This window comes from Leopardus geoffroyi, chromosome B2 (assembly GCF_018350155.1).
Source record: "Leopardus geoffroyi isolate Oge1 chromosome B2, O.geoffroyi_Oge1_pat1.0, whole genome shotgun sequence".
Classification (NCBI taxonomy): Eukaryota; Metazoa; Chordata; class Mammalia; order Carnivora; family Felidae; genus Leopardus; species Leopardus geoffroyi.
In genome coordinates this window covers 39496343-39627731 of record NC_059332.1, presented here as the reverse complement: position 1 = coordinate 39627731, position 131389 = coordinate 39496343, and the positions used below count along the sequence as shown (strand labels likewise).

The 131389-nt window shown below is 43.0% G+C and overlaps 6 protein-coding genes and 2 long non-coding RNA genes across 41 annotated transcripts in view; 4 read left to right on the top strand and 4 right to left on the bottom strand.

Annotated features, from left to right (window-relative positions):
* The first annotated feature begins 731 nt into the window (after nt 1-731).
* TREML1 (triggering receptor expressed on myeloid cells like 1) lies at nt 732-5727 on the top strand. The gene is made up of 6 exons (XM_045498136.1): nt 732-835; nt 1036-1365; nt 3664-3778; nt 4191-4276; nt 4758-4810; nt 5168-5727. The coding sequence occupies exons 1-6, from the start codon at nt 793-795 to the stop codon at nt 5480-5482; spliced, it is 942 nt and encodes a 313-aa protein (XP_045354092.1). The 5' UTR covers nt 732-792; the 3' UTR covers nt 5483-5727.
* An 8897-nt stretch (nt 5728-14624) lies between these two features.
* On the bottom strand, nt 14625-66096 carry LOC123608342 (adenylate cyclase type 10-like). Of its 15 annotated transcripts, none has more exons than XM_045498100.1 (32): nt 65657-66091; nt 64764-64868; nt 61421-61459; nt 60450-60593; nt 49159-49364; nt 48812-48902; nt 48633-48721; nt 47838-48029; nt 47031-47152; nt 42434-42510; nt 42145-42334; nt 41593-41648; nt 40697-40850; nt 40345-40534; nt 39084-39170; nt 37626-37897; nt 36976-37109; nt 36249-36374; nt 33722-33997; nt 32320-32649; nt 27085-27148; nt 25658-25877; nt 25174-25299; nt 21676-21848; nt 20379-20535; nt 18228-18432; nt 18042-18138; nt 17103-17221; nt 16723-16840; nt 16107-16305; nt 15370-15583; nt 14625-14858 (listed from the first exon to the last, which is right to left on the bottom strand). In XM_045498100.1, exons 1-32 carry the CDS (start codon nt 65811-65813, stop codon nt 14791-14793), a joined length of 4797 nt encoding a protein of 1598 aa, XP_045354056.1. In that variant the 5' UTR covers nt 65814-66091; the 3' UTR covers nt 14625-14790. The 15 variants fall into 15 exon arrangements, 12 of the variants coding, with proteins under 12 accessions (XP_045354056.1, XP_045354057.1, XP_045354058.1 ...); XM_045498101.1 differs by lacking the exon at nt 65657-66091 and adding an exon at nt 65411-65648; XM_045498102.1 differs by lacking the exon at nt 15370-15583 and having other exon boundaries at nt 65657-66093.
* On the top strand, nt 58076-65410 carry LOC123608347. The gene is made up of 3 exons (XR_006717203.1): nt 58076-58199; nt 63972-63982; nt 65399-65410. It is a non-coding gene; the product is annotated as an uncharacterized LOC123608347 (long non-coding RNA).
* A 926-nt stretch (nt 66097-67022) lies between the features above and the next one.
* NFYA (nuclear transcription factor Y subunit alpha) lies at nt 67023-100207 on the bottom strand. Of its 16 annotated transcripts, none has more exons than XM_045498122.1 (10): nt 100027-100173; nt 93691-93823; nt 92017-92100; nt 89036-89182; nt 76786-76917; nt 76491-76596; nt 74969-75117; nt 73733-73906; nt 72651-72752; nt 67023-69647 (listed from the first exon to the last, which is right to left on the bottom strand). In XM_045498122.1, the coding sequence occupies exons 2-10, from the start codon at nt 93763-93765 to the stop codon at nt 69594-69596; spliced, it is 1023 nt and encodes a 340-aa protein (XP_045354078.1). In that variant the 5' UTR covers nt 93766-93823; nt 100027-100173; the 3' UTR covers nt 67023-69593. The 16 variants fall into 16 exon arrangements, with proteins under 16 accessions (XP_045354078.1, XP_045354077.1, XP_045354081.1 ...); XM_045498121.1 differs by having other exon boundaries at nt 92017-92103; nt 93691-93838; nt 100027-100164; XM_045498125.1 differs by having other exon boundaries at nt 92020-92103; nt 93691-93838; nt 100027-100164.
* A 266-nt stretch (nt 100208-100473) lies between these two features.
* OARD1 (O-acyl-ADP-ribose deacylase 1) lies at nt 100474-106335 on the top strand. 4 transcript variants are annotated; one of them, XM_045498131.1, is made up of 6 exons: nt 100474-100799; nt 101430-101509; nt 102031-102175; nt 103106-103164; nt 104192-104304; nt 105672-106335. In XM_045498131.1, the coding sequence occupies exons 2-6, from the start codon at nt 101471-101473 to the stop codon at nt 105772-105774; spliced, it is 459 nt and encodes a 152-aa protein (XP_045354087.1). In that variant the 5' UTR covers nt 100474-100799; nt 101430-101470; the 3' UTR covers nt 105775-106335. The 4 variants fall into 4 exon arrangements, with proteins under 4 accessions (XP_045354087.1, XP_045354088.1, XP_045354091.1 ...); XM_045498132.1 differs by having other exon boundaries at nt 100475-100651; XM_045498134.1 differs by lacking the exon at nt 100474-100799 and adding an exon at nt 101143-101337.
* A 2182-nt stretch (nt 106336-108517) lies between these two features.
* Nucleotides 108518-120463, bottom strand: APOBEC2 (apolipoprotein B mRNA editing enzyme catalytic subunit 2). The gene is made up of 3 exons (XM_045498130.1): nt 120150-120463; nt 111560-112124; nt 108518-108952 (listed from the first exon to the last, which is right to left on the bottom strand). Exons 1-2 carry the CDS (start codon nt 120305-120307, stop codon nt 111581-111583), a joined length of 702 nt encoding a protein of 233 aa, XP_045354086.1. The 5' UTR covers nt 120308-120463; the 3' UTR covers nt 108518-108952; nt 111560-111580.
* A 4794-nt stretch (nt 120464-125257) lies between these two features.
* Nucleotides 125258-128729, top strand: LOC123609715. The gene is made up of 3 exons (XR_006717925.1): nt 125258-125541; nt 125869-126024; nt 127507-128729. It is a non-coding gene; the product is annotated as an uncharacterized LOC123609715 (long non-coding RNA).
* A 1123-nt stretch (nt 128730-129852) lies between these two features.
* TSPO2 (translocator protein 2) overlaps nt 129853-131389 on the bottom strand; it is a 4763-nt gene continuing 3226 nt past the window's right edge. For both annotated transcript variants that reach the window (XM_045498099.1, XM_045498097.1), the window contains 3 exons: nt 131108-131297; nt 130594-130735; nt 129853-130326 (listed from right to left, as the gene is read on the bottom strand). In XM_045498099.1, the coding sequence (XP_045354055.1) occupies nt 130126-130326; nt 130594-130735; nt 131108-131277 (513 nt within the window). In that variant the 5' untranslated portion in view covers nt 131278-131297 and the 3' untranslated portion in view covers nt 129853-130125. The remainder of the gene's footprint in view (nt 130327-130593; nt 130736-131107; nt 131298-131389) is intronic.

Here is a 131389-nt window from a genome sequence, read left to right as displayed (position 1 = left end):
GGCATAAAAATGTAAAAGGGATGAGAGAAAAAGATGAGGGTACCTTCTGGAAATCAGAACACAATGGACAAAATGATGGGAAAAGAGAGAAAAGTTGTGCAAAGGGGATGAGTACATAAGGTTCAATATCCAACTCATTAAGGGGTTCCAGAAAACAGGGGGAAAGAAGAAAATGGAGCATAATTATCAAAGGGTTGATGCAGTTACCAGAGCCGGAGAGCGTGGGTCCACACCGGCAGGGGCTGGAGGGCACCCAGCACAGTAAATGAAGGCCGGCCCCATCCAGGGCGCCACCAGGGTGGGGTCTCTGGGTGTGAGGTCGTGTGGCAGGACTGGACAGTCCCCTGAGGGCTTGGCCGGTGCAGTCTTTACGGAATTTAGAACCCAAATGGCCCTTCACCTTCCTCCTTCACAGCTCTGCATCCTCAGATTCTATTTCTGGAAGACCCCGAGGATCATCTGCCTCCCCTGCTTCCCAGTTTCCACCATCCTCCTGTCACCTCATCCCTTAGCTGGGCCCCAGGATCCCAGGTCCCGCCTGTCCTTGGGGCTTCTTCTCACCCTGCCTCACCCACCCCTGCCTTCTCTCAGGGTCGCTTCCCAAGCCCGGAAGCAGCCAGGCTTTGGAAAGGCGCCTTATCCCCACCCGTGGAGGGGCCCCCAGTGTCCACCTCCCACCCCACGGTGGCTGAGAGCCCCACGTGACTGTCCAAGGCAGATGTTTCCTGCTCCCTGGGGAATGCTGTGTCAGTGGCCAGGCCAGCCGCAGAGCTGACATCTCCCTGACCCGCCATGGGCCCCAACCTGCTACCGCTGTTGCTGGTGGGACTGGCAGGTAAGGTGAAGCGGGTGGGCTCTGGGCCCCACGGACTCCGCTTGGTGCCCAGGAATAATTGACATCATGGACGCACCAGCAGCATATATGTAGGGCCCTGAAGGGGGACCTCTAGGCAACCTGTGCCCCTGTGGCAAGTGGGTGGGCTGGAAAGTTCCCCGGGCTCCTGCCCCGCATAACCACATCCCTTCCTTCCCCAGGCCAGGCCTCCACCAGCTTCCCGGAGGTGCTGCAGGCCCCCGTGGGGGGCTCCATTCTGGTGCAGTGCCACTACCGGCTCCAGGACGTCAAGGCTCGGAAGGTGTGGTGCCGGTTCCTGCCCGATGGGTGCCAGCCCCTGGTGTCCTCGGCTGTGGATCGCGGAGCCCCGGCGGGCAGGCGCATGTTTCTCACGGACCTGGGGGGCGGCCTGCTCCAGGTGGAGATGATTACCCTGCGGGAGGAGGACACCGGCGAGTACGGCTGCGTGGTGGAGGGGGCGGCGGGGACCCAGACGTTGCACAGGGTGGCCCTGGTTGTGCTCCCTCCAGGTGAGTCATTCTAGGCTGGCCATTGCCCCTCCCCGACCCCACCTGCTGCTCTCCGTCCTTGGGGAATGGGGACCCTTGGGGGCGGGGGAGGGGGGAAGGGGGCGGGGCTGGGAATTGGAAGGAGAGAGTTTTGACAGCACCCCGGGGAGCGGAAGCAGAACTGGGTGAGCAGTCAGAGATAAAGGAGCCAGACGGTGGGGTCCCTTCCCCCTCCTGCTCTAGCGGGGGTTTCCCGGCTGAAAGGCATGTCCTCACCCATGGCCTTGGCCCGCCTCATCCCGAGTTTTCAACACACTTGATGCTTTTTTTTTTTTTTTCCTTAGAAAGGTTTTAAGCGAAGTTGTTTTTTTTTTTTTTTTTAATTTTTAAAATGTTTATTTATTTTTGAGAGAGAGAGAAAGAGAGAGAGTGACAGAGCGTGAGCAGGGTCGAGAGGCAGAGAGAGAGGGAGACACGGAATCGGAAGCAGGCTCCGGGATCCGAGCTATCAGCACAGAGCCGGACGCGAGGCTCAAACCCACAAACTGTGAGATCATGCTGTGAGCCTAAGGCGGGCGCTTAACGGACTGAGCCACCCAGGCACCCCTTAAGCAGAGTTTTAATTTGGGCATTTATCAACTGGAATTTGTTTTTTAAATCTCCCAGTTTATTACTCCCGCTCTAATGGGTTTGATGGCTTAAAATGACTGAATTCGGATTTTATTGAATTTTCTGTCTTCACTGAGCATCTAGGATGCGCCTCACCTACACGCAGGCGCATTCGGTACCTGGATTACTTCAACTCCTTTAGTTTTACCCATGAGAAAAGTGTCACTCCTGGTCCCTCCAGGGTTGTCAACCCCTATCCTCGGGAGAGAAAGTACTTTTATATAGGCTGTGGTTTTCTCTCCCAGCCGACAACTTTCTAATGTCTAAGCACTTATTAAAATAAAATTTTAAAGTAGGAGAAAGAATTTTCCAGAGACATTGGATGTCGTAAAACAAAAACAATGTTTTGGAGGGAAAACGGCCAGCTTCCTGCCGAAATGGAGCCTGCTCTACCTTTCTCTTAGGAATGATGATGTCTTTTTCGCTTTCACGGCTTCCTTTCTCAAGTCATTTGCGCCCAAGCCCCAAATAAGGAAATGAAGAAAGGCACTTTCCCTGCTCGTGGTTTTTGTCCCCACTTGTTACTTATGAGGACGGACTAAGGTGTCCTTAGAATCCCTCTCATCTCCGGTCCATGATTATTACTTTACACTCTAAAGTGTACATTGTAAAGGACTGTTGGTCCTAGTCTTCTCCTGTCCTCCTCCTTCCTTGGCACCCTAAGGTCTGGTAACTCGAGCCTGTAGGACAAGATGCACTGGGGAGAGGGGCAGGTGCTGGGGACCCGACAGCTGTAGCGTGTGGATGCTCAGGGCTGGCTGGTGGAGCATGGCTTTCAGGGAGGGTGTGGGTGGCTTAAACGGCACTAAGTGGGCAGGACGCATGCAGGAAGATGGGAGACACAGCATCTCCAGATCCTGGTTTGGCTTGGTGGGGGGTGGGGGGTGGGGATGGTGAGCCTCTGAGAAGAAGGAAGACCACACCTGCTGAGAGTCTAGAAGGACTGGCCAGGTTCCCAAGACAGATCGTCCGGCCCAGAGAAACCAGGCCTGAGTCTGACAGCCAGAGAGGTTGAGCACAGTGGTGTAGAGACAGTAGAAGCCTTGTCACAAAACTGAGTCTGGGGATCCGAGCGAGGCTCTCAGCAAGGGTCCCTTGGCATTGTGTCACATTAGGTGTGACCCTAGAGTTCCTTATATCCTGAGGGCAGAGCTTGGGTTGCCCCCCTCCCCCGCCCCCGGCTTGCAGGGGGTCACACGGTTGCAGGTAGGTAGAGAAGTCTAGTGGGCTCTGCCCCTTTAGAGACGTGTGGATGAGCGACAGGAGCAGGGTTGTCACTGCGGGATAAGAATGGAGAGCCTATGCTGCGGTGGGGGTGGGGAGGTGGGCACAGATTACCCAGTGTGTGGTTCCGCATAGGCTGAGCAGCCCGAGAGGCCAGGGAGAGGCCAGCAGGTGAAGAAGGAAAGCAGGGGCAACAGTTGGTGGTGGAGGGGAAAGAGGGCCCCATCACAATCGGGTAAAGACAGGAAGAATCCACCTCTGATCTCCAGAACGAGGGCCCCTAAGGAATATGCCAAGCCCCCATTTGTGTTTCTTGCTTGGAACCTCTCCTTCCTTAGCCCCACTCCCCCAGTCCCTCGGACCTCAACAGGCCCGCGACCCTATCCACACTGGATATGTGCTCATGACTGTTTCCTTCTGACTCAGCTCCTACCCCGAAAGAGGAGGAAGAGAACTATAAGGTTGGGAGTCTGGCTGACGGCCCCTTCTCAGACACCATGGGCAGTGCCAGCCCTTTGGAACCCAGCCAGGATGAGAAGAGGTACTGAGAAGAGCTGTATTCGGGGTCTGGGAAAAGGCTGGTGGTGGGAAAGGGTGGGAAAGGCTTATTCAGAGCCCCAGGCTAACTCAAAGGGAAACCTCACGGTTCCTTCCACCTCTGGAGAACTTCCGATCAGGCAGGAGGTCAGGCAGACCCTCCTGTCCCACCTCCCCCCCACCCCCAGTTCAGCAATGGCCCCTTTATGCCTGCGGGTCTCCAGCCAGGATAACCTGAAAATGTGTTTCTCTTCTGCCCTGCCTATGTCTGCCCTCCTAATTCCACCCCCCAAATCCTCTTCTCCCAACCATGGCTCACCGAGAATTGCACCTTTCTGCCACCGCTCCGGGGCTCCTGGTGAGCAGCTGCCTGCCAAGTTCAGGCTTAAGCTCCCCTATCCCTTTGTATCCTTCAGCATCCCCTTGATCTGGGGCGCTGCGCTCCTGCTGGGCTTGCTGGTGGCAGCAGCCGTGCTATTCGCTGTGATGGCCAAAAGGAAAGGTAGGTAGCAGTCTACCTGCACACCCCAGCACAGCCCCTGCTGGTCCTGAACCAGCCAGTCTTGTAGACAGTGTCGGGAGTCTAGTTCTGCTTCCCCTATAGACGGGCTTGTCTGGGCTTTAGGGAGGCCCCCAGGCCCTAGAAGTCCCCAGTTGAGGGGTGGATGGGAGGAAGGAGACTCAGTGAGAGCCAGCCTGGGGACAGACAGGAATTGGACAGGGTGGACCAGTGGAATAGAGACAGGTGACTGGAGATGGTGGGGGAAGGGTCTCAGGAGACGGGCTGAATGTTGAGGTGGGTTGGAGGAAGCTGGAAGCAGTAAGTGGGTGGGTGGGGTCTCCTGGCAGGCCAGGGTGTAGCTGGTGTCTGGTGGGAGTAGACTGGAGAGTCTGGACTAGGTAAGATGCTTCTGAAGGGAGTGAGGAATGGGCACTGAGCCAATACAGGAAGCAGACTGTGCTGCCGTCCTCTGTCCTCCCAGGGACCAGGCTTGGTGTCTGTGGCCAATCTCAGAGCAGCAGAGTTTCAGGCAAGGTAAGAGGCATCTGTGGGCCCCCAGCCAAATTCTGCAGACCTTCTGTCTGCGCGGCTCGCTGAGAGGTCCCAGGATGAGAGGGTGGTGAAAGACTGGGACCCAGTCAGAGTCCAAACCCTCTTCCTTAATGCTGTGAACTTGGCGCCAGTGGTCTTCTGCCTTCCTACCTTGGTATTTTACCCTCTCAGATTTGGGGAGAAACTTGGGGCTTGAAAATCTTCAAAGTGAAGCCTTCTTGCCCACTGACATCCTCAGGATTTGAGAGACAGATCCAGTGTGGTCCTGGACTTCCCCGCAGAGGGAACTGGGGCAGAAGAAGGCATACTCTCTGCCTCATTTGTCTGCTTTTGTTACAGGCCTCCTCCTCAGTGGTCCACCACATCAGTGACTCTGGCCTCGGAGTTGATTTTCCATCGGACATACTGTATGCTAGGCTCGACTCGCCACCTTCCTTTGACAATACCACCTATAGCAGCCTACCTTTTGATCCCCCATCAGAGGACTCTCCATCCCCAGCCCAATCCTCATCGCCCCCTCTGCCTCCTAAAGTCCTGATGTACTCTAAGCCTGTGACATATGCCACAGTTATCTTTCCTGGAAGGGACAAGGGTGGAGGGGCCACCTGTGAGCCAACCCAAGATCCACTGACTAGCCAAACGCCACCCAGCTAAACTGTTCATCATACTATTTACCACAGAGACCATCCCCAGAGTTCTATGCATCCAGCCAGCCAGCCCATACCCTAGATCCTTAGTATATCAGAACAGCTAGGGACTTTAGGATCTAATCTAACATCTTGACTTTTCTGATGTGTAAAGTGATACTTATATGTGATTGAGGTATCCTAGGAACGAACCCCCCATGCTGGTTCCTCTGCCCTTAAACCACTGAGCTAAATAAACTCTGAATGATAATATATGAGCTCTTGATAGTTGATGGGGAAAGAAAGGGCCTGAGTTTGACTATTCACATGGCCTGGGAACTCTAAAGATTCTAGTCCAGAGTTTGTGCTATGATTTCCTGCCTGTCCTGCCAGTGAGGGCATGGTTTCATTCCTGGTCAGAATTCCGGGATGCAGTCTGATTCAAGGGGCACCAAGAAGGCGTCTTCGAATGTATTTCCTGCCTTTCTCAAGACACCTGAAAGTACAGATCCATTAGCTTGAGTCTAGAAATCTCTTCTGCCTTCTGCTCTGCACCTTGTAAACAAGTGGTACCTTATGACGTGATGACATAAGATGGGAGGAAGGGGATAATGATAAATTAAGACTCAGGACAGATGGGGTGGGAAAGATGGAGCTGAGGAGTAAGATCAGAAACTGAAATAAATTCCAAGTCTGTTCCTTGGCAGCACAAAGGATTTCCAAGCACCAGGAGATAAGAGACCTTTGCAAACATGTTTTATCAGAGCTGGCTCTCTCTCAGCTGGGTGGACATCTGGTAGCACTGTTCCCTTTGGCCTCAAATTTGGGGCCTGGGAAGAGCCTGGTGGAGAAAAAGCATGGCATGGGAAGAAGGGGAATGAGTGGTAAAGGTGTGGCCGTTGTTAAGTGTACATGAAAACTAGTCCAGGCTGGGGGTGGAAGGGCCTTTAAGGTCTCTGCCAGGATTTCTTCTGAAATTGTTCAATTTGGAAATATTTGCCCATATTGAGATGAGAGACAGGTGGGGAGGATGAGGTGCTTGGGAACCAAATCTTCTTATAATCATGGAGAGCTAGGCATAAAGAGGTTGTCACCATCGGAGGGACCTGGAATTCGGTATAGGTACCTGAGGAGAGGGGACAGGCAGGGCCTGGCTCCAGCTGAGGAAGTCTAGTGATGCTATTTTCAGGGAGCTCTGGCAGGATATTTGGAGCTTCCCCTGATAGTCTCAGCCTGTGACAGAACCTAAATGTACTTCCATCCCTTGTGGAGGCAGCAGCTGCCCACCAATCAACTAAGCCCTCACTTTCCCTGGATAAGATGCTGGTGGGGGGGGGGGGGGGGGGGGAGGTTGCCTGCTGTGGAGGAGGGGTGGTCAGGGTGGGGAGAGAATATAGGGGAAGGTCAGGATAAAGTCTAAAAAGAAGGTCTGTGGGAAAAACCCTGGTCTGAACATAGTGTGAACTTTTTGGAGCCTGACAGAAGTAAATGTATATTTAACAACACAAAGAAAAATACTAAGATCCATTGGCTGGTAGAGAAAACAGAGGAGAAGGGGAAATATATGAATTCCATCATTGCTTAGGGTAGAAGTCTATGAATACCAACCCAAATCTCCTTTATAAAAGTAACTTCTGAGATGAAAATACGGATCTTCTATATTTTATCATAAGAAACACATGAAAACAAAGAAAATGCAGGTGACATGACCAGCCCATTGCTTCATATCAGAAACCTTTGGAATGCAGCTAAAGGAGTTTTCAGAGGAAAAGTCATAGCCTCAACAATAAGAACTAAGCATCTTACTCAAATTGCTAGTTCATTTTAAAGGAGAAAAGTTATATAACTAATACACAAATAAAAGAGCTTATTCTTTGAAATGAAATATAAGAGACACTGTTAGCTAACTTACTCAAAAAGAAGGATGAAATATGAAATGACAAGGGGGAAATAATCACAGATATAAAGACAAAGAAAAAAAATAATGAGAATATTTTGTGCTGCTGGTGGTGGTTAGGGTGGGAGGAATGAATATAGAGAAAGCCTGAAATAATTTTTTGGGGTGATTGAAATGTTCTCTGTTACGACTGTGGTAGTGGTCACATGGGTGTATATATTTGTCAAAAGCTACCATTAAAATAGGTGCACTTTCTTTTATATAAATTATGTTTTGATGAAGTTAATTAAACAAAATACTTGAAAGACCACTGGGGAATATTTAAAATAATCTTAGAGAAGAAAACGCTCTTTATTACACAAAACTCAGAAGCCATAAAAAAATTCATAGATACTTTAAAACTGACACATTAAAATAAATTAAGAAAAGACTGATATCTTTTTCTTCATGACAAAAGCACAATCCACAAAGACAAAACACAAAATGAAGAAAAATTCTGCAACTCATACAAAGGCAGAAATCTCATTTCTTGAACACTTATAAATCAATTAAAATAATAGGTTATGGTCACAGGATATATACATATAGCTCACTAAAAAAAGGAAATATAAACAATAAAGATGTTTAACTTCATTGAAGGGAAATGCAATTTAAAAGTACATTGAGAATGATTTAAAAGAAAATGGTTTAAGAACTCAGAAAATTCTCTCTTCCATAAAAGCAACAAGAAAACTGGCAAAAATAGTCAGAATCAACCTTGTTAGAGCTCTGGAAACCAATGCCTGCACCAACCCAAGGAGTCTATCCTTATGAAAATTGGCTTTTTCCACATCGTATCTGATTCAAAACACAACTTCATAATGCAATACTTACACATCTGTGTTGATAGGCACACCATTTATTAAGATGTAACTTTTATAACACTTATAATTTGTAAGAGTGGGGAGGGAATGGGGCTATATAGGAGCAAAGTCTTGTATATTGTTGAAATTAAGTTGGTATACATGTAAACTAGATTGTTTTAAATTAAAATGCTAATTGTAATCCCTAGAGCAAGGAAAAAACCTCAAAAACATAGTAAAAGAATGACAAGGGAATTAAAATGAAATTAAAATTATGTATTTAATATAACAGAAGACAGCAGAGGAAGAGAGGGGCAATAAGATATAAGACAGGTAGAAAACAAATAATAAGATGGAAGACATAAATCCTATTTTATCAGTAGTTACATGGAATGTAAATAGATTAAACACTCCAATTAAAAGCCAGAGATTGACCGAATGTATTAAAAAACACATGATCCAACTATATGCTTCCTAAGAGACAAACTTTGGATTCAAACACATGACTAGGTTCAAAGTAAAAGGATGGAAAAACATGTACCATGCAAACTAGCTAAAGAGAGGTGGAGTGACTATATTAATGAAGATAAAAGAATATTTTATAATGATAAAAAAGTCAACCCATCAAGAAGATATAACAATTATAAATACATATGTACCTAATAATAGCATTTCAAAAGACATAAAGCAAAACTGACAGAACTAAAAGTAATAAGTTGTAGATGAAATAGTAATAGTTGTAGATTTCAGTATCACACTTTCAACCACTGATAGAACAAGGTAGGTAGGTGGAAGATTGGCAAGGAAATAGACATGAACAATACTATAAAAAACTAGACTTAACAGACATCTGTAGAACACTCCACCCAACTACTGGAAAATACAATACACATTCTTCCAAGTATACATACAACATTCTCCAGTATAGACCATATATCTGACCATAAACAAGTTCTCGATAGATTTAAAAGGATTGAAATCATACAAAGTATGCTTTCAGACTACAATGGAATGAAATTAGAAATAAATTACAGAAGTAAATTTTGGAAACTCACAAATATGTGGAAATTAACACACTTCTAAATGACAAATGGGTCAAAGAAGAAATCACAAGAGAAATGATAAATTCTTTGAGATGAATGAATACAAAACATGATATAACAAAACTTAGGGGAGTCAGCAAAACCAGTTCTTAGAGGGAAATTTATGGCTGGAGGTTAACCCCTATTTTAAAAAAGAAGAAAGATCTCACCAACCTAACTTTCTACCTGAAGAAACTAGAAACAGAAGAGAAAATTAAGCCCAAGGTGAGCAGAAGGAAGGAAATAATAAGGATCAGAGCAGAAATGAATGAAATGGAGAACAGAAAAAGAAAAAAATCAACAAAATCAGGTGTTGTTTCTCTAAAAAGATCAAAATTGACAAATCTTAGCTAAAGTTACTTTCTTAGCCAAAAAAACAAAAAACAAAACCAAAAACAAAGAGAAGCCTCAAATTACTAAATAAGGAATGAAATTGGAGGGAAAACTACTGACTTTATGAGCTTAGAAGGATTATAAAAGGAAAATTGTGGACAATTGTATATCATCAAAATAGATAACCTAGACGAAATGGACAAATTCCTAGAAAGACACAAACCACTGAAAATGACTCAAGATTAAATCTCAATATATCTATAACAAATAAAGAGGTTTAAATCATAGTCAAAAAGCTTCCCATGAAGAGAAGCCCAGGCCCAGATGGTTTCACTGGTGAACTCTACCAAACATTGAATGAGTTTTAAAACCAATCCTTCACAAACCCTTCCAAAAAATAGAAGGAACACTTCTTAACTCATTTTATGAGTAAAATCACCAATTTTACCTTGATGCAAAAGCCAAACAAAGAGATCATAAGAGAACTACTGGCCAACATCTCCTATGAATGTAGATGCAAAAATCCTCAACAAAATACTAGTCAATAGGCCCCAGCAACAAAGAAAGGATTGTACACTGTGACAAGATGGGATTTATATCAGGAATGCAAGATTGGTTCCATACATGAAAATCAATGATATACCATATTAATAGAAAAAAAGGACCAAAACCACAGGATCCTTTCAACAGATGACAGAAAAAGCATTTGACAAAATCCAACACCCTATCATGATACAAATGTTCAACAAACTAGGAAGAGCAGAGAATTTCTTCAATCTGGAAAAGGGCATCTACAAACAAACGAACAAACAAACAAAACCCAAAAAACTCACAGCTAACATCATACTTAAAGGTGAAAAACTGAAAGCTTTGCCCCTAGGATTGAGAAGAAGACAAAGATGTCCACTCTTGCCCCTTTCACTCAATACTATACTTTGGTTCTAAGGAGTTTAATTAGGCAAGAGAAAGAAATAAAAAGGAAAGGGAGAAATATTGGAAAGGAAGAAGTAAAATGATTTCTATCTGCAGATGATATGATCTTATATATACAAAATCCTAAGGAATCCACACACAAAAAAACAATAGATCTAATAGATGAGTTCAGCAGTTTCAGGATACAAAATCGATAAACAAAACTCAGTTTTATTTCTATGCACTAGCAATGAAAAATTCAAAAATGAAATTAAGAAATCAATTCCATTAGAATAGAACCAAGAGTAAAATATTTAGGCATAAATTTAACAAAAGAGTTTAAGACCTATACATTGTAAACTATAAGACATTATTGAAAGAAATTTAAGAAAACCTAAATATGTGGAAAAGATATGACATCTTGATGGATCAGAAAATTTAATATTGTTAAATTAGCAATTCTCCTCCAATTTATTTACAGATTCAACTCGATCCTTATCAAAATTACAGTTGTCAGGGGCGCCTGGGTGGCTCAGTCAGTTAAGCGGCCGACTTCGGCTCAGGTCATGATCTCGCGGTCTGTGAGTTCGAGCCCCGCGTCAGGCTCTGTGCTGACAGCTCAGAGCCTGGAGCCTGTTTCAGATTCTGTGTCTCCCTCTCTCTGACCCTCCCCCATTCATGCTCTGTCTCTCTCTGTCTCAAAAATAAATAAATGTTAAAAAAAAAAATTAAAAAAAAATTACAGTTGTCCTTTTTGTAGAAATTGGCAAGCTGATCCTAAGTCATATGGAAATGGAAGGGACCCTGGACAGCTAAAACAGTCTTAAAAAATAATAAAGTTGGAGGACTCACATTTCCTGATTTTAAAACTTACTACAAAGCTACAACAATCAAGGTTGTGTGTACTGGCATTAAGGATAGACACAGAGAGCAATGGGACAGAACTGAGAGTTCAGAAGTAGACCCATACATTTAACAAAATCATACATCACCAAGAGTATCATTTAAATGGGGAAAAGAGTAGTCTTGTTAACAACAAGTATTGAGATGAGTAGATATTCACAGGCAAAGGATGATTTGAAAAATTTCTTCACACTATATGCAAAAAAAAAAAAAAAAAAAAAAAAATCAAAATGAATCAAAAACCTAAAAGAGCTAAAACTATATAAAACTCTTAGGAAAAAACAGAGGAGTAAACCTTTGTGATTTCTAAGAGAGAACACTTAAAGCATGAGCAACCAAAACCAAAAAAATAACCCACATAAATTGGACTTCATCAAAACTTAACACTTTTGCACTGCAAAATGATAGTGTCATGAAAGTGAAGAGACAATTCACAGAACGAGAGAAAATAAAATATGTGTAAATCAAATCTGATAAGGGTCTAGTATGAGAATATATATTTAAAACTCTGAGCTCAACAATAAAAAGGCATTATAACCCAATAAAAAATGGGCAGAAGATTCTAAAAGACATTTCTCCAAGAAGATCAACAAGTGGCCGGTAAGCTTGTAAAAATGATCCACAACAAGGAAGGCCTGGATGGCTCAGTCAGTTGAACGTCTGACACTTGATTTTGGTTCAAGTCATGATCTCACGGGTTTGTGAGTTCAAGCCCCGTGGAGGGGTCCACACTGACAGTGCGGGGCCTGCTTGGAATTCCGTTTCTCCCTTTCTCTCTTCTGCTCCCCCTCTCATTCTCTCTCTCTCAAAATAAATAAACTTTTAAAAAGGACATGAATGGTCCTAAAGGAAACGCAAATCAACACCACAACAAGATACCGCTTCATACCCACTAGAATATGCCTTTATTAAGAGAAGCAAGAACAAGTGTTGGAGAAGCAAGAACAAGTGTTGGTGAAGCAAGAATGTGGAAAACTGGAACCTTCACACATTGCTGGTGGGAATGTAAAATGGTACAGCGTTTTGGAAAACAGTCTGACAGTTCCTTAAAAAGTTAAACACACAGTTTCTGCATAACCCAACAATTCCATTCCTAGGCATATACCCAAAGAGAAATGAAAATGTATGTTCATACAAAAACTTGCACATAAATGCTTATAGTGGTGTGATTCACAATGGCCAAAAAGTGGAAACAACCCAGGTATCCATTAGCTGGTGAATGGGTAAACAAAGTGTGGCATATCCATACAATGGAATGCTATCCAACCATGAAAACGAATGCTAAACATGGATGAGCCTTGGAAAGACAATGCTAAGTGGAAGAAGTCTGACACAAAAGGCCACATACTATGATTCCATTTATACAAAATGTCCAGAAAAGGCAAATCCACTGAGACAGAAAGATGGTTACTAGGGGTTGGGGGAAGAGGGACTGGGTAGTGAATGCTAATGGCACAGAGTTCCTTTTTGGGGGGATGAAAATGTTCTGGAATTACATAGTGGTGATGGTAGTAGAGCTTTGTGATATTCTAAGAGCCACCGGATGGTATATCTTTCAAATGGTGAATTCTATCTCCATTTTAAGAATTGCCAAAAGGGAAACAAATGGCAAGAGAAAAAAAGAGAAGGCAAAAAGGAAGGAGCATCACAGTATGCCTAGTTAGTACCATTTGTGGGAAAGAAGGCTGAAGTAAAAAATATATGCTATTGCTTGCATGTGCACAGAATAATTTTTTAAGGATACACAAGGAAGTGGTAACACAGATCCTGGAGGACAAGAATGGGAAAGACTTTCACTGTTAGACACTTTTGTTCCTTTTGAATTCTGGGCCACATAAATGTATAATCTATATTTACATATAAAAATTAAATTGATAATAATTGCTGACACTGAGTGCTTACTTTGTGCCAGGTACCGTTCTAAGCACTTTGTATTTATTTTGTCTTCATAATGGTGCTCTTTTGTCCTATTTTTATCCTCATTTACAGAAAGGGAAAAGGAAGCCTAAAGAAGATACATTTTATGCCCAAAGTAACACAGCTAATAAGTATCCCAGCTAGAATCTGAACACAGGCTGTGTGGCTCTAGGGCCCTCTTTACTGCCGCTCTATGCTGCCTCTCAGAAATTTAAAGGAGTGGAAGAGAGGAGGACAGGGGGGAAAGTGGGTGACAAGGAGAAAGGAAGGAGGGGTCAGAAAGAGGAAAGGAAGGAGGAGTAGGGTGGGAGTAGAGGGAGAGGAGGAAGAGCAACAAGAATAAGGAAAAAAGGGGGAGTAGGGGAGAGGGGCCAGGGAATGTACAGACAAGACAGCAGGATTTAAATGGCAAGTTCAGGGCTCCTTTCCCCAGACACTGACCTGTCCTTACAGTTCTGATCTTGGTCATTTGAACAGAATATTGAAGATTGGGTACAGGATAGCCTACCATAGGCTAGGTCCCATGGAAGCCTCTATAGCCTAGTGTGAAACTCTGGAATCACATTGGAGTTAGAATCCCAGCTCTACCATTTTGTGGCCGTTTCCTGTAGTATGGCCCTCCTAAGCTTCGGTTTCATCGGTAATATGGGGATAATAAAAATACTCACTTCACAGAGGTGCTAAAAAGATTTAAAGAATGTATTTCAAGCATTTAGTATAATGCTTGTCACAGAGTAAATGAACAATAAATGGTAGCTATCATAACGTTAATTAACAGGCTGGCTGAACACTAGATGATTGAGTTATAAAGTGCAAAAATCAGTGAGAAGGCAATGCTCTGTGTAAGAAAGGCCATCAAACAGATAAAGGTCAAAAGTCAAAGGCAGCAGCTCTAGAAAGGGAGAATAAAACAGAGGAGGGCTAGAGTCATATACATTTTGGCAATTTCAGTTTCACACAAGACTCCCCAAGTCACACAGTGCAAAAGAGAAATGGGTTTCTCTGTTGGTACACAGCCATATGGGCCTCTCCAAAGATTCCTTGACTTTTTAGGAACTCATTACCACGTCTGCGCCAAGGGGGTAACATCAAAGCACTAGTATTGCCGGCCTTAACTATCCACAACCTCTGTATCAGGGCTGAGTTTTCCATCTGCTAATGGATCTCGCCTTACAGGAGAAGCAATCAGTTCATCCCAGAGCCTCCCAGATGTCGACTGCTGGTTCTAATTTCGGCCTCAGTTGTGCCAGTAACTGTTAAGAGTTAAGAAAGATCTACATTTCATGCTTCAGAAACATAGGCTTTTATTTTGACAAAGATATAGATAGTGGTGAGTGTAAACGGCTAGTGTATTTAATACATACACTGTCCAGTATCTTAAAAAGGAGAACTTGGATCATTTCTTTGTGTTATATACAAGAGAACAATGGTCCCTTCAAATGATTTTTTTTTAACATATACATTCTTGAATTTCTTCTTCATCTTTATTCTCCCTGACATCAGCCACTCTGTCAAATCCTGAAAGCAGGAACATAAAGAATATCACAAACCCAAAGAAAGTCCTCAGTGCTTACACATCTAACTCATTGCCCTAGAAAAGGAGGAGATTTGCTGGGCCCTGAGGCAAGGAACTATATTCCTTCCTCTCTTTTCCTTGCCCACATCTTACCATTTACCTTCATAGTATTACATTGTGAATTCTAAGGTTTCCTTCTCCTTTAGTGACCATCCAGCTCCTCCACAGAAACAACCCAGTGGTTTAAGCTGGGATCAAGGAGGAACTTCCAATGCTTGAGGGTACAGATGTGGAAACAAAGGGCTGAGAGAGGCTCTCATATTATTTAACAATATACGGGACCCCCTCTGTCTGGGCTGGGTCCAGCACTAATGAGAGGATAATTACCCGTGGAGCAAGGACTAACTCCTTACAGTTACGTTTCCCTTCTTACTTTGGAGCAGACTTTGACTGCCTATAAGAATCTGAGACTGTAACGTCTCTCAGACAAGGGTTCCAGGAAGGAATGCTTACTCTGTATTCCTAAATTTCCTCCAAAGGAGTTGTTTTCCTCCAGGAATTCTCCCTCTATCCAAATCCTGGTCAAGCAGGTGTCAAAAGGTCTGATGATGTCAGTCAAGGACATGGATTCTCCTTTTCCAGATCTCATTACAGAGGCTTTAAGCTCAGAGACCCACTGGTGATAGACGGGGCAGGTCACACATCTAGAGAAGAACTCCTTGAAGTACTGAAAGGAGAGGGAAGTCCGTGAGTTCAAGGATGAGCACTGTCTTCCTCCAGTCTGCTCCACCAGGAATTCTGACAGTGCTCACTTGGCACACTCACTCAGGGCTCGGGGGACAGGGAGGAGTTACTCAGGGCACAGCACGCCCAGAAAGTTGGTTTTGAGATACAGGGGAACTGGAATGGCTTAGACACAGAAGGCAGGATGGAAGAGAGACATGTCAAACTGAGCCAGAGTGGGTCCACGGAGAAGGGCTAAACGTTAACATCTTAACGGTACTGGGTAGTAGCTGTGCAAAGGCAGAAAGTCAGGGAGTCCGGTCCTGACCTATATGCAAGAATATCTGGGAGGGTACATGAGGCATGTGGAAAGACTTCCTAGGTGGAGGAAGAAAAGGGTTTGAGGAGGAAAAAGAGACAGAAGCAGCAAGGAGAAGAGGAAGTGGGAGATGTAGGCATCAGAAAGAGCATCACAGGATCAAACTAGAACTTAGGTGTCAGGGGAAGGACAGTAGAGAAACAGGTACCTTGAGGGCTTGGCTGCGAGTCTCTGGGAGAGTATGCATGAAGACATCTTCTGGCATTTTTTGTAACATCAGCACATGGCACTCTAGGAATCGGACAAAGCCATGTGCACCAAACAGTGAGGCATTGGTTCTTTTCACCAACTGGTGAGCTTTGGAGAAGTGCTGCTCAAACAGATTCCACTGAGAGTTCTGGGCAAACCTGGAGGGAAAGAGGCACAGCTCGCAGCTCGATCCCCTGCTTACCGACCTTGGCTCTTTCACAGAACCATCACTTCTTTCAGGCCGTAAGACCCCCTGCGTGCTCAGCGCTGTGATGCTGGCAAGTGGCCAAGGCTGCTGACTCACATGAAGGAGACTTAAAAGGAGACTGTGGGTTACCCAGCACTTAAATGTAACCTTCAACTTAGCTCTCAACCTATAGGCCCGAACCTGCTAAGGGACGAGAAGAACCCCTCTACTAAGATGGGAGGGATGAGAGGGAAAGGTCTTTAGGAGTAGTTTAGAGATGCAGAATAGCCCTGCCTGGAGGGGTAAAAGGCAGTAGCTTAAATGACCCCCATGGTGTCCTTAATTTTCTAGCTTGTCCCACCGAGTAAGACTCTGGTACCCACATTACCACATGGCCAGAGACGAGTGGACCCCCAGCATGACATTACTCTGAGAGTTCAGAATGCAGCTGTGCTCATAGCGTTGAATGAAATGCAGACACTCGCCGAAGGGCCGACATAGGAATCCTGTGGACAGAGAAGGTAACCAGGTGAGGATCAGTTATCCACCGTAGGAACTGGTATAGAAGGTGTGTATACAGGGGAGCGGATAACACCTGAAATGCAGACATCCTGAATCACAATGTGATTCCTAGACTTTAAGGAACCAGGGGTTGGAGCAGGGGCCATGCCCAAGGGACAGGCTCGTGACTACCTGTGTTCCAAACACAGAGCCGTATCCAAGGTCTGAATCCTTCAGGAGTATAGCAGAGCCCTACACAAGATTTACCTTTTCCATAGAGCAGCAGATCTAAGCAAGCAGAATAGAAGCAGGCCAGGCCAAGGACATCATGACCCTGGGAAATGAGCACCCACTGGCTCTCCAGCACATGGACACACAGGTCAAATCTGCCAAGAGACAGAGCTATTGGGACCAGCTAGAGAGTAGGGAGGATGGTACAGGAGAGAAGGGGATCTTACATCTTCAAAGAAGCCTAACATCCCTATATTTCCACACCTGGGCTCTATTTATATAGAAAGTATCTGTGCCTGAGATCAGACCTGCCTCTAAGCAAAGGAAGTGGGGGAAAATGCCTGAGAGTTTCCAGGTTCTTTCCTGAACTACTGCAATTACCTACCTCTCTGTAGAGAAATGAAGGAGAAGGAGGAGAAGGAGGAGGAGGAGGAGGAGGAGGAGGAGGGAGGAGGGGGGAGGAGGAGGAGGGGGAAGGGGGAGGGGGGAGGGGAAGAAAGGGGAGGATGAGGGGGAGGAGGAGGAGAAGAGAAAGTGGGGAAAAGGAGGGGAAGGGGAAAAAGGAAGAAGAGGGGGGAGGGGAGAGGGGAGGAGAGGGGAAGAGAGGGGAGGGGAGAGGAGGGGAGGGGAGGGGAAGGGAGGGGAGGGGAGGGGAGGGGAGGGGAGGGGAGAAGAGGAGAGGAGAGGAGAGGAGAGGAGAGAGGAGAGGGGAGGAGAGGGGAGGAGAGGAGAGGAGAGGGGAGGAGAAGGGAGGAGAGGGGAGGAGAGGGGAGGAGAGGAGAGGAGAAGAGAAGAATATGTTGCAGCTTAGACTCTGCCTTTCCATTCCCGAACCCCACACTTAAGACAATGCTTCCTGGAATGACTAGAGAAGAGACAGCCTGGCTGTAAGAATGGAACAGCATCTCCCTCTCCATTTCAGATACCCTCCCTTCTTAGGCAACAAATACAAATGGCAGAAAATTATCTTAATACTTTTTCTTCAGAAATGCAGATCTGAAGAGAACTGAGAGAACCAGAGTCTCCAGAGCTGGTTTCTTGAGGTGTTTGCATATCTCACGAGCTTGAAAACCTAAGGAGGTTAAAGAGCATCATGTGAGGTCTAGCTGTGAACCTGGCCTCTCTAAAAGCCCTAGGACTGCCAGCCCCAAGCCCCATTACCCAGCTTGATGGAGAAGTCGAGATGGCCGAGGCAGAGCTTGGTATAGGCCAAGGCCTGCATGAGCTGGGCCGTGGCCAACAGTCCCTCCCTGGAGAACCAACATAGGCTGCTCTTCTGAATGGCCACCTGCTCACAGTGCAGCCACCTGTCCCTGTCACCCATATTCTGGGAGAATTGGGACAGGGCCACATAGGTAGAGACAACCTGCAGGTAAACAAACATGGGCCAAAATATTCTGACTGTGCATTCATGCCACACCTCCACCTTGTCCCTTTCCTGCGGAAGAGCCCTCTGGTGCCTTGCTCTCACTTGCTTGGGACCTGCCGATCATTCCCACCACCTGATCTTCAAACAAACCACTTTCTCTACTGCCCTTCTTTTTGTTTTCTGAGCCCAGACTTCCCCTTCAAAACACTGGCCAAACTGTACTTCTGTGTTTTCTCTAATGAAGGCTTCTGATGCTTGCTCCTTAGCACTCTTCAGAACTGCTGCCTACATGTCTAGTATAAGTATGTGCACATTTGACGTCATTGATGACTCTCTTCTTAAAACACCGTCTTCGCTAGGTCTTTGAGGACATGAGATTCTCTTTGAAACTGCTCAGTTTCTTTTGCCAATTTCTGCTTATGACCCTGAACTCCTAACATTGGAACACCCGTTATGTGCCAGGCACTAATCTTGATTCCAGGAAAACAGACAATAGATCAGTGAAATATACAGAATGTTAGGTGATAATAAATGCAGTGGAGAAAAATTACCTAGTTTCATGGCTTTTAGTACCATTTACACACTGATGAGCCATGAATTTCTATTTCCCAGCCCAGACCTCTCAAATATACCCCACATTCATATATTTAATTGCCTACTTAACATCTCCATCTATATGTCTAATAGGTATCTCAAATTAAACATGTCTAAAACCTGATTCCAGTCTTCCCCCCGCCCCCCATCTGCTCCTTCTGCACAGTGCCCCATCCCAATTAAGAGCACTTCTATCCCGCTAGAAGTCCAACCAATCTTGGGATTATCCTGGACTCTTTTCTCTCTCCCATCCCAGAACTGATCCAAGAGTGAATCCTGTTGGTTCTCTCTGGACAGAAGACCACCCCTCCCCACTTCCTCTGCCACCACAATCCAAGCCAACTATCTCTTGCCTGTATCATTTACCATAGCCTCCTATCTTGCCTCCCTGCTTTCCTTCTTGCCTCCTTCAGTTGATTCTCATCACAGCAGACAGAACGATCTTATTAAAATATAAGTGGACTGTGTCACTCCTCTTCTCAGAACCTGCCCCCGGCTTCCTGTCTTCTTTAAAGTCCAAACCCCAACTGTTGCCCCAGAGGCCGGCACCATCTGCCATCAACCCCCTCCCTGGCTCTCTGACTCATCTCCTGGTTCAGTCTCCTCCCTTCTAGTCGCACCGGCCTCCTCACTGTTCCTCAATGCAGAGAGCATGCCTTGTGCATTCACTGTGCCTTCTGCCTGTCCACTCTTCTTCCTCATAGCCAAGTGGCTTACTTTCTCATCTCTTCAGAGATTTGCCCAAATGTCACCTGCCCAGTGAGGCTTTCCCTAGCACCTTGTTTAAAACTGCACCCCACCCCCAGCTCCCAGAACCCCATGTCCCCCTGTCTCCCCTTAATTTTTCTCCGTCAAGTTTATTACCACCTAGCATTCTATGTATTTCACTGATCTGTTGACTGTTTTCCTAGAATCAAGATTAGTGCCTGGCACATAATGGGTGTTCATCAAATATTTATGGAACATATGGATAAAAAAGAGAGACAGACAGATGGACACTAAAATTAGGAAGATGTTTCCCTTCCTTCTTTTTTCCTAAGTCAGCAATTCTAATCCTTTTTTAGCTCATGGACTTTTTTGAGAATCTGATGAAAGCTGTGACTCCTTCCCTACCTCCCACCACTTCTGAACATATGCACAAAAGCTGACATTCAGTTCAGGGAACTCACAGATATCCAAACCTGGAAACCCACCTAAAAACTGCAATATGAGAGATGCTGCTCAAGCATGTGATTGGTATGTCCCATTAATTCTGGGTTATTGTGGAACCGTGTTAAACTCAGGAATCTCTCTCCCTAGCATTTTAGGTTTCTGAGTGAGGTCCAGCCGTAAAGCAAGGACTTGCTCACCGGGGCTCCGCTTGCCAACTCCTCAGCAGAGTTCTTCTGCATAAGAGTGGCAAGGCCGGCGAACCTGCGGCTGCTGGTCGTGGTCTCCAGGTTGTAGAGCTGCCAGAGCAGGGAGAGACAGCGCACCCGCTGCTGCAGGACTGCCAGCTTCTTCTTACTGTGAGGAAGCGCAGAGTGATTAGCGTGCCCTCAGTCTGCACCGGTGCCCAACTGTCCCTCCCCACAAAAGTCCAAATCTACTCATCAGGGGACCTTCTACAGACTTTCAAACTCAGAAATGCTCCCAGGATCCCATTACTTCTAACCCCATAAGCCTTTTGAAATCATCTTTTTTTTTTAAGTAGGCTCCACACCCAGCATAGGGTGTGATTAACAGTCATGTGCTCTACTGACTGACCCAGCTTAGGTGGTCCAAGCTGACTGGAAAAATTCAGAGAAGTATTTTTAAAAAGTTCATTCTTGGGGCGCCTGGGTGGCGCAGTCGGTTAAGCGTCTGACTTCAGCCAGGTCATGATCTCGCGGTCCTTGAGTTCAAGCCCCGCGTCGGGCTCTGGGCTGATGGCTCAGAGCCTGGAGCCTGTTTCCGATTCTGTGTCTCCCTCTCTCTCTGCCCCTCCCCCGTTCATGCTCTGTCTCTCTCTGTCCCAAAAATAAATAAACGGTGAAAAAAAAAAAAAAAAAAAAAAGTTCATTCTTTGAATTGCTATTTTGAATAGATTTCCTATTATTACAGCTCAATAACTGGGTAGCAATTTAATATTTTTATATAGAACAGAAATAATATTAAATTGCTACATATATGTAGATATGCCTATGTGTATGTTTGTATACACACATACATATGTGTATCTTGATTTGAAAGAGACAGGGTAACATGTATCTTTGTTTGAAAAATGCAGTGTAACACCATGCTTCAAAAAGAAAAGAAGTCCTGGGACACCTGGATGGCTCAGCTGGTTAAGCGTCTGACTCTTGATTTTGGCTCAGGTCACGATCTCATGGTTCTGTGAGTTCGAGCCTTACACTGGGCTCTGCGCTGACAGTGCAGAGCCTGCTTGGGATTCTCTCTCCCTCTTTCTCTGTCCCTCCCCCACTCATACTCTTTCTCAAAAAAAAAAAAAAAGAAGTCCTCATTCTGCTACATTTCATTGGCTCAGAGAGTAAGGTAGAGAAACTAGGATTGTTATATGCTTGAAAAGCAGAGTCTTAGGTCAATATGGGCAACACTCCAAGTTGGGTCCTAGTTTAGTTCTCTGTGATCATAAAGGGACTGCGATGACTTGGCCAGGCTCCTCACTTCTCACTAGGGTTGCCTGGAGATCGGCTGAGGGAACAGGAACGCCAGTATTTTTCCAGGAATGTTTGTAAAAGAACACCAAACCAGGTCCAAGGGAAACTCCTTTTCAGCAGTTGAAGGCCTTGCCTGGCCAATTTTTTGGCTAGGGTGATCTGTCCCATGTTGAAACATACCTGGAGACAGGGAAAATGAGAAATGGTAATGTAAACATGGGAAGAGTACTACGGATGAGGCTCTGGACTTAACACACTGGCTCCTTCATTTGGGGCCATTTCGGTACTTGGGCTGCTGAGGTGCTGGAGTGAGTGAACCACAGCAGGGTCTGGCTGCACTAAGGAGCACCAGGAGGACTGTGCACGCGGAAAGGAGAAAACAGGATTGTGGAGAAAACACACTCCTTTCTCATGTTCCACATGTTTGTCAGTGAATAGAGGAAGGCTGTGATTTAGAAAGTGATACTGACAGACTGAGATGGGACTGTCATTTGAGTAGAGACTCAGATGCTTCAGACGCTATTGAATGGATCTGAAATATCACCAAATTCTTTCTCTGTCTTACTAAATAGTGCACCCACCACTGTGTATTGGGGGCGGGCGCAGGAACTGAAGAACCTTGAGGTTATCATAGCCTTCACATTTTAAGACTAAACGCTCCAAGAAGGTGAGAGAGCCTATGGTGATTCCAGAAAAATCTTGGGAAGACTGCACAATAACTTCTTCTTGTAAAGGGAAAGAAATAATTATTTAACATTGCTTCAAAGACATCTAGATTGAAACACAAATAATGTGGAAATCTCTAATAATTCTTTTTGGCATTCACAGGCATTACACGTGTCAGGTAAGGTTTATACTGAAATTAGTTTTTATTTAGTTTTCTTTTTTAATTTTAAAGCTCAGCTCTCTAAGAAAACACCCCCCATGGTTTTATGAAGCTATTATGTATAAACTGATAATTATGCCAACACCTTTTGCTCTGTTATTTAATAGTAGTGAGGCTGAGAAAAGTTGCTGAGTTGTCCTGAGTTATTCTTACACAACAAATCAATTTACTGCTATATGTCCTTTGTAAATAAAGTGTCTTATGGCATGCTTTCCCCAGAGTTTCTATTTGTTATACAAATCTCATTCCCTGGGGAAATCTGATATGATACAGAATGATCTATGAAGTATATATATTTCTTTAAGTAAGATGTAGAATGGGACATAGAGAGCTCCCATTTGTATGTAACAAAGGAAAGAGACCATTTACATTTATGTGTGCCAAGGTAGAGTACATAAAGATACATAATCTGGGGAGGGGACACAGTAGCTGAGTGATGGGGTTGAGGGGGTACTTTCAAATATATGTTCTTTTTTCCCCCCTAGATTTATTGAGATGTAGTTGACCATAATATTGTGTAAGTTTAAGGTGTACAACATGATGATTTTTTATTGAGATAGAACATATAATGTATTAGTTTTATGTATTCAACATAAATTTTTTTTCTCGATGAGGACTTTTAATATCTATTAGCAATTTTCAAAAACATAATAAAGTATTGTTAACTATAGTCACTATGCTGTATGTTACATCCCTAGGACTTATTTGTCTTATAACTTGAAGTTTGTGCCTTTTGACCACTTTAACCCAAATTTTGTCCACCCCCCCCAAACTGTCCTAAAATTAGTTTACATATACTCCATTGAGCAAAGGGCGTGAATAAGCAATTCACAGAAAAATAAGTGACCGATAAACCGATAAAAATAATGTACCTTATTAAGAAATACATATTAAAGTACAATCTAACTTTCATCTACGGATTAGCAAGTTAAAAAAAATTTTTTAATGTTTATTCATTATTGAGAGATAGAAACTGAGCATGAGCAGGGGAGGGGCAGAGAGAGGGGGAGACACAGAATCTGAAGCGGGCTCCAGGCTCTGAGTCGTCAGCACAGAGCCCAACGCGGGGCTCGAACTCACAAACCATGAGATCATGACCTGAGCCAAAGTCGGACGCTCAACCAACTGAGCCACCCAGGTGCCCCGGATTAGCAAGTTTAAAACAGACTGATAACATCTGGCATTAGTAAGGATGTGAAGAAATGGGGAAAATTGGATTTGATAATCAGACAGTTCCCATCTTACAATGGTTTGACTTGATTTTTTGACTTTACAATGGTGTGAAAATGACATGAATCCAAAGAAACTATACTTTGAATTTTGATCTTTTTATGGGTAGCAACATATGATGGTATGACACTCTTGTATGCTGGGTGGCAGCAGTGGGAGCACTCCCAGTCAGCCCCAGGATCATAAGGGTGAACAATCAATGCATTTACACTTCTGTTTTTCACTTTCAGTACACTACCCAATAAGTTACATGAGACATTCAACACTTTATTATAAAACAGGCTTTGTGTTAGATGATTTTGCCCAACTGTAGGCTAATGTAAGTATTCTCACCCAGTAATGTTTAAGGTAAGCCAGGCTAAACTACAATGTTTGGTAGGTTAGGTGTATTAATTAAATGCATTTTCAAATTGTGATGGATTGGGTTTGACTAAATGATATTTTCAACTTATCATGGGTTTATTGGGATGTAACCCCATCATAAGTTGAGGAAAATGTGTCATTTTGATGGACAATTTTATTTATTTATTTATTTATTTATTTATTATATTTATTTATTTATTTATTAATTATATATTTATTAAATGTAAAATCATTCATCTTTCACCTTAGCATTTCTACCTCTGGAAATTTCTCTTCTAGGAACATTCTTACAAGGGAAAAAAGAGCTATTTACAAGAATATTCACTGTAGCAATGTTTATAGTAACCTCAAATTAGAGACAACCTAAATGCATATGAAGAAGGGACTGATTAAATAAAGTTCCATACATGCATACAATGGATTACTTGGCAACTGTAACTGGATGTGTACCAACATGCAAAAATGTTCATTCAGTCTGTACTGTTGGGAATATAAATCAACTGCAGATGAAAGAGAATGTAGGATATGATTCTATTTAAAAAATAAGAGGGGCGCCTGGGTGGCTCAGTCAGTTAAGCGTCCAGCATCGGCTCAGGTCACGATCTTCCAGTTTGTGAGTTTGAGCCCCGTGTCAGGCTCTGCGCTGACAGCCTGGAACCTATTTTGGATGCTGTGTCTCCCTCTCCCTGTCTCTCCCCCACTCATGCTGTCTCTCTCTCTCAAAAATGAATAAAACATTAAAAAAATAATAAAAAATAAAAAATAACAGAAAATAATAATGATATGACCATGTGTATATATTTGGTGGAATTTGCACCACATTATTAACCATGCTGGGGATAACATGGAGGTCTTTTCACTTCCTACAAATTGTGTATTGCTAGGTTTCAAATTTGTTAAATCTATTATCACATTATCACACTTGTTATTGCATACAAAAAACCCCAGAGAGATCTTTAAAAAGAAATAATAGCGGAACCCTCAAGGAGAAATAACTCAAACTTCAGGGTCACCCCCTGCCCTCACCTCTGACCGAAGACAGCAGAAAGTGGCCTCCTCAAACTGACAGATCTTCACCTTGTGCTTTTTCAAAAACGAGAAGGCTGAAGGCTGGCCCAGAAGACTGCTTGCCTTCCTCAAATAAAAGAAGGCCTCCAAACAAGACAAGGGATGGAGAAACAGAATTAGGATTTGGGTGACGCTAGTGGTGCGATTAGGATGAAGGCTGGAGTAAGGTTGTGCTGAGGTCAAGATGTGAATTGGAATCAGGGTTGGGTTCAGAGTTATGGGAAGTGGACGGCACGTGCAAGTCAGGGGCAGGGCCGGCAGCAGTTGGCACTCTTGTACTGGCACCTTCCCACTTCCTGTTTTCTCCTAACTCCCTTCCAGCTCCTTTCTCTCTCCAATTTCCTCCGTTTTTCACCCAAGTTCACTCTGACAGTAAGAAAGCCCACCCAAACTCCCCAGGTGCAAGGGATCGGCTGAGGGGCAGGGAGCAGAGCTTGCTCACCATGTAATTATCTGACAGGTCCAAGGAGGCAGCGGCGGTCTCCAGCAGGTAATAAAACGCACATGTGGCTTCTCCGATGACCAGGCAATGCCGGGTGAGGGGTGAGAGCACTAACTTCAGGATTTCCTCACAGTGACAGGGCTTTGTGGTCAACACGTCTTTCTCGGGGCTGGTGTGAGCCAGCTTCCTGTTCACCTGATCCAGGAACTCTTCCTCTGTTCTTTGTGGAGAGAAGATAAACTGAGAGTGGCCGCAAAGCAGCCACTCTTCTCGGGGCATCCCCAGGTCTCCGAACCACTTTTTCCAGAAAGCTTTCCTTTATAACTCATTAATTCTATGTTTAGCCTTCCCCTCCATCACTCCACCAGTTTTTGAAAATCAGGGACTTGATCTATTATGTCAAAGCCCTATTAGGGATTTTTTTAAAAAAACCTAAAGTCAATCTAAGTACCTCACAAACTAAGTGGGGAAACAATCACGTTGAAGAGTAAACTAACAACGTATGAAATAAACACATGAAAATGACACAAGGCAACAAGCAATAATACATTTGTCTATTAGCATATCTGAACTTTGTCATAGCACATTTGAACATTATTTTACACAACACCATCTTATCCTACAATGACCCTTTCAGACAGGCAAAAACTACCTTCCTTTTACTGATGAGGAAACTGAGGCTTGGAGAGCCTGAGTGCCTTCCGAATGACCTCACAGCTACTGAATGGAACCAAGACTAGAGCTCACTTCTCTGACTCCTAGTGCAGTGAACTTTTCACAGGCATGAGTTCAAAAGAGTTTAGATCTCTCTGAGATGGACATATGGGAACTGAGGAGGGCTCTGAAGAATGGTGAACACTCTGATAAGTAGGAGGATGTGGAAGCCACTTAGTATTTCAGAAAGGGGGGATTGTGTGAGTAAAGATATACAGGTTGAGTGTGGGAAGGATTCATGTAGAATACAGATTTTTGTTTGAAAACCATAAGAAATCAGGTTGGATAAAAGGACAGAAAACTCCAGCATGGCTGGTGAATTCAAGGTAGGGATATTTAAAATTGATGGGCTAGGCATTAGAATGCCAGGAGGCACGTGATTAGGAAATGTAAATTCATTTTAATATCATCCAGAGCCAAACATAATTGAGAAGGCAAATTTTTAGCGGAGAAAACAATCTACTATGTGTACAATGCATTTGAAAGCTATTAAATGAAGCTTTTTCTAAACACTAAGAAATAATTTCCCCACAAAGAATCAAAAATTGCCTTTCCAATTCTGTTAACTTGAACTCTGGGCTGAGTACAAGGCTCACTACTCCTGGGTGGTCAGAAGCCTTCCTGGTCTGCAGTTGAGGTGAGTGCCCCAGGTTAATAGTCACCTGTGTCTCACTTCCCGGCCCCCCACACCCACTGTCAGCATCTCCCTTTACCTGCAGTGTTCACGTGTGAAGGCCTCCTGACTTCTGCATTCTTTTGTCTGGAACTGAAAACTATCTGCAGGGAAAAAAAAAGATTATCATCTTTAATTATCCATCTTTGTATTAACTGAGACATTTTGAATTCCTGACTACCTCTCCTCTGCAGCTTAGTTCATGAGCTAATTGCCTCCCCCATTGTTCAAATGGTAAGGTTTAGTATCAGCCTACACACAAAATAGGATGGTAGATTACAAATTCCTTAATCCTTCAAGTAGTAACTCCTCTCAAACCTCCCAAACCAGTCCCTAATTCTATTTGCTAGAGAGATGAATAAAGAATATGTCCATCTGGTTTGATGGCTACTGCTATTTTTTTAAATATTTATTTTTGAGAGAGAGCAAGTGAGCAGGGGACGGGCAGAGAGAGGGGGGTAGAGAGGATCTGAAGCAGGGTCCGTGCTGACAGGAGAGCCCGACGCCGGGCTTGAACTCACAAACTGTGAGATCTGAGCCAAAGTCAGACGTTTAACTTACTGAACCACTCAGGCTCCCCGATGGCTACTTCTAACAGAAGAAATCCCTGAATACATGCGTATAGAGTTTATGACCAGATGGCAGTGGGCCACAGAGCGAGGCCTAGTGAGGAATATCATGAGGGAACAAGATGCTGTAGTCCATTGGAGTCTCGGTGGCCAGTAGGGGTTTTCAGCTTTACCTATCTGGCCTTAAACAGCCTTTATCCCTCAGATTTTGACTCTTCCTCTGCAGCTGCTTTCTCACAGATCAAAAAGCAAAAACTGGGATTGATGTGGAGATATTACCATTAGGGCTCAGAAGCACTGCTGGTGGGTTTGAAAGGGCACCTCGGAGAATTGTTATAGGGAGGACTTGTGTAAAGTAAAAGGACCAGTTGTCTGATTATTGAATGATGTCAAAAAGGTAGGGTAAAGTAAGGCTAAGGAAACCAAGGAACCTGGGGTTTGGCAGCATTACCACAATACACAGTTTCCAGGGGCACCATCACATCCTAGCATGATTAGCACCCTCTAGATTTGTGCAGTACCTAGTCTTCACAGCCATGCACAGAGGCCCTGAGTGTAGGAAGCATCCTCAGGGTTTGGTTGTGCTGGGAAGGTCCTGAGCCTCTCTCATACAGACGGACCAGGCTGTGTAACCTAAAGCTGACACTGACCTCTCAAAAGGAAAGAGTCATCTAGGAAATATGAATAATAGAGTAATTTCTTCACAATCCTAGACCAGGACATTCACTGTTACTTTCCTCTTTTGTCCTTGGAAAGCACAAAAGTGCAAATGCCCAAAGAGCTCATCAGCCAATGACCAATTTTTCCAAGTCACCAGTCTACCTTCACAGAGTCATCAGAATGTATAGCTAGAACAGACATTAGGATAACAGATTAATTCCTGATTTTAGTCCTTTACTACCAACAATTCACCATCTCTTCCCTACCCCTCTCCCCTGTCAACATCAGCTTCTATCAAAGTAGAAAAAGATAAGATCTGGTTGGGGCTTGACGGCTGTCTTCAATTATGGAAGAAGGCATGACTCGATTTGCATTTCCTTGATGATCAGCGATGTTGAGCATCCTTTCATGTGTCTGTTGGCCAGCTGTATTTCTTTGGAGGAATGTCTACTTATGCCTTCTGCCCATTTTTTAATTGGATTTTTTGCTTTTTGGGTGTTGAGTTTTCTAAGTTCCTTATATATTTTGGATACTAACCCTTTATCAGATAATGCCATTTGCAAATAACTTTTCCCATTCCGTAAGTTGCCTTTTAGTTTTGTTGATTGTTTCCTTCACTGTGTGGGAGTTTTTTATTTTGATGTAGTCCCAATAGTTTATTTTTGCTTTTGTTTCCCTTGCCTCAGGAGACATATCTAGAAAGAAGATGCTATGGCTGATGTCAAAGAGGTTACTGCCTGTGTTCTCTTCTAGGATTTTTATGGTATCAGGTCTTCACGTTTAGGTCTTTAACCCATTTTGTTTATTTTTTATTTTTTTATATAATTTATTGTCAAATTGGTTTCCATACAACACCCAGTTCTCATCCCAACAGGTGCCCTCCTCAATGCCCATCACCCACTTTCCCCTCTCCCCCACGCCCCCATCAACCCTCTGTTTGTTCTCCGTATTTAAGAGTCTTTTATGGTTTGCCTCCTTCCCTCTCTGTAACTTTTTTTCCCCCTTCCCCTCCCCCATGGTCTTCTGTTAAGTTTCTCAGCATCTGCATATGAGTGAAAACATATGGTATCTGTCTCTCTGTCTGACTTATGTCACTTAGCATAATACTCTCCAGTTCCATCCACGTTGCTACAAGTGGCCAGATTTCATTCTTTCTCATTGCCAAGTATTATTCCATTGTATGTAAAAACCACAACTTCTTTATCCATTCATCAGTTGATGGACATTTAGGCTCTTTCCATAATTTGGCTATTGTTGAAAGTGCTGCTGTAAACATTGGGGTACAAGTGCCCCTATGCATCAGCACTCCTGTATCCTGTATCTTGGGTAAATTCCTAGCAGTGCTATTGTTGGATCATAGGGTAGATCTATTTTTAATTTTTTGAGGAACATCCACACTGTTTTCCAGAGCAGCTGCACCAGTTTGCATTCCCACCAACAGTGCAAGAGGGTTCCCGTTTCTCCACATCCTCTCCAGCATCTTAGTCTACTGATTTGTTCATTTTAGCCACTCTGATCAGCATGAGATGGTATCTCAGTGTGGTTTTGATTTGTATTTCCCTGATGAGGAGTGACGTTGAGCATCTTTTCATGTGCCTGTTGGCCATCTGGATGTCTTCTTTAGAAAAGTGTCTATTCATGGCTTCTGCCCATTTCTTCACTGGATTATTTGTTTTTCAGGTGTGGAATTTGGTGAGTTCTTTATAGATTTTGGATACTAGCCCTTTATCTGATATGTCATTTGCAAATATCTTTTCCCCCTCCGTCGGTTGCCTTTTAGTTTTGTTGATTGTTTCCTTTGCTGTGCAGAAGCTTTTTATCTTGATGAGGCCCCAATAGTTCATTTTTGCCTTTAATTCCCTTGCCTTTGGAGATGTGTTGAGTAAGAAATTGCTGCAGCTGAGGTCAGAGAGTCTTTAGCCCATTTTGAATTTATTTTTGTGTATGGTGTAAGAAAGTAGTCCAGTTTCATTCTTTTGCATGTTTGCTGTCCAGTTTTTCCAAAACCATTTGTTGAAGAGATGGTCTTTTTCCCAATGGATATTCTTTGCTGCTTTGCCAAAGATTAATTGACCATGTAAGTGTGGGTTCATTTCTGAGTTTTCTATTCTGTTCTATTGATATATGTGTCTATTTTTGTGCCAGTAACAGTTTTGAGGACTACAGCTTTGTAATATAACTTGAGATCCAGAATTGCAATGCCTCCAGCTTTGTTTTTCTTTTTCAAAGTTGCTTTGGCTATTCGGTATCTTTTGTGGTTCCATACAAATTTTAGGATGGTTTGTTCTAGCTCTGTGAAAAATGCTGCTGGTATTTTAATAGGGATTGCATTAAATGTGTAGATTGCTTTTGGCAGTATAGACATTTTAACAATATTTGTTCTTCCAAGCCATGGGCATGGAAGGTCTTTCCATTTCTTTGCATTATCTTCACTCACAATCAGGGAAATGCAAAGCAAAACTACAATGAGATATCACCTCACACCTGTCAGAATGGCTAAAATCAACAACACGAGAAACAACAGGTGTTGGTGAGGATGTGGAGAAGGGGGAACCCCCTTACACTGTTGGTGGGAATATAAACTGGTGCAGCCACTGTGGAGAACAGTATGGAGGTTCCTCAAAAAGTTAAAAATAAAACTACCCCATGATCCAGCAATCACACTACTAGGTATTTACCCAAAGAGTACAAAAATAATAATTCAAAGGGATACATACATCCTGATGTTTATAGCAGCATTGTCTATAACAGCCAAATTATGGAAACAGCCCATGTATATGTGGTATATGTATACAATGGAATACTAGTCAGCCATAAAAAATATGAAACCTTGTCATTTGCCATGACATGGATGGAGTTAGAGAGTATTATGCTAAGCGGGATAAGTCAGTCAGAGAAAGATACATAGTTTATGATTTCTCTCATATGTGGAATTTAATAAACAAAACGAATGAGCAAAGGGGAAAAGAGAGAGAGAGAGGTAAACCAAGAAACAGACTTTTAACATAGAAAACAAACTGATGGTTACTAGAGGCAAGGTGGGTGGAGGAGTGGGGGAAATAGGTGATGGGCACTTGTGATGAGCACCAGGTGTCATATGGAAGTGTTTAATCACTATATTGTACATTTGAAGCTAATATCACACTGTACATTAACTGGAATTTACATAAAAACTTCAAGAAAAAGGAAGGCACAACTCTGAAAAATTGGTGAAGTTTCAAGAAGGTAGATTTCACCTTGATGTAAGAAGCTTTCTAACAGCTGTTGGCAATGAAATAGGCTGTCCAATAACTGAAAATGTTAAAACAAAAAAGGATGAACACTCATTTAGGATGTGGGAGAAGGGCTTTGGGAAACACCCATTCACTAATCCAAACTTCTTCAAGTAACTAACTCCTATTTATCCCTGAATTCTCACTTTTGGCATTATTTCCCTCACGGGAGAGTTCTCTCCTACTCACTTCTCAGACTGGGAGAAGGGCCCCTTCTCTACGTACCTCAATGCCTAGGTATGCGATTTTCATTGCCTTTACCATGCCATATTGGAATTCTCTATTTATATATCAACCCCAAAACTGGTAATTTCAGGGACCCAGTCTTATTCATTTTGTATTCTTAATTTTAGATGAAGCATCTGATACATACAAGGGCCCCATATATGTGTACATCGTTGAATAATTATAATAATAAAAAAAACAATAACTAAAATGTATTGAGCATTAACCATGTGCCTGGCACTATTCAAAGCACATTATATATATTTTAACTTATTTCATTCTCACAGCAACTCTATGAAATTGGTAATTTCCCCCAATTAATTGAGGTTAAGTAACTTGCCCAAGACTGCCACCCAAAACAAGCGTGATCTCTAAAGTTCTTTTTAACTCTGGGCTTACATTTTTCTTATTTCTGGTGCTTCAGGGATAAATGGATCTTTCTGCCTATTTTTCTCCCTAATCTGATTCCACCTTTTGGATAAAGAGCTCCAAGTACATGAATAAAGAGAAGCGCTGCCCACATGTCCTCTTTCTGTCCCCTGGGTTTACCTTGGGGAGAAGGCAGCTGCAGTCTGTCTGTGATCACCTGTGTTAGTACTGAGCCAGTATCTTTGTAACTACAGAACCGGGAGGTCCCACTGCAGCTCTTAGTAGAACAGATGGCAAAACGGTGGAAGGGGACAAAGTCCCCGCCATGACAGTTCCCGCAGCGGCAGGCCAAGTCTCGGAGAAAGCAGGCACATTCGAGGTGCAGGGCTATCTGCTGTGCCCGGGGCCACAGCTCCCACGCGGCTTCCCGTAAGAGCGGCACTCCAAATTCTAGCACCTCTGTCTGAGATAGGGATAGTTCCTCTTGTGGACTGAGAGGAGAGTCAGCATCTGAAATACAGGAAAATCCAAGTCTCCCTTAAAGGCCTTTTATGCTATCAGTAGAAAACTCCCAAGCACATGCTGCTAGTTTATAAGAAAATTTTATATGTAATTCCTCTGTACAAAGTATATTACACCAATCTAGTACGCAGTACCACAGAGAAGAAAGGATCAGTGGTATGGAAGTACACAGAATAGATTTCTTAGTTGTTCTTCCTAAACTGAGTTTTACTACAAATTACTATAAGCATCAAGTCATCAGAAATGCTCTATTCAAGGGGCGCCTGGGTGGCTCAGTCGGTTAAGCGGCCGACGTCGGCTCAGGTCATGATCTCACGTTCCGTGAGTTCGAGCCCTGCGTCAGGCTCTGTGCTGACAGCTCAAAGCCTGGAACCTGTTTCAGATTCTGTGTCTCCCTCTCTCTGACCCTCCCCTGTTCATGCTCTGTCTCTCTCTGTCTCAAAAATAAATAAACGTTAAAAAAAAAAAAATTAAAAAAAAAAAAAAAAAAGAAATGCTCTATTCAAATATAAGGCCCAAACTATTTCAAATGCAAAGGGAAATTGTGTGTGGAGTATATGTGCTTTGGATAGTCTATGCCACAATTTTATTCTTTCATGTGGAGAATTCAAGATTGCAAGCCATTTAATGTATATCTGGCTTTGTTCGTGACTGTTTTGGTACCAGATGTGTTTATTTCTAAAATTCAGAACAGTTTATCTTTTTCTTGTAAATTTCTAAAATTAGGAATAGTTGATCCTTTTTCTTATTATTTATATCTAGAAGGCAATAAAGGGTTATAATAAGATTTTCTGAACTAAAACACAAATACTTAAGACATGGGCTTAATTAACAAGGAGCTAGAATTCTTGGAATTAAGACAATCTGGAAAAATACAGGTTATTCACTCACTATAATCATGGCTCCTTTGTGACTAAAATGACCACCTTCCCCCATTTCTTAGCCACAGTTTTAAGAGACTGAGGCCCGTGATATAGGATACTGATGTTGTTGCTGAACACAGATATTCCCTCTCAAGACTCTGTGCTCAGGTGAGAAAAAGGGAGCAGCTCTTTCTCACCGGACTTTTTCTTCTTCTCCTCTTTGGTTTGTTCAATAATCTTGATAGAGGAAGGCACTAATATTGACTCGGCAGGAAGCTCTTGACTCTTGTTGAACCAGAGGAACACATGAATATCCACAAGAACCTTCAGCACCTGAAGCAGCTTATTTTTATCCCAGCCAGGCAGGAGGTGCTGCAATAGATCTATTTGAAAGGAGTGACCAATGACTGCAGCACACTTAACCAGCAACTGCTCCTCTGGGCTTAATTGATCCAGCTGGTTTACTGCGATTTCTGGGGGGAAAAAGAGCAATGAATGAGCTTTCTGCAAACACAGGATACGTTGTGTTGATAATCTGTTCACTTAAAAAAAAAAGGGCTCGCTTTTTGTCCTCCCCCTTCCACACTCAGTCTAACCTCTTAAAAGAGTCTTCTCTTCAAGTCCTTATTTGCCCTCATTACCTTCATTGTTCAGCCAACAACAATAATCAGGTTTTCACCACACCACTGAAACTGTGCTCTCCGTGGTCACCAAAACCTTTTGTTGGTAGACCCAAAGCTGTGCTCTGGATCATTCAGCTATGTTAACAATTCTTCCCATTTTCATGACTAGTTTTCAGACCCTTTTTTTTATTACTGCCCACTAAAAGTGGGGGCCAGGCTTTCTGATCCCAGAACTCACCTAAGAGTAAAGATCTTAACTAACTCCAAGCATAATAGCAAATCTCTCCATATTCTGACCCATACATAAGAGTAGTAGGTATTGAACCAGTAAGTCACCAAGCCCCAAATCTTGGAATAATTCGAAACCTTTTCTTTTCCCTAACAACCAATTAGTCACCCACTTATCTTCCTTCTAAATGTTCTTGTATGTTTCCTCCTAAGCAACTGTAGTGTAAGTAGTCATTTCCACCTGGATCACTAGGATACCCTGTTTGGAACATCTCCAATTTCCTCTCACTCTTATCTCAATAATATATTAACTAGCAGTAGAATCATGTATATAAAGTACAGATACAATTATGTCAGGGCCCCTTTTTAATACTTTTATAACTTATGTGGCCTTTTACAATCTAGCCTTGGCATTTCATTTATGCCAAGGCTTTGCTGAATGAGCTATTTGTTTTGGTTTACAAGTTAACAAATCTTTTTAACAAATCCCGTGGACGATACTGACCTTGGGTTAACTTTTCGGCTGTTTCCTAGGATCCTGATTAAATGAGAATGCCAGCTAAGTTATCAGGTAACACTGCTTATGCTAACAATGATCCCTGATTGGAAACTGAATTTGGACTAGGACCACTGTGAATAAGCTATAAATAACTGGTGGTAAGCCACAGTTCTAGGCTTGTGTGTGTTAATTCTTGTCATAGGTCATGTCCCTTGCAGATCCTGGAGTCTATGCCTGTGGGGCTGTTATAAGAGATACTAGTTCCTAGTTGGGACATGGGGCTTCTAAGCACCCATCCATCGTGGCCTCATTCCATCACACCTAAGCTATTCTTGAGGCTCCAGAGAATAGCAGTAGAAACTGCTGTGAGGACTTCCACTAAAGAAATCCTATATGATGCTATTTTCTGACCTGTATGCTTCTAAGTCAGTAAAGTCAAGCCAAGTGAGGCCTGTTGTAGTTGTAGGAGTGTAAACTATCGAGATGGATCTACAGACACCAGAGTGCTAGCTTATAATAGCTAACATTCACTGAATAGCTATTATGTATGATGACTAATCCCCTTAAGGTAGGGTCTATCATTATCCTCACTGGAGTGATGAGAAGACTGAGGCTTAGACAAGTTTATCTGAGCATTCATAGCCAGTAAGTGGAGGAGCCAGTAGTACCCAGGTTTTTCTGATACCAGAACCTTGGCTCCTAACTAACTAGCAAGGTGTTCTGTATTGCTGTTTCGTATGCATGTCTTATATTCTCAATAAGATCATACTGGACTTGAAGGCAGCCTTATTCACCATAATATTCCCAAAGAGTGCTTAATATGGTACCCTGGCCACAGACAGTTGAACAGAGCATGAAATAAACCCAACTTCCTCATTTCTAAGAAGAACATCCCTTGTCTGACTATGCCTACTCAGATCTGATGGTTTCTTCATTCTTTATCTCAGCAGTCATTATAAACTTACTTTCCACTTTTGATTAAACTCCTGCTATGTGTATAATACTGTCTCTTCAGTAGCACCATAGATTTTCTTAAATCTTGGCCACATTATCTCCCTTGCTTACTGCCTCCTCCAGCACAGGAGGGAAGGGAAACACAGGACATAATTTTTATTAAATAACGAGGAGACTGTCCTCGGTCATTAGCCCCAGGGAACAACAGGCTCACTCAAGTAAAATACGGCTCAAGTAGCATTACAAGTCTCTCAGGGGCTCTTTGGGCAGTGCCGGAACTTATTTCTAGAAGGCAGGTTTCTTTTTTCTGAAGAAAAGGAAGCTCACATGACAATGAGAGACCTATATTCAATCAACCACCAAATTACTAAGTGCAATGACAACTGTCATTGGCTCACTTGAGGTTTTCAAGTGACCTGCCTTTTAATAATGGTGGGAGAAGCACAGTATCCAAGTTCACATCATCCTTGACTGTGCAGATATAAAGTTCCTGGTCTTCAGAGCCAGCAGGAGGAATGCTGTACATTGTGGATTTCATGGCATTGGCTGCAGGAAAAGAAGACTATAACTGAGGACAACACCATGCTCAGTGACTGTAGTTTTAAAGGCACAAAAATACAAGAATTTAGTCAAGAAACTAACAGGATGAAGGTAAAAGAGCATTATGTTTAAAGTGGCTTACCCCTCCCATCCTGTTTTCTGATTTTCTCTTACAAACTGACAACACTTTCCGTACAGTATGGTATCCAGCATTCTCACTCTTCCTGTTTACTTTCTAGTAGCTCTCTCTTCTATTACATCACAGCCCTAGGATGCCTTTCCAGATTTACACATGCTTCACCCCTTCCTCCTCTCTCCCATCCCCCATCCATCCTTCTCATCAGTAATGTGCAATTCTCTACTGAACTCTCCTGCTTATAAATCTTCTTCTCCTATCCCACCTCCTGGGCTGCTCAAAAAGGAACTATAATATAGTAGATTGATTGACTCCATTAAGCTCTCTGAGGGAGGCCAAGAAGGCTTAATCTTGCTTATAATATTATCAGGGAATAGAATAGGCACACGTCTCATAAAGGTCTGGTGATGCCATGTCAAAGAATAAACTCCAGCAGTTGGACCAGGGTAGAACCCTGGAAACTAAGCTCACCTGAGAGGGTCTCCCACTTGCTGTTCTCCTCCTCCTTTTGGAGATCATGAAAGACCAATATGTCTTTAGAGAGAAGGTCCTGGCATAAGACCTCACAGTAGAGGGGGTTTCCAAAGCACCTGTGAAGAAGGTAGCTGTGGAGAGGTAAGTAGGGGATTGCTGACTAAAGATGCCCACTTGAAGAGAGCCAAGCACAAGGGTATTTCATACTGAGGAATATTTCTTCTTTTTTAAAGTCAGCTCTTGATGATATACACTAACAGAGGTAAGCAGCAGCACAGAAATGTAAAAAGAAAAATTGATTGTTTTGACATGTATTTTAGCAGTAACTTTTCTATTTTGTTTCTATTGCTGTTAAAAAGAACATCCCCTTACCAAAGAGCCCCAGAAAGTGGCCTGACCACATATAAATGACACGTTAACCAAGCCATCCAAGTCCTAGCTGTCTTGTGAAAACCTGGATGGATAGCTCAGGGAGGTAGCCCTTTACTGGTTTACTAGGAGATGGTCTATCTTTAAATCTGGCCCCATTACGGTTATTAATGCCATTCTCTCCCCCAATTCTGGTAAGTGAGACGTGAGCCTTCTCACTTACATTATGGCACTGACTCTGCCCTTAATGAAGCGCCCAGCTAGTCCTAGCCACTCACATCTGCAGCTCTTGGGGGATGCTCACCACCCCCAGTTCCCAACATGCCATTCTCAACAGTGAGGTCGCTGCCAACTTCAAAATGGGCACAAGGACAGCTTGAGAGTTCTGCAGGAAGTGCTGGGCACAGTCACACAGGGTGATGGTAGGGGTCAATGTCATCACCATGATGATGGGCACAGAGGAGAGCAATGTTTCCAAAAACTCCCAGGAAGCTGCATCCATATATTGGGCTTCGTCAATGAGGAAAATCAGCGGTGTTTCCCTCACTGCCTGAAAATAATAGCAAAGAAACAATGATAACCTCTGAGTAGAATGAAGTCACCTGATTTTCAAATTTCACCATGAATTTCCCAACAGCAGTTTAAATAAAATGTTAATACAGGCTGGGGTTTTCAGAATAAAATGTCCTAAGTCCAGGTAATATTTTACTTTACAAATATAAAATATAACCATTGTATCTAATTTCTAAAGCAATGTACTGAGTTTCTTTGGACAAGAAAATACTCTTACTGAAAAACAAAATAAACATCAAAATATTCTCCAAATCAAACTTGAAGCTTTCAAATATTTAATTTTGGCAAAGGCTTCAAACTGTGTGGGAATGAATTCATAAGACTTTATATCCACAATTTCCAAACCAGGGTGCACATCAGAATTACCTGACTGCTTGTTAAAACTACCAACCACCAGGCCCCACTTTAAAAAAACATACTCATTTTTATCCACATTCCCCACTCCCCTGCTGCAGCAGGTATGGTGTTTACTGTAATACTTTTGTTTGTATTGTGTTCTTATAAAATGTGCGTCATTGTTTTGTCAAGCAAACTGTTTTTATGTAAATGCTACTGTATTACAGATCTCATTATTTCTCTCCTTTTATTCAGGATTATTTTTAAGATCACTCTGTGTTGCAACGTTTTCATCTATTCCCTTACTTCTAAACTTCTGTATTACACTTACCAGTGTTCATCCACGAGTTCATGCCAATACCTCCCTCACCTCCACAATCACTGCAGTGAGCAGACTCCCTGGAACACAGATCCAGGAGGGGAAGCACTAGGTCTAGAGGATGCATGTTATTAAAACTTGACTAGTTACTTCTAGGCTGATTTCCAGAATGATGTTATCAGTTTCTGCTCATTTTTGACTCTGTAACCTGGGTTAAGGCTTGAGTGTATCTGTAATTAATAGGAGGTAAAACAGCTATCCACTTGCGTTTAGAAACTACTGTTTTAAAATTAACTAAAATTTCATTAAGAAACAAGGATCAGGGAAGAGCAAAGCATTTTTCTTGTATGCTGTACAACAGGATTGATTCAAGGTTAAATATAGATACAAACAATGAAGATATCAACAAATAGGCAGGCCCAAGTCAAGGTGTGCTATGGAGAGATTAAAGTAAGTACAAACTATCTCCACATAGTAAGAGTTAAGAGTATGTAGCAAAAGTACCCACCTCCTGGAGCACTTGAAAAAAACATGCCTTAACCTTCTTTTGTCTGGTCAGGTCATCCATGTGCGAAACTTTGAAGGATAAGGGAAACTAACCAAGAAAATTATTCATATATTAGCTTTTGCAGTGACAATCTAATAAAAATATACAGGTTCTCCAAAGGGAACAGAAAATGATTCTATCTTGAGTGAGAATGCGTTTCTTCTATTGCACTGGGCATAGGGACACAAATCCCAATCCAACATCAATATTTAGTTCAAAGAGTAAGATGGAAAATCCACTGGCAGTTTTGGAGAGATAGCTCCTCTCCATACCCAGACTCTTGCAAGCCCTTAAAGGGTCATGACTAAGAAGTAAAGGGACAGGTTGGACTTAGTGATGTCACTTTGGACAGCTCCAGTACCCCAGTTATTCCAAGCATACCAGAATGAATGAGCACATGAGACTTGTCAGAAAGAACTGCAACGAGTATCTCCTAACATTGTGCCAGGCCTAGGCACATGAGTTACCATGGACCTGAGAGTCAAAGTTAGGTTATTCCTCCACCACTTTGGCAAGGGTGAGTGAGGGCCTCGGGCAAGGCCTAAGACAGGGCTATGCTACGGAATTGGAGAAATTTTCATTTTCTCTATTTTCCTTTAGATAGAATGCCCTGTAGGTTTGGCAGATGAGGAGAAGTGATGGAGGATGAATAAGAATTATAGACCAGGGAATTCTTAGCCTGCTTACTCTTGGGTACCACATAAATCCTAGACCACTGGAAGCTTCTGAGATTCAGATGCTGGTTCAAGTGACATACTCCATGGTCAGGGTTAAAGAACAAAACATTGCAACCGGCTTGAGAACACATGGATACAATTGCTGGGGATGCTCAACTGGCCAGTATCACCCAGACAGATTTAGCATTCTCACATTTATACTGTGATCTCTTATACTACTTCCTTTAAAATGTATGTGCAAATCATATAAAGTACTATAATTATCATTTCACGGGTGAAAAAATTTAGGCTCAGACTAAGAGATCTGTGCCATGACATATGATTAGTACTGGAGTCAGTCCTAGAATCTATTCTTTTCAAAAAAGAGAAAGTCTGGGTTTTGGTGTCGAAGGGATTTCAAATCTCAATCCTGCCACTGCTAACTAAATGTTCTTAAGCTATACAAATATGGCCTAAGGGCATTAGATTAGAAAACAATTCTGAGTCCAACTATTCATCAAAAGTAACATCAGTAATCCAATTCGGAAAGCCACGGCTTTCATTACCTTCACAAAGAAGAGGTCATTAAAAAGACAGTGAAGAGGTTCCTCCACCATCCCACAGAGCTGTTTGTGTAGGCACTCCTGGCGGTAATAGGCTGGACATGTGTCAATCTCAAAGAAGATGGCCATGAGGGTCTGGATGGCATAGAAGCACTGCTTGAAATCTGTTTCCTTCAGCTTCAATGGCAACACCCTGGTGAATGTCACTATGGTCACTGGGAGTGCCTTGACCCACAGAGAGGTTACTCACTCCACCAGCCCAAGGATGCTGAGTCTAATGACAAAAGAGTCTCACCAACAAGAGAAAGGAGCCTCAAGAGAAGCAGACATTCAACCAGAAAGCAGGAGTCTTTACCTGTGTCCTTCTTTCTGGGCCAGGAAGTTTATTTCAGCCAACAGCTGACTTTTGCCATAGCCTTTTCCACCTTCATACAAAACTGCATGCCCTTTCTTCTGGTGCAAACACCCCTGCTGTGCCATTCGAAAGGCTTCCAGTTCTTTTTCCCGATCTGTAGAGAGACAGGGAGTACCTAATACTCCTGTGCTTTTTGGTAGACACTCTCTTATTTATTTTGCAAAGGTAATTCTCAGAATGGCTTCTCCCCTAGAACCCTGGGTAGAATCCCATTCTTTGATGAGGTTTCACATCTCTTTCCATAAAATCAACTCTGGACTATACACAAGTGTGCTGGGCTTGGGGGTTCGCTCCAGAATTTAAGTAACAACATTAAGAATAATTAGACATCACATAGACATGGGAGCTACTGTATCTTCTTAGCTTTTTGTAAAAATTTCCATTGTAACAATTTAGTCCTCAAAGTTGGTCACTGCTATGTAAAGATAATAACCTAAGAGATACAAATTAAGACAAATATAAAGACAGGGAATACACAGTGTGGGATTTAACAGTCTTGCTGTTCTCTTTCCTGTCTCACGATGAGGAATTTCCCTCTAAAGATGATCCACAACAAGCTGAGCAGACCTCAACAGCCGAACTCTGACTTACAAAGATTCTTACTAAATGTTGGTACTTCTCAGGCACAGTGAGAAGACTCCATCTGAAGTGTAAACATTCAGCAAGGAAAAGAAATGGCAAGACTGCTTCAAAATGAACATAAATTCACTAAGAAGGCTGCTCTCTATTTTTTTAAATACAGGCTTAGAAGCATTTTGGTCTTGCATTTTTTTAAAAATCACATTTAACCGTCAATAGCTGAAAAAATACGAATTAAGGTAGGAAAGAAAACTCACCTAACAAAGGGTGATTTTTATTTCTCTCTCTGGCCAAATGTCTCTTCCCAAACATTCTGGGAAAAAGGACAAAGGGAAATGTGTCTATTAAAAATAGATTGGGATAGACAGAATATATATCTCTAAGTAGATAGAGAACAATTTATGCTCATCAGCAAGTACCTTCAGATAACTAAAAAGGCCCAGAATTCTATATAAAAGAGTTTTAAAAAATTAAGCATCTTTGGGAGGAGGTAGGGGGGAGTTATTGATTGTTCCAGGCTCAGAGAAGTAAATAAATTGTGAAGTACCCAAAGGAAAAGAAGAACATCCAGATTAGTGACCTACTGAATTCTCTTCCTGTTGGATAGCACTATAAAAGTTCACTCAGGAACTAGCTAAGAGCTAAACAAAAAAGCTAAAGATCTCAGACACCAAACCCTCCTCTTATGTCTCTTATTCCAGCAAGCCAGGACTAGAAGCATCTTTCTTTCTAGTTTCATACAAACACTGGTTATTCCTATATTCTGATTGTGTAAAAGAGAGAATAAACTATCACATAATGACACTCACATACATCTTCTATGGCCAAGGTATTCATACATCTTCCCCGGGTTGGAGATGTTTTTCATCATTTTCTCTGGGAGCTTCTTGAAGTTGTAAGCAGGTAGCATGGATCTTAGATATGTTACCTCATCACAGGACACCAAACCTGGATAAGCAGTTATCATTCTGGCCACAAGGCTCACCTTTGGGCCAATAACTGTGTCAGGGAGACAGTAAAGGATAGAGAATTTTTGGACCATCTCCTCTACAATCATCCCCTAACTCACAGAGGTAACAGGCCAATGTCCTATTCTACCTGTATATTCATGTCTTGCTACTGCCCCAATCACACCGCAGAATACTGGTCCATTGGTGATACTGATGGAAACAAGCCTGGGGATCGGAAAAGCAACAGTGGGTAAGTACAGTTAGAAGCCTCCAAGTCAGGCACTCGATCTGTCACTCCTCAGATCAAGATGTCTAGTTTTAGAGCTCAGAATAGAAAAGGTCAGAGACTGCTGTCCATCTATATCATATGATACATACAAAGTACAAAGAAAGAAAATAGTCCTCACACTCAAGGAATTTTAGTCTGGGAGCTATTATCAGTAGAAAAACTAAATAAAAGTACCTTAGATCTGTTAGATCGTTTATATATGTTTTATATGTTTTTTGAAGTACTCTCAAATTGATTACCTCATCTGATCCTTTGAGGGGTAATTAACAACAAATATGTGAGGTATGCAGGGCAAATACTTTAACCCCATTTGGCAAACAAAAACAAAAGCAAAACCCACAACTGAAGGAGCTAATTAACTTTCTTAGAGTTACATAGCAGGAGTCAATAGTAGAGTCAGAATGAGAACTCAGGCCTCCTGACTCCTAGACCAATGTTATTTCCTCTATACAATGCTGCCTCAAATAAAACTCCAAAATTAAAAGTAGATCAAAAGGTATCAGTACAGGGTTAATGGATCAAATAATGCTAGAATGTCAGAGTAAAGGAATAATCAGAAGGTCAGGCTGTTGATGGAAGCCTTCCGGAAGCAAATTAGTCTTTGGAATGTATTTTAAAAATGAGTGATATTTTCTCATTCATTCATTCATGCATGCATGCATAGGTTCGTTCATTTAACAAACACTGACAAGTATGTATAGTACCAAGAACTGGCCTAGGTGTTTAAAATACCTTGCTCTGGAAAAGTTTAGTGTTGGGCAGAGGGAGGGTGGTAGAAATTGAGGGAGGCAAAGAGACAAATTTATAAGTTAGTAAGACAAATACTACATATTAGAGATCAGTACAGCAAATTAACAGCAAACAGAATGGATGCATTAACTCACACTAGAGAGTTAGAAAAAGCACTCAGAAAGGAGATGACATGACTGGACGTTTAAACTGAAGTACTGCCAAAGTGGGGCAACAGCATTGTATCCAATGGGGAAAGGCAGAGACTCTGAAAAGCCTGCTGTGTTTGTGCAAAACGAAGCAGTTCAAGATGGCTACAGCACAGACAGTGTGTTGGGAGTAGGGAAAAGTGAAGGGAAAGTGGTCCTCCCAATGCCAGGGATGGGGAAGCACTAGACATATGAATTATTTAAAAGGGGGACATATACTGTTTCAGGTGAAGCAAAGGCTCAAAGGTGGCAAATTCATACAGTAGCAAGGGAATAATCAGATTTTCTTGATGTGAAAATTTCATGTGACAGATAAGATAGGCAGATGGACAAAGGAGGGTGCAATGAGGCATAAATTAGTTTCAAGTTCAATCCACATATAAGCCATTTTCGCAGAGGCGTGAAAAGTGGCAACAATGCTAACATTATTGTCTCCGATTCCATCAAAACTCTCCTGCCTTGCTCTGAGGCAGGATTGAAGGCAGGATTGAAGACTCTTACCTGGGCCCATTGCTCAGGGTGGATAAGAGACACCCAAGACAAGAACCAGGCAGCTGTCTGCTGCCACAGCAAGAATAAGACTAAACATCTGATGTTTCACCATGCTTCCTTGGTCTGCAATGCCCTTTCTTGCTTTCTCCAACTGTTGAACTCCTTCCCTTCTCAAAAGTTGCCTGTATAGTCAAGATTTCTCTGAGACCTCTAGGGAAAACTAACTCTTTCTTCCCAGAGCACTTTGCTGCAGCTCCTATAGCATTTTATTCCTGCACTTACATTTCAGGTTATTAAAGTTAGTTGTTTACTTAGTGAAGGGGGTAGTGTCTTATTTTTCTCTACCTCCATCACAACTAGCACAGTGCCTGGCTCAAGAGTAGTGTTCAATGAATGCTTGTTGAATGAATGAGTTTATGAATGAGATAAACTCAGCTAATTAACAAGGCTGTAGGAACAAAGCAAGTAATACTTTTCTCACTTGGTCATTTCTTGTATCTTTCTACTGCACTTTAGAATCCCCCCTTGTTCTTCCTGGCAGTCCATATTCCTTCTTCCTTTTTAAAAAGAGATTCTTCACTGATGAAAAATACACTCTTTATTCAACATATATGGAGATGAATAAAGAGGTGCTGAAAAACTATAATGACGAGATTCTGAGACTCACTCCCTGAATCTCAAAAATATCCTGGAGAAATAGTCACAAGCCAGAAAACAGAAAAGCCTGATTAATCATAGGACTCAGAGAATCCTCTTTCTTCTGTAAATGAACTGAAAACTGAAGGTGTTTCCTAGGTTAGAAAGGGGATGGGGCGCCTGGGTGGCACAGTCGGTTAAGCGTCCGACTTCAGCCAGGTCACGATCTCGCGGTCCGTGAGTTCCAGCCCCGCGTCGGGCTCTGGGCTGATGGCTCGGAGCCTGGAGCCTGTTTCCGATTCTGTGTCTCCCTCTCTCTCTGCCCCTCCCCCGTTCATGCTCTGTCTCTCTCTGTCCCAAAAATAAATAAACGTTGGAAAAAAAAAAAAAAAAAGGGAATTTAGAAGATGACCCGAGGTGAACAGGGTCATTGAAAAAGGAGACATGGAATGTGGTTCTGGGTCTGGGTGAGGCTGATGTGATGCAGACAGGCATGAGCAATAGTATTCGTTACTGACGACATCACACAGGCAACCCTGAGGCTACATCTCTACACTTGAATTTCAGGAGAAGGCGGCAAGCTTTAGCATCTTGTTAGTGCAGCATTTCCCAAAATACGCTCCTCAGAACATTCATTCTTCTGGATGTTTATAGGTCTTTCTGGAGAAAAGTGGCCATCAGGTGAATTTGGGAAATGTTGATTAAAACAAAATATAACAAATTTCTTTAAGTCTACCCAGAACCTTTGACGTTAATTTATATTGTGAACCTTTAAGAAGGAAATATACTTTGCGTATCTTCCCAAACATATTTGGCCATGAAAATCTTCTTTTCATGATTTACTAAGGAACTAATGTTACTAAATTAGTAATTATCTTCAAGGAAAAAAACGCTGACCTAGGAACCAGCTTTCAGGCTCTGGTATTGTCAAGCTATGTGGCTTACCAACATAACCTCTGGATCTTAGTTTCTGGATTCTTAGTTAAGAAGAGATCATCATCAGATGAAATGAACTCTCAGATTCTATCTAGCTCTTAAAATCTACTATATTCTAAAATCAATAAGACTGAAAGCATAAACTAGGCCTAAGAAATGACTATCTCATTCAGGAGTAAGGGCCAAGGGCAGGACTCTTAAAGGCCACAAGCCAATGTAAAATTCAACAGCACACAAGGACCAGCACTAGAAGCGATGGCCCAACACACCCATACTACAGAGATAAGTGGGAAGTGGGCCGTAGGAGTATCTGCAGATCCCATCAAGTTTAAAAGAAGTGCCAACACATATCTACCTTGGGCTAAGAGTTTGACTATCTGTGAAGCAACCTATGTATCTTTCTTATTTGTAAAATAAAAAGTTGGGTCAGATAATTTCTAAGTTACTGCTCAGTACTAATATTCTATAAGAATATTATAGATATTATAATGCCTCTACAATGGTATCACATTAGTAATATATACTATGCCTTTTGGAGAGTATTTGCCTTTTATAAGAGGCAACTGTGAGGTAATGAAAATGACACAAGATTTGAGGACAGAAGGTCTGGGTTTCATTACATCCTCTGCTATATGCTAGAAACTCCTCTTCTGTGGCCTTAGTTTCCTCATGTGTAAAAGAGGGATAAAAAACATTCACACTGGTAGCATATACTAAAGTATCCTACAAATGTTGGAGCACTATACAATTTTTATGCATCTTTGACTTGATGTTAATATTAAAAATAACTTTTCAAATCTATGTATATACCTTCCTCAGAGCTTTCTATTGAGAGAAAAAGTCATCTGAAAAATTCTAATCCACATTGTTATAGTGTGACTAGTGGAAAAATGGAATTTTCTTTACCTTCACTGGGACAAGGCTTTTGTAGAAGGTGGGAGGGGGGTGGATATGGAGGTGGGAGATCAGCTCAGTGAGAATTCCAGAAAATTCAGTGGGACTAATAAGATTGAAAGCCAAGAAGGAGAGCATTAACCAGTAGTGGTCCCTTCCTATCTTGGTAATTGCCCCACAACTTCTCTTCCCACATCCCTCCTCCCTGTAGATGGGCAGCCTTTGTTCTACATTCCCACCACATACAGATATATTATTTGTATTACACTAATTTGCACATTTGCTTCTTCCTTTGCAGTGTTCTTGAACCTTGCTAGGTATATTCAGTTCCTCCCCCTTTTCCACCCACCCCATTAGATGGCAACTTATCTTCATTTTCCCTGAGTATCTAGTATATAATTCTGTACCTAATGATTTCTTAAGAGATCTTATTTTCTGACTTCCCTTAGCATGCTCCCTCCCTTTTAGGCAGATTCTGGACACTCAACTCCTGCTACTTGGTACTCCCTCCTACCCTGGCTGAAGAGCCCCCCGGGGCCCTGCGCCACCTTCCTCCTCACTTGGTCTCAGCAAGCTTCTCCCAGCAGAAGCTGAAGATGCTGAAGGAGCTCTCCAGGGCATGTGCGGACTCATCTGGCTTCTTATCCCCAGGAAGGCCAAAAACACAGAGGAACATGCAGCCCTGGGACAGACGACAAAGAAGGAAAAGAAAAGTTTACCTGGGGAAAGACTACGGCTTGCCACAACTGCACCAACTCCCCGGAATGAAGCGAGAGCCTTTCCCCACTGGTATCTGCTAGGAATGGTGAATTCTACAGGATTCATGAAATGGACACTCAGGGCCACATCAACATGGAGATTAAAAAAAGAAGAAATAAAATCTTGATTTAACTAACTATTCAAAGGACTGAAACTTAAAACACAAAAAAATTGATGTCCAGAACTTTTCAAAAATTCCATTTCTACTGTATGCCTTGAGCTAAGTCTACCTGCCCACGTTTTATTCACCTATAATGTCCTACATTATGATACTGCTCTTTTCAAGCTCCTTGATTATCAGAAATATCTGATTACATTTACTTTACTAATAGAGGCAGAAAAATATTCTTTTGCTCTGACAAAGATTTTTCAACTAGAGTTGAATGAAAAAGGATTGGAAAGTAATTCTCAGGTACCCTGAAAATGAAATTAACTAGAACTTCCCATTCCTAAACTATTATTAGTTGAACTTTCAATGTCATATAGCTTGTCACAAAAGAAAAAGCAGGTTATCTGACTTACATGTGTGTAAGTGTGTTATGCGAGATACAAGACTATTATTCCTCCCTCACTTCTAATGCTGATGGGTCAAGTTTCCTTGTACTTACTTTCTCAAACATAAAGATCTGGCTCAGCTGGCCACCCCCTTTCTCTATGACTGTGGAGATGTACAGGGCAGCCTCCTGGATAAGATGACACAAATGCAACACCCATGCTGACTTGTGGAACTCTAGGCTGACCAAAACCATAGTCACGGTACGGAATTCGGATACATACTCCGTAGGCTGCCCTTCATCAATCTGCAAAGACAAAGTGAGTTATCGGGCCTGTATCTTCACTCTCAGTACCATGTTTAGGCATTTAAATCCTATATTCCACGGTGAGTATGAGAAAAAAAACTTACAGACAAAAAACTTAAAATTCAGGTTTGAGAGGTATAGAAGATGGTACCAACCAGTGCACTTGGAATTAAAACTGACTTTAAACCTAATTTACTGATGATATCTGCCAGGATTTTATGTTTTCTTTACATGAGTTAGTTTGATATGTCCATTCTATTAGTCATTGTATCACTTACTATGGGATTCACATAAATTCTATATACACAGTCAATCAATGCATATTTACCAAGCATATATTCTCTACCCTGTTAATAATGTACTAGCTTCTAGAGGGACAAACTGAAAAACAAATATGGCTTCCACTTTCCAGAACTGAGAAATCTGAAGTGGTAGGACATGTCTTCATAGTAACTGGTACAGACAGGGAAATCTGCTGGCGTTACCATGGAGAGCAGGAGATGAACTGGATCAACATGAGAAGTTCATCACATATAAATATACACTTGTTGACATAAACACACACACACAGTCTACACGATGACTCAAGAACTAGAAAATAACCTTTTCCAAAAGGTTTTTCATTATGTGCTTCCGCAGGGTTTGTTCAAGTGCAGAGTCTGGATCCAAATCCAGGGCAGTCCTTAAAGTATCTGAGAAAAGGAAAACAAAATGTCTCCAACCACACGAAAAATTTAACTTTAAACATTTTGGGCTTGGGTAAAAAGGACCAAGTAACTTACCAGCACTTGTCTGGTAATGTGGCAGGTAATCGAGGCACTTGTCAAAATGCTCAGCAAAATCAAATGGGTCAATGATCCGCATATCTCTTAACTACAGAAAGGAAACTGCTCAATTGTGTGCCCAACCACCAAATGGATCACCGATGCCATTTCCCTTTTTTATCATTTATCTTTCCAACCTTATTGTTCTGCTCTATCTTCCTGGGAGCATATCCCCCACCTCCCTCCAAAACAGAGTTCCAATGGTCATTGGTTTGGTCAAGCCATATTTGACCACCACCAGAGCACTGCCCTGTGCAGTAGAAGGGCCTTTTCAGGATGTGCAATGGATGGGACCAGCCTCCTACCTTCACAGCTTCATCCTCCCTCATGATTTCCACTTCAAACATGTACTGCTCACAGAGCTTCCAGCAGTTCCAGGACAAGACAATCTCATTTGCCTGAGCCAAACGCTGAGCTAACTGGACATCATCTACATCCTGCCCAACCACCAAGAGGTACTGTCGTTGCTCATCTCCAACAATAACCTGGGAGATCTGACCTGCAGACAGACCTATCCAGAAAAAAAGAGACAAGTGGTGAACAGCCAAACTTAATTGGAAAACCATGAAAAGGATGGGTCTGGAATCCTCACATTGCTCTATGCATCAAGCCAATCTTGTTATTGCAGAAATATTGGGTGAGCTTACCTTCAAAAATATTACCTTGCCCCAGATTTCCTTCTGTCTTAAGCACACTAGAGATATTCAAACAAACCCGGGTTGGATGGGGGAAGAAGCAAGAGATCCTAGGTCTCTAAGAGTCTTCTCTTTATTTATTTATTTATTTTTTCAACGTTTTTATTTTTGGGACAGAGAGAGACAGAGCATGAACGGGGGAGGGGCAGAGAGAGAGGGAGACATAGAATCGGAAGCAGGCTCCAGGCTCTGAGCCATCAGCCCAGAGCCTGACGCGGGGCTCGAACTCACGGACCGCGAGATCGTGACCTGGCTGAAGTCGGATGCTTAACCGACTGCGCCACCCAGGCGCCCCAAGAGTCTTCTCTTTAAATTGCTTTTGTAATAATCAGTTAGGTCCTGATGGCAGAGACCATATGGTTATGCTCAGAAACTGCTGCCATGGTGACCATACCATCCCTCCTCAATGTGTAATCAGGACTGAGAAGACAATCAGTATTTTACCAGACTTGGGCTTTGCCATACACTTTTATTCTACCTTCTGTTTTTCTTACCCTAAGGCATTTCTTACTGCTAATATAGCTGAAAAACTGGTTTGCTTGCCAGGGAAAAAAAGGACTATATCCAAGTTAAGTCTGCTCTTAGCTAAGTTATCCAATCTTTTTACTTTCCTTCTTTTCAAAATTTTATTTAAATTCTATAGTTAACATACAGTGAAATATTACCCAATCTAGGCTAAAATCAAAGGGAAAATAGTTTTAAAATAATAGAGACATATACTTTTGGCCAACATGGCTTAACAGGTCATGAATTTAGCATAATGTCTGGAACAACTAAGAAACTAGAAAAAACACACAAAGCAACACTTTTCAAGATACTGGACATCAGGTAATGAAGGGCAATGATGCCTGAGAGATGGGGAATAAACAAGGTGAGCTTGTTTACCTTACCGCAGCTTACTGCATGGAAGAGTTTCCAGGACATCTCAGGGTGGGGAAACCCAGGTATAACCCAGAAGGCTCAAGTTAGGGAAACAGAGCTAAGAGTCTGAGGGCCAAGGTGGCTAGAGTTCACAGGGCATTGTGAGTACTGGAGAGAAGTGTACAGAGAGAGAATTCCAGAGATCTTTACCAGGTCCCCCACAAGTCTTGAGCTGAGTACTAATGAGTGCATCAATGTGAGGAAACTACCTGAAACCAGGGAAAGAACCACCTGAAAAGATTAGAAGGAACAATCCCCAGTATCGCACAGGGCTGGCCTAGTCTCACTGGCCATATTGTCCAACTTAGTAATTCACAGGAGATTAGGTGTAGTACTCAGAGGGGTTTGCCTCAGCAATGGGGCAAAACCAGCCCTAGACTAAACACTGCTCTGGTCCCATTCAACAAAGTTTAAAAACAAAAGAAAAAAAAAGATCAAGCTAACCACATCCCAGAATAATGCTCAAGAATATTTATAGAAGTATAAAAAAAAAAAAAACCCCAGCACCCAACAAGGTTAAATTCACAATGTCTGGCACCCACCCAAAATAGCCAGGCATACAAAGAAAAGGAAGATATGATCCACAATGAGGAGAAAAATCAATCAATCAAGCCCAACCCAGAATAACACAGATGAAAGAATTAGTAAATAAGAAAAGTAGAAGTTATAACTATATTCCATATATTCAAGAATCTAGAAAAAAGACTAAACAAGTCTACTAGAGACACTGCAAAAAAAAAAAAAAAGTCTATACACTTGAAAATACAGCAATAGAAACTATCCAAAATGAAACACAGGGAGAAAAACGAGAGAAACAATGAATACAAAATCAGTGAGTTGTAGGACAATTTCAAGCAATCTAATATGTGTGTAACTGGACAGAGGAGGAAGAAGAGAGAACAAATTATTTGGAGAAATAATTGTAGAATATTTTCTAAATTTAATAAAAACCAAAACTGTATACATCCAAAAATCTCAATGAGCCACAAGCACAAGAAAAATGAAGAAAACTATACCAAGGGACATCATAACCATATTACTTAAAACCAACTGTAAAGAAAAAAAATCATAAGAGAAACCAGAGGGGAGAAAAAGACATTATGTACAAAGAAACAAAGATAAAGATGAAAGCATATTTCTTATTGGAAATGCTACAAGCTAGAAGACAGTAGAACAGCAATTTTAACATAATAGAAAAAAATACCCAGCAACCTAGAATTCCATACCCACTTTCAAAACCAAGGTGAAATAAAGATTTTTTTTTTTTTAGACATACAAGAGCTGACCCATCTCTTGCAAACCCATACTATGAGAAATGTTAAAAGTGTTCTTCAAACAGACAATAAGTGTTAACAAAGACATGGACAAATTGGGACTCTCATACATTCCTGGTGAGAAAGTAAAACGGTGCAATCACTTTGGAAAAAAGACTGGCAATTTCTTAAAAAGTTAGACCTATATCTACCATATGACCTAGCCCTTTCACTTCTACATAGTATATTTACCCAAGAGAAATAAATGCATATGTCTACTCAAAGACTTGTACACAAATGTTCATAGTAGCTTTATTTGTAATAGCCAAAAACTGACAACCCAATTGTCCATCAAAAAGTGAATGGATAAACAATAGAATTCAATAGAATACTACACAGCAATAAAAAGGAATGGACTACTGATACATTCTACAACAGTCTTTAAAAATGTAAAATAATCTCTAATGACAAAAAAAGGATATCAGAGACTTCTTGAGGATAGGGAGGGGAGCGTAGGAGGAAGGGTTATGAAAGAGGATGAGGAGAAGCATCTGGTGGCTCAGTCGGCTGAGCATACAACTCTTGATTTTGGTTTAGGTCATGAGCCCAGGGTGGTGGGATTAAGACTCGCATTGGGCTCTGTACTGAGCATGGAGCCTGCTTAAGATATTCTCTCTCTCTCTCTCTCTCTCTCTCTCTCTCCCTCTCCCTCTCCCTCTCTCTCCCCCCTGTCCCTTTTCCCCACTTGCACTCACTCTCTCTCTTAAAGTCCATCAACTGATGAATGGATAAAGAAATTGTGGTTTATATACACAATGGAGTACTACGTGGCAATGAGAAAGAATGAAATATGGCCCTTTGTAGCAACGTGGATGGAACTGGAGAGTGTGATGCTAAGTGAAATAAGCCATACAGACAAAGACAGATACCATATGTTTTCACTCTTATGTGGATCCTGAGAAACTTAACAGAGACCCATGGGGGAGGGGAAGGAAAAAAAAAGTGAGGTTAGAGTGGGAGAGAGCCAAAGCATAAGAGACTCTTAAAAACTGAGAACAAACTGAGGGTTGAATGGGGGGGGGAGGGGTGGGAGGGAGAGAAGGGTAGGTGATGGGCATTGAAGAGGGCATCTTTTGGGATGAGCACTGGGTGTTGTATGGAAACCAATTTGACAATAAATTTCATATATTAAAAAAAAAAGGGGGCACAAAGAAATTTTAGTGAGTGATGGATATGTACATTATCTTGATTGCAGTGCTGGCTTCAAAAGTGTACAAATGTTATTTATGTACAGTTTCAATTACGAATTATCCATCAACAAAACAAAAAAACAACAAAAAAATGCTACAACAGGAAAGATGCCATATAATTCAGAATAGAATTCTTCAGACTCCTCCTCAAATTGTAAATGAATAGGTCAAGGCAACTTTTGCCCTTCATTCAGAAACCCCTTAATGTTTCTGGACTTCTGTGAAGGAGCATTGTGTATAGAGCTCCCCCTCCAGTCCTGGCTCTGTCATTGATGAAATTTTTGTCTCTGTGTGCAACTTTTTAATCTTTATCGTATTATATTTTTGATTATGTAATACAATAACATAGTTCAAAAATCAGACCATGGAAACAATATACCTTAAAAATTCTTGATTCTGACTTCTGGGGAAGATGGTGGAGTAGGAGGACCCTAAACTCAACTTATCCCAAACATACAACTAGATAATACTCGCATCAGGGCAAACAACCCAGGAAAGGACCCAAAGAGTGGCCAAAACAAACCCCACAACTAAATGTAGAGAAGATGCCACATTGAAAAGTGTAGTAAGGGTGGAGACCTGATGGGAACCTAATCCCATGGGTGTGACCATTGGAGGGAGGGAGCTGTGGGCAAGAAGAGGGGCAAGAAGCACACTGGGGAGGAGCCTACAGGGGGAAGAAAAATCCCTACAGCATTAGGCTTTGAAAATCAGAGGGGCTGAATTTCATGAGTGCTTATAACCAGTGGGACTTTAAAAATAAGTGGGCGTGGCTCTGAGAGAGCTCAGCTAGTGGTAGGAAACTGAGCCCCTGCCCTGAAAGAGACAGCACAGCAAATAACATGTGGAGATACAGCTTGGAAGCAGCAGTTTGAAAGGCACCTGGGGCTTATGGGAGGGAGAGTTAGTTATTAATCTCAGAGTTTGCTGAGGGACTTCTCCAGAAACAAAGGAGCTGGCAGGAGCCATTTCCCTTCTGAACCCTTCATCATAAATACACAGCCAGCTGTGAGAACCAGTGCAGTGACAGCACTTACTACCTAACATGCTTACACTGCACCCCACCCCCTCTAGCCAGACAGACCTGCCTCAGTCCTGGTGCTGTGGATCCCCTTGCCCAGAAAACCCAGGCAATCCTCGCCAACAATGCATCTCCTGACCCCCCATGGAGGATGCACACACCCTGTTAAAACTGCATACCCTGCCTTTGTGTGCTGTCCAGAGTACCCAGACCAGCTGGCCTCCGCAGCAGCTGTGTGCGCCCTGTAGAGGAGAACCAGTGCCACCTAGTTAAAAGTGCACATCCTGCCCGTTACTTTCAAGAGCAAGAGATGTAGCTGACTTTCCTAACACACAGAAACAGACACAGATAGGCAAAATGAGAGGACAGAGGAGTATGTCACAAATGAAAGAACAGGACAAAATCACAGCAAGAGACCTATGTGAAATGGATATAAGTAACATGGCTGACAGAGAATTTAACGTAATGGTCATAAAGATACTCACTGGACTCAAGAAAAGAGTGGAGAACATCAGTGAGACCCTAAGGAAGAAGTAACAAACAAAAAAGAACCAATCAGAGATGAAAAACACAATAGATGAAATTAAAAATAAACTTGATAGAATAGCAGGCTGGAAGAAGCAGGGGAGCAAATCAGTGAACTAGAAGACAGAGGAATAGAAAGTAATCGAGCTGAAAAAATGAGAGAAAAAAGAATTATGCAAACTGAGAATAGACATAAGGGAACTCAGTAATGCCATCAGGTGTAATAACATCAAGTGTAATAGGGATTCCAGGAAAAGAGACAGAAAAGGGAGCAGAAAATTTATTTGAAGGAACAGTAGCTGAAAACTTCCCTAATCTGGGTAAGGAAAGAGATACCTAGATCCAGGAGGTACAGATCCCCCAACAAAATCGGCCAAAGTTATTTAGACAGTTAGATAGGAATCACAATGCCAGGAGGCACAGAGATCCCCCAACAAAATCAACCAAAGTTAGACAGTAATCAAAATGCCAAAAAGTAATGATAAAGAAAAAAAATTAAGCAGCAAGAGGAAAGAAGATAGTTACATACAAGGGAAATTTCCCCCATAAGGCTATCAGTGGTGTTTTTCAGCAGAAACTTTGCAAGTCAAAAGGGAACGGCATGATATATTCAAAGTGCTGAAAGGGAAAAATCTACAGCTAAGAATACTCTATCCAGCAAGGCTAGCATTGAGAATAGGAGAGATAAACCGTTTATCAGACAAACAAGAACTAAAGGAGTTCTGACCACTAAATCAGCCCTACAAGAAATATTAAAGGGGACTCTTTGAGTGGAAAGACCATAAGTGAGAGTATGAAAAAGAGGAAACACAAAAGTGGTAAACATAAGTATTTCTGTAAAAACAAAACAAAACATTCACAAAATAAAAGGATGTAAAATATGATACCATATACCTAAAACATGGAGGGGGGAGGAGTAAAGAATAGGTTCGAACTTAAGTGACCATCAACTTAATATAGACTGCTGTATGAAGAGGTTATATACAAACCTGATGGTAGCCATAAATCAAAAACCACTAATAGATATGCAAAGAATAAAGAGACAGGAATCCAAGTATATCACTAAAGAAAACCAGCAAAGTATGAAAGAGAGAAAGACAGGAAAGGACCAGAGAAAAACTACAAAAATGACAAATAACAACATGGCAATAACTACATATCTAACAATAGTTACTTTAAATGTAATCATTTACAATCAGAAGACATAGGATGACAGAGTGGATAAAAAAACAAGACACTCATTTCAGACCAAAAGATACCTGCAGATTGAAAGTGAGGGGATGGAGAAATATATATCACGTAAATGCATGACAAAAGAAAGCTGGAGTAGCAATATTTGTATCACACAAAATAGACATAAAACAAAGACTGTAACATGAGACAAAGAAGGACACTATATAATAATAAAGGGACAATCCAATCAGAAGATACAACAATTGTAAATGTTTACGCACATAACATGAAAGCACCCAAATACATAAAATAATTAGTAACAAAAAGAAAAGAACTAATCAATAATACAATAGTAGGAGACTTTAACACTGCACTTATATCAATGGACAGATCGTTTAAACAGAGCATCAACAAGGAAACAATGGCTTTGAATGACACACTAAATAGACTTAACAGATATATTCAAAATATTCCATCCTAAAACAGCAAAATACACATTCTTTTCAAGTGCACATGAACATTCTCCAGAACGGATCACGTATTAGGCCACAAAACAGGCCTCAACAACTTCAAGAACACTGAAGTCATACCAAGCACCTTTTCTGACCACAATGCTGTGAAACTACAAGTCAACCACAAGAAAAAAATCTGTAAAGACCACAATACACATAGGTTAAATCACATGCTACTGAACACTGAATGGGTCAACCAAAAAATCAAAGAAGAAATCAAAAAGTACATGGAAACAAATGAAAATGAAAACACAACAGTCCCAAACCTTTGGGATGCAGTAAAAGCAGTTCTAAGAGGAAAGTTTATGGCAATACAGGCCCGGCTCAAGAAGCAAGGAAAATCTCAAATAAACAAAATAACTTTACATGTTAAGGAGCTAGAACAACAAACAAAAACCAAAACCAGCAGAAGGAAGGAAATAATGAAGATTAGAGACGAAATAAATGATATACAAACTAAAAAACAACAGATCAATGAAACTAGATGGTTCTTTGAAAAGATCAACAAAATTAATAAATCTCTAGCCAAATTCATCAAAAAAAAAAAAGCACTCAAACTCACAAATGAAAGAGGAAAAATAACTAACACTACAGAATTGCAATTATAAGAGAATATTATGAAAACTATATGCAAAAAATTTGGAAAACCTAGAAGAAATGAATAAATTCCTAGAAATATATAACCTACCAAAATTGAAGCAGGAAGGAATAGAAAATTTGAACAGACCCACAACCAGCAAAAAAATTGAATCAATAAGCAAAAAACCCCCAACAAACAAAAGTCCAGGACCAGATGTCTTCACAGAGGAATTCTACCAAACATTTAAAGAAGAGTTAATACCTATTCTTCTTAAACTATTCCAAAAAATAGGAGATAGAAAACTTCCAAATTCATTCTATGAGGCCAGTATCACCGTGATACCAAAACCAGATAAAGACAGCACACAAAAAAGAGAACTACAGACCAATGTCTCTGAAGAACATAGATGCAAAAATCCTCAACAAAATACAGTACTGGCAAACCAAAGTCAACAATACATCTGAAAAATCACTCACCACAATCAAGTGGGATTTATTCTCAGGATGCAAGCGTGGTTTAATATTTGAAAATCGATCAATGTGATACATCACATTGGTAAGAGAAAGGATAAAAACCATATGATCATTTCAACGGATGAAGAAAAAGCATTTGACAAAGTACAACATCCATTCATAATAAAAGCCCTCAACAATGTAGGTTTAAAGGGAACATACCTTAACATAATAAAGGCCATATAAAAAAACCTCACAGCTAACGCCATCCTTCATGGGGAAAAACTGAGAGCTTTTCCCCTAAGGTCAGGAACAAGTCAAAGATGTACACTCTCACCACTTTTATTCAACATAGGACTGGAAGTCCTATCAGACAACAAAAGGAATAAAAGGCATCCAAATTAGTATGGAAGAAGTAAAATTCTCACTATTTGCAATGACATAATACTATAAACACTCCACCAAAAAACTATGAGAACTGATAAATGAATTCAGTAAAATTGCAGGACACAAAATCTACGTGCAGAAATCTGTTGCATTTCTATACACTAATAATGAAGCAGTTGAAGGAGAAATTAAGAAAACAATCCCTTTTACAACTGTACCAAAAGTAGTAAGATACCTAGGAATAAACCTAACCAAAAAGGTGAAAGACCTATACTCTGAAAACTATAAAACACTGATGAAAGAAATTGAAGGTTACACAAAGAAATGGAAAGACCTTCCATGCTCATGGAATGGAAGAACAAACATTGTTAAAATGTTTACACTACCCAAAGCAATCTACAGATTTAATGCAATCCCTATCAAAATACCAACATCATTTTTCACAGAGCTAGAACAAACAATTCTAAAATTTGTATAGAACCACAAAAGACCCCAAATAACCAAAGCAATTTTGAAAAAGCAAAGCAAAGCCAGAGGGATCATGATTCCAGGTTTCAAGTTATATCACAAAGCTGTAGTAATTAACAGTACGGTACTGACACACAGACAGACAGATCAATGGAATAGAACAGAAAACCCAGAAATAAACCCACACTTACACAGTCAATTAATCTGTGGCAAAGCATGGAAAAATATCCAGTGGGAAAGACAGTCTCTTCAACAATGGTGCTGGAAAACTGGTCAGTTACATAAAAGAATGAAATTAGACCACTTTCTTACACCATACACAAAAATAAACTAAAAATGGACTGAAGACTTAAATGTGAGACCTGAAACCATAAAAATCCTAGAAGAAAGCACAGCCAGTAATGTCTCAGACATTGGCCATAGTAACATTTTTCTAGATATGTCTCTTGAGGCAAGGAAAACAAAAGCAAAAATAAACTATTGGGACTACATCAAAATAAAAATCTGCACAGTGAAGGAAACAATCCACAAAACTAAAGGCAATCTACTAAATGGGAGAAGATATTTGCAAATGACATATCTGCTAAAAGGGTTAGTACCTAAAATATATAAATAACTTACACAACTCAACAACAAGAAGACCCAAATAATCCAACTAAAAAATGTGCAAAAGACATGAACAGACATTTCTCCAAAGCAGACATATACAGATGGCCAACAGACACATGAAAAGATGCTCAATACCACTCACCATCAGGGAAATACCAATCAAAATTACAATAAGATATCACTTCGTCCCTGTCAGAACAGCTGAAATTAAAAACACAAGAAACAAGTGTTGGAAAGGACAGGGATAAAAAGGAACCAACTCTCTTGCACTGTTGGTGGGAATGAATGCAAACTGGTGCAGCCACTGTGGAAAACAGTACAGAGGTTCCTCAAAAAGTTAAAAATAAAACTACCCTACTATCCAGTAATCACACTACTGGGTATGTATCCAAATAATACAAAAACACTAATTCAAAGGGATACTTGCATGCCTACGTTTATAGCAGCATTATCTACAATAGCCAGATTATGGAAGCAGCCCAAGTATCCATCAATAGATGAATGGATAAAGAAGATATGGTGTATATATGCACAATGGAATATTATGCAGCCATTAAAAGAATGAAATCTTGCCATTTGCGATGACATGGATAGAGCTAAGAGTGTAATGCTAAGCAAAGTAAGTCAGAGAAAGACAAATATCATATAATTTCACTCCTATGTGGAATTTAAAACAAAACAAATAGGCAAAAGAAAAAAGAAAGAGAGACAAACCAAGGAACAGACTATAGAGAACAATCTGATGGTTATCAGAGGGAGGTTGGGGTAGGGGGATGGGTTAAATAGGTGATGAGGATTAAGGAGTGCACTTGTGATGAGCACTGGGTGATGCATGGAATTATTGAATCACTATATTGTACACCTGAAACAAATATAACATTGTATGTTAATTATACTGGAATTAAAATTAAATTCTTGATTTCATCTATGTGCCTATCTACACTATTTTCCTCCAATAGTTAACTTTTATTCATTTCTTATATATCTTGCCAGTGTTTCCTTATACAAATATGAACAAACAAGAAAAATTCCTACTTTTCGTCTTTATAAAAAAGGTAGCATACCAAACACAGTGCTTTGCATCTTGCTTTTTCTCAACTATATTTTTAAGATATTGTTATATCAGAATACCTTTTTTTAAGGTTTCAGAAAAGCTGAGTAGACAAATTGTTGTTTATTTAACCAGTCTCCTGCAGATCATTTTCAATCTTTTATTACAAAACATATTGCAATGAATAATATCGTACATATAACATTTCATACATACTCAGATATATCTAGAGGATAAATATTCAGAAGTGGGACTGCTGGGTTGAAGAATAATGCATTTGTAATCTTGACAGATTACTGAATTATTCTTTAGAAGTTGTGCTGCTATTGACTCTCACCAGCAATGTATGAAATGTTTATTCTTACTGCCTTACCAACACTGTGATCAGCATCTGAGTTTTTGTGTATCTATAGGTGAGAAATAGTCTCAATGTACTTTCAATTGGCATTTTTATTGAAATTGAACATCTTTTCACATTTTAAAAGATGTATTTGTCTATGTACTATCAATTCATGTCCTTTGGTATTTTTCCCTTAAAATGTTAGTCTTCTGTTGATTTCGAGGTATTCTATTTCTAATATTCACCCTTTGTGTACATGATACAAGGTGCAAATATTTTTTTGCCAGGTTGTCATTTATAATTAGAATTTTTTATAGTTTTTTGTTTGTTTTAATGAGCACTCTTTTAGTAGCTACTACCTATCTTTAGCTGCAGGTCCTGGCCTTCTTTGGTATGGTAGATCCCAAATTTCTCCTGTATCTCCAGACTGCATTTTGCCACCAAGGTAATGATGTCACTCAGTTGATTCTGTTTCACCGTCCAGAGTGCTAGGAGCACATTCCCTACAGAGACAGAAGACAGGCTAACAGGGATTGAATGTCTGGGTTCACCTGATCCGGGCAGAGCCCCCAGTTATGCAGAAGGTATCATACAAGGTGTTAGGCAAGGTTTCTTGGACCTGTACATTATGCTTGGTTAAAATACTGCCTTAGAACCTCAAAACGACTCATCATACAAAACCATGACGAGGCAGAAGCTGAAATGTTCCTAATGTTTAAGAATACTTTTCTTAAATATTAGAAATATTACAGGGAAGAATCTTCTCCTAAGGAATACTTTTCTTAAATATTAGAAATATTACAGGGAAGAATCTTCCCTCCACCAGTATACTAATAGAAAGGGAAGAGTACTAGCTAAGAGGTTCATAAAATATAGGTTCATGTTCAAATCTAATTTCAAGGGTGGTTTAATTAAGTTTAACTTAAAAAAAGAGGCCAACTCTTTGGCATATAGCTGTTAATGTTAATGATCCTAAGAGTTCTCCAGATAGGAGATTTTGACTCCTCCCTATCTTACATATAGCCTCTGCTCTTGAGGACAAAGTTTCTCATTAATTTTCTCATGAATGCTTTATAGGCACTTATTTTTCTGTCGCTCAATCTAAGCAAATTGTTAGGCACATATGAACTTAATACAGGCAAGGCTTTTCCACTAGATTGAGAAAACTTCTGAGGTACAGAGTGTGTCTTCTTCATCTTTGTTTCCCCAGGGCCTAGTACATATTAAATAATCAAACAATGCTGATTAATAAACAAATATGCCAACTTCCACCTAAATGCAGTCTTCCTCACTTACAGTCCTTTAACTATTCAGAAAAACTGAAAAATACCTGTGATATTTAGGATATCTCCTCCAAAACACAGCACATCTGAAATCAAGGAGAGACAGGGAAATGCATCAAAATCAGATATACTAGGGGCACCTGGTCTTGGTTTTGGCTCAGGTCATGATCTCCTGGTTTGTGAGTTTGAGGCCCAAGTCAGGCTCCGCAGCTGGCAGTGCAGAGCCTGTTTGGGATTCTCTCTCTCCCTATGTTCCTCCCCCACTCACACTGTCTCTGTCTCAGTCAAAATAAATAAATAAACTTAAAAAAAATCAGGTATACTAGAGCATGGCAGAATCATACATGATCGAAAAACTGACCTATTCTGAGTTTTTCCTCATATCTTCTCTGGTCTATTTATTCACTCCAAGGTTCAGACTCTTTCCCTTCGTTTCTCCCCAAATCTGTTTCTATCTCCATATTCTTTTTTTTTTTTTTAAACATTTTTTTTTTATTATTGAGAGACACAGAGTGTGAGCAGGGGAGGGGCAGAGAGAGGGGGAGACACAGAATCCGAAGCAGGCTCCAGGCTCTGAGCTGTCAGCACAGAACCTGACACGAGGCTCCAACTCACAAACCATGAGATCATGACCTGAGCCGAAGTCGGACGCCCAACCAACTGAGCCACCCAGGAGCCCCTCTATATCCATCTTCTTGAAAATGAAAAAACTACTACTGTTCTCTTTGAAGCCCCCCCCCCCCCCCATTTGTGTTCTGGATCCTAGCCCCTCCCATCCTTTCAAGAACTTCACTCCTTATCTCCTCTACTGGATCATTCCCATTAGTATCTTAAAAAACAAAACCAAAAAACAATAAAATTAACCCACCTATCCTTGACTTTACTTTCTTATTAGCTCCATTTTCCTGCTATTCTCCCAACAACAAAAATTCTCAGAGTTGGCCATATACAATTTGTTCGTCACATCCTTTTCACTCTGAAATGTTTTCTCTACCATTCTCAGCATTCTCTAATCTGACTTCCAACTCCATCACATCACTAAAATTCTCAAGATCATCAACAGCATTCATCTTGCAAAATTCAATATTCTTCTCACATCACACTGTACTTTATACCTTTCATTTCCAGCCAGCCAGCCATAGCCCTGTTCTCCTAGAGACACTACTTCTTTGGCTTCAGGGACACCACAGTATCCTAACTGGGTGCTTTAGTTTCTTTGGTAGGCTCTTTCTCTCCAATCATAATCTATCCTGGTCAAGTCCCTCAAGCCTCAGTCTTAGGCTCTTTCTCTTTACTTACACTCTCCTCATGTGGACTCAAACAGTTCTTAACTTTAAGTGACATCTTTATGCCATCAACTCACTTTTTGTCTCTAACAGAGATCTATTCTCTGAGCTCCAGTCTCAATCATAGCTACTGACTTCATTTTTCCATTTGAATGACTTATTGACATCTCAGATTCAATATATTCAAAACATAACCCTTGATTTTCTTTCTCAAAGCCCAGTCTTGCCCATCTTGGTTAAGTGACACCACCATCAATTCGTCATGAAAGCCAAAAACTGTAGTCATTTTCCTCTCTACTTCCTGCTGATATCAATATATCAGCAAATCCTGTCTGTAGAACCTGCAAAACACATTTCAAATCAATTCATCTCTTTACAGCTCTGCTGACTTATCTCTAGACCAATGGTTTCAACCTTGGCTTCAACACTGGAATAGCCTATAAAACTGAAAAAAAAAAAAAAAATCCTTATTCCTGGGCCTACCTACCCCCCAGGTATTCTGATTTAATTGGACTGGGGTGAAGCCTAGACATCAGGACTTTTAAAAGCTCCCCAAGTGGTTATCTAATATGCTGTCAAGGTTGAGAACCACCATCCTAGACCAAATTGCCATCATCTCTCCACAGCTGCTACAACTGCCTCTTCCTGCTTCTGTTCTTACCACCTACCCCCCATCAGCTCCCTATAATCCAGTCTCCATGAGGTAGTTAAAATAAGCTTTAAAAAAACGTATATCGGATCACAACACAACCCTGCCAGAACCAGCAGTTTCCCTTTGTACAAAAATAATATAATCCAAACTCCTTGTAGCCTACGGAGCTCAATGATCTCCAATCTTACCTCAAATCACTCTCCTCCCTGTGAGCCATGCTCTAGCCACACTGGCCTTTCGTTCCTAGAACACGCCAAGCTTCCTCCCATCTCAGAAGCTTTGCACTTGGCCTTCTTCTGCCTGAAGTGGTTTACCCCTTGTTCTTCACAAGGTGTTCCTCTCATCCTTTATGTCTCAGCTTAAACACCTTCTCAGAGGAGCCACCCTACCTAACAGAAAATCTCTCACTGTACAATTCTGTTTTTACCATTACACCCTTATCTCCTTTGCAAAATACATAACCTATAACTATCTTGTTTACTTATTATTTGTCTCTCCCGCTGACATGGACAATCCAAGAGGGCAGGTACCATATCTTATTTTCCCCTGTATTTCTAGTACCCAGCAATTCCTGGTGTTATAATACATACATAATATATAATTTCTATCTCTCTCTTTCATCTAAACTTGATGAGAAAAATTTAAAGATCTTTCATAAAGGTTCCTCAGGGGTAAGGGGTGAGTGAAATTGACAAGTTCCTAAAGAAGATGCTACAAAGTAAGTATTCTGGTGCATCTCAGAATTATGGACATGACTGTATTGGTACTGACAGTAAAGGAAGGGAACGTTATGTAAGTACTAAAGGACTAGAGTAATTTCTGTTGGGCAGAAGTTTGGCCAAGATCTTTGGCCCAGGGCATGATCTGTTGGGCAGATTTCAGATTAAGACTGAAATCTCCTCAAGGGCAGGTTTTTGCAAACCCTGCATGTTTCACAGTGCATATTACAGAATATGTACTCAATGTTTACTGCACACGTAAGGAGCTGGTTTTTTTTTTTTTCCTCCCAGATTAGGCAATTTTCCACAAACTTAATGGCAGAAAATGAAGAAGACACTCATTCCTACTTCACAGGATCAGAAGGCAATAGAATGGGAAGGTGTTTTGTAAATTACATCTGATATAAACATATGGGGCACACTGCATTATTGTTAGAAGAGACAACCAAAGGAATACTTTATTTAGAAACAAAATATAAGCAGCAAAGTAAAAATTCAAATTAGTATTTTCCCCCCTTTCTGAACATCAAGTCAACAGGATGTGAGACTAGGTAGAATGGCAGACACAGGCAAAAATCTAGCTTGTTAGTGGCAAGAAGAAGAAATAAAAAAGATGGTTAACACTGAAGGAATGACCGTGTAGTATTTTTTAAAGTAGCCCAGCCCCCCTTTTGTTACAAACCCTCAGGAGCCCAGGACCACAACTCCTCGCTTCCCTCCAATAGTCACTCACGCTCCACGATGTCACTAATGTAATAACTGAAGATGTGGGCCAGTTTGTCCATGTCATGTTCCGACTTGCAGGTCAGGCTGAACCTGTCCATTAATGCTGTAAACCCTAGCCGACAAAACGAAAATTACGTTAGCCGAACTTTTGGGCTCTATTCCCTCTACGCCGCAGGCCCAAAGGAAGCAGATCTCCTGCAGGTGAGGAATTTCATTATCCTTGGAACAAGTGTTACTCAACGCAGTCAGGGCCACGCTGGCTGCTATTGCCTCTGAGGATCTGGAGAGCCACCCCCTCTGCGTTTCCAGAAGTTGCAGATGAAGATTCGCCCACAAGCACCCCTTTCATCTCTAGCCAGCTACCATTTCTGCCATACCCTCTTACGCTCCCTGGCCAAGGGGAAAATGGGAATGACATGGGGGATGGCTGAAAGCTTTATGGAGAGCCCAGATGCTGAGCTCCTTGAGGTCAGGCACCTTAATCACTCATCTTCAGATCCAAGACACAAACTCCATAAATATTTAAATGAGCAACTCTCAAAGTAGCTGCTGGATCTCTAATTCCTAGAGCGGTGGCGGGCACACACTTAAGGACGGACTCAAAGGAGGAATTTACTGAGCGAATAAAAGAACTGGCTGAAGCAGTATGCGTACTGGGAGAAGTCGTGAATTCAAAGCCTCCCATATTGCCCTGTAAAAGTCCTTCCCCTTTTCTGGGTCTTTCATTAACTTAAGGGTTCCACCAGACCATCCCGAAAGACGTCTCCCCGCTCTTAAAAAGACCGTCCAGGTTTCCCGAGGAAGCGGCAGCGACAGCCGTCAGGCGCGCCTTTCCTCTCCAGAGGCCAAGCCTGTAACCGCCCCTCTGACAGGGCGGGAGAGCGACGCTCCACCCCTCACCCGTCACGTGGACGCCAAGGAGGACGCCCTGGGCCGTGGCGAGCTCGGGTTCCGGTCCTCGGGGCTTCCTGAACACCAGCAGGTCGGGAAGCAGCGCCGCCAACCGGGCCTCTACGGGCCACAGAGAGGGAACCGCCGTCCGCTCGCCAGTCGCCATGGCGGCGGCGCGGTTGCCCGCCAACTTACCGGAACGGGGAGAGGGGGCCTCCACGTAGCAGCCAATCCGCAACGACAGCCCTGGCGAGTTCCTCCCACCAACCAATAAGTGCAGGCTTCCTCGGGGCCCTGCCCCACCTGCTTCTCGCGCCTGCGCTCTAGCTCCTGCCTCCCAGGCAACAGTCCTGAGGAGTGCAAGCGCTTTAAAAGGAGTCGGGGTGACACTTCTAAGTCTCGAAATATGGAGCCTCTGACTTTGGCCCAGGGCATTATCTCCCGGTTTGTGGGCTTGAGCCCCGCGTTGGGCTCTATGTGGACAACTAGCTCAGAGCCTGGAGCCTGTCTACAGATTCTGTGCCTCCCGCTCTGTCCCCCAGCCCCACTCACACGCTCTCTCAAAAATAAAAAGCAAACAAACAAAATCTTGAAACGCGAAGATGCTTCTACAATAGAACATCATCGCAGATAGTGTCAATGGGCGGGGGGGGGGGGGGTCTTTTCCTATCACCTCTGAATACATAAGGACAATGTTCGATTGGCATCTGACTAACGCAAACTCTGTGTGTGTGTGTGTGTGTGTGTGTGTGTGTGTGTGTGTGTGTTTTAATACCCTTAGGCTAAGGTTATTTAAGTCAGTCCTTTCCCCCTGGTTAGGTAGTGTCTCCTATTTCTTTTATCTGCCAGGACAGGTCTATTGGGTGTCTCTAGCTCCTTGCTCCCTGCATGTTAATAGCGTATCCGAGGTTGCCCTTCAGTTGCTCAGATTCTTGGGAGAACTCACATTACTAATAGGGTGAGTGTGTTGTGAATTTTAAACAGGAAAGCATCCTTGTTTTTCTGCAGAAATAAAAGCAAAATCTAAAAATGCATCTTCATTATCTTTAGTTCTACAATACCTAATCAACACCTATCACTGTTTTGGTGATAACTTAAAAGGGTTCATTTTGTGCCTTTAATTACTTCATCAAATTCTGGTTAACACTTTCAGTAGTAAAGCCAAGTATAGATCTGCACACAGGTGATGGGAAAATACCTCCTTAGCAGGGTGGAGGGCCAAAAGGGAAGAAAAAGAGATTAAGGGGAGACACACAACTAAGAGGCCTGCACACAAGAAGTTTAACACTGTTCACAGAGCTCCTGTGTCTGTCTACAAAAAGCACAATTTCAACATTACAAACAGCCTAGAACCCAAGGAATGTCAAAATTCAAATCACTTTTTAGTATTTTTACAAATTTATTTTAAAAAATAACAATTGCAATGACATCAATGATTGATCATCTGTACTCCCCCCTACTGCTGGGAGAAAAAACCTTTATAGTTGAGTCCCAAAGAAAAATCAAGACATTATTATCAGGCACCCAACAGCCAGAAAAAGTTCTGTTGGTCCAGTGGTATAGACACTGACATGTTCAATGTACCAGTGCAATTAAAATATATACATTTACAATTATCTTGCCAAAAAAAAAAAAAAAAAGCACTCAAGAAGTGAAATAACTATGCATTAAACCAATTATTCACTCATCCATTCACTCTTTCTGCATCTATGAAGTCATCACTACAGTTACAAGGACAAGTAAATGAACTTTTAGTAACAAAGAAAAAAATCCAAACCTCAACCCACCACTTTGTGGGTTATTATGGTGTGCTAAAATGGCCACAATAAAAGGGCCATGAGCTATCTGAGCAGTGACAAAATGACAACTGAAGCATTTTGTTTCAAAGAAAGCAAAACTCAAACTCATGGAAAAAAAAAAAAAAAACTGCAACAATATGAGGTTGATATTACTATGTACAAACTTACAGACACAAATAAATAGCATTTTAGAACTGCTGTTGGCTTAGGTCTGATGACTTTCTTTCTGAACTCTGCATCTTAAAGACTCCTGAACAAAACAAGGGATTGAAATTCCTCATTGCTTTTAGTAAACTAGCATCTGAAAAACTTGGGGCTTACTGAATGAAGTCTATGTCTGAAACCTAAGAGCCAGAAGTTTCTAGCGAGCCTACCAAAGGGTGGGCTTCTCCTTATCTCTGGAAGCCAGGGCAGATGACTTAGATTCCAGGGACTAGAGAGATTCTTTCTTTCTTTGCATAGCTCTGTACTTCTATTTCTACCATTACAATTATTTCCCTTTGTGATATTTTCTTCAGAGGTTTAACTTATTTTCCTTCTTAATACAATTAGGGTGAAATCAAAGAAAGTGCCAATCTTTGTTCTTGGTTATTTAAACCAAACCCAAATGTTCTTCAAAAGAATTCGGTCTTCCTTGTTATATAGAAAGCAGCAACTTTTTTTCTGAAATCCTATCAGAGTTCCCCAAGGTTCAGCATCTAGAAAAGAAAATCGATTTCTGAGGCACAGTCCATTCTGGGAACTGTGGCCCTATTCCTGACCCTACGGGCCATCACTACCACCAGTCTGTAGCTTATCCCCAGAAGGTGGATGCAATGTAAAAACTTTTCTGCTGGACAAGCCTATGTAGAAAAAGGGAAACATGGAAACTGGCACCAAAGAATCAGCTGCCAGGGGAGTAAAGAGAATGTTTGCTCTCTGGGGCCAGCACAAAACAAAGTGCTGCAGGAGTGAAGCCAACATTCACCTTAAACTCGAGCAGGTAACCTGGAGTATGTCCAGGAGAATATGACTGAACAGTGCTTTCCAGACAGAAATTGTCAAAGACCAGTTCTTGCACTTCTCCCTTTCCATGCGTTATAGTTGAACTGTAAGTTATTCTTTTCATAATCCATCCCATGCATCCATCCACTGGAGAATCATGCTACGTGACAACACATGGGTATATATACTACCCTCTCTTCTTCGCTAGACTGAAACACATATGAACCCTTCTATTCCCCAAATGCCGTCACAAAGCCTATGATTGAAAATCTCTAGTTTGGCTCTCTGTTTAGGAGTTACTACAAATGTCCTCAGCACTTCAGCACAGAAGTTGTTTTATGGTTTTGTTCTCTACTTAGGAAAGGCAGTTTCAAGGTCCAGTACCCTCTACGTTGTCTTAAAAGCAGCGGAAGCAAGAAATACAGTCCAGATGATCTGTCAACAGACCACAACTTTAAAGTCAAGGCTTTAAAAAAAAGAGAGATTCAGCAATTTATAGATTTAGTGCTTGAGTCTTGTCATTCTATCCCCAGAGTTAGCTTTTTCTTGGCTGGAGTCCAAAAATACCAACCTACCATCTGGGTAGAAAGAGATTCCTATTATTACCACAGATTAGATGAATGTATCTCAGAGAATTTATTGTTTCCATATCACGAGATGGAACTTCCTTGCCTGGAGGCCACCTCTGAATACAGAGTGTCCGTTCAGTTAGTCAGCCTGCGATCCCCCGTCAGAGGGATGGATGCTGCTTAGATTCCATGGAAGGAGCGGGCTTTGGCTTCCCTGATTGCAGTCCTGGTGGAGAAGGTTGTTCTCTGCTAAGATGGCTGGCTGGCTTCACTAGCCAACATAAGTGCTGTGTGTGTGCACTTATGTGCATGGGTCCCTTGCATCATCCTAATCCATGAAATGTCAATGTCATCAACAGTCTAAAATAGGCCCTGACTGTAAGGGCGAGACAAAGGCCTGCGACTTCAATTTGCCAGACATCGCTGCAATTATAATACTGAGCCACTTATTAAAAATTAAGTGGTTTCTGTCCTGTAGAAAAGGGCAGAACGTAATCGTCAGTGTCCCATCGGAAGAGGTGATCAATTTCCTGGAACAGTGGGAAACAGTGGCGAGGAACATAACCTTAATCTGCTCCCTCACGTGGCCTGGGGTTAGGACACTCGGATGATCTGTGTCATTGCTTCTTCATCTGCTTGGTTTGGATCCTAGAGACAAAGCATAATAGTGATTAAAGTCCTTTGTGAAAGCAGCAGGGAACTCATGGCTCTCACTCCTGACCATCATGGGAATACATACAACTTTGCTAAGTAAACCAAAGGCCTCTAATGCATCTAAGTCTACATATATGGATTAAAATGCAGCACCGTTAGGAAAGAAGAGATAATAAACATTTGTGTGAAAGGACCGTTAAGTGTGGCCTGGCAATCCATTTCCAAGCACTCCAGAGTTGACAGTGTATCTCTTTCCTAAGAGAATGTATGTTGTACTTACCCTTCAGGTTTAAGGGTCCTTATGTGGTCAAGAGGAAACCATGTCATGCTATATTTTTATGCCTTGATTTTCTGATCACTGTATTTAGAGACTAAGCACTTAGCAGAGCTGGAAAGGACACTGGAATTTATTTATTTTAGCACACTCATTTTGTAGCTAAACCTGAAGCTGGATGGATAGTGATTTGCCTGGACTAGAGTGAGAAAGTCAGCTGCCCAGCTACAACTGATACCCCAATCTATTGGCTCCCATTTAACCCTTTTTCCACTAAATTCTGCCTGCCGTCTCCCACTTAAAACCTCCAGTGTTAAGACAAGTATCAGTCCTTAGAAGCTTTCTGCAACACTCCACAATAACCACTTTCAGTTCTTGCACACCAAGGCTCTGAAGCTTCAACTGCCACAATCAAAGAAAAACCTGAAAGATTTCTGGAGGTAGTAGGACTGCAGCGGGGTCTTGAACAATGAGTAAGAACAATACCCAGCATTTACGGAGCCCTCACCATGCACTACATAACGTGCTAAGTAGGCACCCAATATAGCTTACTGCCTGGACTCTCCACCACAGCCCTGTTAAGTATCAACAGCATCCTACTTTACAGGTGAAGGAACTCAGGCCAAAAGTGGCTAAGTAAGGAACTTGACCAAGGTCCCGTCGCTAGTACACAGACTTGGGAGAGTTCCTGGCATAATGCCCATAGATGGCACTCTACATCTGTACACCGCATGAACAAAAGAGGAAGAAGGAAGAGCTCTCAGACTACAGGTGGGAATTAACAGCACTGAAGGAAGAGTCTGTGCTCATGTGTGGATATACTGAGGACTCCTAGTCTGACACTGAAAGGGGTTGCTTGGAAGATATACAGAAACAGTTTGGGATCTGATGCAGTAAAAACTGAAAGCCAGCATGCGTCCTTGAGCAGGGGACGAACATGATTAATTAACAAAGCACTAATTTAGGAAGACTGATTTGGCAATACTGCAGGTAGGCTGTAATGGTCACACAGAATAAAGTATCTGGAAATGGGGCGGGGCGGGGGGAGGAAATCCATTTATTCAACAAACATTTACCAAGTGTTTGTTCTGGACTGGGCATTATACTAAGTCCAATCAATACAATGGAGGACAAGCCTCACCCTGAGTCTCTACGCGGCTTACAGTCTAGTGAAGGAGACAATTACACAAATAAAACAAGTCGGTTATTATGATGCTCAAAAGAAAAGGAAGACGTGAAAAAATAATGGGGTAGAAGAAACCTACTCTGGCTCCAGTCTCAGATTTAAATCAAGACCTAAAAGGTAAGAAAGAGATGGTCACACAAGAAGACGGCAGTGAAGGGGTGCCTGGGTGGCTCACTTGGTTAGGTGGCTGACTCTTGGGTTTTGGCCCAGGTCACGATCTCACAGTTTGTAAGGCTGAGCCCTGCGTTGGGCTCTGTGTTGATGGCATGGACCCTGCTTGGGATTCTGTCTCATTTTCTCTCTGCCCCACCCCTGCTTGCTCTCTACTTCCCTCTCTGAAAAATAAATAAACATTAAAAAACAACAACAAAAAAGATGGGAATGAAAAGCTTTACAGATTAGCTATCTCCAAGACAAAGGTCCAACAGCAGAAGACAGACCAATGAACAGTATAGCGAGAGCATAAAGATGAAGAGTAGAAAGAATGAAGCTGGAGGTAGGGAGGAGCTGGATCACACAAGCGCCTTTTTGGCCGTGGTAATAAGCACTTTGGATTTTAGTCTAAGTGCAAACGGGAAATGGCAGAGGGTGGAAGGGGTTTAAGCAGGGCAGTGATGGGAGATGACACCCATTTTAAGAAGACCACACAAAGATGTAAAGAATGGACCAGAGGGGCACAAGGATGGAAGAAGGGAGGAGACCAGCAGGCTCTGTTACATGAACTGAAGCAAAAGAAGAAAGGATTTCTCAAAACTTGACAGCAGTTGGAAGGGGAAAAAAAAAGGTAACTGATTCAGGTAATATTTTAGAGGTAAAACCAAGAGGACTTTTTAAAGAATTGGACAATTCAAGCTTTAGCAACTGGGTGCATGGACATGTCACGGGGATTGAGTAACTGCTTTAGGGATAAAAAACAAAATAAAAATCAAGAGTTCTATTTCATACATACTGATTCAGAAATGCCGGTAAGATACAATCAGTGGAATCAGATGCAATACAACAGTTACAAATTAAGTTCTGGAGTTATACTGCCTTTGAATTTCAGGTGCATCATTTTATTAAGCATTTTACCTTGGGCAAACGACTTAACCTCTCTAAGCCTCAGATTCAACTGTAAAATGGAAATAAGAATTCTCACCTCCTGGGGCTTGAGGTTGCTCCAAAGATTCAATGAAATAAAAAATGCTTATAAAAGTGCTTAATGTCATGGCAGGCACATAGCAGTTAAGTGTTGGCTACTGGTGGCTGTGCTACTACACTAAGAGACAATAAAACTTATTCTTTTAAAATCAACAAAGATGAGAATTTCAAGAAGGAATTAATAGTAATAATCTGCAAAGATAGTGAGGAAAAAAAAGGCCACTGGATTAAATACCTTTAGTGCTTTAGGGCAAAAGAGAATCTAAGAGATACAATGTTGCATTCAACATAGAACAGGTAATTAGTCCCTGGTGTGAAAGTTACAAGAGGACACTGAATGGTCCTCCTGAGAAAATACAAGGTAAAAAGAGAAGAATGAAATGTATAATCTACTTACCTGCATATGGGGACTATCCTTTTCCTTTGGAGAGAAAAACCGTCCACCTTCACCCCGCTTCCGAGCCATGGCGTGACGGTGCCGAGACTCATGCAGGTATTTCTAAAACGAAAGAAATAAAGGTACTAGTTGGAAAGAGCATAGTTACCTAATGCCCAAATTCTATGCTCTGAAGTTCAGGAGAGCTGCCATCAGGGCCACCAGGGGTAATTATGACCTTGAATTATGGAGGAAGCTTTGGAGGAAACACTAGGCAGCAGCTAACTATATATTAACTATCATAAAAATGTGAATGCTAACGAATGACAAATAAAAACGATTCCCCAAAGGTAAAGCAACGATCACTACCTACACCTCCCCATATACGCTTCAGTAATAGACCAAATGGCTGTTCAGTAGAAAGACTGCATTTCCTGACCTTATTCGCAGTTAAGTGTGGCCACGTAATCAAGTTTTGGTTAATGACATGTAAGGAACTTCTTCAAAATTTCCTTTAAAAAGAGTGCCTTTCCACAGGACTCCGGGGTGGCTCAGTCAGTTGAGCGTCTGACTCTTGGTTTCAGCCCAAGTCATGATCTCATGGTCATGGGATCGAGCCCTGAATCAGGTTCCATGCTAGGTGTGGAGCCTGCCCTCTCCTTCTTTTTCTCAACATAAATAAACTTAAAAAAAAAAAAAAAAAAAAAAAAGAGTACCTTTCTTGTTCCCTTTGTTCCTAGGCAGGAGCCCAAGCAGTCGTCTTAGACTAGGACTAGCACACTAAGTTTATCAGAACAGTGAGACAGGAAGGGAGAGCATCATGAGGATGGACTCTGGAAATTTGCTACAGGCTCAGGATAATTTCTCTCTGGACTGAATTTATGTAAGAAAATAATTAACTCTTATTTAACCCACTGTTACTGTTTTGTTATTCTAGTTGCAGCCACAGAGAGCAATATCAAATGCTAACTTTTTACAAAAGATCACAGCTCTTTACTTTCAATTGTTTGGAAAGTACTCAAGGAAACAAACCATATGAAAGGGAATTTCAAAAGTAGAACCCTGCCCTTTCTCTTCCTTCTCCTTCCCAATGGTATACACACCCTTCTTTCCTTTGGAATTTTCCCTTCGGCCTCTAGTTTAGCCCGGGCTTGCCTCCTCTTCAGTATACGGTGGTACTGTTTGGCATTCACATAGAGAGGCTCTTCTTCCAGCATCTCTGCCCCAGGGAGAGGGATTCTTTGGATAGCAGGCACAGAGCCAGCACCAGGCACCATCTGTGTGAAGAGAAAACCACAGCTTATTAAATAGTGACACAGGAAACATTTTCTTGGTCTCTGTTAAACTTTGTTTTCTAAATGCTATAAAAAGTAGCTTTCGTACAGCACTTAAATGCAGATTCCTGGAAAACATTTACACTAAAAGGTCTTCATTTTAAACAAACATTCCAGATGATTCCATCATAGGGAGCCCAGAAGCCACACTGACAAGGACACCAGCACGTCCAAATTCTTGTCCACCTATGACTCCATTTTCTAGAAATGTCTGCTGCCATCTAATGGTCAGGAACAGTAATCACAGAGAATGAAACAGTACAAAGGTAGGTAGGCAGGCAGAGGTTGACCAAGTGCTACCAAATGCCTACAGTTACAGAAACAATTTAATTAACAACTTAGTTTAGTATATAATTAAATTCTAATTTTTCTAAGCAAATTAAAACTAAAAACACTGTATAAATGTCTGAGGAAACCAGGAACAGGTTCCCATGCCCCAATCCCTTCTCAACCTTTAACAACTTTGGATGGATGTGTTGATTTTTCTGGTAGCTTCCTCTACCTCTCTGCAGGATTCTACTACTTGTTATTAATTTACCCATTTTAGGGACCGTGTACTACTCATCTTTCCCCTTCCCTATCTTCCTCATGTATTTGTAGCACACATTTCTTGGTTTCTTTAAGAATTACAATCTAATTTTGAGTTTACATCTTGTTTCCCTCACTGGGGGCAATGTATTTTCCACTTTCCAAAGGTCAGTAGTCTATGCCTTCATTATTTGAATTCTGAAGATTACACAAAAGCAGGTATTTCTGTTTATCCTCTGCTGTATCTCCAGCACCTAGAAGGTGCTCAGGATGAATTATAGTTCATTGTAATGTTTCTTGTAAAAGTAGATCTCTTTAAGTGCCTTAAGGATCAATTCAATCCTAAGCGGTCAGCAGCATCAACAAGCTTTATGACAGACATCAAAGTGCAAGGTCAAAAAAACCTTCAATGACAAAAGAGACATATGGAAAGATAAATGACAAAAGAACAGTGAGGTGAAGAATCAGTTTCCTTACCATGACCATCCCTCCTGAATTGACCACATTGCCTGCCACCGGTAGTGTCACAGTGACAGTCCCCTGTCCACTGCTGGTGGTGTTGGTGTTGGCTCCTGTCTGAACAATCTGTGCTCCTGCCAAACTGGCTGCTGGGATGGTGATCATGCCTGAAACAGGGACTGTGACTTTAAGAAAATAAAACACAAAACAAACAAAAAACAGGTACACAGAAAGAAGGAAACACAGTTAGTCCCTCTTCTACCTGGCACACACTTCCTTACCCTGGAAAAATATACTACACAGCACAAGGGGAGAAGCAGCACTCTCCTACCCTGCCTGGTTTGCTGCATGTAACCCAAGTAATCATGATCCTTGATATTCTATTAAGTGTCTGGATTCCAGTTCTGATAAAACTTATCCTTGAAATGGATACCTCCCTGGGTATTCCAGTAATAGTTTTCAACAGCTGGTGAGAAAGTCTGGAGGCCTCCCCTTCTGCGAGTCGGTCTGCCTTGTGCTACACTCACTATTTTTGTATATGTGAATGATCTGCCTCAGGACAGAGATTCTTTAAAGTTGTAATTTGTTTATCCTCAACTGACAATAGCTCAACCTGTCGCAGAGCTAAAACTTAAAATTAAACCAAGTACTCCAGGCTCCCCAACTATCACCAGCACCACTTAAGGATCTGGCTCACCATTTTCTATTCGAGCTCCTGCCTGGGCTCAGTCCAGTTCTTCAATCTCAGGCCTTCTCCTGAGTCACAGGAGAGCACACTTCCTGCCCTCACTGGATCTTGTATACTGCTACATTTTAATTACAAGTCAAACGTTTAGTCCTGGACTCGGGGATGTCCCTTCCAGATTTAATGATCTGACAGATGCTTCCCAAAGCTCTCAAGTTCAGTTTGAGCCATCTCCTCTTGTCTGAAGTCCATTCTCCTCCCAAGCCACACAGATTTCATAGCTCTGTATTTATGCATTATCTAGTCCTAGAACCTACCTCTATAAAAGCTCCGCACTGTGTTTATTTGGTCACATGTATGTCTCCCATGATAGATTTAGAAGCTCTTCGGGAAGAAAATTTGTTTCTTAGTAAAGTAAGCATAGTGGGCATGTAAGTCTTTTGGACAGAAACTAATAATCAAGTTGGCCGGAGAGAAAAGAAAAAGACCATAAGCAGCAAAAACACTAAATGCCAACTTGACTTCTGATCTACTTCTTCCACTACCAACTATGAAACTCCCTATTTCCAATCTTCCATTTAGAAACATTTTTTCCCAGAAAGGATCAAAAGCTTATATCATCCCCAGGACCAGTCTTTAAACAACCACGGTAGGAACTCCTACAAATGTTACCATCACCGGTCACACATTAATGACAAGAAAACAACAACCAATGGAGACTTAGAAAAAATTTTTGTTGTTGTTCACAAATATGTTGGGCAGAGGTCACCACAAAATTTCTGAAGTAGTCATTTGCCCCAAGGATGAAAAAGACATGCTCTCCCAAGTCCTCTGGAAATGCAGATGCACACTTACCTTGCTGCAGAATGGTGCCATCTGCATTAACTGGCTGATAGACGATGGTCTGCCCTTCAGCAGTCTGAGCCACTTGCTGGCCCTGGACCGCAATCTGCTGCTGGGTCTGAAGGAAATAAATCAGGACAATTTAACAAAGGACCCCTTATTTTTTTAAAAAAGAAAAAAAAGAAAATACAACATTTGTGATGGTTTTCTTCCCCATTTTTACTTACTACTTATGAAATATTTGCCTCAGCTGTCTGACCCTTTCAAATCAGCTGTGCTCTTGTGTTGACAGAGAGAATGGAATTACCTGGGTCTGACCAGCAGTGACTGCCGTCTGGGGCTGCTGGATGATGATCTGCTGGGTCTGGCCCTGCTGGCCCTGCACCTGCACAGCCTGCCCACCCTGGATCTGGATCTGTCCAGGTGGAACCAACTGTATCTGTGCAAGAGAACACAAAGAAAGGTTAGTACCCTGCTGGCGTTGGTCTCTTTTTGTCCTGGAGTATTAGTTATCCAAATTCCTCCAGAAAGCAAGTAAGGCTCAGAAGAAGGTAAAAGAATCTTGTTCTGCTCTCTGTTATAAATTAGACATAAGTTGTTTGCCATTGATGAAACAATGGAGGAATTTTGGCTGCTGTCTAGATACAGGATTATTTTTAAGGAATCAAAGTCAGTTGTAAAAAAGATGATATAGAACCATGCCGGCATGGTTATATGTACTGTTAAAGCATGTTCATTTAAAAATACATTCTGAAGTATTTTTTAAAGATGAAGTAATATATATATTCAAAAGAATCCTTGAGAGAGTAAGGGGACACAGATGCAACCAGAAGACTGATTATGTGTTGACGACTGTTGAAGCTGCAAAATAGGGATTCAGCACACAGTTTTCTTTGGTTTTGTCTGTTTAATGCCTTCTATAATAAAATGTTAAAAAACAATCAAGTTATTCCCAATTTTTCCAAGTGGGGGTCTATGAATATGTATATACAAAAGCTTTAAACACACAGAGAAATCAAGACTATCATCTTAGAAACCCATGCAGACATCACTCAGATTTAACAAGTTGCTTCATTTAACATTCCCTTCCCATCTAAAAGTTATTCACCGCATTAAAATGTGGTCATCCTTTACAGAACATTTCACACACGTATATCCATAAAAACATATGGTACTCTTCTGTGTTTGTTAAGTTTCACATAAATAGTAACATACTGTATCTCTCTACAATTTGCTTTGATCAGTCATCATTTTCAACGTTTATTTATTTTTGGGACAGAGAGAGACAGAGCATGAACGGGGGAGGGGCAGAGAGAGAGGGAGACACAGAATCGGAAACAGACTCCAGGCTCTGAGCCATCAGCCCAGAGCCTGACGCGGGGCTCGAACTCCCGGACTGCGAGATCGTGACCTGGCTGAAGTCGGACGCTTAACCGACTGCGCCACCCAGGCGCCCCTCAGTCATCATTTTCAAAATTTAGCCAGTTAACAACTAGTTCACTCATTGTTTTAAAGTATGTATGTATTTTTAAGTAATCTCTACACCCACCATGGGGCTCGAACTCACGACTGAGATCAAGGGTCACATGCTCTTCTGACTGCGCCAGTCAGGCGTCCCAGAACTAGTTCACTCATTTTAATTGTCAAGTATCACAATAAATGTTATGCTGTAATCTATTCATACGTTCCCCTTAATTTGGGATTTTCTCCAACAATCTTAGATTTATAAATTTTATTTTACAAAAAAAAAAAAAAAATCAATGAATGCATATCCTTGTGCAAATATTGAGTTTCTGAAGTATTAAAAGTAGGATTCCTGTGTTGAAGGAGACAGGTGTGTGGTAGGCAGCCTCTAAAATGGTTTCCAGCTGCCTTCTGGTAATCACTTCTTTATGTGATCTTCCCCATGAGTGTGCTGCACCTACTGACTCACTTCTAACAAACAGAACATGGCAAAAGTAGTGGGACATCACTTTTGAGATTAGGTTACAAAGACAGTGACTTCCACCTTGCTGTTTCTTGCTCTCCCTCACTCACTCTGAGGGATGATAGCTGTTGTGTCACATGCTACCCTACGGAGAGGCTCACATGGCAGGAACCGGTGTCAGTGGCCAAAGTTGGGAAGGACCTGATACCCACAAAGAGCCATGGAAGTGGAGTTTTAAAGTGGATTCATCCCCGGTTGAATCTCCCTCGGACTGCAGCCCACAGTGCATCAAGAGAGACACTGAGTCAGAGGACCCAGACAAGCTGTGCCAGAATTCATGACCCACAGAAACTGTGAGATGATAATTTGTTTTAAATCACTAACATTTAGGATAATTTATCTGCAGCCAAAGATAATTAATACACGTGTCCGATTATATTCCTCCTACATCTATTTTCCAACACCCTAACGCCCAGTACTGTCTAGTGTTTGCTAGTTTTGATTTAATTTGCATTTCTAATTTGATTCCTGGGTTTGGACAGCTAAACCTCAGCTAACGATTTTGGACAAAGAGGGAACCTGTGCTTTTCAAATCTGTTTTCTTTCTCTTTTTAATGGCTATGGCTAATTTTTTAGAAGTGTCATCATAAATGTGACAAGAAATCTGAAAAATATTTAAGTTTTTTATAATTAAAAAAACTAGTAACATTTTGACTGTTGGGTGCACAGAATCCTGTTTTCATGTAACAGCAAATGTACACATTTCTTTAAGAACAAAAGAGAATGCATTTAGGAAGGCCTCACAACTCAAAATTTCCAGCATTTTATATACAAATTCACACCTAAGCAACAGCCAAGGGTATAGAGCAAAAGTTTCTCCTAACAACTCCTTCATCTCCCTTCTCATTAATTCATTCATTCCATCACCAGACATTTTTGATCTGGGTGTTCTTTCAACAGAGTAGGGATTTTTCCCCTTCATTCTGTTACTGTAGTATATATCACACTGATCAATTTTCTATGTTGAAGCACTCTTATCTCTAGGAATAAATCCCACTTGGTCATGGTGTGTAACTTTTAAAATGTTCTGGATTTGGTCTGTTAGTATTTTGAGAAGATTTTTGATCAATGTTCATAATGAATATTTTTTGGTAATGTCTTTGTTTGGTTTTAGAATCAGAATAATGCTGGCCTCATAGAATGAATTACAAGTGCTCTTTTCTAACTTTAGGAAAAAGTTTGAGAAACTGTATTCGTTTTTCAAATTTTTGGTAAAATACACCAGGAAGCCATTAGTGCTTTTATTTATTGAGAGATTTTTGAGTACTGATTCAAGCTCCTTAGTAATTATAGCTCTATATTCTGGTTTCTCTTCAGATCGCAAAAATCTTTCACCTTTTACTAACTGTGGGTCCATGTAGATCTTTTCAGGTTTCCTATTTCTTTGTAATTGAGTCTTGGTAGAGTAGGTTTTGATTCTAGGAATTTGTCTATTCTTTTATTCAATTTGTTGCATTTGGTTGCTCATAGTATTTTTCAAGATTTTATTTCAATTCTAGTTAGTTAACATAATGGTAAAATTAGTTTCAGGTGTAGAATTTAGTGATTTGTCATTTACATGTAACACTCACTCAGTGCTCATCCCAAGGGCCCTCCTTAATCCCCATCACCCATTTAGCCCATCCCCCTACCCATCTCCTTCTATAGACTCTCAGTTCTCTGTAATTAAGAGTCTCTTATGGTTTGCTTCCTTTTTTTCTTTTCCCTACGTTCATGTTTCCTTAAATTCCACATGAATGAAATCACATAGTATTTGCACTCTAGCTCCATTTACATTGTTGCAAATGCAAGATTTCATTCTTTTTTTTTAAAGCTTATTTATCTTGAGAGAGCACAAGTGGGGGAGGGGCAGAGAAAGAAAGAGAGAGAGAGAGAGAGAAAGAAAAAGAGAAAGAGAGAGAGAAAGAGAGAATGAATGAATCCCAAGCAGGCTCTGAGCTAACAGCAGGGCTCAATCCCATTAATTTTGGGATCATGATATGAGCCAAAACCAAGAGTCAGGCTCAACCAACTGAGCCACCCAGGCACCCCAAGATTTCATTCTTTTTGATGGCTGAGTAACAACATTCCATTGTGTATATATACCACATCTTTATCCATTCATCAGTTGATGGACATTTGGGCTCTTTCCAAAATTTGGCTATAGTTGATAATGCTGCTGCTATAAACTTTGGGGTGCATGTGCCCCTTCAAATCTGTATTTTTGTATCCGTTGGGTGTATACCTAATAGTGTAATTGCTGGGATGTAGGGTAGTTCTATTCTTAACTTTCTGAGGAACCTCGATACTGTTTTCCAGAGTGGCGGCACCAGTTTGCATTCATTCCCATCAACAGTGCAAGAGGGTTCTTTTTTCTCCACATTCTTGCCAACACCTGTTGTTTTTGATTTTAGCCATTCTGACAGGTTATCTCATTGTAGTTTTGATTTGCATTTCCCTGATGATGAGTGATGTTGAGCATCTTTTTATGTGTCTTTGCCATCTGGATGTCTTCTTTGGAAAAATATCTATTCATGTCTTCTGCCCATTTCTTAACGTGATTATCTATTTTTGGGGTGTTAAGTTCTTTATAGATTTTGGATACTAACCCTTTATCTGATACATTATTTGCAAATATCTTCTCCCATTCTGTCAGCTGCCGTTCAGTTTTGTTGGTTTCCTTAGCTGTGCAGAAACTTTTTATCTTCATGAAGTTCTGATCATTTTAGCTTTTGTTTCCCTTTCCTTCAGAGATGTCTTAAAAAGCTCTATGGCTGGGGCAACTGGGTGGCTCAGTTGGTTAAACGACTGACTTCCGCTCAGGTCATGATCTTACAGTTTGTGAGTTTGAGCCCCGCGTAGGGCTCTATGCTGACAGCTGAGAGCCTGAAGCCTACTTCAGAGTCTGTGTCTCCCCCTCCTCACACTGTGTGTCTGTCTCTCAATAATAAATAAACGTTAAAAAAATAAAAAAAAAAAAAGTTCTTATGGCTGAGGTCAGAGATTGCTGCCTGTGTTCTCCTGTAGGATTTTGATGGTTTTCTTACAATTAGATCTTTCATCCATTTTTAATTTGTTTTTGTGTATCATGTGAGAAAGTGGTCCAGTTTCATTCTTCTGCATGTTGCTGTCCAGTTTTTCCAATACCATTTGTTGAAAAGGCTGTCCCTTTTCCACTGGATAGTCTTCCCTGCTTTGTCAAAGATGGCAGGTGACCATATTGTTGTGGGTCCATTTCTGGGTTTTCTTTTCTGTTCCATTGATCTGTTTGTTTTTGTGCCAGTTCCACACTGTCTTGATGGCTACAGCCTTGTGATATAGCTTAAAAGTCCGAAATTGTGATGCTTTCAGCTTTGCTTTTCTTTTTCAAAATTGCTTTGGCTACTTGGTTTTCTTGTTTGTGTGTGTGGTTCCACACAAATTTTAGGATTGTTTGTTCTAGCTCTGTGAAAAATGGTGGTGGTATTTTGATAGGGATTGTATTACATGTGTAGATTGCTTTGGGTAGTATACAAATTTCTACAAGATCTGTTCTTCCAATCCATGAGCATGAAATGTTTTTCCATTTCTTTGTGTCCTCTTCAATTTCTTTCATAAGTGTTCTATAGTTTTCAGAGTACAGGTCTTTTACCACTTTGGTTAGGTTTATTCCTCGGTGTCTTATGGTTTTCGGTGCAATTGTAAATGGAGTCAATTTCTTGATTTCTCTACATTGATTTTGTATCTTGCTGAGTTTGTAATTGCTGAGTTCTAGAAATTTTTTGATGGAGTCTTTTGGGTTTTCTACATAGAGTACCATGTCATCTGTGAATAGTGGAAGATGGACTTCTTTCTTGATGATCTGGATGCCTTTTATTTCTTTTTGTTGTCTGATGGCTGAGGCTAGGACTTCCACTACTATTAAATAACAAAGGTGAGAGAGGACATCCCTGTCTTGTTCTTGACCATAGAAGAAAAGTTCCTAGTTTTTCCATATTGAGGATATTAGCTGTGGGTCTTTTGTATGTGGCCTTTATGATGTTGAGCTACCTTCCCTCTATTCCTACTTTGTTGAGGGTTTTTAATCAAGAAAGGATGCTGTATACTGTTAAATGTTTTTGCATCTATTGAAAGAATCATATGGTTCTTATCCCTTCTTTTATTAATATGGTGTACCACGTTGATTGATTTGCGAATATTGAACCACCCTGCAGCCCGTGAATAAATCTCACTTGATCGTGGTCAATAATTATTTTAATGTACTGTTGGATTCAATTTGCTAGTATCTTGGTTGAGAATTTTAGTGTCCATGTTCATCAACGATATTGACCTGCAATTCTCCTTTTTAATGGGGTCTTTGTCTGGTTTTGGAAGCAAGGTAATACTGGCCTTGTAAGAGTTTGGAAGTTTTCCTTCCATTTCTATTTTTTGGAACAGTTTCAAAAGAATAGGTATTGACTCTTCTTTAAATGTCTGGTAGAATTCCTCTAGGAAGCTACCTGGCCCTGGACTTTGGTTTGTTAGGAGATTTTTGATTATTGATTCAATTTCTTCGCTGGTTATGGGTGTGTCCAAGTTTTCTATTTCTTCTTGTTTCAGTTTTGGTAGTTTTATGTTTCCAGGACTTTATCCATTTCTTCCAGTTCACCCAGTTTGTTGGCATAATTTTTCATAATATTCTTATAACTGTTTATATTTCTGTTGTGTTGGCTATGATCTCTCCTCTTTCCTTCATGATTTAATTTATTTGGGTACTTTGTCTTTTCTTTTTGAGAAGTCTGGCAGGGGTTTATCAATTTCATTAATTGTTCTCAAAGAACCAGCTCTTAGTTTCATTGATCTGTTCTACTGGGCTTGTTTGTTTCTATAGCATTCACTTCTGCTCTAATTTTTATTTCCCTTCTGCTGGCTTTAGGCTTTATTTGCTGTTCCTTAGGTGTAAGGTTAGGCTGATATACGTGAGACTTTTCTTGCTTCTTGAGGTAGGCCTGTATTGCTACATACTTCCCTGTTATGACTGCCTTTGCTGCATCCCAAAGGTTCTGGACTGTCGTGTTTTCATTTCCATCTGCTTCCATGTCTTTTTTTTTTTTAATTTCTTCTTTAACTTCCTGGTTAACTCATTTATTCTTTAGTAAGATGTTCTTTAACCTGTAAGTATTTATGGTCTTTCCAAAATTTTTTGTGGTTGACTTTCAAGTTCCGTAGCATTGTGGTCTGAAAATATTCATGGTATGATCTTAATCTTTTTGTACTTCTTGAGGTCTGATTTGTGACCCAGTATGTGATCTATTCTGGAGAACGTTCTGAGTGCACTGGGAAAAACGTATATTCTGCTGCTTTAGGATGAAATGTTCTGTAGGTATCTGTTAAGTCCATCTGGTCCAGTATGTCATTCAAAGCCATTGTTTCCTTGTTGATTTTCTGCTTAAATGATCTGTCCATTGCTGTAAAGGGGGGTGTTAAAGTCCTCTACTGTTATCAAATTATTATCAATGAGTTTATGTTTGTTAATTGATTACACACACACACACACACACACACACACACACACACACACACATATATATTTGGGTGTTCTCAATTTTTACCTCAGGTGTGTAGCTGGATTTCAAAACTCCAAATTTTAGGGGCACAGTGCAGACCCATGCTGATCCTCTAGGGGAGGGTCTTGCCGTGTGGTGGCTGGTGCTGGTTTGTTCTACTCACAGGATTACATGATGCTAGGAGTTTATGGTAAAGCGCAGCTAAAAGCTGGCTTCCAGGTTAGCTGCTTTCAGCAGGTGCCTCTGCTGCTATGCTAATTAATGTGGCCGCTCAGTGGCACCCACCTTCTCTTCTGTCCCAAGAAGCAGTGCCACCTCTCCTAAATGCCTCCAAAAAGGGGAACTGTTGCTCCCTGTGCAACCCAGGAGATCTTCAGAGCATGCTGTCTGCTCATAGGCCTCTGCCCTCTTTCCCCACAGGAGAACCACTAAGCCAGCCAGGCAGGATTCTAACAATGGTGTGGACTTTCAAAACTTTAGACTCTTAGCTCCACTGCTTGCAAACACTTGCAATAACCAGCCCTTCTTCCTTTCCCAGTCAATGGTTTTGGGGAAGAGCTTTTCTTGTGCAATCCCCTGCACACTGCTCTCTTGCTCTCTCTCTCCATGATCAGTGCTCCCTCCCCTCCGCAGCACCCACAGTTCTTTTTTCCCCCCAAATCACCTCTCTGAAACTTCTACCTTCCACTGTGTGGCCATTTTTCTCCCTTTGCATGTGCAGTTCTTTCAGGCCTCAAGATTTCTTAAGTGTTCAGAATGGTTTGATATTTATCTGGCTGTGTTTGAGGGAGGATGCAAGCACAGGGTGCCCCTTACTACTCTGCCATCTTAACTCCTCCCTCACTCATAATATTCCTATGATCTTTTCATTTCTGTAGAATTGGTAGTAACATCCTCACTTTCATTTCTTTTTTTTATTAAATTTTTTAAGCTTATTTATTTATTTTGAAAGAAAGAGAAAACACAAGCTGGGGAGGGGCATAGAGAAGGAGAGACAGAATCCCAAGCAGGCTGTGTGCTGACAGCACAGAGCCCATCATGGGGCTCGAACTCACATACTGTGAGATCATGACTTGAGCTGAGATCAAGAGCCAGACACTCAACCGACGGAGCCACCCAGGCACCCCTGCCCCCACCACTTTCATTTCTGATTTTAGTTATTGAGACTTTTTCTTTAGTCTATCTAGCTAAAGATTTGCCAAGTTTGTTGATTATTTTCAAAGAACCAACTTTTGGTCTCCTTTGTTTTCTCTATTGTTTTTCTATTTCATTTATCTCTGTTCTTTCTTTCTTTTGGCCAGCTTTGGGTTTAATTCATTCTTTTTCTCATTCCTTAAGTTATAAGGTTAGGTTGTGGATTGTCAATCTTTCTTATTTTTTAATGTAGGCATTTATAGCCATAAATTTCCCCCTGAACACTGTTTTTGCCATGTCCTGTGAATTTTAGTATGTTGTGCCTTTGTTTTCATTCACCTGTACTTTCTAATTGCTCATGAAATTTCTCCTTTGATCCATTGTTTATTTAAGAGTGTACTGTTTGATTTCCACAATTTGTGACTTTTCCACTTTTATTTCTGTTGTTAATTTCTAACTTCATCCCACTGTGGTCAGAGAAGATACTTTATATGCAATCTATCTTAAGACTTAATTTGTGACCTGACATATGGTCTTTCCTGGAAAGTGTCCCAGATGTACTTGAGGAAAATGTTTATGCTATTGTTGATTATTCTGTATATGCTTGTCTTATCTAGTCGGCCTATTGTTTTATGTAGTTTATTCCTTTACTTATCTTCTGTCTGGTTGTTCTGCCTATTGTTAAGAGGAGGAGGGTACTGACGTCTCCAACTATTATTGTAGAGTTGTCGATTTCTCCCCTCAAATCTGTCAGTTTCTGCTCCATGTATCTTGCTGGTCTTTGCACCTCTGTGATCAGAAACAGCAATCAGTGATCTCTGATTTTAGAGGACAAGGTCCACTTTGCTCACCTTGGCTCCTATAAACTGCTCATAAGCTCCTCTAAGACACGTGTGCAGCTGCCTGCTAGGGTAGTGGGTAGCTGGTACTGGGCTAAAAGCAGAAACTTACTGAAATTAACTTCAATAGAAGTAAAAAAGTTTTCAATAAACTCCAGAGTTCCAAAATAGTTTATATCAAATTCTGCCAATGCAATTGTTGTGTAGGTGGGGACACAGATTCCTGGTATGTCCTGCTCTGCCATCTTCCCAGAATCCGCTACCTAGGTCTTCTTAACTACTTCTCCCAAATACTCAGCTCAAAGTTGGCACTTAGGAAGTAGTAGCAAATAAATAAGTAAACAATTTAGTTATCTGAATCTATTTCCTGAGTTTCAAATAGCAAGGAATACTTATTTTAGTCATTAGGTTTCTTTTTCCATCTGTTCATATTCTATGCCCATTTTCCTACTGGACTGTTATTTTTGTATCAATACATAAACGTTCTTTATGTATTTTGGATACAAACCGAGCTTTATGTGTTAATATCTTCTGCACACCTGCACCCTTTTATTTACATTTTGATGTATATACATAGTTAAAGTAGGCAAATCAATTTGGTTTTTATGTCTTTAAAAAAATCCTTCTCTACCCCCACAATATAAAGAAAATTCTCCAGGAAATAAAGTCTAATAGTTTCCAAGCATGCTTTTTTACATTTAGACCTATGAATCTACCAAGTATATAGTATGAAGTAGACATCGATTCTCTTTTTCTATGTCATTCTTAAACTACTTCTTCACTGATATTTTATACTATTTTTGTTATATATCAACTTCCAATATTCTTGCCTTTTTTTTTTCCCTCTTTCTACTTTGGTTCTACTGACTTTATCAAGCCAAGGATCTTAACCCAAAATTACACTCAAAGTTAGCATGTATCTGGACATCTGCACCTTTTCTAAGGGGATATAGGTTTCACTGGAATTCTAAAATAGAGCATATAATCAAAAAAAAAAAAAAAAAAAGGTTAAAAACACACACACAACAAAACAAAGGCTAAAAAATACTCTTCTATAGAATTGTACCTAGAGCTTTATACAGGTTAACAGAAAAGAATTTCTCCAGGATGGTGTGACTATAGTCCTACTTGGGAGGGAAGGCAATGAAATAAATAACCTCTCAAAGTCTCTTAAAGGCCAAAAAACCCCCTCATAAAATCACAGAATTTAGAGCTGGAATGAACCCTAAGAATCACCTGATATAAACTCCATTTTTGGATGAGAGTAAGGACAATCAAATGACTTGGCCAAGATCAGAAATCCTGTTTAATGGCAGACTTGGGAATGAAAGTCAGGTCACTGCACTCACAGTACACTATTCCTGGTGTTCTATCACACTGTTTCTATTTGACAGTGGAGAGGAAGGTGTGACAAAGAGGGCTAAGAGGAGGCCATGAGAGGAAGGACAGAAATGAAACAGCAGTATGAAGCTGCGGCAAGCACGCTCACAAAATACATTTAAAGCCTCATACATTCATGCATGTACCAATGTGGAAACTATTTTTAATCCTAACTACAACTCTATCTTGGCAAAAATATGCCAATAGCCTTAAAAATGATCTTACCCTTTGCTCAAGCAATCCTCCCACTCCAAAGAAATTACCTTAAGAATTCAACTGAAAAATGAAGCAATCGCACTCAAACACATTTACAGTAACCTTACTCATAAAAGCAAAAAACCAAAAATAAAGCAAAAAAAAAAAAATTCTCTGAATACACTTTGCAAATTATAAATTCTGATTCATCAAATTGACCAATCATCATAAAGGGATTAAAGGCGGTAAGAAAAACTAAATTATTAATGCGATCATTTTAACTGTTAAAATGAAACATAGATATACAAACCTATACACCCACGGGTGTTTGGCTATTCATTACAGAAATCACTTAGTATGTATTTCTCTGCAAATTATTTTTTACTAAAAATACTTCAATATTGACTACCTCCCCAGCTAACAATTCATCTTTTTCAATAAGGACAAAATATTCCATATATGGAGTATGATGTATTCAGCCATTTCTTTATCCTTATTGATGAAATGGACATTCAGGTCACAATTTTTTTTTTTTTTTTTGTTAGTACGGTGTCGCAATAAATGTCTTTGTACATTTCCCCATACACGGATGCTCTTCTTCTTACACAAAAGATTCTCAGAAGTGGGGCAGAAAGAGCAACAGTTTATGCTTGTGTACTTAACAGCGAGATGCCTTCAGAATTTTAAATTATCTATAATGATGAGTGTTTCCTTTTCCCTGCATACATTCTAGCACTGGATATAAACTTTTTTTAATTTTTACCTACTTGATAAAAATTCCTCTAGTTTTTAAAAACTTGATGCCACCCACAGAGGTGCATGTCTTGTTTTTTACCTGTTTTCGGTTTTGGAATCAGTCTCTCCTGTGGCTTTACCTAACTACTTTACTGATCTGTTTAAAGAATCCGCTTCTATTTACCCTTCCTACATTTTTGGTAGTTTTCTTCTTTAACTTTAATCTACTTTTTTGCTCATTTTATTCTTTTCCTAACTTTATGAAAGAAATCCCAGCTTTCAGTTCTTTTAAAATAAAAGTATTTAAGGGTTATAAATTTTGCTCTAACTATAGCTTTACGGGTGTGCAATGGGATTGGACTGAAATACTTTCTTTTTCATCATCTACTAGGTAATTCAAACTATAAATTACTTGGAATGAAACGAAAGGATGACATCCCTGACCAAAAACTACAATTTCCGAAGCACACTGTGAATTCCCTCCCTCAGTTCCCAGCTCTGACAAAGATCAAACCAATGAATTACTTCTATTAAACTAGACCCTCATCTTTTTGTATTCTTAACAGGCTTAAGATCATGTCTCATATGTTAGTCCTTCCCAGAAATGCCCAATTTCTATACAGCTCTGCTTTATATCATGGATACCACAAAAGTAGAAAAGTGACTGTGAATGTAGGCTGGCAAACACTTAAACGTAAAATCAATCGTCTAACAGTTTCTAACAGCCTCTTCTTTAAGACCTCTATTCTGATACTCTGTTCAAACCTTTTTTGCATCACTCACCTGCTGCAAACCCTGTGTCCCAGACACAGGTACTTGCATGATGGTTTGACCTTGTCCACCAGGGACAGCTTGGACCATGATGGGTTGGCCAGTTGATGTGATTAACTGGCCTCCACTGACCTGTACCATTAATGGCTGCCCCTGGACCTAGAATGAAATAAAATAAGAAACAATGAAGTAACATGAGACACAAAATGGTTTTCACCAAAAGGTAATCACTGGAATTATTCTGCGGCCTTGGTGGAGGGGGAAAAGGTAGGAGAGACACCAAGGAAGTAAGTCTCAAGTCCTTGTCCTTAAGTTATCTTCTTCAAAAATACTCTGTCTTTGACTAAACGCCAAGTTGAAGACTTTAAGGTCAGATATAATGAAGTATATTCAGGGTCGTTAGGAAGTCTCCACAGATATAAGGCATTTATCAGCAAGTACAGGCTAAATCCACACAAAGTACTTATCAAAATATTCAGACTATGTATCTTTTGAGACCAATATTCAGGAATAGTTTCTAGGGAAGGCTGGAGAGGAAGCAATGACGGGGCGGGGGGGAGGGAGTTGATGGTGGTGATGGTGGCTGAGTGTAAATTCTAAATGACCTGGAAGGAATAAATCAAACTACCCAGCAGAGACTGCAGGAGGCTGGGTAGCAAGCAGCTCTGGAAGCTTATGGAGAAGACCCTTTTTCTCCATAGTCTCTCAGGCATAAATGAAATACACAACTTCTACCCTCTTCATCTCACTCTGGGACTTCTAGTCCTATGGTTGTTTCAAGAGCCCAGAAATAGGAAAAGGCCCAGAAATAGGAAAAGGCCCAGAAATAGCTTCTGGTCAGTTTTCAATCTCTGTGGGAGAATTCCTCACACTGGACTCTGTGATATCTGCATAGCTGTTTCAGTTTTAACAGAAGCAGTGATAACTATGGGAATTACACACTCAAGTGTACCAAAAATCTCCCAACTTTCAAGCTCTTCGAGTAAATGGACTACTCTAGAAGTCAAGGCATTATACGTGCTCTGTAACGTCTTGAGTCCCAATATAAAAATACCTAACTGAATGCATTCTGGAAACCAAAAAACAAGCCATGTTAGAAGTAAAATGGAATGTTCAAAAGAACAGCTAGAAGTCCAAAACTTTCATTTACAGATGCTATCTTTGTTTTGAGGAATTATTCGTAGCAGAACACAAGACTTTTCACATGACTAAAAGATTCATTCTTAATGCCATTGCAAGTATGTTTAAATAACAGTAATTGGTGAAAAGATCAATCTGCCCTAGACAAACCAATTAGATATTAAGGCCCCCTCCTCACCACCACCACTGCCTACACCAAATGCGTCAGAAGCTTCAGGAACGCTGAAATCCTAAGTTTTATAAACTGTTCAGAGAAATTCCACTTTACTTTTTAAAGGACTTTACAATCCGATCCTCTCATGTTTTCTCCTTTCCTTATCAAATTAAATTCCCTTTGCCACAGTCATGCTTGCATATACTCCATCAGAAAGGACTGTTCTGAATATTTATTACATGAATAACTGAGAGAAGTATTTAAAGTTCTTCAAAATAATGAGACCCCTAGAGGAAAGGTCTTCATCATTTCCATAAGGTGTCGCCATTTCTAAGAAAATCTACATAAGTAAGAAACCCAAGTTTTAAGGCACAACTGTTCATGATTTTCTGACTACCCATCATCTTAAACTTCTCCCCTCACTGACATGCTAAACGTGTAACTGATAAACTGTTGGAAGATTCCAAGGAGCCCACTGTGTTTACGACATATGAGTGATTACAACGACACATGCATCAGACAAGAAGCCATACAGTTAAGAGCATGTTACATTCCCATTCCACAAGTGGTTAATGACAATACTGTTTTATATATCAAAAAGATGAAGCAAGCATGAGAAGCATGAACAACAAGCTGTTGAAGTCAGAGGTTCGAACATAGTTTGGGAGCACCTACAAGCTTAGCCTTTTGTGGCCTAGTTTATGTTCCGAATGGACTGCAGGACATCATGAGACACGGTGGCAGGTGTGGGGCTGGGGCTGAAAGGTTAACGTAAAAGGATCGCAGCAAGGGGCATGTAACTGCAGGACGTTGAGCAGCACTAATGAGATGCCAGTTCTGCATTCTAGGTCCTACTTTGAATCATTTCCATTCACTGGAGGAAAAAAGGCAGGGCACTCAAATTTTGCCAATTTCTCAAAAATACAGTCATTTTAATCAAAGTAACAGGCAGACACAGAGAAGACTTATGCTTCTACTCTCGTTTTTACATAGGAACTGGCCAAAACATACCTCCGATTTCAGACATTTAACTTGGCCATATACAACGTTAGGGGAACTGCACTGGTTAAGTAAGAGTTCTTATAGTGGCTATAAGACTTGAGACTTCTAGAAAGCATATGCCACCTCTGTCCAACCAAGAGGTATAGGATAGTCTTTGCAAATCTAATAATAAAATAGGTCATGGTTTCCCCAGGAAAGGTAGTGAAAAGGCAACAGTTAAGAGATTAACAAGATTCACTGATTAGATAAACCTTGCCAAGTACAATGATTGTTTTGAGCTGAGTTGCCCTTTTAATGAAAATAAAACGCCCTCTAACTCTAGGTATTTTCTGTTCCACTATAACACAAATTCACAAAAGTTTACCATGCAATCTGATTACAGAGCTTGAGCTCCAAACAGATTCTAATGCCACTTGTAAGAATTTCTTCGTGTCACTTACACCATTTCCTTGCCAGGTATCCCCAAAGACACACAGCAGCCAAATTCAATTTTCAGGAAATGGACATGAAGTCACTACATGACTAGGCATGAAACATGAGGAAACTGGAATCTTATAAGCCTCAAAGACAAGTTAACAGCATCAAAGACATGCAATTGACTTTGCCATTCCTGCTTGAGACCCTACCACAAATAGCACCAGACGTGAGGACAGGAGAAGTTCATGCAGTGCTTACAGAGAATCAGAGAGGGCACCACTACCTGGAGGGTCTGGACTTGCTGGCCTGAGGCGGATGCCACCTGGGCCTCAGTCTGCAACTGGACAGCAGTGACACCACCCTGCTGCTGAGAACAGGAACAGGAAGAGCTTGAAATGTATCAGGAAGGAAATGTATAGATCAAGACATGAGAATACACCTTACCTCTTACGGGAGAGGGAGGGAGTCTTCTTTGAACAGTCCCACCCAGCGGAGGACTTTCAAACTGTACAGACTCCCTATACTGAAGCTCTTTTGTTGTGGGTAGCAAGCAGGATTAAAGATATTAGCCCTTGTCCCCCGAGTGAAACTCAAAACACACTTCCATGACTCAATAATCAAAATAGTTGTCATCATTAACACAAAAATTTTTAATGCAACCCTTCCCCCCGGAAATAAGCATTTGATCCTTCTGCTTATCGTGATTTTAATGCTCCTTTTATTTCCTCAAATGAGTTCACAACCACAAAGTTATCAGGTTTCTACAGCTTTGAAGCTACAATGAAGAATTTCTGGGACTTAAATACAATCACCAGATAGAAAGAATGAAGCAATCACTGTGAATCAAAATCATCTTCATGCTGGTCAGTGCTCTCATGTGCCCAAACTAAGATTACTTCTACTCAACTGGATTACCTGGGAAACAATGTTTTCAGTGATTTAACCTAATATTTATAACCTCTAATGGTTAAGTTCTAACAGAATAAGAATTTGTCCATCAGGGCACTGGTGTGAATAGAGGGCCCTTTGTGGAATCCCCTTTCCTAAGAAGGCGGTTGAAGGAAGCTGCCAGAGCCACAGCAGCTGTGTGGAAGGAAAGCCAGTGAAGGAATTTAAATAATTACTCTTTTAATCAAGAGTCAGCTCTTTCCTTTGATCATTAGATGGTAGATGTCCTACCATCTACTTTTCTCTATTCTCCAAGTTCCCTTTTGGAAACAAAACATTCCCAATCTTGGCCTCAGGTCCAGTCAATGAGTGACAAATTTCTTTTCTTCGAGGGAGAAAAACAAGTAAACTTTTTACTAAAAGGAAGCCAGGAATAGAGCGTCAGAAAATATCATCTCTGTATAAATTCAAGAAAGGAATCTATCTTAATTAGGAATAAACCGGCAGGGAATTCCTTTCTAATATGAGCTTACCCATAAGAGTGGTTGTCTATTAACCTCATGTTGATCTAGAGCTTTTCTTTTTTTTTTTTTTTTTTTTGATCTAGAGCTTTTCAAAATAAGCATCGTGGCAGATCGAATCGAAAACCAGTGGATTTCTTGGAAGTGGGCTATCTTGGTTTATCTACTGTGGCCGAAGCCTTAAAAGATCACAGGCTAGCTTCATCAAGAAAAGAAACAACAAAACTGAATCCAGAAAAAACGCAAAGTTCCAAATTTCCATCTGAGAACAGACTATTTTGACTTTTAGTAAAATAAAATGCGCAATTTCATATTAAACCAGGTTCCCGTAAAGAGCAAGTTCTATGTAGTTACAGACTGACTACAGACTACAGAGCTCTGAACACATGATGAGAGAAAGCGCAACAAATCCAATCTTCAAAAAGCCCTTCGGCACAAGTCACCAGACCTATTATTCCTAAGATCTGGTACCTCTAAATCCCCACTTAAGCAGTGCCAGTATCGGCCCCATCGCTGTGCTGTTTAAAGCAGTTTTACGTCCATACCTGCTGCTGAATCTGTCCAGCCTGCACAACAATCTGCTCTGTCGAACTATTGCTGTTTGCTGTATACTGCTCCATGATCCCTCCAAGTTAGAATCCTGGCCACAGTGAGTTTCACTCTGGAGGTCCTAGAAGACTGCAAAACGCACTCCTATTAGAAAGGTTGGGAAAGAAACTAAGTGAGATTGTTAACAAATGCCTCGCCAGACAATTAACATCGATAACTTACTGCTGTGCTTCATTTGTAAGAAAACTGGGGAAGAGAATAGGAAATGTTCATTTTGATATCATTTGTGTCTACGATTACAGGGCACACTCATGCCAACAACATCATAATGCCATTTCACATGTCTTAAAAGTGCTTTTAGTCATTTCTTACCGGCAGCCTTACCTTTCAATACTACCAGTAGTGCAACACTTCCATCTTAGAAAAATACTCCTTAAACTACAGTGTCACTTTGTTGCAAGACCCATTTAACACTAGTTCCCAGGCCTGCACATGACTTCAGAGGAGAAACAGTTTCTTCAATTTATAACATACATTTGCTGCCTGCCAATACTATACCAAAGGGGTTACTCCAGTTCTCTACATATGGTCTGCAATTTAAAACTTCAGGGTTTATTGCTTAGTAAGTCAATTACCCAGACCTGAAATCAACTATTTTGCTTATCAAAATCTTCATTAAGTAGATAGCTCGAACAAAGGCTTAGGGTTTTGCATTTTAATTCAGAGGAAGGAATAAGAAGTTATAGTAATGGCAAAAATGATGTTTACAGATTAAATAGAAGGAAAGTTTTATACAACATATTGAGGCTATGAGTTCCTCTAAAAAGAACTTAAGTTTCCCTCACTCTTGCATTTGAATGCCTAGTAATAGCCTACCCTTTATTATATAATTTTAATTCTCTTTATGGCAGTTTCCAAACCTATACAAGAGTAGTGAGATCATTAATGAACCCTACACAGCCATCTCCAACTCTTAACCATGCTCAATCCTGTCTCACACAACTCGTCCACTTTCCACTCACCCCTAAGTTACTTTGAAATAAATCCCAGACACTGTATTATTCCAAAATTCTGTGAACACTTCAGCATCTATCTCTAAAGAGTAAAGGCTCTTCTTTTGTCTTTACCAGTTTATCACAATATTGTCTCTACAGTATCATTTCAAACATTACAAAATTACTAAGTCTTTAATATTATCGAATATCCAGGCCTTGCTCAAATTTATCCTTCTCACAACCCTTATCAGTTACAGACTCTTCTGAAATAAGGACATGATTAGATAAATGGAAATATTTGAGAACCTTGGATAGACTTGATTCGAAATTTAAAATTATACCAACTGCCAAAGACTAATTCACCTTGGGAGTATGGGGAAGGTACAGGTATATATATAAGCAAAATGTAGATAAATCTTTGCCCCAACTTTTCTCTAGGCCTTCATATGTTCCAAAATTTGAATGATAAACTTACGTCAGCCAAATGAACTGCAGGTTACATAAGCAAAGTGATGCACTACTATCCATAAATCCACACATGCTAGATGAGATTAATTACTTGCAAGCTGTCTCAATATGGTGTGAAAGAGATAAAATAAATTCAAGTGCATGTGCAAGTATTTAGGAAGAAGTATACTGAGGTCTAACGTTCACTTTGAAATGCATCAAAAAATAAGATGGATTGGTAGATGAATGGATAGAAATACCCGGTAAGTCAAGTATGGTACGACGTGAACAGCTGACTCTAGGGAATGGGTATGCTGGTGTTCGTTGTAAAATTCTTTCAACTTCACTATATGTTTGGAAAACGTTTGTACTAAAATGTGTGCATGGCCTATTACTCATAACCAAAAGGGTAGGCAGAGTAAGAGAGCCATAAATAAGGACAGGATGACTATGCTGCCACAGCATGATGTTCTGTAGCCATATGGGAGCCAACTCACTCCCCTTGCTCTGATAGAATGCTCACCAAGCAACTATCTAATTTGGATTTACATACAGATATAGCAACAGAGAGCAAATGTGATCAGCAACACAAGTAAACTTGATGGTTATTTCTCACTGCATACGAACAAACTGACTTTCTGATTTTTACACCGGTTCACTCCTGAGCTAGTTGACGAAGTCAGCTCCTGAGAGATTCTGGGAACAGTACAGAAAATCGGGTTTTCAACAAGACTAAGTGGCCCTGCCAGGGAAGTTAATGGTCTTCCCTGAACTATCTTGTCTTTAACTGCAGTACAATAGATTTATGTTTGTAAACTAATGACGCTTAGGTCATGATACAAAAGAGCAAAGGATTCCATTTATATGAAACCCTAAAAAGACCACAATAGCCTAGAGACAGAAAACAGGTCAGTGGTTTCCTGGGATTGGAAAGGGGGGAAGGGGTGAGGGTGGGAAGTTGATTGGGATATAGCATCTGAACTTTTTGGGGTGATGAAAATGTTTTATATATTTTTATTGTTGTGGTGGTTGCATAGGTGTATAAACTTGTCGAAGTTCATCAAAATGTACACTTAAAAAGATTACGCTTTGTGTCTAAACTATACCTTAATAGTTGATTTAAAAATTTAGGATCATGAAGGAATGTCCTATTTCAATACCTCCCCCACCCAAATCCCATTCCCGTAGATTTTTTTCCTTGATCACTAATTTCCAGAAATTTATCAAGTACATGAGCAATAAATAGAACGTCGTACAGATTTTCTTCTTACCTAGTTTATCCTGGCAATACAAACACTCTAATTTAAAGACTCTTCAATCCATTATACCTTGATGGGTAAAAAAGGAAGCAGTTCTCAAGTCTAATTCTGTCTCACATTAATGAGAGATTCAGATTGCCGCATGACACTGAGACTGCTAATGGGGAGAACGTACCCAACTGGCTTCACTGAAGCCACGTGCTCCTATTACCACAAGCTTCAGTTAGCAAAACTGCAATATAATATGACACTGTCTTTCCTCAAGTGCTTTTCTGCCCAAGCTTTGAACAAAATTAAGTCAGCCAGATTTACTCGGTCCAGCTCTTGATCCTAACAGTTTCTCCCTCAAAAGAGCGAGTGTATCTCTATTTTGGCGAGCATGAAAATCCCCTTCTTTCCCAATTCAAGGTGCAGAACTCTAAACGTAGCTAACTACTAGGAATCCATTCTATGTGGCTCTATACACGTTTTAAAATGAAAATTTCCCAAAACTCAACCATAAGCATGTGAAAAGCCCCTCAAAATTACCATACTTAATAATCACTACCAGGTAAAGGCCGTAACAGTGCTTCCAAACTTTTTTGACCACAATTCACAGGAAGAAACACATTTTCTATCACGAATCATCGCATACATAACAGAGGAAAAAAAGTAACTGAAACAAGTTCTGTGAATACTTAGATTTGTGTAACCTAAGGTGCACATTAATATTTCCTATTGCATTATAAAAAACTAGCAGCACTACTCAGCAAATTGACTTCACAACTCAGCAAATGAGTCCTGATCTGTTTGTGAAAAGGCCGGAGAAAAAAATAACTGTTCCTTCCCTACTGTCCAAGAGATTTCTGGATTGGAGTTCCTAACTCGCTCCTTGTCTCTACTAATGATGCACCACTTGCGAGACACCACCCTCAAGGTTTCAGAAATAAAAAGAAAACCCCGACGAAGATCCTAACTTCAAAGAATCTTTAAGTTTGGTAAAGTAAAAATCTTTACTGGAACCCTAAGAGAGAAACAGGTAATATGGAGAACAGACATTTCTTCCACTTGGGGACAGTTAAGTCAAGGAAGTCTCTAGGAAAATGTGGCATCTGATCTGGTCCAAAGTGTGAGAAGGATTTATAAATGTGATGATGTGGGAAGGGGTGGAGTACTCTAAATGAAGAGACAGCATAAAAGCAAGGACAGAGTAACTGCAGGATATGAACAGCGGACTAAAAGCTCCATGTCAAGAGAAGAAAGCTAGATGCTAGAATATAGTCTCTTAAAATTCCAGGCAAAGAAGTTCTTCTGCAGACGGTGGAGGCTCTAGAGATGTGTAACACAACAGAGACCAGACTCTAATTTATAAACTGCCTTTTGGAAAGAAGTCTAGTGAAAGTGCTTGGTGGTTTTAAAGTGACTAGACGTATCTGTTTTTACATGCCAAGGTTAAAACAATATTCAAAAAGCAAACATAAATGTTTTAAAAAATGCCTTAGACATGGTGCCCACCTATTAATGTGGACAATGTCCAAGGATTAAATGAATTTAAGATGACTTAAACATCTTTCATGGTAGAGGTAAATAGTAAATAACCTTGTTTACTACTAATCATCATCTTTAAAGATGATTTTAAAAAATGAAAACAAAAAAACCTGTCTCTGAAGTTTTCATAGTGGAGAGAGCACTGGATCAGGAGTTTTCTGAAACCTACCAGTTGTATGGCCTTAAATATGATTATAAAAATGGGCACCATATACTTAAGACCTCCTCTATGTGCCAGGGACTGTAGTAGGTGCTCGAGTAAAAATTTCTAAAGTCCTAGGAGAAAAATCTCCCTTTCTGCCCCAAAACTCAGCTGCTGTTATGGAGCAGAAGCTCACAGGTCAGAAATTTGTTTTTCCAACCCTGGGAAAAAAAAAAAACAACAACACATACTTTCAGATTTCTTCCATCTGAACCTCCAAAAAATTAACTGCTTCTGAAAATTCTTATCAAGATATACAGGCACTTTTACCAACTGGGCTTTCCAGCCTTAATTCTCATCAGAACTGCCCAGCGTCCTAGCCCATCCCGCCGGCTCCCCCACTTCCAATAGCACAGTTTGGTGCCTCTGCACATGTTCTTTTCTGTGAGTAGTGCTCTTCCATTCCTTCCTGTCTGCAGAAATCCCATTGTCCTCCAAGGCCGATGAAAAGTGTGGCAACACTGAGTCCTCCACCGAGGCTGTGGGTAGCTCACACATCAGTACTTTACAGAATTGAACTTGGCCTCATTGTACCGTTAGGATTAATTTGTCGTTCACTTGTCAATCTCCAGCAGGGAAGTAAGGTTATTTACTATTTACCTCTACCTAATTCCTCCCCAGCACACAGATCGCTGCTTGGTACAAATTAACTGCTAGAGACATGGCTGTCAGCATTCTTCTTCTCACCCTAACGAAAATCCCACAACACTGTGAAGTTTCTACAAATATCCGCTTACAAAACGTTAACGTGAAGTTAGAAAGTATACAAAAATAAATAAGTCAAAAGATGCCCATGGACTGAGCTAATGGGTCAAGGCTGACACATTCAAAGGGACACAAAAAGGTGAAAGGAAAACAACAACAACAAAAGAATTCTACATTCCCAAAGAAAAGAGAGTTCACAGGATGAGCAATGGAGAAGACTACTGATGTGAGAAACAAGAGTTGCTCCGGGAAAAGGAATGAGCAGGGCTGGCAATCTTCTAAGAGTGACGCTCCAGGCACCGAAGGGGCTGGCCAGCTGTACAGCCAGGACAAGAAAGGGAGACCGCTTGGTCGGACTCCAAGACGGAGGTGTGCGATTCTGCCCCGGCGAGCGGGGCGGGGAGGAGAGGAAATGACGAGCCAAAAGGGGGTGGTAACGGCGGCGGGCCAGAGACCCAGGCCGAGCGTGCACGGAGGAGGGGCGCGTCGGGGCAGGAGGGTGGGCGCACTAACGGACCCCCTCCCCCGACCCGGGAGACGGCGGGGGCGGGCCTGCAGGGCGCCGAGGCGGGGGCGGGCCGGCTCCGTCTCCCCGCCGCTCTCCGGGCCCCGTGGCCGCGGCGCGTACCTTCCCCAGGCCTCACTCGCGACCCAGGTGGGCTGCAGACAGGCAGACCCAGCTCTCGGAAGGCTGGGGATCGCGGGCCTTCGCGGGAGATTTCCCGTCCCGAGGGCCGCAGCGTGGAGGGTGCAAGGGAGGGCTTCAGTATGAAGCCCGAACGACCTGAAGGAGATCGCCAAGGCCCCGAGCGTGTGTGCACCTGAGTGTATGGGCGTTCGTGGCAGGCAGGCCCACCAACCCCGCGCCTGTGGCCGGACAAATTGGGCCTAAGGGCCGGGAGAATGCGGACGCATCCCCAACTGGCACAGCCACCCAGCAAGGGTCTGGACCCAGAGGTGCTCGCTCTCGAGAGCGCCATCCCCGCGCGGGGCGGCCCCCTGCAGGCCTCGGCCGGGAGTGGCCCGGGGCGCTCACAGGCCCTCGGCCGGGGCCGCCGGCCGCCCCGCTCGGCTAGGCTCAGCTAGACTCCCGGGGCTCGACGGGCGCCTGGGCCTCTCCTGAGTGGTCAGCGAGACCCGCCAATCGGGGCGCTGGGGCCGGCTCTGGGCCGCTGGATATTGGCTCCTCACACTCACCGTGCCTCGCTCCCCCGGTTCGCTGCCCGCGCTGATTGGCTCCAGTACCGGACCCCGAAACCCAATCAGAGGCTCCAGCCGCCGCTGCCGCCGCCACTGCCGCTGCCTCGCAAAATGGCGAACCCGAACAAAGGGGAATCGGGCCTCCCTCCAACCGCCTCGGCGCAGGCGCCCCTGAGACCACGCCCCCTAACCCCAGCATCTGGTTCACCCCACCCCCAGTTGAGGGAGCATCGCGCAGGCGTTCCCTGGAGCCACGCCCACTTTCCTGATTCGACACCATCTCCAGCAGAAGGAATACGCAGGCGCCTTCTGGACGCGCCAGATCCTTGAACTCAAACACCGCCCTAAACATAGTACTACGCAGGCGCTAACTATCTTCTTTGCCAACTGCCCACCCACTTCTCTGCGGTGGCTGGAGACACACCCCTGGGGCTAAGGCGCAAGCGCCGTTCTTCCCCACTCGCGGCGGGCTGTCTCGTTACGCATGCCCGGGCGGCGGCGGGACTTTCCACGGATTTTACCGCCGGAAGTTCGGCGGCCATTACCAAAGAGTGCGAGTTCGGCTGGCTTGCTAGAGAGGCTTGTTTCCGCCCCGCTCCCGGGTGGTGGGCGGCCATTTTAGGTGCGTGCAATTAAGGGCTGTGGCTGGATTGGTTCTGTGTCTGGGTTCGTCTGCTGCTTCCCACCTACCAGGGCTGGATCCGGAGCCCTTCCCCGCGGGGCGGGACTTCGCAACGGCCGACTCCTTTCCAGGTGGAAGGGTAACCCCGGTATGTTGGGGCTTTGAGGGAGCCTTCTCTCTCCTTCCCACGGGACCCTAGGACAGGCCCTGTTCCCTCGCTGACCTGCCCTAGGGTGGGAGACAGAACGGGAGGCCTCTCTAGACTCCTTCCCCGTCCCTCCCCACGAGCAGATGGGGGCGAGCCTTCCTTGAGAGGCCTCCTTCCCTCTCCCCGCCTGCGGTTCGGCGGTACAACTCCCCTGGTCCAGACACTCCTCGGTTGCTCAGCGGGACTGTGGCCAAGTCCCTCCTTTTGTCTCGTGTGCCAGACCCACTGGGGAAGTACTTTTGGTTTTGCAGAGAAGAGACAGTCCTGAATCCGCCTTGCCCGGGCGCGGAAAAAGGAGGAGACGAGTCGTAGGGACCGCCTTTCCTTCCCCTGGCCGAGCGGGGCGCCCCCAAGGAAAGCGCGAAATGCGAGCGGGGCCCGGCCGCCTCCAGACCTAGCCATCCTTCCTCATTCTTGCCCCAGAAGAATTTTGTATTACTTTCTAGAGCCTGAACGAACTCCCATTCAGCGATAAATGGTGGGGGAAGAAGACTACCAAGTGGGTGGTCAGGGAATTTGAATATACTATGTTCAGGCTGCCTAAGCATTTTTCCTTTTCCCTTCTCGTAGCTGAAGAAACCCCTAAGTTCTGGAAATAGCGACTCAGTATCATGGCCGGCAGCCCTAATGAAGATTCAGAAGGAAGCAGAGTGCGTAACAACTATTAACTTATTGGTGAACTGAAATTCAGAATAATTAAGGTCAAAAGCATAAACACTTTAATTAAAGCCATAATTGAATTGTCTTCCTCCCTCCCCAGCTGATTTGCTTCAGAAAGGCTGATACAGTACGAGGCAGAGATCATGATCACTTTTCTCTTACACATGCTTTAATTTGTTGTGGTTAACTCCTTAAATTCTGCAGCTTTGGTTTTATTTATTTTTTAATGTTTATTTGTTTGTTTTGAGAGAGAGCGCGCACGCACGGGTGCATCCCAAGCAGGCTCCACGCTGTTTTTGCAGCGTGGGGCTCAGTGTCAAATCATGAGATCATGACCTGAGCCGAAATCAGGAGTTGGTCTCTCAAATGAGCCACCCAGGTGCCGCAGCAGATTTGGTTTTAAATCAAGGAGGGGCAGTGGTGGGAGACACAATAAAGAAAAATGAAAGAAATATCTTAGTGTTTTTCTGTATCAAATAAAACCTTTCTTTTCCCTTCTTCACATTTTTAGATCACTTACGTGAAAGGAGACCTTTTTGCATGCCCCAAAACAGACTCTTTAGCCCACTGTATCAGTGAGGATTGTCGAATGGGTGCTGGGATAGCTGTCCTCTTCAAGAAGAAATTTGGAGGGGTGCAGGAGCTGTTAAATCAACGTGAGTTTTGAAAAACAGCTTTACTCGTCCGCCTTGGCTAGACCGTCTTCATCACCGGTTACATTTTAATTATTAGATAGGATATACATGCAGTGGTTCCCAACCACTGAGAACTTGAACTCTTCAGATTAAGGTTTTCCTCTACAAAAATGGCCTACAGTTTGGGTCTTCATCACACCAAACTTGAATTCTCATAAACGTTTCTAATCTCTTCCTCTGTCATAAAACTTTGTTGATACTACTTCAGTTTTCTGAAACTTCTAATAACGGAAGTGCTTAATGAAGTCCATAGGTGTTAACTAGGCATTCAAGATCCTGTCTACCCATATTTTACTTACTCCTCAAAGAGGAGTTTAAAACCTCTTCCTTACAGATCATTCCCATCACTTTACCAGTGATTTTAAACCAGAGACAGGAGTTAGAATCACATGCAGAGCTTTGGCAATAGTTGCTCAGATCATGGTCCAGGCTTATCGGGTCGGAGACTCCACTGGTGATTCCATTAAAAGTTTATACTGCTTTTTATTGTAGTTCTTTGTAAATGGGACACCTTCCCTTCATTGAAAGCTCTTCACCAATTAGGAACTTTTACACATCTCTGCTCCATAATGCTTAACACAGTAACTCTTTATATGTAAAAGAAAAAGTTATTAAAAGTTTTTTAAGTGAATAAGTAAGGGTGTATTTGAAAATATGGGCAGGACGGGATAAGAGGAAAACAAGACTGAGAAAACGGATAAGAAAGCTGGAAGTTAAGGAAGGCTGATAAGAAACAAAGTGTTAACAGAGACCCTAGGTTTCTTCAGAGTTGAAATTATTGTTTAGTACTGAAGTCAACTCAAATCTGTAAAGATTTTATTTTAAATTGAAGAATGCAAATCGGTGTTGTTTTTTTAAATACCTTTCTACTATTAAATAACTTTTTTGTAGAAAAGAAATCTGGAGAAGTGGCTGTTCTGAAGAGAGATGGGCGATACATATATTACTTGGTAAGACGAGGGTCAGTTCTTACGGTGTTCTAAGGACTGGATGTGGGCTGCTGCATTTGTGTTGCTCGTGATGTTCTGTTCTAGACAGACAAAGATGGCCACAACTTCTGATCCATGCCAGCCCAGGTCCAGTGGTGGTGGCTGTTGGGAGCACTGCGTTGGAAAGGAGCACGAGGCTTCCTCCCAGCTCCACTGTGAAAACTACCAAAAGCCTGTGTTCTAAGACTTGGAAAAATTAGGGATGTCCCCCGTGCCTTAATTCTTTCCTAATTATGGTGAGATAGAAACCTATCTCAAAAGATGGATATCCCAAAGGAGTTTTTCTTTTGTTCTTCCCTCTCAAATGCAGTGCCTAGTATTACTTAGCTCTTTTCCTGCCTTCTGCCTCAATGTGGGATTCTTCCACTGTCCATATGACCTTTAGGCCCTGGAAGGAGTGTGGCTGCTTGGTGATGGTGCTGAGCGACTTAGAGCAGCCAACCCACTACAAGTCTGATGTGGATAGCACACTGAACGGGAACATGCCTTAAGCCCTTGGGATGCTGTCCTTAAGGTCGATGTGACTTCCAGTCTTGTTTGGAACACTACCAGTTTCTCTTTGTTCTTTATAGAGAAATGAAAAGCAAACAACTGTGGTTTCTAAATAAATAGACTTAACAGGAAGTTTTTAGGTGGTATGGGTTCTTTTTTGTTACAGATACATTGCTTATCTCTTGGAAGTGGCACAGAGACTTTGACCTACCTTGTTTAAAAACAATAGACAATAGGCACAGTCTACTAATCTCCTGGGCTTCTTGGGAAAAGGAAAAGTTATTACATGGTGCTCTCTGGGTTTCTCAGGCCCTGTTTAGTGGATTTTCCTGAGGGCCTCCCATAACTGGAAGGGACAATATGAGATTTGTCCTGCTCTAAGGAATTCTGAAAGTATATAGTTTTTTAATGATCAGGATGTTGTGAGAATGTGATGGCTTTTCTTTGGCTATCATTTTGGACTAATGGAAGTTTTAAATTCATTCTTTGTACTCAGATTACAAAGAAAAGGGCTTCACATAAGCCAACTTATGAAAACTTACAGAAGAGTTTAGAGGCCATGAAGTCCCACTGTCTGAAGAATGGAGTCACCGACCTCTCTATGCCCAGGCAAGGAAATCCAGGGCCCCGAATGAATACTTGTAATCGAGTGGTGACATTTGCTGTCTCACCGGGAGACAAATGACTTGAAAGCCTAACTCAAAATACAGGCTTAAAAGTGGACAAATTTAAAAGCTTTTTAACATCACCAGTGAACCAGTTGTCAGACCTCAGGCTACGTTTTACCCATTTCTTAGCCTGTGTTGAATGAATCAGAATAATTAAAACACACAGCCTGCTTAGTCGGGAGGACATGTTGTTGAGTCCTCTCTGTTGAATCTGGACATCTTCTATCTAAGGCTGAGACTCTGTTCTTAAAGGAGTAAAAGCTTAAGAACCAAATCTGAGCAATTGTGATTTTCTTCTGGGCCACTTCAGGTATCCCAAGCCCGTTAATCTGGTACAGAAAAAGTTGTAAATTATCACTGCCTTCTAATCTGCATGCTTGTTTTGTAGTCCATGTGGGTAGTAGCCAGAGGATACGTCACTTATGTAATGTCTTAGACCCTAGCTATTGGGAACTTAAGGGAATGACATTGGGGGTTCAACATGCTCTTTACTTTCATTTTAGGAAATAGGCTTGGGGTCATTTCTCTTCCTGTCAGTCTAGTTTTTAGTCAGTGCTGACCATGCATGCAGGTTTGCTCCAAGCTCCATGTTAATTATAAATGTGGCTACAAGGTCCCTCATCTTACCTTGGGCTTTAATGTATTCATGTCTTATGTATCAGAAATTGTTGGGTGTTTTTATCAGTTTTTTCAGGGATTTAATTATGTGAAATTAGCAATATTAAGTCTTCTTTTTTTTTCCTGTAGGGATATTGAGGATCAATAAGGTAACATCTTAGAAGAAAGGTGCCAGGTAGTAGTAGAGTTTTATGGGCTGATTGATGTTTCACCAGGGTGTTGCAAAGACTGAAATGCAATCAGCTCAGGACTTCCTGACATTTTATTTTGATTTCCTTTTTGCAGAGATCCTGTCCTTTGTCCTTCTTTTTACCTTCCTTCACCTTCCATTCCTTTATCATAAGCGTATTTTAAAAATACCAGCTAGTTTTTATCAATAGATCTAGAAGGATAGTGAGGTTCCCATATCACCGCAGTTATACATTTTCTAAATGTAGCCTCAAACAATTGAGAAGTGGTACCTTATTAGGCAAAAGAGAAGTGACAGCTATTGGATGTTGGGGCTGTCTAGGAACAGCCTTAGGTGACTCACAATAGGAATTAACTTGCGGACTCCCGCCATAGCTGCCTAGGTGTGAGGCCAGATCATTTGTCTTTTTGCTTTCAGTGGGTACAGCCTAAGGGAAGTGGAAAGAAGTGACTTCTCAGATAGCTTCATCACAACCAGCGGAGATGTTTTGTCTTTTTCAGGATTGGATGTGGTCTTGATCGTCTGCAATGGGAAAACGTATCTGCAATGATTGAGGAGGTGTTTGAAGCAACAGACATCAGAATTACTGTGTACACACTCTGAACAGACAGGCGCTTTGGATGTGTCCACATTCTCCTGTTTTAACCCCTACTGGACCATAGCACTGGGTGAACTGGCCTATTTAAGTCCTCGGTCAGGGGAAGTTTCATGTGAAGTAGTCTGTGTCACAGGCCAGACTTGGGTTGCTGTATTCTCATGATTGGACTGGAACTGTGGAGGAGGGATTGCTTGGGAAATGTTGCTGTGATGTTTTTTGCAAGAAGGTAAGGAGTAGATGGCCTGATAGGAGGCAAGGAAACCGGATGTTGGGCCTCTGACCCCTGTTTTCTCCGGGATGCTTCCTGACTTGTTTGGCTTGCCACTGGGTGGCAGCATTGATTATACTTCTCTGCTGTTTAAGAGAAATTTCAGGAAGGATGAACATTTCAGTTAATTTTCCATCTTTTGTCATTTGTGAGTTTGCTTAGTATTAATCTAATGTCACGTTCATCCTAGGAGAGAGTGATGGGTTTTGTTTTGTTTAAATTACAAAGATGAGTGTTATGTTGTTAACAAGATATTTGTGGTGACAGAAATGGAAGAATAAATATCTTTTCTTTTGGGGTCTAGTGAGGTTCTGTACACACATCTGTTCTGGACCTGGGTAATGGAAGATTCGCCTGAAAATTAATTGGGAGAAATCAGACAAAGGGTCCAGGGGGAAGAGCAGCAAGGTGAGAAGAAATCAGAATGGACAAGAACTGTGGGTCAGTATTTCTGGAAAGGAGGGTTTAGAATCCCTTCCTGGTGAACTCTTTCTTCTTCCACCACAAAGCTTCTGTGACTGAACGTGTATGAATTCAGCCATGAAACAAATGAGGTAACGTATAGTAAATGCCTGCTGAATTGCTCAGGGCAGAGTAATGACTCAACAAATCAGCAGCTCTCAACAAAATCCTTATGAATCTTTTTAAGAAAAAGGCCCACTTCCTTCAGAAATTCTAGTTTGGTAGTTTGGGGTGGGGTGGAGGGCTGGCTATATTTCTTTGTGCTTTTAAGCAGCAGAAGGTTATGGTATGCAGCCAGCTGGAATGGAGAATAGTAAATATTAGTCCCCTTTTCTTTCTAAGCTAAGAGAGCACCACTTTATCCACTCCTGTGCTCATGGTGAAAGAGTATGTCCCCGGATTCAGTATCAAAGGTGTTGGGAAAACTAGTGGAATTTTCTGTTTTACCATTACTATGGTATTAAAACAAGGGCACCTGGCTGGTTCAGTCAGTAGAGCATGCAGCTCTTAAGGGCAGGGCCTTGCATTCAAGCCCCACATTGGGCATACAGCCTACTTGAAATAAAAAAATTTAAAGTTAGGGGTCCCAGGGTGACTCAGTCAGTAGAATGTCCCGACTCTTGGTTTTGGCTCAGGTCATGATCTCATGGTTCTTGGGTCTGAGCCCCACATCACCACGGAGTCCGCTTGGGATTCTCTTGTTCCCTCTCTCTCTGCCCCTCCCCCGCTTGCATGCTGGCTCTCTCGCTCTCTCAAAATAAATCAGCTTTTTTTAAAAAGTTAAAATAGCGAGACCAACTATTGATTTCCTCCTAGAGTGAATACTGGGTCTGTCCTGGGACTTGCTGCTTACTCAAGTATAAAAGAACTGGTTTTCAGAAGGGGGTTGCTGAAACACTATGGAAACACCAGTTAAATATAATCTTTGTACTTTAGACTCGTGTTCTTATCACACTGCAGCCTGATAGGAGGCAGCAGTTTCAAAAAGTACTTCACTTTTGTATCTCTGGAACAGACAAGTTCATGTTGTTGGGTAGGGGTAGTGCAGGGCCAAGTTCATTGTTAGGTTTGCTTGAAGCTTCACTTCTGTCCACATATGGTAAAACCGAAGGGGGAAAAAGAAATGTTTAAATACAAAACACAGAGAATGAGAGTGGGATGGTAAGAGCAAACTTAGAATGAAAGTATTTTGTTTATGCAAATAAATCTTTGCTTTTGGCTCAAAACATTGATTTTGTAGGCTTCTACATTTAAAGGAATTAGGGTTAATTTTTTTCATGGAGTATGAGCCTTGATGATTCTTTGAGCAAAGACTAGTCTTGTGGAGGACTGGCTGTAAGTGGAATTCTGGGACTCAGCAGGGATACGATAAAGTGCTTTGTCATTTGCATATAGTCTTGGGGTCAAATTCTGATGATTTATCACACTTGAAGCTTGGGAAGAAGAGGCATGGTCTGATAGAATGAGCACATTATTCCTGGAAACCTAGTTAGAGTTTGGCAAACACCCAGAAATTCACATGTGAAATTTTGCTTCTCCATAAGACTCAAGCCTTTTAAGAAACGAGACTTGACACCATCCTGCCATCACCATCGAGTACCACATACCAACTACTCCTACAGTATGTGTGTCTGAACATTGAAATCCTACTTATCCTCTCCTTACGACGCTAATTGCTTATTAGTTGGCAGTCGGAACATGGATATCTTGTAAACAGATTTCCCCTGCCTTTGTTTCACCCTCCGCCATATTCCTTGTCTTCAGAGAAGGGAAAAGGCACTCAATTACAAGTAATCACAGAAGAAAATACTGGATAAAGGTCAAGACTGGGGTGGGAAGTCCGCCTAGGAGAGTTAGTATCCTGTGTTGCCTGGACAAGCCCTGGATTAAGCCTCCCTTCTACTTTCTAATATCCTGGCTTGGCTCATAGCCTGGGAACGTCCCTATTCCTAGGACTTGTTCACTGTACATAGTCACTTCTAAATGTCCAAGTTCCCTAAAAAACCTGGTCACAGAAAAACCACACCACTTCTTTTATTAATGTTGCTATCTTTCTTTAAAAAAAAAACAAAAAAAACAAAAACAATTTAACAAATACGCATCCGGACATATTTCAAAGATCTGCACAAACCTTGGGTCTGAGGCTCTTTGCCTCAAAGCAACCCATTTGGGGGAATAATTAGGCCCCTCAGCCCCACAGATGCCTGCGGCCCATATACAGTCGTCATTTTCCTTGCAACTCCCTTTTCCCAAGAACAGCCTTAGAGCAGCCTTAGAGAGAGCCATGGCTTAAATGATTTACAGCATGAGCAGTATATTTAGAGTCCTTGGAGGGCCTGTGCAGGAGGATTGGTTGGTGTCCAATGTTGTCCAGCTCAAGTGGTATTAGGAAGTCAGACATGTCCCAGATGGCCATACATGTCACTGCTGTCTCCTGGTGGCAGCAGGCAGACCTTAGTGAGAAAACAAGAAAGCATGTTACTGAGAGCTCTGCTGGCCCCAATGAAGAGTTTCTTTTGAACTGAAGTCTCTGTGTGCCCTCCCCAGCAATCTGAATTTCTCCCCCAGTTGCCTGTGATTTCCACTGTTCCCAGTGTTAGGTTTGCTCTATTCATGGTGTGGTTCACACAGGGAAAACCCCAGAAGATCCCTACTTTAATTCTATTCTCTTGAGTTAGATATATGGTTAAGTCCTATTCTGTCATTTTTTTAAAAAAAGATGGAATAAGAAACATAGGGCAAATTTTCTTTACCAAATGCCCATTTCTTAGTATTCTAATTAAGCGGAGTTGTTCTTTAGGGCATTTAGATTACAACTGGATTTCATGCCTTTTTTTTTTTTTTTTTTAACTGGGTACATTTTAACCTTTCCCTTCAGGAACATGAATAACTCAAATACAGTACAGAGAAGCATGTTAATGGGTCCAGATAATACGGTCATGTACACTAATGGAAAGAGGCTTATAATGTGGAACATGTCCAATAATATTTTATTTTAAAATAATTTGACTTGGAAATGGACTTTCCCCTCAAACTGATTTATCTATTTTACTTCCGTTTAGATTAGCGTAAGATACAACCCTCAAATATCCAAAATTAAAAGCTCCTTTTAATCCTCCTTGAAATGCTTACTTTTTATAGCAGATTTAGCTATCTAATTATTTAACTTAATGGAAAAAACAACGTGTGTGCACAGGTGCACGCGCGTGCACACACACACGCATCTCTGAAGACTTGCTGGTTAGGCAGCTGGAAGAAGTGGCCTGTGACTCGGAAAGGCATTTAAGAAGAAAGTATACTATAGTTAAAATTAAGCTACCATTCATCATTCTGGAGTCTGAGTAGGGTTTATAATTACAGTGATAGCACCTACACTAATATAATTCTCAAGGTATTTAAAAGTTTGGTATTTTCAGAAGTCACCCTTAGAAATCTATTTTTATCACTCGCCACCACTAGAGTGGTGTCATATTTTATGTGAACAGAATACCATGTGGCATTACGTGACCATATTCTCACTGAATTCAATGGGCCCCGCTTTTTGTAAAAAATGGCCAAAAATCATGCCCTCTCGGATTGGCAAATGCTCAGCTGGAGAATTATCAGGCACCCTGTGTGCATGTCTAATAGCAGACGTCTGGCAACATCGAGCTCCAGAACATTGATATTTCCAAAAACGTGTCTATGAAGCCACATGTTCTCTTAAGAGTATTAAGGGTGAGAGACACCAAGAGTAAATTGAATAGCTTCATAGAAGCATGCTGCATTCACATTTTGTTAATATGTGAATTGTTCCAGAATTTAAGTTGGAGAAGAGGGTGATAAAGACCCTTTCTTCATTTCTGGAGGATCTTGATCAGTAACTCAGGCCTTGCGAAGGGACTTGGTTATAGCATTTCTGCGGGAGCAAACTAGATCAGACCAAACTCAAAAAAAGTTAGCAAAGGATCTTTTACCCTCTTTCCTGAGGGTAATCGGCCTGTTTCTGTGAGAGTCTAATTTACCCTCAGCAAGAGGCCAAGTTGGCCTTAATTGTGTCCTAATTATTTGCCTAAATAGCTAATCTTTACTTCCAGTTCTATCACATCTTGATGTCTGTAGGAGGCTACTTCTGAGCTGCTGTCTCATTTACAAACATCTTTTTAACCCTTTCTATATTCCTGCATAGAGGAACTTGTTGCTGTGGTATCCCCATTCCTGAATACAGCATTTTTCTATGAGTTCCGCTAAGGTCTTCTCAAAGTAAGAAAAATGTTCTTGTGTTGTATATTCACACCGAAATTACTGGTCTCCTTCAAGGCCGAACCATTTATTTGAAAACATAAAAGCCTCTCTGGCAAAATAATAATAAGTTGAATACAGATCCGTTTGGGGACTTTCAAAAGTACCCCAAATGAAAAAATTACATTTGAAGGAATGAAAAGCCTACATTACAGGACAATGGAATGGTAAGATTGCAATTGGGGGTGGGAACAGGGCCTCCAGAAGATGTCCGGAGTCAGTCAGTCTGGACTCAACGCCAGTGGGGGCATGCTTCTTGAGGGACAGTCTGACCACGGCAGGTCACTCGGTCTCACCAAAGCTTGAAGATTCCTGTCAACCTTTGAGTATTCCAAAGTTCTCGGGAAAGTTCGTTTGATACAACAGGGTAGGAACGAAAAGGGTTTAGGGAGACGAATTTGCAGTTAAGAGAAAAGGAAAACTTGGGATCTTCTAAAATGTGTTTACGGGGCGCTTGGGTGGCTCGGTCGGTTGAGTGTCCGACTTCAGCTCAGGCCATGATCTCACGATTTGTGGGTTCGAGCCCCACGTCGGGCTCTGTGCTGACAGCTCAGAGCCTGGAGCCAGCTTCGGATTCTGGGTCTCCTCTCTCCGCCCCTCCACCACTCGTGCACTAACTCTCTCAAAAATCAATAGATGTAAAATGTGTTTACAACCACCCTAGAGCAGAGAAGGGAAATTCGTTTCTGGCCAGGTCAAACCTCCCGCACTCTGCCACCTGCCCGCCAGCCTTCGACCCAGTTCAAGGCTACCAAGACCACAGGGGCGCCGTGACTCACGTGAGGCTGGTCCCGGCGGGCCTACTTCAGGATGTCCGCCAGCTTCTCTTCGTAGTACAGGAAGTTCTCCTGAATGTCCTCCCAGGGCTCAAAGGCCTTGGACTCGCCCTCTTCCTGCTCCACAAAATTCTGCCAGACGTACTCGAAGTCCTGGGGCTTCATGATGCGCAGCCGGCAGCCGGCCTCCTTCAGCCTCCGCAGCGCGGCCTGGACGTCGGGCTCCTCCCACATGAAGAGGCGCCCCACCAGGATGAGCAGGCGCAGGTTCTTGGTCTTGCCGAGGGTCCGCACGATGCGGTCGGCGCAGGCGGCGCAGGGGCTGGACGACACATACCAGGTGACGTTGTAGCGCACGGCCGGGTCGCAGGCCGGCAGGATGGTGTTGAAGAAGGCCTCCTCGGCGTGGGCGGCGGCATGCTCGTCCTCCAGGTACCCGCGGGAGGCCTGCACCTGACCCCCCTTGCCCTGCGCTTCCACCACGTAGCAGAGGAAGGTCTTGTTCCGCCCGGAGCTGTACTCCACGTTCCGGAACTGAAACTTAAAGAAATTGACCGGCAGCCGCTCCCTGTGGGGCGAGAGGGCAGAGGGGACAGGGGAGAAGAAAGAAGGATGAGCGCTTATGTCTAAGAGCAGGTGGCTCTCCAGCCTCGGTGCCTCAGAGACACGTCGGCTCTCCCGGGCAAAGCCGGCCTTGCCCAGGCTAGCATCAGCGACCACACGGCGTGAAAGAATTCAGAAAGGTGTTATCTGGAGCAGGGGAGAGAATTTGGAGGTGTGCATTCAGGTCACCCCAATAGTGAGGGTCTCCAAACGCCCCACCATCCCTCCAACACACGGCACGCACCTGCGTTTCTAAAGCAGTCACTCTCTCGCGGGGGGGCTACATAGCCCAATCACCCAGAGGACTCTACAAATGTCAGTGCCTGGGCCCCATGCCAAGGCAATGAAATCAGAAGGTCTGGAGGGAACCCACGCACCAGCATTAAAAAAACAAACAAACAAACACACCCTCCAGATGATTCTAATAGGTGGCAACGTTGGAAAAGCAGTGTTCAAATAGCAATCTTACAAAGTAGCAAGCGTGTAAAATTTCTCATGATAGAGCAAGAGGAAGATTTTGTGGAACATTTCCTGCTTCCATTTCTCCTCCTTGTCACTCATGGCTGTTGCATCTTGGTCCTGGGCTGGCCCACAACGCACAGTGCCCCCCTCTCCAGGTGACTTTCTCAAGTCTGTCTTTTCCCTCAGGTGAAGGAGGGTTGTCACACAATAAGCGTCCAAGAAGCTTTTATCTTTGAGGTCAGGCTATCCAAGAGTACCTTGATACAGTTTAGGTTACATGTAGTATTGAGTCATGTCAAAGTCAAAAAAGACTCGGGGGGTGCCTGGGTGGCTCAGTCGGTGAGGAGTCCGACTTCAGCTCAGGTCATGATACCATGGTTCGTGAGTTCAGGCCTTGTGTCTGGCTCTGTGCTGACAGCTCAGAGCCTGGAGCCTGCTTCGGATTCTGTGTCTCCCTCTCTCTCTGTCCTTCCCCCACTCACACTGTTTCTCAAATAAGGAATAAATGTCAAAAAAAAAAAAAATTAAAAAAAAAAAAAAAAGACTTGGCCTCTACCCTCCAGATGCTTATAAGCTAGCAGCTCCACTCTGGCTAAGACAGCTGAGAGCATTTTAATTTTAAATGCACAGGGAGCCATGGAGGACAAGGCACCAAGTTTCTTGAATGTTTAGCCCTGATTTAGGCGGCAGCAGAAAATTGTTACAGCCTCTTGAGTAAAGAAGGACGTAATAAAAGTGACGTCCGGGGTGGCTTTAGGTAGATAGTGAGGCTGGGGAAAAGCTTGAAATTAAGCAAGCCCACTTGGTGTCTTAGGATGCCAGACTTGGTGATGACTATGTCTAGGATGAGCAGGAAGTGAAACCAGCAGAAAAAGACCGGGTTTGGGGGAAGTTTTGTAGTTAAAAGAAGGAGAGAGAAAAGGAAAGGGGCTAGAGAGGGCATCAGAGTTGATTGTTTTTATCTTAGTGTGTCTGCGTGTCTTTCTAGAATGGGGAAGCCTATTGTAGGTTGGAGGGCCAAGGAGATGACGAGCGTTTAACAGGAGAGATTGAAATGTCAGGAGAGGAGGGGATTGAGTACTGGCTTGGAGAGGCTGAATGTTTTCTTTTTTTTTTTTTTTTTTAAGTAATCTCTGCAGTTGCCCCAAAAGATACCCTGTGGCAACCATGAACTCTGCTGTTACTGCCCTACATGCCTTCCCTTTCTAAATTCCAGGGCTACAGGGAAATCCCGGATGTCCCAGGGCCTTGTCTTCTTAGGGCTAAGCAGCCAGGTGCCAAAGAGCTGAAAAAACATGAGCTGTTTCCCTGCTGTATTCCCCACCCCCATCGCAAAATTTGCTCCACCCAAGTTTCCATATCTCTTGCTGTCAAGTTCAGTTTCCACTGTGGAGATGGATGTGTTTGAGGACCTGGCCCCAGGATTCTTTTGGGTACTATACTTAGCTCTCTAAACCCCTCTGTCCCCAGTCAAATGTGTTTATTATTTACTTAACATTTGGGGAGAATGGATGGCCTAATGGTTCTCCTCTCCTATTTCAATCCCTGTTGGGAATTCATTTATAATGAGCTCTCCCCAGTGAAAGTCACCCTTCAAGACCACGCCTAGATTTTACTGGCTGCTAAATGGTACCTTCACTTTCCAGAGTGGATTTTTTTTTTTTTCTCCTGAGAAGCACAGAGCCTACCTTCCTTGTCCAAACACTTGATGCTCTTCAAGGCCATTTGCCAGACACTCCCCTGCCCCCAAATCTATCCAGAGCCAACCGTATGGTGGATTCTCAAAACCCTTGGAAGTATTCACAACTGTGTGGCTGGTTGGGGGCTTCACCAATAGCTGCCTGTGTGGCCCCTTGGGTTTCCTTCTGGAGCCCCCAAAAGTGTTGCTCCAACTTGGCCAAATGCAGCGCAGTGAGAGTATGAACTTGGCCCAGCATATAGTTACGAGTTGGCTGGCTAGTGTGAGGCTGCTATTTCTCCCAGCCTCTCTTAAGCTCTGATGCTTTCCCCTCCTCCTCTTCCCTTCACAGGAGGAGAAGACCCAGAGAAACCTGAAACCCAAGGGAGAGGAAGAAAGTTCACCTCTCTATAAATATCAGTTTCCCACCCCTCTGGCCAGCAGCCCAATAGCCTACTCTGTGCTTCAGCAGGGCCTTCTGGACTAGGTGCCTAAGGAAGGGAAATGCTTTCAAGGGGCAAAGGAAAGTCAATATTGAAATAAAAGTGGGAGTGTGTGGGGGGAGCTCCTGGGTGGCTCATAGGTTAAGCGTCCAGCTTCAGCTCAGGTCATGATCTCACAGTTCATGGGTTGAAGCCTCGTGTTGGGCTCTGTGCTGACAGCTCAGAGCCTAGAACCTGCTTTGGATTCTGTGTCTCCCTCTCTCTCTCTCTCTGCTCCTCCCCTGCTTGCACTCTCTCTCTCTCTCTCTCAAAAATAAATAAACATTAAAAAAAAAAAAAAAGGAAAGTCAGGGAAGGTCTTGGTTCCCAGTCTTTCAGCTTGTTCAAAAACTGGGCTTGCTTGGCTTCTCAATGGGCTTCTTGGTTTTCCAGAAGGAGCCTAAGGGGCAAATGAGGTCCTTTGGGCCTCCCACAGGCTGAAACAGCAGGCCCTGAAGGGGAATAGAGGTGGGAGAGGGCTGAAATCTCTCCAGGGAGCTAGACAATATGGTCATCTCGGGTGATTTTATAGAATCACAAAATAAGTCAACACTGCTATGCCTGCTAGTGGAAGGAAGGAAATAGTGACACTAATTTCTTAGATAATCACAAACATCTTTTTTTTTCCTAGTAGCATGATGCCTGAGTACCATATTTACTTATAGCCCTTGCTGTCGCCCCCCAGCGGGTGTTTTCCTTCTGAAGTGGTGTGTGTGTGTGTGTGTGTGTGTGTGTGTGTGTGGGCGCACGCGCATGCGGGTTAATCGGCATGGTGGTCAGGAGAAACATGTGGGTAGCAGATTTCTTCACCTGGGCTCAGTCACTGCTTCAGGCACAGAAACCAACAGTGTTATTCCTTCCCCCCCATTCCCCCTCCTTTAAGCACCACGTCCTCATACTTCCTGCACACAAGTCAATCACACTTCGTTTGCAGAGACCCAGGCTACTGGGCATTGCAGTTCTCTAGGCAGGAAACCAAGAATCCTAATATCTGGGAGAGAACATTTGGAGCATGGTCGACTTGATGGAGGGAGCAAGGATGTGAACACATGCAATATATTTATACCGTATTTTTCTCACGTTCACGTTTAAAAATATTTGCGTTCCCTAAGCAGAAATCTATACGGTGAAAGAAAGCAACCCGGAAGGCAGCAGAGACTGGTCTGAGATTAAACATTTGCTCCAAAATAATCCATGGAGTGGAAAATCTACTCACAGGTCATTGAGTGTTGACTTGTCTCAGCTTTCCTCGCCAGACCTTTTGTGCCCTGCTCAAAAGAGGCAAGAGTTGCTGGTTTCAGTTTCCTTCTCCCTTTTCCAGACCACTTTCAAAGTGGATGCTGAGGAGTGGGCACGGTCAGAAGGAGACTAGAAGCAGAGAGTTCTAACAGCCTGACTTCCTAGAGCCCAGATGGGGTTTGCTGGGCTGCTGGCTCCTGATTTGCAATTCTGGATGGGATTCTGCCCTTGGTGAGCCCTGAGCAGCTCACTGCCTTTTTCCTGGGAGGCACTGTCTTCACGCTGGAGCTTTGACCTTCCCCCAGCCTCGGTGGAAGCCAGGGAGGCCAGAATCAGTGGCTGTCTTCTATTCTTTCTAGGACAAGCCTTCCCAACATGCTCTGGAAACCAGGGCGAGGCGTGAGGGGCTTGTGGCATTCACAGCGGAGTCGAAGGCCCTCACTCCTTGCCCTCCCTTCTCCTCTGAACCCTGCATGTCCTCTCTGTGTTCCCCATGTGGCCGGAGCCAACCTCTGGTAGCTAAAGACGTGGTTGAAAGGAGTCACTGTCTGTGCCATTTATGTCTGTTCCATGCAAATCCCTTTGATAGCAGGTTCAGCTTTATGCAAAATCATATACAACACAACTAGAGACCAACAAAGACAAACACACAGCCAGGGGGCCTGCTAGGCAGCGCCACAGTCGCTCATCACTGGGATGGAGAGATGAGGGGACAACTAGTTCTGATGCCCCAGAGCTTCCCTCAAGCATGCCGAGTTCAGAGAGAGGCACGAACCCGTGGAATTCTCTACATGGAGCGCTGCTGGGTCTTCATGTATCCTGAACTTCTCTCCTCTCAGAAGCCCTCCCCGCAATTAGTGCCTTATCCAGATGCCTCGCAGGGAGCCGCACATACAATAGGTGCTTGTTCATCAGTTCAGTTATTTACTTATTCAACAAATACCTATTGAGTGTCTATGAGGAGGTAGGCACTATTTTTTGTGCTGGGGATAAAGCAGTTAAAAGGCAAAGTCCCTAGCCTCATGGAAGTTAAATACTAGTGGAGGAAATGGGCAGTAAATAAATGATTCCTATTCAGTAAATATTTGTTGAATATAAAAAGCCTCCCATTTATGGCTTTTTAAGATGCAGTGTGGTGATTTGGAGTCAGACAGCCCTGGGGTTACACCCTACTCCATCCATTAAGTTTGGGCAAATTACTCATCCCTTTGAGGCTTGGTTTTCCCATCTGAAAGATAGGTCGAGTGATCCGCCCTCTTAGAGTTTGGACAGTGGTCAACACGCAAGAAATTAAACCTGGTACTGATGGATGGTGCCTTCTCTGGGCCTCAAATCTTACCCCTCAGAGCTCAATCTTAAGCATAACCAAACCTGAGCCCTTTCTACTCTTCCTTTTGTGTTTAGAGGGTTCTCTCTTTCCTTGGTGTGCTGGTTCAACACCCAGTTCTATGAGAGAAAGAAAGAAAGAGAGAAAGGGGGGAAGAGGGAAAGAAAAAGAAAAGAAAAGAAAAAAGAAAAGAAAAGGAAAGGAAAGGAAAGACAAAATAAAAGAAAGAAAGAAAGGAAGAAAGAAAGAAAAAGAAAGAAAAGGAAGAGAGGAAAAAAAGAAAGGAAGGAAGAGAGAAAGAAAGGAAGGAAGTCAGTCGTGATTTCTAACATTTGTTGATTTCTGTAAATACTCCCACTATAGAGATTTCAAGAAACCAACATGAAGTCACTGAAGGCAAAATTGGAAAGAGATGCATACAGGCCGTTCTCATCGTGAGTTGGCTTTGGCACACCACGACAGTTTTTGACCTTTTTCTAGCACTTCCCACCATGTTATTTTGTTAATGTTCTTAGGTCTGCTTTCTATCTTGAGTGCCGTATTCAAGCCAGAATCGTGACAAATGGGGCATCTCTCCTTATTCCTACCTGGTACGCCTTCCTCACCTCACCTCACCTCTGTCTGCTCCCTCTTCTGCTAGTTTGTGGCCCAAATCTAAGGAGCCGTGTAGACAGACCCATCCCCTCTGGGAGTCTAGGCTAGGAGAGGAGCTGCTTTGCTGACCTCCTTGATGCCAGGGTATCTGGAGAGGAAAAGAGGGGAAAGTTGTTCCCTCATCCTGTCCATGCACAGACACAGCCGCACCTCTGGGCTATTTTAAGCCATCTGTTTACCCAGAGGGGCCCAGGAGACAGATCTCCACAGCTGTTACTTACGGCCAGGAAACTCTCAGGGCTCCACCTCCGTCCTGAACTGCTTTCAGAGCACCCAGAAAACTACCTTGCTGCACGTCTTTTTCTGCGCCTTGGGTCAGAGAAGGCTCTGAGTAGACCTCACAGATGGAGGCAGGTGGAGCCCTGTTGGGAAATCTGGGACCCAGAATGAATAAGAGGCCTTGGAAAGAACACTTGGCTGGGGTCAGAAGAAGACTGCTACGTACTGGTTCTGTGGTCTTGAACAAATTACTGAGTCTCCCTGACTCAGTTTCCCTATCTGTAGAGTGGCAATAACATAACCCCCTCTCCCAGCCCTGTGCTGAGGGTTGAATGGGCTCATGCCAGTGCGAGTATATGTAAACTGGATGAATGTAAACTGGATGAATGTAAACTGCACCAGAGGATTTAACCCTTAGGACCAACCACCCTGGGGCCACAAAGCATGTTCAACTGAACACACACGGTCTAATTCTGTTATGGACCTATCCTGCCCCTGCGCTGGGGAGATCACAACATTGCATAGAGTGGGTGTGCATGTGCCTGTGTGTGACCAAGGGCAGCATAGACCAGCAGCCTTAGAGGTTAGAAAATGGATCTCTTCTATAGGGAGCCACTGGATTGCGGCCTCCTGGCCTGGTAGCCCTAGGCCCTCCCTAGGTCTATATTAGTCTGTGCTCCTCTGTTCCTTTAATCTTAGGGGGAGGGTGACATTGGTCGGTTGGGCACGGGTGAATGCAAGTTCCAGGCTCTCGCCTGAATTCTTCCTTTAGGAACTAGGATGCATTTTCCCCTCAGGTTCTCGTAGAGATCAGAAAATATCTGAGCTGGAAGGGACCTTAGGGATCAACTTAGTGTAACTTCCTCATGTTACAAATGAAAAAACTAAGGCCAGGACTGGAAAATCACTTGCCAAGCTTCAAACAACAAGTCCAAATGGCCACCCAGGCTCCTCTGCCCCCTGAGGACATCATGCCTCCATTTTTCCTGAAATTTCTCCTAGTGTGGACCCTCCTCTGTTTGTGGGCATTGTTGGGACTCCCATGAAGGAAGCCCGGGAGCTGAGGGAGGGAATATGGCTCTATGTATCCCTTTTTTCTTTGCCTATGATCTTTGCAGGGTCTTCTGCAAAAGGAACAGAGAGGAAAGAGGAGGAAGGACCACTTGGTGCTATTCCTGGAGATGTCATAATCTGGACAAGACAGAGGGACCCTGTATGTAGGCCTCTCTTTGGGGCCTGGAGACCGTTTGCTCAGGGTCCTTGTTCCTCTGGGCTGTGGCTGAGGGTGGAATGCCTCTTCTGCCCAGAAGCTTCTGGCCCTGGACTGTTACCTGTGCTGTAACTATTGTTTCCCTGGGGGTGGATGTGAAGAACCCGTGGGCAGATTCAATTCTATAAGGGGGAAAAAAAAATGCTTCTCACTCAGCCTTGGGAAAGGGTGGGTCTGTTTTCCCTGTCTCAGGATCTTTCACTCCAGAGAGAAGCTCTAAAGAAAGAGTGAGAGCTATACAGATAGAGGAGAGGCCCACTCAGCAACAGAGAGAAGTCGAGGGAGGAGGTACTTTGGGGCCATCTTTAAATATGCCTGTGTCATCCCCTGTCCTTACCACACTCCCTAGGACTCGACAGCCTGTGTCTGGAGAGGCAGGTGGCATCCTGGTACCAGGAGGCCCAAGCGGTGGTTTCATTCTCTGGGCCCTTGCCTCTAAGGAGCTGCCCTCCCTCCCCCTGGTTAGAGGGTCCAAAGTGTCACCCCGAGAGGCCAAGCGAAATTTGCAGCTGTGTCCCCCGCAGCCCCTACCATGCATGGTAGGCTCGTGGCTGCAGGTCTGTGACCCTGACCCCTACTATTCCCATCCTAAATTCCCCCAGCCTGCCCCAGCCCACACTCTTCTAGGGAGAGGGACCCAGCCCACACCCAGGTCTCACCCTGTGACGATCTCAAAGGGAGGCAGTTCAATCAGCTCCTTCAGCTTCTCAGGGTCGTCCAGATCTTCCAGATCCTCACCGTTCTGGGAGGCGGGCGCAGCAGGCGCAGCGGGCGCAGCAGCCGCAGCGGCCGCAGCGGCCTCTTCTTTCTGGGCCATGGAGGGGCTGTGGCTCCGCAGTCACTGAGAAAGGGGAGAGGGGGTGAGTTTCCCCGGCCAGGGCCTGGCGGCAGAGGCCCAAGCAGCTGTCAGCAGCTAAATCTGCCTGGGGACGACGGGAAGAGCACTGGGCAGGCCAGGCTTAGTGTTCTCACTTCCTGGCCACAGGCTTTATAACCAGAGCCCTCTGCCCCTCCCCCAGGCCCTCGCCCTCTATCTTTTTTTAATTGAGTGACAGCGGGTGCCGGGATGGGGGGAATGGAAACTCTGGCCATTAGTATCCCCTATTTATCAGGAGGCAAAGACAGGAAGCTGGCAGGTGGGGATGGCGAGGCCTGCTCTCCCTTCCCCCACCAGCTCACACATGTATTCATCCTCTCCCCCTCCACCTTACATCCTTCCCTCTGTTTCCCATGCAACCTTTCCAGCTTCACTGGGGGGGGGGGGGGGGGGGGGGGGGGAGGGGCGTGGAAAAAGGGGCCTACAGGTGAGCATCCTGAGATTTGGGGGAGATGCTCTCAGAAGTGTAAGCAGGATGAGGCTTGTGTTGTTGAACGGGGTGCTTGTAGAGACCCACCCCCTCCCCCACTGGCGGGTTCAGGAAAGGAGCATCCTGAGACGGGGTGGGATAAGAGCTGCCAATTTGGAAAGAAACTGTGGGCTGTTACTTAAAGGGAACAGACGCCGATTTGCCTGTTATGAACCCATAATGCAGTGTCGATTTGGGAGCCTCCAGTAGTTAGCGATATTGCTGTTTACGAGCTCCGAGGGTTTTGAAAGAAGACAGGCAGTGAGTTTCGTGGTTTATGTGTGAAATCAGACTGTCAACAGCCGTGGGAGGCAATCTGTATCATCCCGTGTTTCACATAGGGAAACTTGGACTCCCAGAAGGGCTGGTTAAGGGCCTTGCCTAAGGCCATGCAGCCCTGAAAGTGGCAAGTCAGAATTCCAACCCAGGCCTTTGTACCCCAGAGGCCAAACATTTGACCTCCATGGTATGTTCCCTCTCGGTCAGTCCTTTATTCCTTTAACAAATATTTGTTGAATACCTACTATATGCCAGGTGCCAGTTCTGGTATTGGGACTATGGCACAGAACAAAACAGATGAAAACCCTTGCCCCCACAGAGCTTGAGGGGGCTGGACAATCAATAAAATAAGTGATATACATATAGGCTATTTGCTGGTGCGAAGTGCCAGGGAGAAAAGGCAGGTAAGGTGAGGGGGACAGAAGTGACAAGCGGTGAGGTTATATTTTTATAGAGTGGCCAGGGAAGCACTTTGAAAAGGAAACAACTAAGAGCTGAAGGTTGTGAGGGGAATAATCATATGGATATCTAAGGGGAAAGTGTTCCAAGGGGAGGAAGAGCCGGTGTAAAGGCCTTGGGGAGGCAGCGTTCCTTGTGTGTTTGCGGAACAAGCAAGGACACCTGGGCGACTGGAGAGTCCTGGGAGATGAGGCCAGAGAGATAAGTGTGGGCGAGATAGGTGCGACCTTATGGGCTACTCTAAGGGCCTTGACTTTTTCTCTGAGTGTTATGGGAAGCCCCTGTCTTTGAACACATGAGAACATGGTCTGACTTATATTTTTACGGGATCAGCCAGGCTGCTTGGTTGAGGATAGACCAAAGAGCAGAAGCAGAGGGACCAGTTCTAAGCCTATTGAAAGTAATGAGAGACCTGGGGCCCCTAGAAAAATCCCTGAGCTGAAATAGCATTGGAAGATAGACAGATACCTTTTTGCAGATTCATATCATGGATGCTTAGCAGGGGCCACAGGCATTCATGTTTGGGGCACTGCAAATACTCTAGGACATTCTCAGGGCAGTGGAAGGCTGGGGTCACGGTCACCTAGAGGTTGAAAGTGAGGAAACTGAGAACACTGGGCACTGGTCAGAACCATGCTCCAAGTGGGGCTGGGTGGTGGTGGTGGAAAGGGAGCATACCTTTCCACAGTCTGACTAGACAATAGGAGTCAGGTCAGTTTGGAGTATTGGGGGTTCTCTTCCCAGAGAATCCTGAGCAGCACAGTGCCCTGTAAGATGCCCAAGCATTGTGGTTTGCCTGGGTGGTCATAATTTCTACCTGCTGTCCAGGTATAGTTACTACTCATGCCCCATCCACTCCCCATAGCGCTCTGGTATCGACAATCAACCCTATGGTCACCCGACCCGATGGGCTGATTACTGAAAGCACTTGTGCAGAGATTGTTTTTCTGGGGGTGTAAAACAGGGTGGTAGTGGTAGTGCCTGAGTTCACAAAGAAAAGGCAGTGATCACAGGTACAAGGCGAACACACGTTATTACGATTCTGGTCATCACACACACACACACACACCATTTAAATGCGAAGGGTTCACTTCCTTCGCTTATTTGACCAACACTTATCAAGGGCTCCTGCGTGCCACGCACTGTAGGAAATACCAAGAACACAGAGACGCAGCAGGTACAGCCTCACCGGGAGCTCGCAGGACTTGTTGCATGGGGGGCACTCAAGCATGCATCATTTCATTCCGTTCTCACGCCAGTCTCACACGGGCGGGTATTATTGGCCTCGTTTTGCAAGTAGGGACCTGTCGCTCGGGGAGGTGAAGTGATTTGCACAAGATCACACAAGGATTTAAGTCTGGGTCCTCTGAGCATACTTCTTATCCCCAGGACTGCACCCAGCCAGCTCTGATGAATATATGTCTTTTTTTTTTTTTTTTTAACATTTTATTCATTTTCTGAGAGACAGAGCATGAGTGGGAAAGGGGCAGAGAGAGGGAGACACAGAATCTGAAGCAGGCCTCAGGCCCTGAGCACAGAGCCCGATGCGGGGCTCGAACTCACGGACTGCGAGATCATGACCTGAGCCGAAGTCAGACGCTCAACCGACTGAGCCACCCAGGCACCCCTCTGATGAATACTTGTCTTAATCAACATCTGCGTGTGTCCCTCTCCACTTCCAGGTCACAGCTACAGCGAGGGACTTGGAGTAACCAAGGAGAGGTCAAAGGTCTGGGGGGAGGGAAGCGAGGAGGAGGGATTTTTTTTCCAGCGCCTTATTCCCCCTGTGGGGAAGACTTCCCCCTTGAGGACAGGGTCTCCTACTTTGGCTGTCGTGTATCAGGACTGGGAGAGGGGACAAAGTTCATATCCATGCCCCCATCTCAGCTTTGATTCACTGTGTGATCTTGGCCAAGCCACTAAGCATCTCTGGGCCTCAGTGATGCCAGCTAAGTTACTGTTCTCTATTCCAGGATGGTCAAACAGATGCAAATGAGAAGAGACAGGGCTGGCTCCCAAAGACCTGCGGGGTGAAAATAGCAGTGTGGTGCAAATTCCCTGACTGAGTGATGGTAGAGCTGATGCAGAGGTGGACCCAGGCTGGTCTCTTTCTGAAGAGGGGACCCCTTGCTCCCACCACACCCACATACAGTTTTTCCTTTGACACTTGGGAGAGCACCCTGGGCCTTCCCCTGGACTGATAACTGACAGCTTCCTTTTCCACTGCTCCATTCTGGCCCCTGCCCCTACCCGCCATCCTTAGAAGCCCTCTGAGCTAGTCTGGCTATATATGGCACCTCCTGGGGGCCTGGTTCCTGGCTGGTCCCTGGCTCTCCTTTCCAAGTCGGACCAGTTTCCCCTGCAGGCCCCAGAAGGCAGCCACTAATCTGGAGATCAGGTGCCAGGAGCTTGGCTCGACGTCCTGCAGCTGCCAGGATATTCTTTAGGGCAGGCGGTCCCCAACCCCCCTGTTAACACTCTTCAATTCAGTAGGTTTCTATCCATTTGCCCCTCCTGCAGGGGAGGAGACTGGGAAATAGGTTATTTAGTTCAAGATCACCGTAGAGGCCTGTGTGTGGGGTGCTGGAATTTGAACCCAGCCTCCAAGTTCTAGGCTTTTCCCAGTGTGTTTTGCTGCCTGGGATTCAGTAACAGTGAGAGCTCACACTAGCATGGCCCTTTCCTGGGGGCCTGACACCGGTCTAAGTAGGTCATGTCATTACCCCATTTATTCCTCACCAGGATGTTGGGGTAGGTGCTACTGTTATCTTCATTTTACGGGTGAGGAAATTGAGACCAGAGAGCTTAAGTGACTTGGCCAAGGTCACGCAGCTAGTGATAGCTGAGCTACGTGCTGTGCTGCCAGAGTCACATTGTTGCTCCTTCAACATTCAGTCCCTACTGATACCAGGACCCCTGAGGTCAGGCTCTGAGGAAGGCGGGGCAAGAAGGGGACTAGGGGGAAGAAAGTGTTCTTCAGGGAGATTGGGCTCTGGAAGCAGTTGGTATAGGAGGGGTACACGTGCACGTGTGTGTCTATGTGGGGGGTGTGTCTGTGTGTGCGTGTGTGTGCGTGTGTGTGTGTGTGTGTGTAGGGGGTATAGGTGCAGAGACAAAGCAGCTGGTGAATGGGGATGGAAACCAAAAAAGGAATTCTTGCGATCTGTCCCTGCAGGCCTCAGCCCCCTTCACTCCGGGTGGCAGTGACTGGAAGGAGCCGGATTCGGCCCAAGGTGAGCCGCAGGCTGCCTCTCCCTGTCCCTTTTCCCAGGGTCATTTCAGAAAAAATTCAGGGGCTCTGGAGGTGGCTGAGGAGTAGGGGACAGGAGCAGGCACAGCTCTTCCTTGGGTCTCAGTCTGCTGCCTCGCTGCCCTCGCTGGGAAGGGAGTAGAGGCCAGGAGGGGGCTAGTGGAAAATAGAAGCCTCACCAGGGGAAGGTTTAAATTCTCACTTTGTGAAAGAAGACACCTTGGGAGCGCGCTGATGGAGTGGGTGCTTTATGTGCAGGGACAGCTGGGACCCCAACAGCGCGTTGCCCCAGAGACCCAGCCCGGGCGTGCCCGTCTCTCGGTCACTACCGAGACGAGGTACACAAACAACCGGCTGCCGGCACCAGACACCCCCCTGGCGGGCAGAAGCCTGCACCCTCCAGCAACCGCTCTGTTGACATAAACACGGGGTGTCTGGAGCTCCGGCCAGGTGGGGGGAGGGGGCCCCAGGGTCTCCCAGAGGTCTAAGGCTGAGAGCAGAGAAGACACTAGAATCACCGGGCAGGGCAGGGGTTTCAGTATCCTCCTGTTGCAGGACACAACGCTTGGCTCGCCTTGCAGAACACGCTGCTCCTGGGGACTTTAGTCCTGGTCACCGTGGTCCTCCATTCCAGCAGCCACTCCCGGCACCGCCCGGCTCCTGCGGCCGCTTTGAGTCTTTGAGGAAAGTGATCTGATAACAACCACGCATATTAAGGTGACTAATAGTGTTCCTCTTTGAAGGGGTGTCTGCAGGGCCGAAGAACCTACTAGGGGGAAGCAATAAACTTAATCAGTGTTTGAGAAGAGAATTTCAGCGCTTCCAATGCTCAACGGATGAAGCAGGTGCAGCTTAAGGGGACAGGGGAGTTTTTGGTTGTCCTGTGGGCAGATAATTTCTGGGTGCGCTGGGGGATCTTGGAAAGAAAGACAGTGGAGGGATGAATGAGGCGCCTGGTGTGACAAAGAGGGCTTATCCTGGCCCTGTACTTATTGATTAACAATAAGTACTTAAAACAATCAGGGTCTTGTGCCTGTTTTCCAGAACTGCAAGAAAGAGGCCTCTGAAACTCGGCTTGGGGTGCAGGGGAGAGGATGGATGTGGCCACCACAAAGGAAGACGTTGGAGCCCTGGCCCAGGCCTGACAACACTCAGGGGGCCTTACGCTGCCACCAGGGCATCGCCTCTGCCTGCCCATAGGTAAGAGGGGCCAGAGACGCACAGAGCAAACACTTCCTGCACTCCGCCCCTTCCAAACCAGGCTGACCAAACTTTTGTCCACTGGACAGACATACACCTATTGGTCTCCCTGCCTCACCTCGCCTCTGGGTGTCTCCATTCTGCAGACTTGGCAAAGGGAGGAAGAACGTGGCATTCCGGGGAGCAAAGGAGGGGTGGAGATAGAGTAGAAAGAGACTTACCTCCTCCTGGGGTTGCTGTTTTACCCGGTGCAGCTCCCCACCTCTCCAGATACTGGGGGGATCTGCACAGCCCTGGAAGAGCTCATCTCCCCCTCCCCCCTGCCCCCCAGCCCGCCACTCATACTCACATAGCATGTGCCCACTCAGAGGCAAATGGAAAAACACCGCTCAGGGACAGAGATGCACACACACATGTTTGGGATGGTGGGATCCCAGGACACGTCTAGCAGAGACATGAGGAAACTCTGACCCTGTTCAGGCACAACTCTAGGTAACTCTGGTGGTCTAGGAGGGGCCAAGGGCAGTGTGTGCTCAGGACCGGGAGGTGGGGTAGGGTGAGGTCGAGGGGTCCAGACAGATTAGGAGAGTGAGGGATTAAAGGCACCCACCCAGGAGCCAAGGAGCAGTGCAGAAAGGAATTTTAAGGGTGACTTCGAGGACAGAGGATGAGAGTTTGATGTTGGAGTCCTGCCCTTTCTGGCTGTTTCTGCTCAAAGCCAGGAAGCCTCTGAGACTGGCTCATCCTATCGGGCAGTCTTGTTACTCCAGGGCTTGGGACGCCACCCAAATCCAGCTTTCTTCTAGAGCGGAGTGTCCAAAACTGGAGGTATCTGGACGCCTGGGTTTGTGGGTCGACTTGCACTGGGGAGGGGGAGGTCATGCAGTCGGCTTGGATGGACTCTCCTCTTCTTGGAGGATCAGTTAAACTTCTAGAAGTAGCTGGCAACACAAATAAAATTCGTAGCTGATATTTGTACTGTCTATATGAGATGATGACAATGAGAAATAATTCTGGGGCGTTCACTCATCTAAGGTCACGTGGTGATAACAGAGCGGGGATGAGAACCCAGGCGGTGTTTATAGGTATTTATAGGTTATGTTTCTATGTCTCCAACAGTTCCACGTATAAATGAGGTTATACGTTCAGCTAAAAGCAGCTTTAGGAAATTTGACGGAGGTGAAGATAAAATCCACCTGAATGTGTGACCTAAAAAGGCAGTCATTTTGTGCATGTGACACTGGTCAGGCTAGCCCACAGGCCTGAGGAGGAGGTCACTCGCTCTCCTGGTTCTGGGGAAGTTTGGGAAATATTGCCAGGGTTTTGGAGCAAGATAGGTCTCCAACTATGGTGGGAATCAGAACCACGTGTGCTTGGTAAACATGCGACCCCTGGGGTCCCCACCTAAAAAGCTAACATTTCTGAAGCACTTCCTCTGTGTCAGATGACTTTGTACTCATTATCGCCTCTCTTCTTCCCGAGGGTTCTATGAGGGCCCCATCGCACAGCTGAGAAAAACGAAGCACGGACAGTGAGGTAAGTTGCGCAGGTTACCGGTTCATAAATGACGGTCAATATCCACACCCAGGCTGGCCTGTCTCCGCGGCCAGAACTGCAAACCACGTCACCCTCTGCCTTCGTTCCCCAAGATGATCTGATTCCGGTGGGTCTGGAGCCGGCCTTCGACAACCGCCCCCGGAGGTCACTGGGCCACACTTTGAGAACCACTCTGGCTTCCGTTTCAGTCAGGCTGAACGTTAGAGCCACCTGAGAAGCTTCAGAAACTATGAACACCGTTCCCTTCCCCAAACACAGGCTTTTTCAATGGGTCCAGAGTCGCCTTGCAGGTGTGGGTGACGTTCTGGTCAGCATTTTCTTTTAAGGGGACAGACAGAGTGTATATTTATCCAAGCAATAACACATAGGAAGACCTGCTCCGTGCCCTGTGCTGCACGGGGGCTGGGGACACAAAGGGGGGGTGGGACACTGTGTGTGCCTTCCAGGAGCACAGGTGCCTGACACTTCTGGTGGGGCACAGCGTGCCCTTTCTGGGGGGAGGAGGAAGGATGCGGCTTCCTTCTTGCTTGTTCTCCTCTGGTGAGCTCCAGAAAGAGCCAGTCTCCTCGAATGTGAAGTCCTTCTGGCTTCTCCCCGATGTGGTCCTTCGCCCTTGCCTGACAGGTCACGGCTGGTTCTCCACCCAGAACTCAGCTCCCAGAAACACAGCCCTGAGAGACCACCCATACGTGGAGCTCTCACATTTTAGAGAGAGCGGACACAAGTGCTGGGCTCTTGTTAGATCTAAAGATGCCTGGAGCCCACCCCAAATCAGCCCACCTGATTCTTAGGTCATGGGTGGGGTCTAAGGAATATGCGTTTTTCATAAACTCCCAAAGGGCTCTGCTATGCACGCAGCAGGAGAGCGGCAGGAGACCCTGGAGAGTTTGAAAAACACTGATGCCCAGGTCCATCCCCGGAGAGACTGGTCAATGCTTTCAGAAGTTCCTATGCAAGGCGTCTGGGCCTTCCAGCTGACCTTGTTTGGAATTTGGAGCGACAACCCCAGGGACACTCACTCCTTGCTGCCACCAGGGCCTTGAAATAAGAGGAGAAAGGGTGGCTCAGTTGGTTAAGAGCCCGACTCTTGATTTCAGCACAGGTCGTGATCTCACGGTTCGTGAGTTTGAGCCCCGCATTGGGCTCCGTGCTGACAGTGCAGAGCCTGCTTTGGGATTCTCTGTCTCCCTCTCCCTGCCCCTCCCCTGCTCACTCTCTATCGCTCGCTCTCTCCCAAAATAAATAAATAAACATTAAAAAAAATAAAGTTCAAAGGTCTTCATCAATTAAAAACAAAAGAAACAAGAGGAGAAGAAAACAATAGGAGGGAAGAGACGAAAAATAAAAAAGGAATAGATGAAAATAAGGAAGCCAATGAGAAGAAGTGGGACAAGAGAAGCCTGGGCAAGAAGTCCCTGCTGAAATCACTCATTAACTCTGAGGCATTCATCTCTTTTTCTCAATGTTTTTTCTTATTACAATAGTCATTAATTGGTTTTGAAAATTAATAGTAAAAAAGTATATGAAAACAAAAGTGAAAAATGATCTATAATCCACCTGAACAGAGATGATCACATAAGGTCTTAATATGACATATATAATGTATAATATAACATATTGTATAATATTATAATAACCATAATGTAATATGGTATATGTTATACATACTATAATATTATTATTAACATATATTAACTAAAATACAATAAAATAGGGGCGCCTGGGTGGCTCAGTCGGTTAAGCCACTGACTTCGACTCAGGTCATGATCTGGCGGTTCGTGAGTTCGAGCCCTGCATCGGGCTCTGTGCTGACAGCTCAGAGCCTGGAGCCTGCTTTAGATTCTTTGTTTCTCTTTCTGTCCCTACCCTGCTTGCACTCTCTCTCTCTCTCAAAAATAAAGAAAGATTAAAAAGATAAAATTAAATTAAACTATTCTATAATAAGATGTATTATATAAACCTGGCACTTATAATTGGTGTCCTTTTTTCGACTTTATTTACTTTTCTGTTTTGCTTTCATAGAACTTATCATAAAGATTTTGTGTTCCCAGCAGCTGAAAATCTAAGTCCTAAAAGACTCAGCTTGATGCAGGAGGGTGTGTGAGTGGAACCGTGACTGGGTACCCACTTTGCCCTCCCCATGCACACACTCCTGCGTTCATTCCCGCAGAGGTGCGGATGATGCGACCCCTGCCCTACGACCCTAGACATCGTGTACCCAGATATGCACTTCACATCATACCCTCAAAGTTAGTAAAGGATCTTATTAACTGATATCACTAAATTAATTTATTAGTGCAGGATTAATTAATTCATATTAAGTGTAGAATAAGTTTCTTCCCTTTCTTCCCATTTCTGAAATCGGAATGAAAATTGGCACCGGGGGACCCGGGACGGTGACCACCCTGGGCCGAGTCGTCTCTAGGGATTCATCGCTCCCTGGCCCCCCACCTTCCCTCTCTCCAGAATAGCTCCACAGCCCTCCTTGCCATTCTCTTCTACCCCTACCCTGGCCATCCTCCCTCCTCTCCTGTCCCTGGTGCCTCAGTCGCTCTTCTCCCCACTGGGCTGAGGCTGCTGGCTTGGACAGAGGCTGTCCCTCCACAGGCGGTAGGCGATGGAAGCAGTCACGGTGAGCCAGGCCAGGTAAGGCAGCAGGAGCACGGCAGCCAGCTTGTTGACGGGATGCCAGATCAACGCTGTGCTCACCACCAGCCCGTAGAGCAGCAGCAGGTGTAGCAGGGCCTGGGGGGGAGGGGGGTGGGGTGGGAGTGAGCAGTGGGGTCAGGGCAGTCAGGCAGGCTGCCCTGAGAACTGAGCCCTCAACCTTTCAGCATCCCAGACCCAGTGAGCCAAGTTCCTGAGGTCTGGGCACTCGGCCAGAGCTCAGAGAAGTGTGCCCACCCATTACCTGCCTGTCCTGCATTGGTCTCTTGTGCTATCTGCTTTGGGGGCCCCAGTAGTCTCACCTGCTCCTACACTACTTCCACTGACGAACACGGCGTGCCTTACCAGACCATGGGTGCGGGCTACGAAAAAGAGAATCAGGACAGTCCAGCTGATGGCAAGCTGCACAGCATAGAGGCCGAGAGGCAGGACCAGGGGCCTCCCAAAGCCCCCTCCCAGGTCCTTCCACACCAGGTAGGAGGCATAGCTGCAGAGAGATGGTGGCAGGACACTCAGAGGGAGGGTGTTCCATGGCAAAGGAAGGGAGCCCTCGGGCATAAGGTCTCTTGGTTTCCCAAAGGAAACCCTGTGGGCTGCTGTGGGTACAAGAGTGTCAATGCATCACTTGAGGGCCAGTGAGGAGGTGGTGGGGGGAGCCGGGCATGGTGAGGTGGGGGAGGCAATGGGGAAACTTGGAGAGGGGGAAGAAGAAGGCTGGCTGGAATCCTAGGCAGGTGCAGAGGGGACCCCCTCCCCCCACCCCACTTAAGCGTTAAGATGGCGCGTGCTATCCCTTTGGAGACCAGGATACAGCAGTAGCTCGGGGACAGGGCCCATGGTATGCGAAATGGGTGCTCACCCTATGACGAAGTAGATGGTTATCCACCCTGCCATCAAGACCTTGTGAGGTGGGCACCAGGGTGGCTTCTTTGGGCTGTCGTACCAACCAGACGTTCGACGGGTGAGCAACCAGACCAGGATGGGCCCCAGGTGGGGAAGAGCCACAAAGATGGTTCCTTGAGGCTGCATTCTCCTCACGGAGAGCAAATCTAGGACGGCAGATGACACACTGGTGATGGGCCTCCCCCTCAGTCCTTTCCCTGTGTCTGCTTGCCTGTCTCCACCTCCTACCCGATGCTAT

Excerpts from the sequence above, each read along its gene's own strand:
- TREML1 (XM_045498136.1), top strand. The coding sequence starts at position 793 with ATGGGCCCCAACCTGCTACCGCTGTTGCTGGTGGGACTGGCAG. Across the intron at positions 836-1,035 it reads GTTGCTGGTGGGACTGGCAG|GCCAGGCCTCCACCAGCTTC; the intron begins GTAAGGTGAAGC and ends TTCCTTCCCCAG. Across the intron at positions 3,779-4,190 it reads CCCAGCCAGGATGAGAAGAG|CATCCCCTTGATCTGGGGCG; the intron begins GTACTGAGAAGA and ends TGTATCCTTCAG.
- OARD1 (XM_045498131.1), top strand. The coding sequence starts at position 101,471 with ATGGCCGGCAGCCCTAATGAAGATTCAGAAGGAAGCAGA. Across the intron at positions 101,510-102,030 it reads AAGATTCAGAAGGAAGCAGA|ATCACTTACGTGAAAGGAGA; the intron begins GTGCGTAACAAC and ends TCACATTTTTAG. Across the intron at positions 103,165-104,191 it reads GGCGATACATATATTACTTG|ATTACAAAGAAAAGGGCTTC; the intron begins GTAAGACGAGGG and ends CTTTGTACTCAG.
- LOC123608342 (XM_045498100.1), bottom strand. The coding sequence starts at position 65,813 with ATGGCGACTGGCGAGCGGACGGCGGTTCCCTCTCTGTGGCCCGTAGAG. Across the intron at positions 61,460-64,763 it reads CATTAGTGACATCGTGGAGC|ATGTGCTGTGTTTTGGAGGA; the intron begins GTGAGTGACTAT and ends CCTTGATTTCAG. Across the intron at positions 18,433-20,378 it reads AGTTGGCAAGCGGAGCCCCG|GTTGTCTCTACCTATGTGGC; the intron begins GTGAGCAAGTCC and ends GTTTACCTGCAG.
- NFYA (XM_045498114.1), bottom strand. The coding sequence starts at position 93,765 with ATGGAGCAGTATACAGCAAACAGCAATAGTTCGACAGAGCAGATTGTT. Across the intron at positions 75,136-76,490 it reads TGGCACCATTCTGCAGCAAG|TCACAGTCCCTGTTTCAGGC; the intron begins GTAAGTGTGCAT and ends ATTTTCTTAAAG. Across the intron at positions 72,753-73,732 it reads AAATTCCAAAGGAAAGAAGG|AAATACCTGCATGAGTCTCG; the intron begins GTGTGTATACCA and ends CTTTCGTTTTAG.
- APOBEC2 (XM_045498130.1), bottom strand. The coding sequence starts at position 120,307 with ATGGCCCAGAAAGAAGAGGCCGCTGCGGCCGCTGCGGCTGCTGCGCCC. Across the intron at positions 112,125-120,149 it reads CCCTTTGAGATCGTCACAGG|GGAGCGGCTGCCGGTCAATT; the intron begins GTGAGACCTGGG and ends CTCGCCCCACAG.